This window comes from Bufo gargarizans, chromosome 11 (genome assembly GCF_014858855.1).
Source record: "Bufo gargarizans isolate SCDJY-AF-19 chromosome 11, ASM1485885v1, whole genome shotgun sequence".
NCBI classification, from domain to species: Eukaryota; Metazoa; Chordata; class Amphibia; order Anura; family Bufonidae; genus Bufo; species Bufo gargarizans.
In genome coordinates this window covers 17,135,210-17,242,740 of record NC_058090.1, presented here as the reverse complement: position 1 = coordinate 17,242,740, position 107,531 = coordinate 17,135,210, and the positions used below count along the sequence as shown (strand labels likewise).

At 47.6% G+C, this 107,531-nt stretch overlaps 3 protein-coding genes and 2 non-coding genes across 5 annotated transcripts; 2 read left to right on the top strand and 3 right to left on the bottom strand.

Moving 5' to 3' along the window:
- Positions 1 to 7,896: 7,896 nt before the first annotated feature.
- Positions 7,897 to 21,270, bottom strand: ZNF839 (zinc finger protein 839). The gene is made up of 8 exons (XM_044271741.1): positions 19,805 to 21,270; positions 18,079 to 18,792; positions 17,020 to 17,232; positions 15,560 to 15,652; positions 14,400 to 14,543; positions 13,800 to 13,907; positions 13,599 to 13,722; positions 7,897 to 8,651 (listed from the first exon to the last, which is right to left on the bottom strand). The coding sequence occupies exons 1-8, from the start codon at positions 21,122 to 21,124 to the stop codon at positions 8,017 to 8,019; spliced, it is 3,351 nt and encodes a 1,116-aa protein (XP_044127676.1). The 5' UTR covers positions 21,125 to 21,270; the 3' UTR covers positions 7,897 to 8,016.
- Positions 21,271 to 21,498: 228 nt separating this feature from the next.
- Positions 21,499 to 21,572, bottom strand: TRNAI-AAU. Its single transcript has one exon. It is a non-coding gene; the product is annotated as a tRNA-Ile (tRNA).
- Positions 21,573 to 25,050: 3,478 nt separating this feature from the next.
- Positions 25,051 to 25,123, top strand: TRNAK-CUU. Its single transcript has one exon. It is a non-coding gene; the product is annotated as a tRNA-Lys (tRNA).
- Positions 25,124 to 37,464: 12,341 nt separating this feature from the next.
- Positions 37,465 to 64,397, top strand: MOK (MOK protein kinase). Its single transcript, XM_044272145.1, has 12 exons — positions 37,465 to 37,685; positions 40,774 to 40,888; positions 44,947 to 45,036; positions 46,089 to 46,159; positions 56,848 to 56,926; positions 58,023 to 58,071; positions 58,697 to 58,875; positions 60,906 to 61,007; positions 62,569 to 62,742; positions 62,818 to 62,926; positions 63,716 to 63,913; positions 64,001 to 64,397. Exons 1-12 carry the CDS (start codon positions 37,679 to 37,681, stop codon positions 64,076 to 64,078), a joined length of 1,251 nt encoding a protein of 416 aa, XP_044128080.1. The 5' UTR covers positions 37,465 to 37,678; the 3' UTR covers positions 64,079 to 64,397.
- A 3,714-nt stretch (positions 64,398 to 68,111) lies between these two features.
- On the bottom strand, positions 68,112 to 97,982 carry WDR20 (WD repeat domain 20). Its single transcript, XM_044271436.1, has 4 exons — positions 97,703 to 97,982; positions 81,178 to 81,360; positions 77,542 to 78,819; positions 68,112 to 68,574 (listed from the first exon to the last, which is right to left on the bottom strand). The coding sequence occupies exons 1-4, from the start codon at positions 97,949 to 97,951 to the stop codon at positions 68,521 to 68,523; spliced, it is 1,764 nt and encodes a 587-aa protein (XP_044127371.1). The 5' UTR covers positions 97,952 to 97,982; the 3' UTR covers positions 68,112 to 68,520.
- Positions 97,983 to 107,531: the final 9,549 nt, after the last annotated feature.

Genomic DNA, 107,531 nt, shown 5'->3' with positions numbered 1-107,531 from the left:
CAGCTGGAGGGCCGCATGTTGAGAATTCCTTAACTTTTAAAACATCTTCCTCATCGCTGCCAATTGCAGAATGCAAGGGCAGCGTTATCCTCAGAATGGTCCCTCTTACATGTCATCATGCCTGTAGGGAAGTGAAGGTTCACATTGTGTCATACTAAGGAAGTCAGAAAGATTGAATTCAATTGGACCTATACCATAAGCAAATGATGGCATGTTGACCCCTGAAATGGAAGATTCCTACTTATCTGCATCTCCATGCCGCCGTTGCTCTCTCCATCTTCTGGTCCTAGCACTCTTCATGCCAGAGGGGCATGGGCCACACAGCTAAAGCCAGTCATTGGTTGTGCAGGGACCAAAAGATGGAGGCAGCGGAGGTTATTAAAAAAATATATAATATATATATATTTCTGGAAATAACCCTTTTAAAGGGGTTCTCTCACTTCAAGAAACAAAATTTATTATGTAGAAAAAGTTAATACAAGCCACTTACTAATGTATTGCGACTGTACATATTGCTTCCATTGCTGACTTGATACATTTTTCCATCACATTATACACTGATCGTTTCCATGGTTACAGACCACCCTGCAATCTAGCTGTGGTGGTCGTGATTGCACAATATAGGAAAAAAAGCACCAGCCTATGTGCGCTCCCATGATCCTAGCCACCAGGGAGGCTAGCGCCTTTTTCTATCATGTGCAAGCACAACCAGCACTTGCTGAATTGCAGGGTGGTCGTAACCATGAAAACTGAGCGGTGTATAATGTGATGGAAAATGAATCCAGCCAGCAAAGGTGGCAACATGGAGAAACACAATACATTAGGAAGTGCCTTGTATGAAAGAGGACATTTCATGGGTCCAGACATTATGAAATAAGTAGCAGGGATCTAAGAGCGCTTACTATTTTTTCTGGGCGCCGCTCCGTTCGCCCCCGTTTAAATTCTCCCGCCTGGTATGCTAATGAATAGCGTCGGTACGGGGAGGAAGAAAAAAAATTTAAAAAAAAACACACGTTCTCCCTGGGTATGACGCTCTCCTTTGTCATTGGACCGCGCTACAGCCAGGAAGGAGACACCTGCTTGCCGACAGTGAATGTGGCCATTCTCGATTCCCTTCAGAAGCTGAAAACCTCGATTTCCCACACGCCTTTCACAGCAGAGAGTTTGCTAGAAGGACGTACACCCTAGACAATCCCTTTGTGACCGCAGCAGACTGATGTTTTACCATCATCATTAGAAAATTCTCAGCTGTGAAAAAAAAAATAATTAGCTCTGCATGAGTCTCGATGAAAAAGCCTTCAGTGACCGCAATCAGAGATCTTGAAAATGGTAAGGCATTGACTCACAAAGCATATTAAAAAGTTTCAGAACTATTCATTGTGCTATAAAAGGTTTTCAAGGATCAGGATACCGATGGCCCATCCTCAGGGTCGGCAATCCAGCTGTTGAGAAACTACAACTCCCAGCATGCTCCATTTACTTCTACAACAGTTCTGAGAACAGCCATTCAAGTGTGCATGCTGGGAGTTGTAGTCTCCCCACAGCCGGGGTGCCAGAGGTTGCTGATCCCTGGGATAGGACATCAGTATCAATTCAGCAGGATGTCTTGCTCTAAACTCCTGCACTGATCACCTTTTTAAAGGTGCCACAGCACTCGGCCTCCCCATTTACTTAGTAGCAGGGGGTGCAGCTTAGTCCTGTCCCTACCAGGTAGACCGACTGAAGCAAGCAAAGAAAAGGCCACAACCAGCAATCTAGCTCCTTTTGAAAGCTGATCAGTAGGGGTGCAGAGAAAGATGGACCCCCATATCAATGGCCTACCCTGATGCTAGAAGACCCCTTTTAGTCTATAAGTAAAGCTCTGTGCTGACCATGAGGAAGCCTGCACGACTGATGCCGTCATGAGACAAATAGTGCAAATACGAAATCTTCCCGTTAAACTATAAAAAAAAACGAGATTTTTGTATAACTTACCAGTAAAATCTCTTTCTCGCTCTTTCCTTGGGGGACACAGAAGACCTTGGGTATAGCTCATCTCCATAGGAGGCGTGACACTAAGTGAAGACTGTTAAGCCCCTCCTCCACAGCTATACCCTCAGCCTGGAGAGAGAGGCTGCCAGTTGCGTGTCCAAGCAGTGAGAACAAGGCAAAGTCCAACAAGGAACCAACAAGCCAACTACCCAATGGGTAACAAAAACTCGGAAAACGCACAGAGAAAAAACAATTAATGGGTGGGTGCTGTGTCCCCCAAGGAAAGAGCGAGAAAGAGATTTTACTGGTAAGTTATACAAAAATCTCGTTTTCTCGCCCAGTTTCCTTGGGGGACACAGAAGACCTTGGGACGTTCAAAAGCAGTCCAAAAGAGGGAGGGACCACAGCACCAAGGTGAAGCACCCGAAAGGCATCAATGAACCGCCGCCTGTAAACCCAGGCGGGGTAAGGCAGCATCTGCTAAAGTCAGAGTATGCACCCTGCAGAACTCAGTAAGGCGTGCAAGGCAGACCTGTGGCCGCCGTGCCCAAATGCACGGCCGAAGCCCAATGCCTCCGGCCCAGGAGGCACCGACCGCTCTGGTGAAAGGAACGGTGACACCAAAGACAGAATCCTGCCCTAGGTGCGGTAACCTCAGCAATAGCCAATCTGATCAAGCGGAGGAAAACCACCCTGGAGTCTGTCAACCCTATGCACAGACCTCCTGGAACCCCAAGAGGCCGAACGACTGCAAGAGTCGGAGATCTCCAAGTAAAAAAACGGCCAGGCCCAAACAACGTCCAAATAGGTGAGGTGTTGAAGCGAAAGGCAACACCACCTTCAGAAGGAAGGAAGGAAGAAACGAGATGCAGAACAGCCCTGTCCTGGAAAAGACAGAAAGCTTGTAACAAAAAAGGGGCCATGCCGGCACCCGTCAGAGACACGACTGATACGGAACACAACCGTACAGGACAGAAGGATAGAGAGAACTCCTGTAACGGCTCCAAGGGCAAGATTGGAGCGCCGAGAGCTCAGGATATAGTCCCCAGGGCGGTACCGAAGGACAGTACAGAGGAACCAAAGAGCCACTCAGAGGAAGAAGGTCTTGGCAGGCCCAGAGGGCCGAGAACGCTGGAAGAGGAAGAACAGCGCCGACACTTGACACCTCAACTAAAAGACAGAACCATGGGGAAAGAACTTCAGAGTGGGGAATGCACAGCTTCCCACAGAACCCCAGACAAAAAACCCTAAGTCTTACGACAGATCCTGGACGAGACACAGCCAGGAGTGGACAGCAGTGAACCCCGCTGGAGTCGCCTGGCAAGCAGGCGAAAACCCAATGAGAACAGGCGCAGACCAGTAACACGGGCAGAAGGGTCGACAAAACTAGCCCCGTCGGCCCTCGAACAACGTTGACCCGCATCCACCCGAATGGGGGAGCAGAAGGACAGATGGAAAGAACCCAAAGGATCCGCCAGATGCCAGGAGAAGGCAGGCTAAAGTCCATGCTGATGTAACCACGTTGTACAGCCCCTGTGTGGGATCAAGGGACAATCTGAACCGAAAAGGTAGTCCCCCCAAGTTATCGAGAAGGTAAGTCTACATCAGGACCATCGTCTGAGAACGGGCCACGCAATCTGCACCCAGCGGGAGGACAGAACGCGGTAGACTCGGTAAACAAGCACACAGCTAATACAGCCAGCGTGAACAAGGGAGACAGTACGAGGCCAAAAGGAACACCGGAACCATCCACAGGAACAACCATGCTCACCCCAGAGGGGAGGACAGTGAAAACACAGCCTCCGAAGTCTGGCGGGAAGCCACATCGGAGTGATCTGTATAGAGCGGGAGCCAAACAAAACCGGCGAAAAGAGGCAGTCGAGACAGAGGCCGACATAACACCCTCCAACCGAAAGGAGGAGGAGTGCTCAACAGGGAAGCCATAGGACAGCTCAAAGGCAGAACCCGCTACACTGTGAGACGCCCGGTCCACCGCCTCGCAGAAGGCGAATACCTTGAAGAACCCAAGGCGGAGGTCCTCCGGACCTGGGTAATCCAGCACCCAAGAGAAGTTGGGTGACCGTCCCGAGAAGAGCAGCCCGAACCCGGTAGCAGATCAGACAGAAGCGTAGAGGCGCCAAGAGGAAGGACTCATACCACACTGCATCCGAAGAGGAGGAAATTGCGGCAGGCAAGGGAACCGCAGTCCTGCCAGCGCCAATGAAGAATTCGAGAGGCGCCGCAGACAACAGCACTCTCGACCATGTGACCACTTGCGCAGGGAAGCAATGCTGCAGAAGGACGCAAAGGGCATGCATCTAGGACCCACGAACACTCCCTGGAATGAAAGGCCAACTAAATGAATGAGCACCACCCAGCTCGGTGCAGCAGAGAGAAATAGAGCCTGTCCGGTTAGGAGGACAGAATGAACTCCCTAGGGACGAGTGCAAGGCTGGCGGCAAGCATCGTCTCCAAGAAACAAAGGTATGCCGCAGGAAGCAGGTGAGGCATACGAACGAGCAGCCCCGCAAGCAGCGAGAAGGCCAACCCACCTAGAAAAAAAGGGGGGCTCGTCCCAGAGCGCCACAGCATGTACGGAATCGCAAAGTGCAACCTGAAAGGGAGTTATGCACAAAACCAGTATAGCATGCGATGGAACGCAATCAGTCCACCCCGAAAGGGGGGAAATTGTACCTGGCCAACAGCAGTTGGCAAGAGTGCAAAGACCAGTCCCAAAAGGGAGTGAAGCCTAAGGCCGAACCTGCTTCAGAGAAACAGGACATACCCTATAAACCAGCAGGAACGCAGGAGGTCCACCTAGTGAAAGGGGAACATGCACAGGGGCATCCTAGCATTAAAGGAGTGTGCAATAATACACCCAACACTGAACTCAGCGAGAGAGTAACTACTCTGCTAATGAATGGGGACAGGTACAAGTCCAGCCCAGCCATATAAGGACAGCCGTGAATCCCATGAGCGTGCCAAATTCTGCCCTGAAGTGAGAGGTGGTCACGCACAAGGCCAGCACCGTATCCAATGGAAGTGCAAGCGTTCCACCCATGTTAGAGGGCCATTCTCATGGCCAGCAATGTATCCGGTGAGAGTGTAGCACACCGCCCAGAAAAAAAGGGGGTAAAGCACATGGCCAGCATCTCCTCCAGGGAGAGTGCGAGCACACCGCCATGCATGGGAGTCATACACATGGCCAGCAAAGTACTGGCGAGAGACAAACACAGTCACTAAGAACGCGTGCATGTCGCCTGAGGAAGGAAGGCATGCCCCTGGCTGGCAGCGAATCCAGCAAGAGTGCGTACACCGCCTACGGAAGAGGGGTCATGCCTATGGCCGACAGCGGATCCAGCGAGAGAGCAAGCACCCTGCCATGTATGGGGTACATGCACGTGGCCAGCAACGTACCTGCGAGGAAACACCCAAGACAGAGGGATGTATGTATGCTGCCTGAGGGAAGGAGGCATACCCAAGGCCGGCAGGGAATCCAATGAGAGTGCAGCATACCGCCTAAGAAAATGGCCGGCAGCGCAACCAGTGAGAGTGCAGCACAATAATATAGTACATAAGTACATCATAGCACATCAGCGAGAGTGCAGCATAATAACATAGTACATAAGTACATCATAGCACATCAGCGAGAGTGCAGCATTCCGCCTATGGAAGGGGGTCGTGCACATAGCCAGTACCGTATCCGGTGAAAGTGCAGTATCCCGCCTAAAAAGGGGGGCATGCACATGATCGGCAACAGATCCCGTGAGAGTGCTGCGTTCCGCCCAGGAAGGGGGTCACGCACATGGCCGGCAGCGAATCCAGTGAGTGCAGCGTTCCGCCCACGGAAGGGGGTCACGCACATGGCCGGCAGCAAATCCAGAGAGTGCAGCGTTCCGCTTATGGAAGGGGGTCGTGCACAAGGCCAGCACCGTATCCGGTGAAGGTGCAGCATTCCGCCTAAGAAGGGGGTCATGCACATGGCCAGCCAGGGAGAGTGCAGTAGCCCGCCTAGGAGGGGGGGGGATGCACATGGCAGGCACCATAACTGGAGAGATGATGAATGCTGCCTACAGAGGGCCGAATGCACTTGGCCAGCGCCGTATCCTGGAAGAGGCAAGAAAACCGCCTAAAAGGGGAAAATGCCCTAGCAGCGACGCAGGCTGGGAGCGCAACACCATGCCGCCTGTGGAAAGAGGTCATGCAGACATGCAGCATTACTGATGAGGCTGCAGCGTCAAGCGCAGCCCAATAGAAAACATGATCTATTATTTTTATTTTATTTCATTTTTTTTTTTATTTTTTTTTTATTATTATTATTTAAACTCAGCCTCTGAGGCTAAAGGGGAGCCACCATATAGGGGCCCTGAGAGACAGAGAAAAAAGGGGGGCCAACTATACAGACCCATTTTTGGGAGCCGGCCTGCACCCAAAGGGTTAACAGGGATCCGGCCTGGAGGGCGGCGTGCGATCCCCTGGGGGCGGAGGAACCTCCAGGCGGGAAAATTCGCGCCTGGAGAAGTTCCCGCCCCCTCCACCAGAGGCCGGAATATTGCGGCCTAGTAGGCCGCGAAGCCGGGGGCTAAATTGCGGCGCCCGGCCCGTCATACCGCCGGGACCTGCGGCAGAACGGCGCTTCAAACCGGCCGCGGGAGCCCACCCCGCGGGCCGGTCGGGATTGCGGCCCAGCAGGCCGAAGCCTGGGACCAAAGTAGCGGAGCCCCGCCGACCGCCACCTGCTGGGGCATAGCCCAATGCCGGCCGCGGGAGCCCACCCCGCCGACCAGAAGAGACAGGGGCTCGGAATGGCGGTTTGCCGGCGCGGGAGCCCGCCCGGCCGGAAGAGACAGGGACCGGAATGGTGGCTCGCTGGCCGCGGGAGCCCACCCCGCCGGCCGGAAGTAAGGGGGCCTGGAATGGCGGACCGCCGCGGGAGCCGCGGAGCCTAAAATCTTTTGCGGCGCCCGGCCGCACCGGATATATTAGTGCTGACCGGACCGGTGCCCGTGATGGGTCAGGGGCAGCAAGGCGCGGGCCCTCTGGCCCTGAAGCAGTGGCCGGTAAGAGGGAGGGGGACCCTGAGACCGGGTCTGTGAGGGTGGGAAGCCTGCCTAACCCCTACGTCAGGGGCAGCTAGGTGCGAACCTCTGCAGCTCCCCAGGCATTCTTCTTGCAGGAAGAAGGGTGCCAATGTCCTATGGGAGCAGAATGTCGCCCTGTGGCAGCCAGGGCCAGCCTAGGGCTAGCAGGGACAAAAGGGTCCAGAGGCCCTGTCAGTATGGGGGTCAGGCACGCAGGAGACCGGGGTGGGGTGAGGGTGGGGACGTAGGGCTGGAGAAGCCAATCTCTCACCATAGCCGTCTTCACCCTCGGTCCATTCCAGCAGGGTCGCCCCTTCAGCTACTGGCACCGTAGTGGCAGGACGCTGGAAGAGGGACTTGGCGTGCGGGCGACCCTTGTGCTGGCGGGATGTAGGGGAGCTGGGCTGCCCTGATCCACCTTGCCTTCTGTGGGGGAGGCAGCAGTGCGGATGACCGGCACTGGCGCAGCTCGACCCCGGGAGAAACAGAGAGGTCTAGTGCGTCTCTGTTGTCCCTGATGTTCTGGAACAAAAAGAAAAGAAAAAAGTAAAAATCAAAAATTAAAACAAGGAGAATCAGCCCTGCAGAGCAGGGAGTGTCTTGCCTCCTTGGACACTAAGCAAAAACTGGCAGCCTCTCTCTCCAGGCTGAGGGTATAGCTGTGGAGGAGGGGCTTAACAGTCTTCACTTAGTGTCACGCCTCCTATGGAGATGAGCTATACCCAAGGTCTTCTGTGTCCCCCAAGGAAACTGGGCGAGAAATATAAATATACACATACATACATACATACATACATACATATACACACACACACTCTCAAACACTTTACAAATAAATTAGACATTTTGGTTTAGAAGAATATATATATATATAGGAATTATCCTACATTTATTTAAAAAACAAAAAACATCCACGCATAGAAATCAGAACAGTAACAATCATCTCAGTGTGAGATGAATAGATTTACTTCATTTCTACAAGTGCCACCTCTGTGCCCAGCTGCGGGTTGGCAGGAGACCCTGCGCCATCGTATATTACAGCCACTTCGCCAGTCACGGTTTCCTCTGTGCCGTGAACAAACACCAGCTCATGTCCATGGTGGAATCCAAAAGCCTGAGTGCACTGGTCACTGGCGATGAAGGTGTCCAAACTTTGGAGGCTTTCACTGCATGTCTCTTCTGCAATGGCGGTGGAAGAAGAAGCATCAGGAAAAAGGACGGGATCAGCTGCAGAAGACGGTGGACATGGAAGCTGAAATGAATGGTCTCCTGGTAGAACCTCCTCAGCTCCTGTGCCCTCCTGGATTACTTCTGACTGAATTGCGTCACCTAAAGATTTCTCTGAACATTGACTGGAAATCTGCATAAAGTCACTTGACTCTGGAGAACTTGAGCCGACCAAAGGTAAAGAGGTTTCCTCAACGTTCTGCTCCATGTCACATGGAATAGATCCTGGATCGGTAATAGTGTGTAGGTTTTCTGCCTCCTCCTCCATTACATTCGGGTGCGAGACTTCAATTACTTTTTCGGTACCATTATTTGTAACACCAGAACAGGTGTCATTTCCACAAGCCAACTGATCCACTATGGACACCAGATCTGTGCATCATAAATAACAGGTCCAAAGGTTGAATAGTACATTCCTCATACAGAAATTATACCAAAGAAATTGCATTTGAGAATACAACTACTATAATACTGCCTCCTGTGTACGAGAATACAACTACTATAATACTGCCTCCTGTGTACGAGAATACAACTACTATAATACTGCCTCCTGTGTACGAGAATACAACTACTATAATACTGCCTCCTGTGTACGAGAATACAACTACTATAATACTGCCTCCTGTGTACGAGAATACAACTACTATAATACTGCCTCCTGTGTACGAGAATACAACTACTATAATACTGCCTCCTGTGTACGAGAATACAACTACTATAATACTGCCTCCTGTGTACGAGAATACAACTACTATAATACTGCCTCCTGTGTACGAGAATACAACTACTATAATACTGCCTCCTGTGTACGAGAATACAACTACTATAATACTGCCTCCTGTGTACGAGAATACAACTACTATAATACTGCCTCCTGTGTACGAGAATACAACTACTATAATACTGCCTCCTGTGTACGAGAATACAACTACTATAATACTGCCTCCTGTGTACGAGAATACAACTACTATAATACTGCCTCCTGTGTACGAGAATACAACTACTATAATACTGCCTCCTGTGTACGAGAATACAACTACTATAATACTGCCTCCTGTGTACGAGAATACAACTACTATAATACTGCCTCCTGTGTACGAGAATACAACTACTATAATACTGCCTCCTGTGTACGAGAATACAACTACTATAATACTGCCTCCTGTGTACGAGAATACAACTACTATAATACTGCCTCCTGTGTACGAGAATACAACTACTATAATACTGCCTCCTGTGTACGAGAATACAACTACTATAATACTGCCTCCTGTGTACGAGAATACAACTACTATAATACTGCCTCCTGTGTACGAGAATACAACTACTATAATACTGCCTCCTGTGTACGAGAATACAACTACTATAATACTGCCTCCTGTGTACGAGAATACAACTACTATAATACTGCCTCCTGTGTACGAGAATACAACTACTATAATACTGCCTCCTGTGTACGAGAATACAACTACTATAATACTGCCTCCTGTGTACGAGAATACAACTACTATAATACTGCCTCCTGTGTACGAGAATACAACTACTATAATACTGCCTCCTGTGTACGAGAATACAACTACTATAATACTGCCTCCTGTGTACGAGAATACAACTACTATAATACTGCCTCCTGTGTACGAGAATACAACTACTATAATACTGCCTCCTGTGTACGAGAATACAACTACTATAATACTGCCTCCTGTGTACGAGAATACAACTACTATAATACTGCCTCCTGTGTACGAGAATACAACTACTATAATACTGCCTCCTGTGTACGAGAATACAACTACTATATAATACTGCCTCCTGTGTACAAGAATACAACTACTATAATACTGCCTCCTGTGTACAAGAATACAACTACTATAATACTGCCTCCTGTGTACAAGAATACAACTACTATAATACTGCCTCCTGTGTACAAGAATACAACTACTATATACTGCCTCCTGGTACAAGAATACAACTACTATAATACTGCTCCTGTGTACAAGAATACAACTACTATATACTGCCTCCTGTGTACAAGAATACAACTACTATAATACTGCCTCCTGTGTACAAGAATACAACTACTATAATACTGCCTCCTGTGTACAAGAATACAACTACTATAATACTGCCTCCTGTGTACAAGAATACAACTACTATAATACTGCCTCCTGTGTACAAGAATACAACTACTATAATACTGCCTCCTGTGTACAAGAATACAACTACTATAATACTGCCTCCTGTGTACAGATACAACTACTATAATACTGGCCTCCGTGTACAAGAATACAACTACTATAATACTGCCCATCCTGTGTACAAGAATACAACTACTATAATACTGCCTCCTGTGTACAAGAATACAACTACTATAATACTGCCTCCTGTGTACAAGAATACAACTACTATAATACTGCCTCCTGTGTACAAGAATACAACTACTATAATACTGCCTCCTGTGTACAAGAATACAACTACTATAATACTGCCTCCTGTGTACAAGAATACAACTACTATAATACTGCCTCCTGTGTACAAGAATACAACTACTATAATACTGCCTCCTGTGTACAAGAATACAACTACTATAATACTGCCTGTAAAATACGGCTCCTGTGTACAAGAATACAACTACTATAATACTGCCTCCTGTGTACAAGAATACAACTACTATAATACTGCCTCCTGTGTACAAGAATACAACTACTATAATACTGCCTCCTGTGTACAAGAATACAACTACTATAATACTGCCTCCTGTGTACAAGAATACAACTACTATAATACTGCCTCCTGTGTACAAGAATACAACTACTATCATACTGCCTCCTGTGTACAAGAATACAACTACTATAATACTGCCTCCTGTGTACAAGAATACAACTACTATAATACTGCCTCCTGTGTACAAGAATACAACTACTATAATACTGCCTCCTGTGTACAAGAATACAACTACTATAATACTGCCTCCTGTGTACAAGAATACAACTACTATAATACTGCCTCCTGTGTACAAGAATACAACTACTATAATACTGCCTCCTGTGTACAAGAATACAACTACTATAATACTGCCTCCTGTGTACAAGAATACAACTACTATAATACTGCCTCCTGTGTACAAGAATACAACTACTATAATACTGCCTCCTGTGTACAAGAATACAACTACTATAATACTGCCTCCTGTGTACAAGAATACAACTACTATAATACTGCCTCCTGTGTACAAGAATACAACTACTATAATACTGCCTCCTGTGTACAAGAATACAACTACTATAATACTGCCTCCTGTGTACAAGAATACAACTACTATAATACTGCCTCCTGTGTACAAGAATACAACTACTATAATACTGCCTCCTGTGTACAAGAATACAACTACTATAATACTGCCTCCTGTGTACAAGAATACAACTACTATAATACTGCCTCCTGTGTACAAGAATACAACTACTATAATACTGCCTCCTGTGTACAAGAATACAACTACTATAATACTGCCTCCTGTGTACAAGAATACAACTACTATAATACTGCCTCCTGTGTACAAGAATACACTACTATAATACTGCCTCCTGTGTACAAGAATACAACTACTATAATACTGCCTCCTGTGTACAAGAATACAACTACTATAATACTGCCTCCTGTGTACAAGAATACAACTACTATAATACTGCCTCCTGTGTACAAGAATACAACTACTATAATACTGCCCTCCTGTGTACAAGAATACAACTACTATAATACTGCCTCCTGTGTACAAGAATACAACTACTATAATACTGCCTCCTGTGTACAAGAATACAACTACTATAATACTGCCTCCTGTGTACAAGAATACAACTACTATAATACTGCCTCCTGTGTACAAGAATACAACTACTATAATACTGCCTCCTGTGTACAAGAATACAACTACTATAATACTGCCTCCTGTGTACAAGAATACAACTACTATAATACTGCCTCCTGTGTACAAGAATACAACTACTATAATACTGCCTCCTGTGTACAAGAATACAACTACTATAATACTGCCTCCTGTGTACAAGAATACAACTACTATAATACTGCCTCCTGTGTACAAGAATACAACTACTATAATACTGCCTCCTGTGTACAAGAATACAACTACTATAATACTGCCTCCTGTGTACAAGAATACAACTACTATAATACTGCCTCCTGTGTACAAGAATACAACTACTATAATACTGCCTCCTGTGTACAAGAATACAACTACTATAATACTGCCTCCTGTGTACAAGAATACAACTACTATAATACTGCCTCCTGTGTACAAGAATACAACTACTATAATACTGCCTCCTGTGTACAAGAATACAACTACTATAATACTGCCTCCTGTGTACAAGAATACAACTACTATAATACTGCCTCCTGTGTACAAGAATACAACTACTATAATACTGCCTCCTGTGTACAAGAATACAACTACTATAATACTGCCTCCTGTGTACAAGAATACAACTACTATAATACTGCCTCCTGTGTACAAGAATACAACTACTATAATACTGCCTCCTGTGTACAAGAATACAACTACTATAATACTGCCCTCCTATGTACAAGAATACAACTACTATAATACTGCCTCCTGTGTACAAGAATACAACTACTATAATACTGCCTCCTATGTACAAGAATACAACTACTATAATACTGCCTCCTGTGTACAAGAATACAACTACTATAATACTGCCTCCTATGTACAAGAATACAACTACTATAATACTGCCTCCTATGTACAAGAATATAACTACTATAATACTGCCTCCTGTGTACAAGAATACAACTACTATAATACTGCCTACTATGTACAAGTATATAACTACTATAATACTGCCTACTATGTACAAGAATACAACTACTATAATATTCTCATACATAGGAGGCAGTATTATAGTAGTTATATACTTGTACATAGTAGGCAGTATTATAGTAGTTATATTCTTGTACATAGGAGGCAGTATTATAGTAGTTATACTGCCTCCTATGTATGAGAATATAACTACTATAATACTGCTCCTATGTACAAGAATATAACTACTATAATACTGCCTCCTATGTACAAGAATATAACTTCAGTAGCAGAAGCATAGCCTCTGCACATGCATCCCGACTTGGAGCAGCAGCGGAGACAGGAGATTGGCAATCCAGTGGTGGGGGGGGGGGGACCATCCTCAGGGACGCCCCATCACCGGTGCCAACGCCTGCTTAATGAGACAAGTTCATTTTACCTTTTATGTGCCAGCAGATGAAACAATCCATTTGGGTCCCACTTACCTGCCTCCTGTTCTTCATTGATATCTGTGGCGTTTCCTGTGGTGACATCTTGGGTGGAGCTCACACTTTCTGGTTCATCTAGTTTTGGTCGTTTTGATGGCGGCATTGTCTCTTCCGCTACACACTATCACATTAAATACAACAATCGGTCAGTTCCCGTCCATCATACCCAGAACAGTCACTGACGCCGAGACTTCTTACCTCAATCCCTTCTTTTACCTGTCGTCTCTGCTCTTCTGTTGCAGCAGACGTACCAGGAGCAGAGACTTTTACCACCTTTTCTGAAGAAATGCCCAGCGATGCTGCCACCTAGGGGGGCATAAAGCACATTGCACGGCTGTAAGGTGATGGTGTCACTTCGGGTTTGATTCAGGAGTTCCCCTTTAATTTGTTCCAAACCCGCCAAAAGTAGGCAAAACAAAGCTAGAGAGATACGTAAAAGGACCAGTGACGCTACTCTACATTCCCAGCCTCTGTGGTCAATGGAAATTGGAGAGTTATTGGTTACCATGCAATATTAAAGGGGTCGTCCAAATTCACACACCCATCGGGGGGAGGGGGTTGCCTCTATTCAAGATCCTCATCTCTTAGCCAGAGTGGAGGGTGGCTGTGTCTGGAGGACTGAATTACACAGATGACCCATTGATGTGAATGAACTCTGTGTAATGCTTCATTCCACCTGTGGCGGCGCTGTGGGGGAAGCACTTACTGCCAGGTTACAGCTGATCGCTGAAGGTTGCAGGAGGAGGACACTTTGTAACAAGCAGAGATTGTATACCGCGGAGGACCCCTTTCACTTACCGTACTGTCGGCTACTTCAAGTCCCTTTCCCGCAGCGCCATTGTTAAAATACTCTTCAGCCAAGATTCGGACCATGGAGTGCAGTTTCTCCAGTTCTTTATACAGGTGCGGAAACAAAGGCTTGTCCGGGTGTTCTTGTTTGACCTGAAAAACATATAATGTTAAAGAGGTTGTCCAGGTGTTTTTTTTTTTTTTTTAAAGGGGCTGTCATCTTAGCCATTAGTGGCATATTGCTAGGATATGCCACTAATGTCAGATAGCTGCAGGTCTCAGAGGCGGGGGGAGCAGACATGTAAGTGCAGCCACCCTCAATGTCTAAGGGACTGACGAAAATAAAGTGCATAGCTATTTTCTGAAAACCCATAGCAGTGAATGGAGAGCCCCCGCACGTAAGAGGTGTGCTCTCCTTCAGTTTCAGGGGCTGTTCTTGACATAGGCGCATGTCTCTGAGGTGGGACCCGCACCTATTTGACACTGGTGGCATCAAAGTCTGAAATGACACAATCCCTTTAACTGGTGGCCTAGGCAGTCATTGGCTGATTGGCAGGGGTCCGACAATCTGCACCCCCCGCTGACAGAAGTCGCACTGGATATACACAGCACCGTTGACAGTAGCAGCCGCAGATAATTACTAGAGTGCTGCTCCCGTTGTAGCAGTGAGCTCCTGCCGCTATAATGTGGACAGTGCCGTGTAGGTCCAGCACAGACTTCCGGACCCCCACCGATCAGCCAATGTCAGCCTATCCTATAGACACCCCTGGACCACCTCTTTAGTACTGTCCCAAGTAGAGGCACCATAAATTGACCCAGACACTGCGCCAGCGGAAGCACCGCGGCGTACCCTGCCTGACTGACTTGGAGCATCTTGCTCTCTTAATGTATGCCACCCCTTGACTGACTTCACTTAGCGCCAATACTGTGCGGCACAATGATAAGACTGGCGCATTTTAGGACTGCTTAGAGACACGCACTTTTTATGCAATATGAGACCATACGGGCTAATTTTACTTAGTAGGCCTCGTCCATAATGCATATTAACAGGGGTTAAGCGCCCAACGGTTTGGTCACCTTTTTTTTTCTCCATTCACATCACGAGGCCAATACTAATATTCTCCCCCAAAAAAGAAAACAAAAAGCCTCTAATATTACAGTACACTGACCTTCACAAGCAAAAAGTCATAGACTGAAAGCCGCTCCGAAAAACAAGGGCCAACGTGTTCCTTTAAATCCTTGTCTTCACATTGCTGAATAAACTGCAACGCAGGGAATATAATATACAGTCAGTATTATACTATGTCATCAAACCAAAACTGTACAAACAACCAGACACTATACAGTAGAGACTGTACCCTCAGAGTGCAACATACCACAATGTGCAGACACTGGACATGCAGAGTATACTTGGAGAGTTCAGTTCTGAAGTCTGCAGAATAGTGAGTGCAGCTCTGGAGTATAATACAGGATAAGTAATGTATGTACACAGTGACTCCACCAGCAGAATAGTGAGTGCAGCTCTGGAGTATAATACAGCATGTAACTCAGGATCAGTACAGGATAAGTAATGTATGTACACAGTGACTCCACCAGCAGAATAGTGAGTGCAGCTCTGGAGTATAGTACAGGATGTAACTCAGAATCAGTACAGGATAAGTAATGTATGTACACAGTGACTGCACCAGCCGAATAGTGAGCGCAGCTCTGACGTATTATACAGGATGTAACTCAAGATCAGTACAGGATAAGTAATGTATGTACACAGTGACTGCACCAGCAGAATAGTGAGCGCAGCTCTGGAGTATAATACAGGATGTAACTCAGGATCAGTACAGGATAAGTAATGTATGTACACAGTGACTTCACCAGCAGAATAGTGAGTGCAGCTCTGGAGTATAATACAGGATGTAACTCAGGATCAGTACAGGATAAGTAATGTAATGTATGTACACAGTGACTGCACAGCAGAATAGTGAGTGCAGCTCTGGAGTATAATACAGGATATAACTCAGGATCAGTACAGGATAAGTAATGTATGTACACAGTGACTGCACCAGCAGAATAGTGAGTGCAGCTCTGGAGTATAATACAGGATGTAACTCAGGATCAGTACAGGATAAGTAATGTATGTACACAGTGACTGCACCAGCAGAATAGTGAGTGCAGCTCTGGAGTATAATACAGGATGTAACTCAGGATCAGTACAGGATAAGGGTCCATTCACACGTCCGTGGATCCGTTCCGTAATTATGCGGAACGGGTGCGGACCCATTCATTTTCAATGGGGCCGGAACGGATGCGGACAGCACACTATGTACTGTCCGCATTTCCAGACACGCACTTCGGTTCCCGAAAAAAATAGAACAAGTCCTATTCTTGTCCACAAAAAGGCATTTTCTATTATAGTTCCGGCGATGTGCGGTCCCAAAATTGCGGAACCCACATTGTCTGTATCCGTCTTTTGCGGATCTGCAATTTGCGGACCGCAAAACACCTACGGACGTGTGAATAACCCTAAGTAATGTATGTACACAGTGACTGCACCAGCAGAATAGAGAGTGCAGCTCTAGAGTATAATGCAGGCAGCCTGTAGGGAGCTCGGTGATAAATACGACTACATACATACTTCTTTCGCTGTCAGCGCGTTCTGTTCAGAGGATGCAATAGCCAGTATTTTCCGGTGTCGTCCGAATCTTCTGCCCGTCATCTGCCGTCGTCCCCGACACGTTTGTGTTACTGGTACAAACTGAAGACCGTCTCTGTCCAAGGTTGGCAGGCTGGCCTCAATAGGGTTCAGAGGGTCTTCTAACAGCCTCTTCCTGGATCTAGGGTTGGGTTTCTGAAACACAAAAAGCAATCAGTGTCAAGAAGTACTATAGCAGGGCTGTGGAAATCGTATCGCCCCCACGCCCGGGACACGCAGTTCCGGGCGTCGGGCAGGTAGTTTGTTCAGTAGCCTAGCCCTGCTGCGGGCAAGAAGCAGGGCTGAGATGGCTTTGTTTACCGGAGCAGTGGATCGGCGACGAGCTGGGCGTGGAGAGGCGTTCCCATGGTGATGGGGATGCTTGAAGTTAAAATATACCATCGGATTGGAGCAAACTCCGATCCAGTGGTATATTCTAAACCTGAGGTGTTCCCATGGTGATGGGGACGCACCTCTGACAGGGCACTGCCATCTGCAGTACCTGAGGGGTTAATTGCGTGGACAGCAGCTCCCTGTCAGAGGTCGGGAATGTTTCTACAATGTTTGCATTGCCTCCCTCCATCATTGGTGGCAGCGGCAGTTCCGATCGGAGTCCCAGCAGTGTAATGCTGGGGCTCCGATCGGTTACCATGGCAGCCAGGACGCTACTGAAGTCCTGTCTGCCATGGCCAGTTACTCAGCAGCATTATACTTACATGTGCTGTGCCGCCCGGCGCTCCTTGTAACTCACAGGTCTGTGCGGCAATGCTATAAGTATAAGCAATGCGCCGCACAGACCTGCGAGTTACAAGAAGGAGCGCCGGGCGACACAGAGCAGAGCCCCCCTTTATGCTCCAGAACAGGCAGCGTGCTATAGGAGCAGTTCCCTTTCTGATGGCCCTAAAGCATCCACACGTTACATGGGCAACCATTCATCCCCCCCCTGGCGATCATAGGGGGGGGTCGGACCCCACTGTTCTATACTGGCAGTGCCATCCTTACCTTTGGTTCACTGGGTACCGAATGCCCTCCGACACCAGACTGCAAAGGCTCCATCTGTCCGTGACTGGGGTACAGCCGGTAGTGGCGGGAGAGCCCCCCTTTACCCATGTAGGACTTCTCACACGTCTGACACTGGAAGAGCGCATTTTTCACGGTGTACGTGTCGCAGGCGGCGTTCACCTTGGCGCCTTTTTCGTCCTCGTCCGTGCTCAGCTCCGAGTAGTCTTCTGAATCGGACGTGCTGTCTTGAATCAAGTCGCCCACTTTCAGGAACTTGTAGTCTTTTGCTTTGTGTTTGGGAGGGCGAGAGATGCGCCCGGAGCGGGTCTTGATCTTTATGGACTTTTTCCGTTTATGGCCCTTTTTCTGTGTCTGCTCGGTGGCGTACGAGGCGCGAGCGCCGTTCTGGGGGTGAGCGACGCAGGATCGGTGCTCCTTCGACTCCCTGCCGTTCTTATTGGGGTCCGGGTTCCTGGGCTTCGCTGCCGACGGCTGAGTCTGCCGGACGAGGATTTGGACGGGAGACTCCAGGGAGGAAGCGTTCACCACCAGCGACCGCCCAGATTCGCTCAGAGACTTGATCTGTACGACCTGCGCGCCGAGCAGACCGGGACTGGCAGTTTTCGTATGGACCGCGCTCAGATTAAGTACCACCGGATCGGCGCTCTTCGTGGCCTGGACGCCAGGCACTTGAACGTGGATGGATTTCAGGTGCTGCAAAACAGGAGACAGATCACACAAATGTAACCTGTTCTCTGCTATGTGACAACCAATACTTCTCACAGCTGAGGGTCTGTTACAATGTCTCTGGGCAATCCCAGGCGAATTATATCTCTCTCCTGTCCTGATCGTTTGCTGCAATGTATCAGCGCATGCAAGAGATGTCAGAGGATTTTCGAGACTGGAGTCAACGGAAACAAACCCTCCGCTGGGAGGAGTATTAAATCTGTGCAGTGCTTGAGGCCTCTAGGTGCAAATGAGAGTGCTGCTATTCACTGACAGCAAGCAGAGACTTAGACGACAGTGAGGAAATGAAAAAGATCGCAGTGGAAAGCTGCAGCAACTTCTAGACTGGTGGTGGTTTGACAGCTGGGATGCCCCCCGACAGGCAGATTGGGGGTCCCGTGTACCCATTTTGAATGGAGGGGTTGGCGAGCCTGCACCCTCCAACTCTATGGGACTGGCGCTCTACTTAAAGGGGGTGTCAAGGATTAGATAAACATGGCCGCTTTCTTCCAATAATGGCGCCACCCCTGCCCACAGGTTGTGTGCGGTATTGCAGCTCTGCCCCAATGACTCCAAGCTGCAATACCAGACACGACCCATGGACAAAGGTGTTGCCGTTTTTTGGAAGAAAGCAGCCATGTTTTTTTATTTTAAAGGGAAGGCCATTCTGGCAATGAGTGGGTGTCCCAGCGGTTCGGCCGCTTGTCCCCAATCCTCAGGGTAGGTTTATTCCCAGAACACCCCCTCTGTGGGAGGCCATACAGGCGACAACTTATCAGTTAGGACCCCACAGATCAGTGGCCCCCAATCTGTGACCCTCCAGCTGTTGCTATAGGGGGGAAAGGAGGGAGATGGATTGCCGGTTGTCAGAGCATGCTGGGGGTTGTAGTTTTGCAACAGCTGGTGACCCACAGGTTGGGAAAAGCCAACATCATGTGCCCCCCCCCCCCCCCCCCGAGAATAGAAAACCTAAGATAAAATGTCGATCTGACTCAGTCACCTTCTGGTTGAGGATCCTGGTGACGGAGTCCCCCTCTCTTAGGGCCACGTGGTGGGCCACCGTCTTCAGCTGCTGGGCCGCATCCTTCAGCATGGAGACAGGAGCAGGAAACGTGGGGAGTCCTGACCGGACGGCGCTCACCACTGCCGGCAATGACTGGCTTTGCGCAGTGCCCTGTGCCGCCATCTCTGGAGCCCCGGCGGACACAAGGCTGACCTCAAGTCTCTCCTGGACCCGGCCTCCGTCCTTGGTGAGGTTCAATGCCATTAGCATATCAGGGTGGGCGTCCTCCAGACCTCCTCCGGTCTCTACTGCCATGTCAGGACTGAAGACCTCCTCCATCACCTGGCCTCCATTCACCAGGCTCATGGGCTCCTCCATCTCAGACTGTTCAGCCTCCACCACCTGGCCTCCAGTGACCAGGTTCACCCCGCTCTCTTCTATTTGGCCGCCAGGTATCAGAATCATCTCCGGGTGGGCGGCCTCCACCTCCTGGCCTCTGGTTACCAAGTTGACCGCTGACTGGATGGTCTCCATTACATGGGCTCCACTTTCAATATCCTGGGTGACCAAACTGACAGGGTGGTGGGCGGCTTCTGCCAACTGTCCTCCAAAGTCCAGCCTCATCTCAGACTGCATGGCCTCCACAACATGGCCCCCAGTTATAGCCGCTTCTATCTGGCCTCCAGTCTCCAGCCTCATCTCAGGGTAAGCAGCCTCCACAACATGTCCCCCAGTTATAGCCTCTTCTATCTGGCCTCCAGTCTCCAGCCTCATCTCAGGGTAAGCGGCCTCCACAACATGTCCCCCAGTTATAGCCTCTTCCATGTGGCCTCCATTCTCCAGCCTCCCCTCAGGGTAAGAGGCCTCCACAACATGGCCCCCAGTCATAGCCTCTTCTATCTGGCCTCCATTCTCCAGCCTCACCTCAGGGTAAGCGGCCTCCACAACATGGCCCCCAGCTACAGCCTCTTCCATTTGGCCTCTAGTGACCAGCTTGACCTCAGGGTGGGCAGCCTCCAGTTCATGGCCTCCCCCGGTCACCAGCCTCACCCCAGCCTGCACGTCCTCCAGGCTCCCCCCGGGCACCAGGCTCCCGTCAGACTGGACGTAGAAGACGGCGTCGCTCTGGGAGAGGCTCCTGAGAAGTTCCGGGCTCAGCTCCTGCACCGGCCTGAGGAGGCCGCCGTCCGCCCTCTGCACCATCACCACCTGGCTGGGGTCCCCGTCCGCCCCGACCACCACCTGCACATACTCCTCCATCTGTTCCAACGCGTTCACGACCGCCGCCATGTTGCTGGGGCAGCCCAGCGCCGCCATCTTGTCGGAGATTCCGTCGACCTAGCGGTCACCGTGGAGGCGAATTCCTCCGCTCGCTGGCGTCGCCGCGTCCCGGCCGCAGCTCTAGTTCAGGAGGCAGCCACGTTTTTTTTTTTTTTTTTTTTTTCTTAGTGACAGGACCTCCCCCCGACCGCGAAGGTCAAGAAATGGGGAGGAGAGTATGAGGAGTTTCAGCTACGGGAGCTGAGGAGGGGCAAACCGCGGGCGCTGCGCGTTTACTAGGAAATGAGCACTGTGAAACTAAAAACACTGACAATAAATGTAATAAAGTGTTTTTCAAAATATATAAGATTAAGAAGAGTAAAAAAAGATATTAAAGAAAAACAAAACTTTAAGAGAAAAAAAAAGCTACTTGGCCCGTACGGGGATCGAACCCGCGACCTTGGCGTTATTAGCACCACGCTCTAACCAACTGAGCTAACCGGCCACATGTTAAATTGAGGGAAGCTAGGTGTTTAAAAGGTTGACTGACCGAGCTGCTGACAGCCCTACACACCCCAGTGACTGACCGAGCTGCTGACAGCCCTACACACCCCAGTGACTGACTGAGCTGCTGATAGCCCTACACACTTTAGTGACTGACTGAGCTGCTGACAGCCCTACACACTTTAGTGACTGACTGAGCTGCTGACAGCTCTACACACCCCAGTGACTGACTGAGCTGCTGACAGCCCTACACACCCCAGTGACTGTCTGAGCTGCTGATAGCCCTACACACTTTAGTGACTGACTGAGCTGCTGACAGCTCTACACACCCCAGTGACTGACTGAGCTGCTGACAGCCCTACACACCCCAGTGACTGTCTGAGCTGCTGATAGCCCTACACACTTTAGTGACTGACTGAGCTGCTGACAGCTCTACACACCCCAGTGACTGACTGAGCTGCTGACAGCCCTACACACCCCAGTGACTGTCTGAGCTGCTGATAGCCCTACACACCCCAGTGACTGTCTGAGCTGCTGATAGCCCTACACACTTTAGTGACTGACTGAGCTGCTGACAGCCCTACACACCCCAGTGACTGTCTGAGCTGCTGATAGCCCTACACACTTTAGTGACTGACTGAGCTGCTGACAGCTCTACACACCCCAGTGACTGACTGAGCTGCTGACAGCCCTACACATCCCAGTGGACAATTGCAAAAAAAATAAAACCAAAATTTCCACTTATCCACATTCCTGCAGTTCTCACACCAAACCAGTGCGGGAGAACGGGACCTCTGACAACCAGTGCGGGAGAAGGGGACCTCTGACAACCAGTGCGGGAGAAGGGGACCTCTGACAACCAGTGCGGGAGAAGGGGACCTCTGACAACCAGTGCGGGAGAATGGGACCTCTGACAACCAGTGCGGGAGAAGGGGACCTCTGACAACCAATGCGGGAGAAGGGGACCTCTGACAACCTGTGCGGGAGAAGGGGACCTCTGACAACCAGTGCGGGAGAATGGGACCTCTGACAACCAGTGCGGGAGAAGGGGACCTCTGACAACCTGTGCGGGAGAAGGGGACCTCTGACAACCAGTGCAGGAGAAGGTGACCTCTGACAACTAGTGCGGGAGAAGGGGACCTCTGACAACCAGTGCGGGAGAAGGTGACCTCTGACAACTAGTGCGGGAGAAGGGGACCTCTGACAACCAGTGCGGGAGAACGGGACCTCTGACAACCAGTGCGGGAGAACGGGACCTCTGACAACCAGTGCGGAAGAAGGGGACCTCTGACAACCTGTGCGGGAGAACGGGACCTCTAACAACCAGTGCGGGAGAAGGGGACCTCTGACAACCTGTGCGGGAGAAGGGGACCTCTGACAACCTGTGCGGGAGAAGAGGACCTCTGACAACTAGTGCGGGAGAAGGGGACCTCTGACAACCAGTGCGGGAGAAGAGGACCTCTGACAACCTGTGCGGGAGAAGGGGACCTCTGACAACCTGTGCGGGAGAAGGGGACCTCTGACAACCAGTGCGGGAGAAGGGGACCTCTGACAGATGATTTTTACATATATTGTTTTAATTGGCCACAAGTTACCAGAATTGGGGTTGTCAGCTCTAAGGCCAAAAAGGACACCCCTTTTCTTCGGACATGTCTGTTTTAGTAACTATTCGTATTCCACGTGTAAGAACAATTCTCCATCATCTTTTCTCATGACTTTCCGCTGTATTGTCCCTCTGTTATTCCTACAAGAAGTTTCTGAATGGATTACTGACTGTATTGGGGGGGGCGTGTCCCTGCTCACTGATTGGATAATGTATCAGAGGCACGCCCCTAAAGTGTCAAAGGAGAGACTATATAGGGGGACCCCACCTTGTCAGAGGGACCCCAGGACTGTCTATGTCTCCGCTCCTTATGGTACGCTTAGCTAGAACCTCCTGGGAATTGTGCGCAGGCTAAAGTTATACCATAAATGGAAATACTCACGATTTTTTGGGACAATCCCCCAAAAATGTCAGGGTTTGTAAATAATGGCATGCAAAGTGGGCATTTTATGGGGGGGGGGGGGGGTTTCCGTTGTGCTATGTTTGTAAGTTACCCCTTATTCACAGGATAGGGGATAACTAACCGATCACTGGAAGTCCGACCGCTGGGACCCCCGCTGATCCCGAGAAGTGGGCTCCCGTTCCCCTAATCTGATGGTCGAGCATGCCCCATGGGAGCACAGCACATAGCCAAGCGCTGTACTCACGTCTACTGTAATAACTACTTGTATCCTTTATGTAATATCAATTCCGGAGCAATAATCCTCTATTATTCCCACTAGATGTTATGAATGATTTGCCAGCAGCCTGCAATGAAGGTCCAGCTGGGTGTTACCAGTTGAGGGTGTGTCCTTGCACAGTCTGACAGTATCCAGTTAGCGCTGATGGTGTCAGACTGTGAAGGGACACGCCCCCAACTGGAAGCACCCAGCAGGAAATATCTATTTATATTAAAAGTTACGTTTTAGGGTCCATTCACACGTCCGTAGAAAGGGTCCGGATCCGTTCCGCCAACGTTGCGGAATGAATCCGGACCCATTCATTCTCTATGGGGCAGGAATGGATGCGGACAGCACACAGTGTGCTCTCCACACCCGCATTTCCGGAGCACGGGCCCGAACTTCCGGTCCGCGGCTCCGGAAAAAAATAGAACATGTCCTATTCTTGTCCGCTATTGCGGACAAGAATAAGCAGTTCTATGGGGGTGCCGGCCGGGTGTATTGCGGATCCGCCATACACTAGGGACGTGTGAATGGACCCTAAGAGTCATAAGGATGCATGCTACAGAATTATTACTAGGGATGAGCGAATTTCACATTTTGAAATTAGTTTTCGCTTCGTTTTGGGGTATTTACCGAATTGCGTTATGGATTCCGTTAACACGGACCATAACAAAATTCCATGACGGAATGCCTTTAGAGGCATTCCGTTATTCATTCCATCATATAGAAGTCTATGGCCATGAAGAACGGATTCCGTCATGGAATTGCGTTATGGTCCGTGGTAACGGAATCCATAACGCAATTCGGTAAAATACCACAACACGAATCGAAAACTAATTTCAAAATGTGAAATTCGCTCATCCCTAGTTATTACATGAGAAATGAATGTAGTCCTCTTTTTAAAAAATTAAAAAAATGTGTTATATATATAGAGAGAGAGAGCGTCATTTATAAAGAAAAAAAATTGCTCCCCCCCCATTTTTGCCTAAATATAAATAAATGTACCAAAAATTGCACCAAGCTAAAGTACAACTCTTCTTGCAAAAAAAAAGGGCAACACAAAACAAAAATAAACAATTATAATAATTATAATAGAAAAAAACAGAGCATAGACTGCAATGCAAAGAGGAAAATTGAAAATACTGTTTTGGTTCTCAGAGGGTTAACACCCATCTCATTATACTAAAGCTAGTTGAGCTGCTGCTTTCACCAGCGCCCGGCTAGCTCAGTCGGTAGAGCATGAGACTCTTAATCTCAGGGTCGTGGGTTCGAGCCCCACGTTGGGCGTTAGATTTTTTTTTTGTTTCCTTCTTTATTTTAATACATGTATTTTTTATTCTATACAATTCGGAAACTGCCTGATGAAATCAGCTTTCTATTCCTTTTTCCTCCCTATCAGAACTAAACAACGGGATGCTCGAAAAGGCAGAAGAAACACGGGTGGGCGGGGCTTCGACGCAATGACGTAGACGGCCACGACGCGATGACGTAGACGCAACGACGCATGTTAACCTAGAGCTCGTAGTGACAAGCGGCGGAAGAGGCCGTGGTGTCCGGGTCGAGACTAGAATGGAGTTGTTAGGAGGAGGTCCTCATGTTCTTGATGTTACTTATTAAATTCTTTGCGTTCCTAATTCAGGAAACTGCTTCACTAGAATTATGAATTTCTTATATCATTATTTTTTCATATGTATTTTTATCAATGCAATAGAAAAAATTCCATTCTGCTTGTTTTCACACATACATAAAAATAAAACTAAGGGGGTCATTTATGACCAAATATATACCACTTTTTGGTGTATATGTGGCGCAGATTTTTTCGCAAAGGTGATTTGCGGCAAAATCTGAGACTTCTCCCCCTTCCAAGTCACTTACACCAGTACTAAAAAAAAGGAGCAATGGCGTGGGTGGGGAAGGGGCGGCCCGTCTCATTGATCATTTACTACACCAGTTTGGGTATGATGCATGAAATGGAGAAGAAATCCAGTTAATTTCTCTCCATTTCATGTTAATACAGACAAACAGTGAATAATAAAATAAGGTGGTGGGGGGACGACGACAATGGGCATATAACAGTGCTTCCCAACCAGTGTGCCTCCAGCTGTTGCAAAACTACACCTCCCAGCATACCCTGACAGCCAAAAGTTGTAGTTTTGCAACAGCTGGAGGCTCATTGGTTGGGAAGCACTGTTATATGCCCATTTATTAATTTATTAACCCTTGTACAAAGGAAAAGTAAAGCAGTTGTCCATAGCAACCAAATTCCAGCTTTAATTTTTTTCATTGCTATCAGCAACTGCGCCGCTATTTCTTTGTACAAAGTTTGATAAATCTCTTCTAAGACTAAATTAAATTTGAAGTAAAAACATTACCACACCATAATTGGTATCGGTGAGTACTTAAATAAAAGTATCGATACTCGTACTCGGTCTTAAAAAAATGGTATCGGGACATCCTTAGTTATTAGAATGTAGTCCTCCTTCTGGATTCTACTTTCTAGTCTGTTTAGTGTAGAGCAGGCTGCAATGGAGTGGGCGAAAGGCGTTATGAGTTCAGTGGCTAGAATGAGGTCCTCTTTCTGGAGGCCATAATATACCCTGTGCAGTTGGTAGAATGAGGTCCTCTTTCTGGAGTCCTTAATATACCCTGTGCAGTCAGTAGAATGAGGTCCTCTTTCTGGAGTCCTTAATATACCCTGTGCAGTCAGTAGAATGAGGTCCTTCTGGAGTCCGTAATATACCCTGTGCAGTTGGTAGAATGAGGTCCTCTTTCTGGAGTCTGTAATATACCCTGTGCAGTCGGTAGAATGAGGTCCTCCTTCTGGAGGCCATAATATACCCTGTGCAGTTGGTAGAATGAGGTCCTCTTTCTGGAGTCCATAAAATACCCTGTGCAGTCGGTAGAATGAGGTCCTTCTGGAGTCCGTAATATACCCTGTGCAGTCGGTAGAATGAGGTCGTCTTTCTGGAGGCTTTAATATACCCTGTGCAGTTGGTAGAATGAGGTCCTTCTGGAGTCTGTAATATACCCTGTGCAGTTGGTAGAATGAGGTCCTCTTTCTGGAGTCCGTAATATACTCTGTGCAGTTGGTAGAATGAGGTCCTTCTGGAGTCTGTAATATACCCTGTGCAGTCGGTAGAATGAGGTCCTTCTGGAGTCTGTAATATACCCTGTGCAGTCGGTAGAATGAGGTCCTTCTGGAGTCCGTAATATACCCTGTGCAGTTGGTAGAATGAGGTCCTCTTTCTGGAGTACATAAAATACCCTGTGCCGTCGGTAGAATGAGGTCCTTCTGGAGTCTGTAATATACCCTGTGCAGTCGGTAGAATGAGGTCCTTCTGGAGTCCGTAATATACCCTGTGCAGTCGGTAGAATGAGGTCCTCTTTCTGGAGGCTTTAATATACCCTGTGCAGTCAGTAGAATGAGGTCCTCCTTCTGGAGTCTGTAATATAGCCTGTGCAGTTGGTAGAACGAGGTCCTCCTTCTGGAGGCCATAATATACCCTGTGCAGTTGGTAGAATGAGGTCCTTCTGGAGTCCGTAATATACCCTGTGCAGTTGGTAGAATGAGGTCCTCTTTCTGGAGTCCATAAAATACCCTGTGCAGTCGGTAGAATGAGGTCCTTCTGGAGTCTGTAATATACCCTGTGCAGTCGGTAGAATGAGGTCCTTCTGGAGTCTGTAATATACCCTGTGCAGTCGGTAGAATGAGGTCCTTCTGGAGTCCGTAATATACCCTGTGCAGTCGGTAGAATGAGGTCCTTCTGGAGTCCGTAATATACCCTGTGCAGTCGGTAGAATGAGGTCGTCTTTCTGGAGGCTTTAATATACCCTGTGCAGTTGGTAGAATGAGGTCCTTCTGGAGTCTGTAATATACCCTGTGCAGTTGGTAGAATGAGGTCCTCTTTCTGGAGTCCGTAATATACCCTGTGCAGTCGGTAGAATGAGGTCCTTCTGGAGTCTGTAATATACCCTGTGCAGTCGGTAGAATGAGGTCCTTCTGGAGTCCGTAATATACCCTGTGCAGTTGGTAGAATGAGGTCCTCTTTCTGGAGTACATAAAATACCCTGTGCAGTCGGTAGAATGAGGTCCTTCTGGAGTCTGTAATATACCCTGTGCAGTCGGTAGAATGAGGTCCTTCTGGAGTCCGTAATATACCCTGTGCAGTCGGTAGAATGAGGTCCTCTTTCTGGAGGCTTTAATATACCCTGTGCAGTTGGTAGAATGAGGTCCTCTTTCTGGAGTCCGTAATATACCCTGTGCAGTCGGTAGAATGAGGTCCTTCTGGAGTCCGTAATATACCCTGTGCAGTTGGTAGAATGAGGTCCTCTTTCTGGAGTACATAAAATACCCTGTGCCGTCGGTAGAATGAGGTCCTTCTGGAGTCTGTAATATACCCTGTGCAGTCGGTAGAATGAGGTCCTTCTGGAGTCCGTAATATACCCTGTGCAGTCGGTAGAATGAGGTCCTCTTTCTGGAGGCTTTAATATACCCTGTGCAGTCAGTAGAATGAGGTCCTCCTTCTGGAGTCTGTAATATAGCCTGTGCAGTTGGTAGAACGAGGTCCTCCTTCTGGAGGCCATAATATACCCTGTGCAGTTGGTAGAATGAGGTCCTTCTGGAGTCCGTAATATACCCTGTGCAGTTGGTAGAATGAGGTCCTCTTTCTGGAGTCCATAAAATACCCTGTGCAGTCGGTAGAATGAGGTCCTTCTGGAGTCTGTAATATACCCTGTGCAGTCGGTAGAATGAGGTCCTTCTGGAGTCTGTAATATACCCTGTGCAGTCGGTAGAATGAGGTCCTTCTGGAGTCCGTAATATACCCTGTGCAGTCGGTAGAATGAGGTCCTTCTGGAGTCCGTAATATACCCTGTGCAGTCGGTAGAATGAGGTCGTCTTTCTGGAGGCTTTAATATACCCTGTGCAGTTGGTAGAATGAGGTCCTTCTGGAGTCTGTAATATACCCTGTGCAGTTGGTAGAATGAGGTCCTCTTTCTGGAGTCCGTAATATACCCTGTGCAGTCGGTAGAATGAGGTCCTTCTGGAGTCTGTAATATACCCTGTGCAGTCGGTAGAATGAGGTCCTTCTGGAGTCCGTAATATACCCTGTGCAGTTGGTAGAATGAGGTCCTCTTTCTGGAGTACATAAAATACCCTGTGCAGTCGGTAGAATGAGGTCCTTCTGGAGTCTGTAATATACCCTGTGCAGTCGGTAGAATGAGGTCCTTCTGGAGTCCGTAATATACCCTGTGCAGTCGGTAGAATGAGGTCCTCTTTCTGGAGGCTTTAATATACCCTGTGCAGTTGGTAGAATGAGGTCCTCTTTCTGGAGTCCGTAATATACCCTGTGCAGTCGGTAGAATGAGGTCCTTCTGGAGTCCGTAATATACCCTGTGCAGTCGGTAGAATGAGGTCCTCTTTCTGGAGGCTTTAATATACCCTGTGCAGTCAGTAGAATGAGGTCCTCCTTCTGGAGTCTGTAATATAGCCTGTGCAGTTGGTAGAACGAGGTCCTCCTTCTGGAGGCCATAATATACCCTGTGCAGTTGGTAGAATGAGGTCCTTCTGGAGTCCGTAATATACCCTGTGCAGTTGGTAGAATGAGGTCCTCTTTCTGGAGTCCATAAAATACCCTGTGCAGTCGGTAGAATGAGGTCCTTCTGGAGTCTGTAATATACCCTGTGCAGTCGGTAGAATGAGGTCCTTCTGGAGTCTGTAATATACCCTGTGCAGTCGGTAGAATGAGGTCCTTCTGGAGTCCGTAATATACCCTGTGCAGTCGGTAGAATGAGGTCCTTCTGGAGTCCGTAATATACCCTGTGCAGTCGGTAGAATGAGGTCGTCTTTCTGGAGGCTTTAATATACCCTGTGCAGTTGGTAGAATGAGGTCCTTCTGGAGTCTGTAATATACCCTGTGCAGTTGGTAGAATGAGGTCCTCTTTCTGGAGTCCGTAATATACCCTGTGCAGTCGGTAGAATGAGGTCCTTCTGGAGTCTGTAATATACCCTGTGCAGTCGGTAGAATGAGGTCCTTCTGGAGTCCGTAATATACCCTGTGCAGTTGGTAGAATGAGGTCCTCTTTCTGGAGTACATAAAATACCCTGTGCAGTCGGTAGAATGAGGTCCTTCTGGAGTCTGTAATATACCCTGTGCAGTCGGTAGAATGAGGTCCTTCTGGAGTCCGTAATATACCCTGTGCAGTCGGTAGAATGAGGTCCTCTTTCTGGAGGCTTTAATATACCCTGTGCAGTTGGTAGAATGAGGTCCTCTTTCTGGAGTCCGTAATATACCCTGTGCAGTCGGTAGAATGAGGTCCTTCTGGAGTCCGTAATATACCCTGTGCAGTTGGTAGAATGAGGTCCTCTTTCTGGAGTACATAAAATACCCTGTGCCGTCGGTAGAATGAGGTCCTTCTGGAGTCTGTAATATACCCTGTGCAGTCGGTAGAATGAGGTCCTTCTGGAGTCCGTAATATACCCTGTGCAGTCGGTAGAATGAGGTCCTCTTTCTGGAGGCTTTAATATACCCTGTGCAGTCAGTAGAATGAGGTCCTCCTTCTGGAGTCTGTAATATAGCCTGTGCAGTTGGTAGAACGAGGTCCTCCTTCTGGAGGCCATAATATACCCTGTGCAGTTGGTAGAATGAGGTCCTTCTGGAGTCCGTAATATACCCTGTGCAGTTGGTAGAATGAGGTCCTCTTTCTGGAGTCCATAAAATACCCTGTGCAGTCGGTAGAATGAGGTCCTTCTGGAGTCTGTAATATACCCTGTGCAGTCGGTAGAATGAGGTCCTTCTGGAGTCTGTAATATACCCTGTGCAGTCGGTAGAATGAGGTCCTTCTGGAGTCCGTAATATACCCTGTGCAGTCGGTAGAATGAGGTCGTCTTTCTGGAGGCTTTAATATACCCTGTGCAGTTGGTAGAATGAGGTCCTTCTGGAGTCTGTAATATACCCTGTGCAGTTGGTAGAATGAGGTCCTCTTTCTGGAGTCCGTAATATACCCTGTGCAGTCGGTAGAATGAGGTCCTTCTGGAGTCCGTAATATACCCTGTGCAGTTGGTAGAATGAGGTCCTCTTTCTGGAGTACATAAAATACCCTGTGCAGTCGGTAGAATGAGGTCCTTCTGGAGTCTGTAATATACCCTGTGCAGTCGGTAGAATGAGGTCCTTCTGGAGTCTGTAATATACCCTGTGCAGTCGGTAGAATGAGGTCCTTCTGGAGTCCGTAATATACCCTGTGCAGTCGGTAGAATGAGGTCGTCTTTCTGGAGGCTTTAATATACCCTGTGCAGTTGGTAGAATGAGGTCCTTCTGGAGTCTGTAATATACCCTGTGCAGTTGGTAGAATGAGGTCCTCTTTCTGGAGTCCGTAATATACCCTGTGCAGTCGGTAGAATGAGGTCCTTCTGGAGTCTGTAATATACCCTGTGCAGTCGGTAGAATGAGGTCCTTCTGGAGTCCGTAATATACCCTGTGCAGTTGGTAGAATGAGGTCCTCTTTCTGGAGTACATAAAATACCCTGTGCAGTCGGTAGAATGAGGTCCTTCTGGAGTCTGTAATATACCCTGTGCAGTCGGTAGAATGAGGTCCTTCTGGAGTCCGTAATATACCCTGTGCAGTCGGTAGAATGAGGTCCTCTTTCTGGAGGCTTTAATATACCCTGTGCAGTTGGTAGAATGAGGTCCTCTTTCTGGAGTCCGTAATATACCCTGTGCAGTCGGTAGAATGAGGTCCTTCTGGAGTCCGTAATATACCCTGTGCAGTCGGTAGAATGAGGTCCTCTTTCTGGAGGCTTTAATATACCCTGTGCAGTCAGTAGAATGAGGTCCTCCTTCTGGAGTCTGTAATATAGCCTGTGCAGTTGGTAGAACGAGGTCCTCCTTCTGGAGGCCATAATATACCCTGTGCAGTTGGTAGAATGAGGTCCTTCTGGAGTCCGTAATATACCCTGTGCAGTTGGTAGAATGAGGTCCTTCTGGAGGCCATAATATACCCTGTGCAGTCGGTAGAATGAGGTCCTTCTGGAGTCCGTAATATACCCTGTGCAGTTGGTAGAATGAGGTCCTTCTGGAGTCCGTAATATACCCTGTGCAGTTGGTAGAACGAGGTCCTTCTGGAGGCCATAATATACCCTGTGCAGTCGGTAGAATGAGGTCCTTCTGGAGGCCATAATATACCCTGTGCAGTCGGTAGAATGAGGTCCTTCTGGAGTCTGTAATATACCCTGTGCAGTTGGTAGAACGAGGTCCTTCTGGAGTCTGTAATATACCCTGTGCAGTTGGTAGAACGAGGTCCTTCTGGAGGCCATAATATACCCTGTGCAGTTGGTAGAATGAGGTCCTTCTGGAGTCTGTAATATACCCTGTGCAGTCGGTAGAATGAGGTCCTTCTGGAGTCCGTAATATACCCTGTGCAGTTGGTAGAATGAGGTCCTCCTTCTGGAGTCCATAATATACAGTCATGTGAAAAAATTAGGACACCCTTTGAAAGCATGTGGTTTTTTGTAACATTTTTAATAAAAGGTTATTTCATCTCCGTTTCAACAATACAGAGAGATTAAAGTAATCCGACTAAACAAAGAAAACTGAAGAAAAGTCTTTTCAAGATCTTCTGTAAATGCCTATTCTAACTGAGGAAAAAGATAGGACACCCTTGCCCCTAATAGCGAGTGTTACCTCCTTTGGCTGAAATAACTGCAGTGAGACGGTTCTTGTAGCCATCTACCAGTCTTCGACATCGGTCTGAGGAAATTTTACCCCACTCCTCAATGCAGAACTTTTTCAGCTGTGAGATGTTTGAGGGGTTTCTTGCACGTACAGCCCTTTTCAAGTCACCCCACAGCATCTCAATGGGATTCAAATCTGGACTTTGACTTGGCCATTCCAGGACTCTCCATTTCTTCTTTTTCAGCCAATCTTTGGTTGATTTACTAGTATGTTTTGGGTCATTGTCATGTTGCATGGTCCAGTTCCGCTTCAGCTTTAATTTTCTAACTGATGGTCTCACATGTTCTTCAAGCACCTTCTGATACACAGTAGAATTCATCGTGGATTCTATGATGGTGAGCTGACCAGGTCCTGCTGCAGCAAAGCAGCCCCAAACCATGACACTTCCACCTCCATGCTTCACAGTTGGTATGAGGTTCTTTTCTTGGAATGCTGTGTTTGGTTTACGCCAAACATGTCCTCTGCTGTTGTGTCCAAATAATTCAATTTTGGACTCATCTGTCCAAAGAACATTATTCCAGAAGTCCTGGTCTTTGTCAACTTTATCTTTGGCAAATGTCAGTCTGGCCTCGATGTTTCTCTTGGAAAGCAAAGGTTTCCTCCTTGCACACCTCCCATGCAAGTTAAACTTGTACAGTCTCTTTCTGATTGTAGAGGCATGTACTTCTACATCAACAGTAGCCAGAGCCTGCTGTAGTTCTCGAGATGACACTTTAGGGTTTTTGGAGACCTCTTTTAGCATCTTGCGGTCTGCTCTTGGGGTGAACTTGCTGGGGCGACCAGTCCTGGGCATGTTGGCAGTTGTTTTGAAAGCCCTCCACTTGTAGACTATCTTCCGGACAGTGGAATGGCTGATTTCAAAATCTTTTGAGATCTTTTTAAATCCCTTCCCAGACTCATAGGCTGCTACAATCTTTTTTCTGAAGTCCTCTGACAGCTCTTTTGCTCTCACCATGGTGCTCACTCTCACTTCAACAGTCAGGAGCACACCAAACTAAATGTCTGAGGTTTAAATAGGGCAAGCCTCATTCAACATGCAGAGTAACGATCTACTAATTATGTGCACCTGGTGTGATATACCTGTGTGAGATCTGAGCCAATTTAAGAGGGAATACATGTGAGGGTGTCCTATCTTTTTCCTCAGTTAGAATAGGCATTTTTGTAGAATGACATTTACAGAAGATCTGGAAAAGACTTTTCTTCAGTTTTCTTTGTTTAGTTGGATTACTTTAATCTCTCTGTATTGTTGAAACGGAGATGAAATAACCTTTTATTAAAAATTTTACAAAAAACCACATGCAAGGGTGTCCTAATTTTTTCACATGACTGTACCCTGAGCTGGCTAGAATAGAATGTGACCTATTTTTGAGGTGAAATCTTACACTCATGATATTCTTAGGTAAACTATTAGGCCTCATGCACGCGGCAGTTGTTTTGGCGGCTCGGATGCGGACTCATTCACTTCAATGGGGCCGCAAAAGATGCGGACAGCACTCCGTGTGCTGTCCGCATCCGTTGCGTGGCCCCACTAAAAAAATATAACATGTCCTATTCTTGTCCGCGCTTTGCAGACAAGAATAGACATTTATATTGAAGGCTGTCTGTGCCGTTCCGCAAATCGCAGACCGCAAAACACACCACGGTCGTGTGCATGGGGCCTTACATGTATTTTTAATTAAAATTAAAATTGAATGGCAGTATTGAAGGCTTAAACCTGGTACATGGCAGAGGGACAGGTACACAATGACCTGACCCTTCCAGCATTTAAGGGGTTGACTCATCATAGACAATGGGGGCATATCGCTAGGATATGCCCCCATTGTCTTATAGGTGCGGGTGTGACCCGACGTCACACAGCGTGCAATGGCGTTCTCGCACTGTGCGCCGGTCAGGGAGTGGTGAGTAGAGAGCTCACCTAGGGAGCGCTGTATTCACCGCTCTCCGGTCCTCCTGTACTAATGAGCGCTTCATTAGTATTCGCCCCACAAGACACACTGACAGTCCAGGGCCAGTAACATCCTAGTCCACCCCTGTATAGACTGTATATACCTAGATTTTATTACATGGCAGCCTTACGGTGACAAATGCCCAGATTTCCCAAAATGCAATCTGTTACAGTCCTTATACTTACAAATCTCCCCCCTCTGTACAATCTTTTCTGCGTGGAGTTATCCAAACTGGTGTAAAGTAGAACTGGCTTAGTCGCCCATAGCAACCAGATTCCACCTTTCATTTTTCACAGCTCCTTTGGAAAATAAAGGTGGAATCTGATTGGCTGCTATGGGCAACTAAGCCAGTTCTACTTTACACCAGTTTGATAAATCTCTCCTACTATTGCTATAGTGTATTGTGTTTTAATGTCAGTGCTATACAGAGAGGCACAGCCTTCTATGGAACACTCAAGATTGGCTTGGGGGCTATACTAGGTCCTGGCCTGCATATACCGTACACACATCAGCACTCATTTGCAGGGTCCAATGGGGAAACAGAGGGAGTCCACTCCCCCTGTAACCGCTGACATGTGGAAAGCACTATTGCTTGTGGCATGTAAGAGGTTAAACAGCCTGGATTGGCGCTCCTGCTGGTCCAGGCTGTTAGTGCAGGAACACAGCTCGCAAGTGCGTGCAGCGCTTAGACTGGGCCACTGTGAAAAGGCTATGGCCCCTTATTGACCACCAGAGAAATGTGTATTGGTGGTCACTAAGGGGTTCAAGTCAAATAAAAATATGCAAAAGAAAGGCATGTCGCCCCCCACTCTCCACCTTCCATACAAATGAAAACAATACACCAATGTTTTGGGCTCAGTGGGATTGGCCGCAGCTTTATTAAATTTAACCGTCCTTAAGTCCAGGCCCTTTAATCTAAACACCGAATACCAACAACGTTCTCCGTCCCATTCAGCAAGCAGGAGGACCTCCCTTCCTTCCTTCAGGCCCAGACCACCACCAGCTGGGACCATGACCTATAGAAAAGGGAGACTCCATCCACCAGGCGACAATAGAAAGAAATCAATAGACTTAAAAATATATTAAATATTACTTAAATGCCGCTTTCAGCGACGCGATGTGATGCAGGCCTGTGTCTCGCTCTGTACGGCTCAGGCGGCGCGATGACATCATTGCACCGCCTGCGCAGGACTCTATCAGAGGAACGGGGAAGGGAGACACCTCTCCCCTGCCCCGCAGCACAGCCATCCATACAGATGAGTAGCGAGATGAACGCTTCCACAATGGGAGCGCTCATCTCTCTGTGCCCTGCCGCCCCCCACTTGTCACCAGGGCCGCGCCACCTGACAACAGACCAACCTATAACACATCCTAGCACCTTCCCCACCCCATGGTGACTGCCCCCTCGGACTACACCCCTTAAGCACCCACTACATGACGCAGCCTGACAACTGCTCTGGGTGCCCACACCCTTCACAAACTGCACCCCATAGCCACTCAAAGACTGCTCCCTAAATCCCATTTTCTCACAAAGGGTCCCATTACACCTGGAGATTCTGCAGGCGATTATCAGGAGGGAAGCGTTCCTTCTAGGCAATTGCCTGCTGGTTAATGGAGGAGACACATTTACATGCAGTGATCTCCTCCACTGTGTGGGGAGCAGTGATCGCTAATGGCATCGCTTGTCCTCATACAGAAGCTTTCTGTCCCAGCAATTACCTGGAGACTGCTGCCATTACATGCAGCGATGGGAGTAGGTGTGATCGCTAATGCCATCGCCAGTCCCCATACTTACCCTAAGTTCACACTTGCGCATTTTACAGCGCGTTCGAACTCGCTGTAAAACGCATAACCGATGCAAACCAATGCTTTCCTATGGGACTGGTTCACATTTTCACGTTTTACAGCGCGTTCGAACGCGCTGAAAAACGCCCGACGCATAAACAAGTTCTTGAGCTTCTTTGGGGCGTTTTGTCGCGTGTTCCCGTACATAGACTTTCGGGAACGCGCGACAATGGGTGTTCGCTTGTCTCTGTATGCGCGATTGCAAACGCCCGTACAATCACGCATACAGAGCGCTCCTTTCAGAACGCTCAGGTGTGAACCCAGGGTTAGACCCACTTTCTCATCCTGAAACCCCAGTCCCAGAAAGTGATGCTGAACAGCTCTCTATAGAGTGTCCTTGCCTCCCACAGAATACACCTCCATGACCACGCACACACCGCCTCCCTACTGCTCTCCATTCCGCTCACCCCTCACAAACTGCCCCCTCCACCGATGTTTGCACTCAAACAATCATCCAAAGGCACTGGAATGACCTATCCGGCTCAGAGACTCAACACACAGCCCTATACATCCGGTTATCACACACTGTACAGGATCAGGCCCTGGAGCTCTCCTCCACCCTGGAATACACCACATGCCCCCCCCCCCCCCCTCACAGAACACACCACATGCCCCCCCCCCCCCCTCACAGAACACACCACATGCCCCCCCCCACAGAACTGCCCCCCATGTCTCCAGAATACACCACATGCCCCCCCTCACAGAATACACCACATGCCCCCCCCCTCACAGACTGACCCCCATTAGATCTGCCCCCATGTCTCCAGAATACACCACATGCCCCCCCTCACAGACTGACCCCCATAGATCTGCCCCCCATGTCTCCAGAATACACCACATGCCCCCCCTCACAGACTGACCCCCATAGATCTGCCCCCCATGTCTCCAGAATACACCACATGCCCCCCCATAGCTCTGCCCCCTCATGTCTCCAGCATACACCCAGCAGTATGGATGTGTGCCCCCTGCCTCCTCATGTACGCGCTCCCGCACTGGCTTCTATCTACAGCACACACAGCTCCTCCCCCTCCACAAGCTCTTGCAGTCAGGGCTTCTAAGCACTTCCCACACTGGAGCATGTGACCATGAAGGAGCATGTGACCAGTGATGTCACAGACCTCCTTCTAACAACTCCACTCTAGCAACGACCGTGGTGTCAGGGTGCGGAGCAGGTGCGGTTGCCTAGGAGACGGCAGTACAACATGGCGCCCTGACGGAGAGTCAGTGCCCTGCTCCTGGAGTGCGTGAGAGCGGAGCGGGGAGCGATGCCGGTGCGGGCGGCCAGTGCTGTGTGAGAGGCTCCTCCGGGCGACGGCAGCACCATGAACAGTAAGTGACACCGTGGGGCGCCGCCGCCATTACTGCCGCCAGGTGAATGCCTGCTGCATTATATTATTAGTAATATCCATAGCGAACGATTCATGTCCTATGACAGGGTCACATGACCATGGACGTGACGTCACTATGGACATAAGTCCCAGCAGCAGGGTTATAGAGTTAACCCCTTCTACCCAAGGCAATTTTTCCTTTTTTGCATTTCCATTTTTTTATTTTTATTTTTACTCCCCGCCTTCCAAACAAAAACTTTGAAAATAAAAAATCAAAAATTTTCTCCACCATATTCCCACCTCTGTGACATTTTTTTATAGTTACATCTACGGAGCTGTCTGAGGGCTCAATTTTTGTGGGGCGATTTGTAGGTTTTATTGATACCATTTTGGAGTGTGTTTTTGATATATATATATATATATATATATATATATTTTTATTTTTATTTTTATTTGATTTTGGGGGGGGAGTGAGGCGACAAAAAAAATGGTGAATTGGCCATTTAGATTTTTTTTCCATTACGGCGATCACCATATGGGATAATTGTGTTTATATTTTAATAGTTCAAACGTTTTGGGTTTGTGCGGTGCCTATGATTATTTTTTTTATATTTTATTTATTTATTTTTTATACATCTATATCTTTAAAAACATATTTTATTTTTTTTTCCTTTTTTTATTTTTTTATTTTTTTATTTTTTTTTATCCACACTCCCCCCTACCCCCAGGGGATCTGAACGTGTGATCCGCTGATCGCTTCTGCATTGCAATGTAGTGCTGATTGGTTATGTGCTCATGGAGCTCTGCCACCTGCAGGCCTCAATAAGAACTACAACCACAGTAGCAGGGGTTTCCTCATAGAGACTCAGGCTATTGCAGACAACAAATGGCTTCCTTGATCACCACGCGAGGAAGCGCAGCTTCTTACCGGCATCCTTTGTGGCCAATGAGGATGCCGGTAATTGGTTTCCATACGCAGGGTTAGGCCTCATGCACACGGCCGCCGTGGAATTCGTGGTCCCCAATGCACAGGCAACGTCCGTGCGTCGGCTGGGACGGATCTGTGGTGCGGAGACATGGACAGAAACACCACGGAAGCACTCCGTAGTGCTTCCGTGGGGTTCCGATCCTCCATTCAAGTGAATGGGTCCGCATCCGTGATGCGGGGAGCACACTGCCAGTGCCCGCATATTGCGGAACCCGTTGTTTGCAGGCCGCAATACCGCCACGGCCGTGTGCATGAGACCTTAGGCCAACATAAAAAATGATCAGTTTTGGTCAAATCATGGGTCTAAAAGACCCACGAGGGTTCAGAATAAAAAAATAAAAATAAATGAATTTTGTAGGCTCAAATACGAGCTTCGAAATCGAAAAAAAAAAAACTGTTAAAATATAAAAAAAAATTAAAGTATATAACAGTTTAAATCGCCCACCTTTCCGTACAATAAAAAAATTAATGCATAAATAACAAAAAATATAAACATTATGGGCATCACCACATCCGAAAACGCCCGTACTATTAAAATATAAAAATATTTTTCCAATACGGCGAATGGCGTAACAGGAAAAAGAGTCAAATGGCCAATTTTAATTTTTTTTAAATCTTCACTTCTCAAAAAAATGTGATCAAAAAGTCACCCACACTCCAAAATGGTATCAATACAAACTACAGATTGTTCCCGCAAAAATTTTTTTTTTTTAATATTTACATTTATTTTTACACTATTTAGACATAAAATAAACTATACATATGTGGTATCATAGTAATCATACTGACCCAGAGAATGAAGGGCATGGATCAGTTTTGCCGCAAAGGGAACGCCGTGGTAACAAAACCGTAAAACAGTTGAGGAATTGCGGTTTTTATTTTCCAATTCCACCCCTATTTGGATTTTATTTTATTTTTTTCCCGCTTCCCACTACATATTAAATGGTGACATTAGAAAGTACAACTTGTCCTGCAAAAAATAAGCCCTCATACAGCTATGTGACTGGAAAAAAAAAAAAGTTATGGCTGCGGGAAGATAGGGAAGAAAAATGAAAACGCAAAAACAAAAAAACCTCCGGTATCCTAAGGGTTAAGGTGCTACAACACTATACCACGCGGACAGATGTTACACATTATAAAGCGTCCTGTACTTGTAGTGGTGTTTTAAAGGGCTTCTGTCACCGCTGCAAAAAAACCGCCCCCTCCTCCTGTTGATTGACAGGGCCAGTGAACGCTCTCCTCCTCCGTCTGGCCCTGTCTGCAATTCAAATCCCGCGCCTGTCTTCATTCGGCCGCAGGCGCTCTGAGAGAAGGAGGCTCGCCTCCTCAGCACTCCCTCAGTGCGCCTGCGCCGATGACGTCTTCTCTTTCGGTGACGTCCAGCAAGTAGACGCCCTACTTACTGGTAGTGAGGCGATTTGCATATTTTAAAAGATCGTTTTTTAATAAAAAGAAGCCACAGACAAAGGTAAGATCCCTATATAGGGAATAGTCGTTAAATGACGATTTTAACAAGCCCAAAAAAAAAAAAAAAAAAAAAAAGGGTTTTGGGGGTGACAGAAGCCCTTTAAGACTGTCTTGATGTTTTTTTTTTTATTTATTGCAAAAATAAGTTTTCCCACAGACTTCTCTTTAGAAAAAAATCTAGAAAAAATGTAACTAAAAATGTGAAAGAAAAGCTTGTAAAAAAAAATAATATAATAATCATGAATTTCATAACCTAAAAACAATGCATAGTGTGGCCAGGAGCGCAGTGTTTACAAGGCATCTTTTAATTAAATAATTTGCTTAAAAGAAGTAAAAAACGTAGCATTAAAACCGCCCTTAAGATGTGACGAGTGGCAAAATCGGACATGAGCCGCTGTGATATATTTGGCGCATATTTAGACGTCTGAAGTTTACGCAGTGTTGTAATTTTATGATTTTTTTTTTCTTTGAATTAATTTTATTTTTATTTATTTAGTTAATTATATATATTATTTAGTTAATTATTTATATATATTTTTTTATTTTATTTAGTTATATATATTTTTATTTTATTTATGTTTGTATTTATTTAGTTCTCTAAGTCATTATTTATATTTGTTTGTTTTTATCCCAGAATATAAGACAATCCAGAAAATAGGGGAAGGGACGTTTTCAGAAGTGGTGAAGGCGCAGAGTTTAAAAGATGGACACCACTACGCGTGTAAGAAGATGAAGCAGCTGTATAAAAGGTGCGCGTCAGGGCACGGTCATGCCTTACTAGATATTACATCCTATACATGAGAGGGGCCAGATTATCAAATGTTCTGAACTATCAGACAGTCATAGAGAAGGACATTGAGAAATGGATAGGTGACACATTTTAGTTTGGTGGGGATCCGGGGGATAGGACCCCTGTCATGATCACCCTGGACCCAAATTGATATCAATATTTGCAACAACCCCCATGATCGAACAGGGGACCCTATTCCACCGGTCTCATGACCACAGCAAGGAGGAGTCTGACTGGAGCAGTGGTCAGTCATGTGCAATGCCAATCCATATATTTGGGAGCGACAGAAACTGTGAGCTTGGGGAGGGTCTAACATTTAACACCCATCCAGTGGAATATTTTTTACCGGAATACCCTATAGTGTATGCATGGGCGGACTGGCCATAGATCCTACAGGGAAACTCTCTGGTGGGGTGATGTCCAGAGGGCCGCCCAAACCCTCCTTTTGGCCGCCAGCCCAATACATAAAGATCTGATGCTCTCAGCATTAATTAATATAGAAGCATCAGATGCTTATATCCCCCTGGCCCACAGTCGCAGGTGCCCTCCTGAGTTCAACTGTATAGCTGTTCTCAGGTTGATGATGATACCATTTCATACTGGTGCGCAGGCGGGAGTATTTATTCCTTCACTGTGATATTTTGTTCTGCGGGGGCAGTATATTGTGCTGCACTGTGGTGTTTGGTTCTGCTGGGCTGGTATATTGTGCTGCACTATGGTATCTGGTTCTGCTGGGGCAGTATATTGTGCTGCACTGTGGTATCTGGTTCTGCTGGGGCAGTATATTGTGCTGCACTGTGGTATCTGGTTCTGCTGGGGCGGTATATTGTGCTGCACTGTGGTATCTGTTTCTGCGGGGCAGTATATTGTGCTGCACTGTGGTATTTGGTTCTGCGGGGCAGTATATTGTGCTGCACTATGGTATCTGGTTCTGCTAGGGCAGTATATTGTGCTGCACTGTGGTATTTGGTTCTGCAGGGGCAGTATATTGTGCTGCACTGTGGTATCTGGTTCTGCTGGGGCAGTATATTGTGCTGCACTGTGGTATCCGGTTCTGCTAGGGCAGTATATTGTACTGCACTGTGGTATCTGGTTCTGCTGGGGCGGTATATTGTGCTGCACTATGGTATCTGGTTCTGCAGGGGCAGTATATTGTGCTGCACTGTGGTATCTGGTTCTGCTGGGGCAGTATATTGTGCTGCACTGTGGTATCTGGTTCTGCTGGGGCAGTATATTGTGCTGCACTGTGGTATTTGCTTCTGTTGATGCAGTATATTGTGCTGCACTGTGGTATCTGGTTCTGCTGGGGCGGTATATTGTGCTGCACTGTGGTATCTGGTTCTGCTGGGGCGGTATATTGTGCTGCACTGTGGTATTTGGTTCTGATGGGGCAGTATATTGTGCTGCACTGTGGTATTTGGTTCTGCGGGGGCGGTATATTGTGCTGCACTGTGGTATTTGGTTTTGCGGGGGCGGTATATTGTGCTGCACTGTGGTATCTGGTTCTGCTGGGGCGGTATATTGTGCTGCACTGTGGTATTTGGTTCTGCTGGGGCGGTATATTGTGCTGCACTGTGGTATCTGGTTCTGCGGGGGCGGTATATTGTGCTGCACTGTGGTATTTGGTTCTGCTGGGGCGGTATATTGTGCTGCACTGTGATATTTGGTTCTGCTGGGGCGGTATATTGTGCTGCACTGTGATATTTGGTTCTGCTGGGGCGGTATATTGTGCTGCACTGTGATATTTGGTTCTGCAGGGGCGGTATATTGTGCTGCACTGTGATATTTGGTTCTGCTGGGGCAGTATATTGTGCTGCACTGTGGTATCTGGTTCTGCTGGGGCGGTATATTGTGCTGCACTGTGGTATTTAGTTCTGCGGGGGCGGTATATTGTGCTGCACTGTGGTATCTGGTTCTGCGGGGGCGGTATATTGTGCTGCACTGTGGTATTTGGTTCTGCGGGGCAGTATATTGTGCTGCACTGTGGTATCTGGTTCTGCGGGGGCGGTATATTGTGCTGCACTGTGGTATTTGGTTCTGCGGGGCAGTATATTGTGCTGCACTGTGGTATTTGGTTCTGCGGGGCAGTATATTGTGCTGCACTGTGGTATTTGGTTCTGCTGGGGCAGTATATTGTGCTGCACTGTGGTATCTGGTTCTGCGGGGGCGGTATATTGTGCTGCACTATGGTATCTGGTTCTGCGGGGGCGGTATATTGTGCTGCACTATGGTATCTGGTTCTGCGGGGGCGGTATTTTATTCTGCACTCATGGTATTGCTGTCCCCCGCTGGACCCGCCTACAACATTAGTTTTTTTTCAGGGCCACTTTAAGTTCTCAGTCCGCCCTGAGTGTATAGTTTAGATGGCTGCCTTCAGGAGCACCCAGGGACCCTCCACCATCACGTGCCGCTCTTAGTCCTCTTACGTGGCAGAGGGGCCACGGCATCCCCTAGAGCTGGGACATATTTGTATAATTCTCTGTGGTTTCTGCGTAGTCTTCCCGCCAGGCCCTGTCAATCAAGGAAAGGGAGGAGCTTTCAGAGGAAGCGGGAGAAGGGTGCACAGATTGTCTTGGGCCCGCCCTCGGTGCACTTACCTGTTCATTTGCTTATGGATTAAAAGTTCTTTTTGTCCAGAATGAAGCAACAGTTCACGAAGTGAAAGATATCATTACACTTCACCAAGAAGCTAATGAAAACGTATTTTCTGCAATATTCCGGGACATTATAGAGTTGTCGGTCCGTCAGAGCAAAACGACAATGTCGTCGCATTCCAAGGAAATGCCATTGACCATAATTCTTGTAGATTCTAATCCTCTCTGATCCTCGGTGTGTGCTGGCGGATTACCAGACAAAGCCACACAATACAAGCATGACAGATCCCCTGTAAACACTCGTGCTCTCCACTGTCATGTGCCATACCTTACTCTGGCCAGCAGGTGGCAGCATTTACAGTTCAGGATCATAGACCAGTGACTAGTCAACGGGTGTGATTCCACGTACACCTGCCGCGTCCTCTGCACCTGTGACCATGACAGATAGCGAGCAGGTGACAACCTCATAACCTGCGTACATGCATATTAATCATTTGTATCGAAGATGTGCATCTCCTTCGGTTTAGATCACTTGCATGACACAAACCCAGCTTTAGGACTTGTGCACAAGGCCATGTTACAGATCAGTATTGTGCGGGTGTGATGAGGCTACTTTCACACTAGCGTTTCTATTTTCCGGTATTGAGATCCGTCATAGGGTCTCAATACCAGAAAAAAAAACGCTTCTGTTTTGTCCCTATTCATTATCAATGGGGACAAAACTGAACTGAACAGAACGGAGCGCTCCAAAATGCATTCCGTTCTGTTTAGTTACGTTCTCACACCGGAGAGCAAACCGCAGCATGCCGTGATTATTATTTTTTTTCCGTCATGGGATGCGGAGCAAGACGGATCCATCATGACCCACAATGCAAGTCTCTGACACAATAGAAAACTGATCCGTCCACCATTGCCTTTCAATGGAGTTCATGACGGATCCATCTTGGCCATGTTAAAGATAATACAACCAGATCCGCTCATAACGGATGCAGACTGTTTTATTATTATCAGTAACGGAAGCGCTTTTTGCTGAACCCTGCCGAATCCAGCAAAAACGCAAGTGTGAAAGTAGCCTAACACGGCACTATAGACCACTGTGGCTCCAACAGACAACTTTGCCAATCCTTCTGTTATTTTATGAGTTAAATGTTCTCTTCTCTATTCACATCCAAAGCAAAATTCTGAATTCTGTGGATGTCAGAGAGCAGTGCATTGTTGGGGGTCATTACAAAACGAGAGCTTATATGTCTGACAGTGGGGATAAGCGTGTTTTCTGTTTCCAGGGGGCAACCAACTGGAGGGGTGCAGTAGATCCAATTGTATGATCTATACCAGAAGTCCTAGACCACATCTTGCCCCCTGTGCTAGTTGGTGAGCCGTACGATGTGCTTGTTGTGCTCTAATCCGGGATCTTCATCTTTAGCATTGACCAGGTAAACAACGTGAGAGAGATTCAGGCGCTGCGAAGACTCAGCCCGCACCCCAATATCCTCGCACTGCATGAAGTGCTCTAGTAAGTATCCTCCTCCTGCTCTAACCAGTACTTATACGTGTGTGTATATAGAGATATATACTATTAGTGTTGAGCGAGGCAAGCTTCGGCGATCCGTCTCCATACAACATTCAAATGTATGGGATTATCACAGATCCGAAGTCGCCTCGGGATCCCAGCCGTCGCCTAGTCGTGTTGTTATTAGTCTGACCTCCGGTGGTTGTTTTGCAGTGCGAAAAACAAGGCGCAAAAGTCTCCTAAACAGGCGCAATTTCAGTAATAAATGCAACAAAAAAAATAAAACTGCGTTTTTAGACTAAAAAACTGGCGCAAACCCTTAACAGGGGGTTCAGGCCTGAGCGTTCTGAAACGAGCGCTCTGTATGCGCGATTGTACGGGCGTTTACAATCGCGCATACAGAGACAGGCGTGCACACATTGTCGCGCGTTCCCGAATATCTATGTGCGGGAACGCGCGACAAACGCCCAAAAAAAAGCTCAAGAACTTGTTTGAGCGTCGGGCGTTTTACAGCGCGATCGTACGCGCTGTAAAACGCCCAGGTGAGAACCATTCCCATAGGGAATTATTGGTTTCTCCGTGTTGAGCGTTTTACAGCGCGTAGGGACGCGCTGTAAAACGCTCAGGTCTGAACCCAGGGTTAGTAAATGTACCCCAAAGCGGCTTTGAGCCTAGACTCTTCGTCCATGTTCACACTGCCGTTCAGGATTTCATTCACCGCCTCTGTCAGCGACATGAATAGCTCATCAGTATGCTGCACTATCCCTGCTGTCAGATGTGAACAGAGCCTAAAACAGGAGTGGTGTCTGTGTGTGTATGTGTGTGTATATATATATATATATATATCTATATACACTGCTGTATCGGACCCACAAAAGCATAGGCTGATACATTGTCACAAACTGCCAGTTGCTTGGGTAGGACTTTGAATGAAAACAAAGTGCCTCATTCTCTGACGGCAAGCAGTGATCTTGAAAATGGTAAGGAATTGAAACAAAAAGTATATTAAAAAAACAAAGTCCTCTCACCGTTGATGATGTTTTCAAATCTTGCAGCGACCGAAAATCAGGATGCCTCGCCCTAATCTGTGAGCTGATGGATATGAACATCTATGAGCTAATTAGACGTAAGTGTGTGACCTGGTACTTGGAGCCTCCTATAATTTGCGCCATCTTCCCAGATCTGTCGAGAAAAACGGCATATGGACTCCGTAGAAGAGGCCCAGAGCGGCTTCCACTCTCATGAACTCAATGTGATAGTTTGAATGGGCGCCCTGTAATAATACACTTTCCCTGCAGTGGGCGCTGCAGGTAAAATGAGCCGCTCTACTGAGCGTCCCTCCGGTGACCTCAGCTTTATTACGAGAAGCGGGCGTCCAGGCGTCTGTATTCTTCATTCATTCTCAGCACCTGTCGTCCACATTGCTGACAGCATTACGGGTGATGTGATAGAAAGGTGTCAGGACACACAGGGCATGGGGCTGCATAGTCACAGACCTGTCCATTGCCAGAGGCGCCCACAATGGGCATGTGTGCATAAGAACTGGAGTATGGGGCAATGGAAAAGGCGGCCTGTCTGATACTTGAGGACTATAAGGGGTTGTTCAAGTAACAGGACAACACAGGGGATCGCCTGCAATAAAGCAGTGATCGTTACTTACCTGGCAGATCCCACGCTGTCGCTCCGGTTCTCCCAACCAGGATCTCTTTACCCAGCCCCCGCGGTGATGTCATGCTGACAACACATGACTGCTGCAGCCACAGCGGTGCACTGGAGAGGTCAGTGATTGGCTGCAGCGGTCACAGCTCTCAACATGACATCACCGCGGGGGCTGGGTAAACAGATCCCGGCCAAGAGAACAGTGCGGGGTCTGCCAGGTAAGTAATGATCACTACTTTATTGCAAGTGGATCCCTGTGTTGTTGGAAACCACTTTAAAGGATCTGTTGCTAACGTCTTGTTGCCAGATACCACAGGAGTCCTTCAGAGGTCTGGTGGAGTCCAGGCCTCCATGGATGGGTCAGACCTGTTTTGGCAGCACAGCAGGACCTACACATTACCAGACAGGTAGTAATGGCTGAGGTTGGTTTAATCCATGACCCATTCCTTCAATTAAAGTGACACCCCTGACCCCATATGTCTGGGTGCAGTCTCTTTCTCTTTCTTTTTAACTCTCTTTTTTCCGCTCTCTTTTTTTCTCTCTTCTTTTTTTTTTTTTTTTTCTCTTGATTTCTCCTATCCCTTAGTTTATCAAATAGGAAGAACCTGTCTGACACCTATCATATGAGCTCTCGGGGGAGCTGTAAAGGAACTGTCTCAAGATTTAAACTTACACCCTGTCAACAGATTAGGGGATAAGTAACATAGTAACATAGTATAGGAGGCTGAAAAAAGACATTTGTCCATCCAGTTCGGCCTGTTATCCTGCAAGTTGATCCAGAGGAAGGCAAAAAAAAAAGATGGCGGTGATGAGAACATAGTCCTGCCACTTTACAAATCACTAGTCAGACCACACATGGATGTGCGGCCCTGATCCGGACCCGCACTTCTGGGTCTGCATTTCCATTCCTGAAAAAAAAATAGAACATGCCCTATTCTTGTCCGCAATTGCGGCCAAGAATAGGCATATTCTATTAGTACCGGCGATGTGCGGTCCGCAAAATACACACGGATGTGTGAATGGACCCTTAAGGGGGAAAAAATTCCTTCCCGACTCCAATCAGGCATCAGAATAACTCCCTGGATCCCCGACCCCTCTCTAGTAGCTATAGCCTGTAATATTATTACACTCCAGGAATACGTCCAGGCCCCTCTTATAGTGAACTCCCCATCACCACCTCCTCAGGCAGAGAGCTCCATAGTCTCACTGCTCTTACCGTAAAGAATCCTCTTCTATGTCTGTGTACAAACCTTCTTTCCTCCAGACGCAGAGGATGTCCCCTCGTCACAGTCACAGTCCTGGGGATAAATAGATGATGGGAGAGATCTCTGTACTGACCCCTGATATATTTATACATAGTAATTAGATCTCCCCTCAGTCGTCTTTTTTCTAAAGTGAATAACCCTAATGTTGATAATTTTTCAGGGTCCTGTAGCTGCCCCATTCCAGTTATTACTTTAGTTGCCCTCCTCTGTACCCTCTCCAGCTCTTTTGATGCAACCCATTATCTTATTGGCCTTGGCAGCAGCTGCCTGACACTGGTTTCTACAGCTTAGTTTGCTGTTTATTAAAATTCCAAGGTCCTTTTCCATGTCAGTGTTTTACCATTTAGTATGTACTGGTGACTTGCATTGTTCCTTCCCATGTGCATAACCTTACATTTGTCAGTGTTAAACCTCATCTGCCACTTCTCTGCCCAAGCCTCCAATCTATCCAGATCCCTCTGTAGTAGTATACTGTCCTCTGTAGTATATATACAGTATACTGTCCTCTGTAGTATATACACAGTATACTGTCCTCTCCCGTGTCAATTACTTTACACAGTTTAGTGTCATCTGCGAAAATGTATACTTTACTATGCAAGCCTTCTACAAGATCATTATTAAATATATTGAAGAGAATAGGGCCCAATACTGACCCCTGAGGTACCCCACTAGTGACAGTGACCCCTCCAGTACTGACCCCTGAGGTACTCCACTAGTGACAGTGACCCCTCCAGTACTGACCCCTGAGGTACCCCACTAGTGACAGTGACCCCTCCAGTACTGACCCCTGAGGTACCCCACTAGTGACAGTGACCCCTCCAGTACTGACCCCTGAGGTGCCCCACTAGTGACAGTGACCCAATCTGAGTGTGTACCGTTAATAACCACCCTCTGTTTTCTATCCCTCAGCCAGTTACTTACCCACTTACAGACGTTCTCTCCCAGTCCGAGCATTCTCATTTTATCTACTAACCTTTTATGTGGTACAGTGTCAAATGCTTTGGAGAAGTCCAGATACACGACATCCATTGATTTGTCGCTGTCAGGTCTAGAACTTACCTCCTCATAGAAACTGATTAAATTAGTTTGACATGACCGATCCTTCACGAAGCCATGCTGATATGGCGTTATTTGCTTGTTTTCATTGAGATGCTCTAAGATAGATTCTCTTAGAAAACCTTCAAACAGTTTACCGACAACCGATGTTAAACTTACCGGCCTATAATTTCCGGGTTCTGTTTTTGCACCCTTTTTGAATATTGGCAACACATTTGCTATGCACCAATCCTGTGGGACATTCCCTGTCAGTATAGAGTCCTTCAATATCAGAAATAAGGGTCTGGCTATGACATTACTTAATTCTCTTAGGATACGGGGGTGTATGCCATCTGGTCCTGGCGATTGGTCTATTTTAAACTTTTTAAGATGCCGCTGTACTTCTTCCTGGGTCAGACAGGACACTTTTAATGGGGAATTTATTTCAACATTCGGCATGTCATCTGACAGTTTATTTTCCTCAGTGAATACATTGGAGAGAAAAATATTTAATAGCTTTGCTTTCTCCTCGTCGCTCTCTGCGACTCCCCCATCATCACTCTGTAAAGGGCCGACACCTTCAGATTTATACTTTTTACCATTTATATAATTGAGGAACCTTTTAGGGTTAGTTTTGCTCTCTTTGGCAATTAATCTCTCGGTCTCTAGTTTGGCGCTTTTATTAGTTTTTTTTACATATTCTATTTTTTTTCCTTCTAGTTTTTCAGTGCTTCCGTGCTACCCTCCTGTTTTAGTGATTTAAATACTTTCTTTTTGTCATGTATTGCTTTCTTTACATTTCTATTTATCCACATTGGTTTCTTCTTGTTCCTTAACCTTTTATTCCCATAAGGTATGTACCTCTCACAATGAGATTTTAGGATGCTTTTAAAAAATATCCCATTTTGTGGCTGTATTTTTATTTTTGAGGACTTTGTCCCAGTTAGTTAGTCCTATGGCCTCTCTTAGTTGGCTAAATTTAGCTTTTTTGAAGTTTGGTATTTTTGTTCCTCCCTGTAGAAACGCTCTTTTGAATGATAATTGGAAGGTTATTACTTTCTGGTCACTATTTCCCAGGTGTCCCCCGACCTGCACGTCTGTTGTTCTGTCAGGCCTATTGGTTAATACTAAGTCCAGTATGGCCGTCCCTCTAGTCGGGTCCTGAACCGGTTGGGAGAGGTAATTGTCTTTGGTTATTGCCAAGAACCTGTTTCCTTTATGAGATATACAGGTTTCAGTTTCCCAGTCTATATCTGCGGAGTTCCCCCATAATAACCACCTCATTATGATTTGCCGCCTCGTCTATCTCGTTTAGTAGTAGATTTTCTGTGGACTCTGGTATATTAGGTGGTTTATAGTAAACTCCTATTAGTATGTTATTCCCACTGTCATAGCTATCATCCAGCCGTGTCTCAGTTATTCCCACTGTCATAGCTATCATCCAGCCGTGTCTCAGTTATTCCCACTGTCATAGCTATCATCCAGCCGTGTCTCAGTTATTCCCACTGTCATAGCTATCATCCAGCCGTGTCTCAGTTATTCCCACTGTCATAGCTATCATCCAGCCGTGTCTCAGTTATTCCCACTGTCATAGCTATCATCCAGCCGTGTCTCAGTTATTCCCACTGTCATAGCTATCATCCAGCCGTGTCTCAGTTATTCCCACTGTCATAGCTATCATCCAGCCGTGTCTCAGTTATTCCCACTGTCATAGCTATCATCCAGCCGTGTCTCAGTTATTCCCACTGTCATAGCTATCATCCAGCCGTGTCTCAGTTATTCCCACTGTCATAGCTATCATCCAGCCGTGTCTCAGTTATTCCCACTGTCATAGCTATCATCCAGCCGTGTCTCAGTTATTCCCACTGTCATAGCTATCATCCAGCCGTGTCTCAGTTATTCCCACTGTCATAGCTATCATCCAGCCGTGTCTCAGTTATTCCCACTGTCATAGCCATCATCCAGCCGTGTCTCAGTTATTCCCACTGTCATAGCCATCATCCAGCCGTGTCTCAGTTATTCCCACTGTCATAGCCATCATCCAGCCGTGTCTCAGTTATTCCCACTGTCATAGCTATCATCCAGCGTGTCTCAGTTATTCCCACTGTCATAGCTATCATCCAGCGTGTCTCAGTTATTCCCACTGTCATAGCTATCATCCAGCCGTGTCTCAGTTATTCCCACTGTCATAGCTATCATCCAGCGTGTCTCAGTTATTCCCACTGTCATAGCCATCATCCAGCCGTGTCTCAGTTATTCCCACTGTCATAGCCATCATCCAGCCGTGTCTCAGTTATTCCCACTATGTCACAGTCCTCCTCACACATCACTAATTCCAGTTCCCGGTTTATTAGTCAGGCTTCTGGCATTAGTATACATACATTTGAGAGGTTTATGTATATTTTTTACCCTACACCTTTCCTTCTGAACGGTTCTAGTCCCTCCTTCCATTCCTCCCCCAGTCCCACTACCTCGCCCCCGGTCTCTATCTGCCCTATCTTCCCCTCCTATAATGTAATTGCTCCCCCCCCCCCCCAGTCCCTAGTTTAAAGGGGTTCTGCATTTTGTTTTAACCTCTGGATAGATCATCAGCTTCTGATCGGCGGGGGTCCGACACCGAAACAGTGAAAAGGCCGCGGCGCTGCTGGAGCACCGCTGCCTTCTCAAACCGCTGATCGGCGGGGGTCCCGGGTGTCAGACCCCCGCCGATCAGAAGCTGATGATCTATCCAGAGGATAGATCATCAGTTAAAACAAAGTGCAGAACCCCTTTAAACACTCCTCCAACCTTCTAGCCCCCCGCGATCTTTCTCAAGATTTTAACTTGCACCCTGTCAGCAGATTAGGGGATAAGTGTCTGACCAATAGGACCCCCCTCCTCCTATCAAGAGAACAGGGGTCCTGTGTTCCCTTGTATGAATGGAGCTGTGCTTGCAGCTCCATTCATCTGTATGGAACTGACGGAGATGGCAGAGTACAGCGCTCCACTCTCTCTGACAGTCTATAGAGTTAAAGGGGTTTTTTAAGAGTTTTTTGTACTCTGGATAGGTCATCCGTATCTAAACGGTGGGGGTCCGACACCCGGGACCTCTGCCGATCAGCTATTTGAGGAGGTGCACGCAGTAGAGCCGCAGCCTTTTCCAGTTTTCCCTAGGCCATGTGACATCACAGCGCTAAACTATCTCCGGAATTTCTATAGAAATGAATGGAGCGACCACGCACATGCCTGACTGGCCTCTCCACTAATTTCAGGGGGTACGGGGCCACCATTTTTGGGATCGGTGGTGGTCCCAGCAGTAAAACACCCACCGATCTAATAGTTATGCCTGACCTGTGGATGGGTAATACCGGAATACCCCTTTAAAGGACTGGCCTATTTTGGTCCATAGGGACCCATCAGTTTTGTTCCTTTTTTTTCATCATCACACCCGGCCGCCACACTGGCAAGGACGGTGTAAAAAATTATGTCGCATGGGCGTTGAAAAGTCGGAAAAAGGGGGCTTGTGACTTTTTCCATTATTAAATGACCCCCTAAGTGTTTTACGTCTCCCTGCAGCGCCCCCCCACAGGAGATATGAAGTATTGCACAATGAGTGGGTGGTCTGTGCAGTGCGTGGACGTGTCCTCTCGTCTTCGTGGCTGCATTGCTAATAGTCGATGGTCCTGAATGCCTGACTGATAGGAATGTTCTAGCACAAGCAGGGGTTTGTGTGTTGTGGGTACGAACGGCAGGAGGAACATGCGATGAAGCAGCCCTGTGCACAGATTTACTGTGTGAATCTCAGCCGCTTTGCTGCTGAGGTCTCGTAAAACCCCGATCTGAATTGTAGATGGCTCCTGCAGGTCGCTGCAAGGAACGGGAGTTCTCGTCGGCTTGAATGTAGGTTTACCAGGTGCATAGCTGGGGGGCTGCTGAGGAGTGTGCCCTCAGTGCCAGGGGGGTCCCAGCAAGCCGCTTTGCCTTGGCCGGGGTGCAGAGCTAGGGTGTTGTACTGAACCTGTGCCCCGGATAAGGGAAAGCTATGGAAAGCCCGGGGTTCACACTTTAGTAATCGCACAAATCAACGTTTTCTTCCTCTTTTTCTTTTCCCTCCTTCTACAGTGAAATTCCTGTAATCTGACATCCGATAATCCAGGAAGTGCGGTAGTCAGGGGGATTAGGAAAGAAAAGAGAAAGTTTTATACATTTCTCCCTCAAGGTTCTCTAAACTGAGAAGCAAGTACTATGTACTTTACAATGGACATCTGATGGTCCGCCATTGATGCTGGACTACAGGAGTCTGGCTACACAGAGGGATGCGGATGGACCCTCATGAGGGAGAACACGATGCTAAGGAGTCACGTGACCAACACCCTGGTTAGCCCTATATAGTTAGTCAGTCGATATATTACATTTCTCTATACTTTATGCTGAAGGGGAGCGATCTTTTTGTGTACTGTCAAAGCTGTGCTGTCTGATCCGATGACTGATGCACCTGCATCCCCCTCCCCTCTGCTGTGCACTGATGCACCTGCATCCCCCTCCTCTCTGCTGTGCACTGATGCACCTGCATCCCCCTCCTCTCTGCTGTGCACTGATGCACCTGCATCCCCCTCCTCTCTGCTGTGTGCACTGATGCACCTGCATCCCCCTCCTCTCTGCTGTGCACTGATGCACCTGCATCCCCCTCCTCTCTGCTGTGCACTGATGCACCTGCATCCCCCTCCCTCTGCTGTGCACTGATGCACCTGCATCCCCCTCCTCTCTGCTGTGCACTGATGCACCTGCATCCCCCTCCCCTCTGCTGTGCACTGATGCACCTGCATCCCCCTCCCCTCTGCTGTGCACTGATGCACCTGCATCCCCCTCCTCTCTGCTGTGCACTGATGCACCTGCATCCCCCTCCTCTCTGCTGTGCACTGATGCACCTGCATCCCCCTCCTCTCTGCTGTGCACTGATGCACCTGCATCCCCCTCCTCTCTGCTGTGCACTGATGCACCTGCATCCCCCTCCCCTCTGCTGTGCACTGATGCACCTGCATCCCCCTCCTCTCTGCTGTGCACTGATGCACCTGCATCCCCCTCCTCTCTGCTGTGTGCACCTGCATCCCCCTCCTCTCTGCTGTGCACTGATGCACCTGCATCCCCCTCCTCTCTGCTGTGTGCACTGATGCACCTGCATCCCCCTCCTCTCTGCTGTGTGCTCTGATGCACCTGCATCCCCCTCCTCTCTGCTGTGTGCACTGATGCACCTGCATCCCCCTCCTCTCTGCTGTGTGCACTGATGCACCTGCATCCCCTCCTCTCTGCTGTGCACTGATCACTGATGCACCTGCATCCCCCTCCTCTCTGCTGTGCACTGATGCACCTGCATCCCCCTCCTCTCTGCTGTGCACTGATGCACCTGCATCCCCCTCCCTCTGCTGTGCACTGATGCACCTGCATCCCCCTCCTCTCTGCTGTGCACTGATGCACCTGCATCCCCCTCCTCTCTGCTGTGCACTGATGCACCTGCATCCCCCTCCTCTCTGCTGTGCACTGATGCACCTGCATCCCCCTCCTCTCTGCTGTGCACTGATGCACCTGCATCCCCCTCCTCTCTGCTGTGCACTGATGCACCTGCATCCCCCTCCCTCTGCTGTGCACTGATGCACCTGCATCCCCCTCCCTCTGCTGTGCACTGATGCACCTGCATCCCCCTCCTCTCTGCTGTGCACTGATGCACCTGCATCCCCCTCCTCTCTGCTGTGCACTGATGCACCTGCATCCCCCTCCTCTCTGCTGTGCACTGATGCACCTGCATCCCCCTCCTCTCTGCTGCACTGATGCACCTGCATCCCCCTCCTCTCTGCTGTGCACTGATGCACCTGCATCCCCCTCCTCTCTGCTGCACTGATGCACCTGCATCCCCCTCCTCTCTGCTGTGCACTGATGCACCTGCATCCCCCTCCTCTCTGCTGTGTGCACTGATGCACCTGCATCCCCCTCCTCTCTGCTGTGCACTGATGCACCTGCATCCCCCTCCTCTCTGCTGTGTGCACTGATGCACCTGCATCCCCCTCCTCTGCTGTGTGCACTGATGCACCTGCATCCCCCTCCTCTCTGCTGTGTGCACTGATGCACCTGCATCCCCCTCCTCTCTGCTGTGTGCACTGATGCACCTGCATCCCCCTCCCCTCTGCTGTGCACTGATGCACCTGCATCCCCCTCCTCTCTGCTGTGCACTGATGCACCTGCATCCCCCTCCTCTCTGCTGTGCACTGATGCACCTGCATCCCCCTCCTCTCTGCTGTGCACTGATGCACCTGCATCCCCCTCCTCTCTGCTGTGCACTGATGCACCTGCATCCCCCTCCTCTCTGCTGTGCACTGATGCACCTGCATCCCCCTCCTCTCTGCTGTGCACTGATGCACCTGCATCCCCCTCCTCTCTGCTGTGCACTGATGCACCTGCATCCCCCTCCTCTCTGCTGTGCACTGATGCACCTGCATCCCCCTCCTCTCTGCTGTGCACTGATGCACCTGCATCCCCCTCCTCTCTGCTGTGCACTGATGCACCTGCATCCCCCTCCTCTCTGCTGTGCACTGATGCACCTGCATCCCCCTCCTCTCTGCTGTGCACTGATGCACCTGCATCCCCCTCCTCTCTGCTGTGTGCACTGATGCACCTGCATCCCCCTCCTCTCTGCTGTGTGCACTGATGCACCTGCATCCCCCTCCTCTCTGCTGTGTGCACTGATGCACCTGCATCCCCCTCCTCTCTGCTGTGCACTGATGCACCTGCATCCCCCTCCTCTCTGCTGTGCACTGATGCACCTGCATCCCCCTCCTCTCTGCTGTGCACTGATGCACCTGCATCCCCCTCCTCTCTGCTGTGTGCACTGATGCACCTGCATCCCCCTCCTCTCTGCTGTGTGCACTGATCACTGATGCAGCTTCATCCCCCTCCCCTCTGCTGTGCACTGATGCACCTGCATCCCCCTCCTCTCTGCTGTGTGCTCTGATCACTGATGCACCTGCATCCCCTCCTCCCCCCTCCTGTGTACTATGTACTATTTTACACTAGATGGATTTTTCAGTGACTGCGGAGGGTTTTGAACATTTGCAGAGGACCTGTAGGCAGGGACAGGGATCTGCAGGAAGGTGAGGAAGATGCCACTTACCTCTAATAACCTCTGGACAGTCTCAAGGAAATGTAGCTTTGGTTTCTTTAAGATGTTGAGCTGAGCCTCAGAGTTTTGGCCTCTTTCTCTGGTGACATTTACTTTCTTAAATCTCTGCCAATTTCCTGGTGAATTATGTGGCAGTTTAATATGTGCAGCGCTTTCTTCCCGTTGTTACGACGGCGCTCATCCCAGAGTACAATGTTGAAGACCATCTATTTTATTAAGTGCAAAGCATTCGTATAATCTCCAGGTTTTAGTATAATGAGCTGCGGGCCATTACTCTTCACCGCCCGTCGTATCATAAATGTAATTAGCCTGTCAGCGCAGAACCCGATGTGATCGGCGCTGCGGCAAATCACTACTCCGGGCACCATTATTATTATACATTCCTCTCGCATCTCTGTTCACATTTGCACTGCAGTACTCCCATGTCTGGTGGGAGACCCATTGCACTTTCCATCCTGAGCCTCCTGGTGCATGAATTTCTCCTGGATACTATTTGCAGCACCCTCGGATAACCGCTTACTGTATTTTGCTGGGAAAGCCGCAGCAGCTGCAGAGGAAATGTAATGTGGTCGTCTTTGTAATCCATGGACGGCTCATGTTCACCACTAAGCCAAAGGGGGGGGGAGGGGGGGGATGCACACTATGTCCTAATAGGGCAAAAAAAATCCTTTTAATTGCTTGTGTTTTTTCCATCCTTCCTCACAGAGAGACGACAGCCCCTACCGGAAAATAAAATCAGGAATTACATGTACCAGCTGTGTAAATCTCTGGAGCACATTCACAGGTAGGTCATTGGCCTCCGTGCTCTCAGATAATCACGTTCCTCATTACATAACCTGAGTAACCTGTTCGCCCTGCAGTCCACACACCTGCCTCTGCTCGCAGGATATGCCTGCAGTCCACACACCTGCCTCCGCTCGCAGGATATGCCTGCAGTCCACACACCTGCCTCTGCTCGCAGGATATGCCTGCAGTCCACACACCTGCCTCTGCTCGCAGGATATGCCTGCAGTCCCTTTTCAGCACTTTGCATTGCTTTGCATTCTCTATAGCAGCGCTCTTCAATGCAAAAACGGACTCCAATCTATTGCGCTACTCTGCCCTGGACCTTCCGCCATTAGCGAGAACTGGCATGTGCTGCAAAGAGTAGCTCGTACTTGGGCTATGTATTAAAATGTTTCCCGCTCCATCTGAATTGTAACTGCGTGAAACACTGCGTTTTTTTGTTAAAGTATCCCTGTAGGGGGTGGCCACAGTTTCCCTTGGAGTTTTATACACCAGACCTGGAGCTAAAGAGGGATGGGGCTTCTAAAGTGATAGATTCTTTCCACCTGCAGCCACCAGTAGGGGGAGCTCAGTGCCTTATCCAACCCCTATAATGCCCGGGCCCCTCACACAGATTATACTTGCCTCACTCCCCGGCACCCGTGTCGCTTCTGATGCCCGCACGGCTGCTGCTGCATCTTCCCGAGCCTCCCTAGCATCGCGGGGGCCGGATAGTGTTGAGGAAACTTCTGTTTTCAAGTTCAGCGTACAAGGTTCGGGTTCTCTAAGAATTCAGTTATGGATTCCGCTGCCATAATGGAATTCTTAAGATAAGCTGAACCTTGTACGCTGAACTTGAAAACAGAAGTTTCCTCATCCCTAGTGCCGGGGAGTGAGGTCTATATGAGGGGCCCAGGCATTTGGGGGGGGCATTATAGAGGTTGGATAACCCCTTTAATTGGTGCAGTTCCCATTGAACTCAATAATACATCTTTCTTCCATAAACTTTTGTGATCAGCAGGGCACTTGTTATAGCAGAGCTGCAGTCATCGTGTTCTGCTTTTCTTTGATATTTTCTCCGTTTATTTATTTTTTTCCCTCTTGATTTGGAATAGAAATGGCATTTTTCACCGTGACGTAAAGCCAGAGAACATTCTGATAAAGGTAAGCTTTTGTAATCCACATCCCGAATGTATTTACGGTCACAGATGGTCTCCTCTATCCATGTTCTGCTGACCTCAGGTTAAATCATCAATGATATTGTTTTCCTACTCAAATAGGGGCCCAAAGTCCTGGATTTTATCACGTTTTAAAATCCTCATTCTTGTGCGTACGGATATCACAGTAGGCCGCGGCGAACACTGCACCAGCCGGAGCACAGATCGCTGCTCCTGCCTGTGCTCCCCTCAAGCTTGGCTTAATTCTAGCACAGCACATCGGTGCCCTGTCCAGTTGTACTATGCCAGGATTTAGCAGAGCCGAGTGGGTTCCTGCCTGAGCCCCACTCATCTCAGCTCAAGGCTCTCCTATATATACTCCTGTACCTATGTGCCTCGAGCTGAGCAGGCTCAGGCAGGCGCCCGCTCCGCTACATCCTGGCATAGTACAAGTGTACAGGGCACCGATGTGCTGTGCCAGAATTAAGCCAAGCTTGAGGGGAGCGCAGGCAGGGGCAGCGATCTGTGCTCCGGCTTGTGCAGTGTTCGCCGCGGCCCCCTGTAAAAGAAAGTTGTGAAAAAGTCTAGTTACTCTTTAATTACTGACCGCCTCATCCCTGCTACTGTTCTAGCAAGACGTTCTCAAGCTCGCAGACTTCGGCTCGTGTCGTAGCGTCTTCTCCAAGCAGCCCTACACGGAGTATATCTCTACCCGCTGGTACCGAGCCCCAGAATGCCTGCTGACTGACGGATACTACACCTACAAGATGGACGTGTGGAGCGCCGGCTGCGTGTTCTATGAAATCTGCAGGTGAGGCTCCGTCACGTCCTGGGTATCAGTCAGTTAATGAGTGTGAAACGCCAATATTTCATCTTCATTAGGGGTCACCTGCCACGTTTCCATTCCCTGTAGTACCATACATGACACATTCTAGGCCCTCACATCAGGCTGTGTCTGGCCTATCCACCCCGACGTGACTGGTGACGTCATCACAGATTCCCTTGTGGGTTAGAACCTATTATAGGGCATGTTTTTAGCAAGTTGCCAGCTTTTAGGATTGCACATTGTACAGAAAGAAAGGTTGGTATGGTAGAGAACCTTAAACAGGCTGCAGGTCCCCCTCGCTTCAATATAGATGGGGGCATCCACCGCTCAGGACCGCTGTCCATGAGCCAGAGCAGAGTGACGGTATCCGCAGCTGCCGGCGTGGCAGATCTGGTACAGCCATGTATGACATTGATAATGGTTTATTCTCAGTGCCGCTGAGTCTAGGGCAGGGGTCAGCAAGCTCCCGCGCTCCAGCTGCACACTGCTCAGCGGTGAATGGAGCATTCTGGGAGTTGTAGTTTCCTATGCTGCGGCTGTTGCAGGGAAAGTGTATGGCTGCTCACATATTACCCCAGCAATAAATGCTTATCACCAGGGGATTCAGTAGCCAGACTGATCGCCAGGCCAGCTGCATTTAGAAAAATGGGTTTTCCCAGTGTTTAATACTGTATGACCGGGGCGTAGCTATAGGGGGTGCAGAGGTAGCAGCCACTACCGGGCCCAGAGACCCTTGTTCCACATAAGACACTGGTATTATAGAAAGTGCATGCTGCTCCAGTTACACCTTTGGCTGGAGGGAAGGGGTTAGGTCAAGAATTTGGCATGGGGGGGGGGGGGGGCAGTTTTAATTTTTGCCTCAGGCAGCACGAAGGCTATGTGCTTCCCTGTCCCTGGCCACAACGCACTGAGGGAAGGGGGTCCAAGCCAAACTCTTCCACCAGGGTCCATGAGGCTTTAGCTACGCCCCTGTGTATGAGCTATCCTCAGGATGACAGGTGAGGGTCCGACTCTCAGGACCCCTACAGGTTACTTGTTTGAAGAGGCCACAGAGCACCGGTAATATCATGTTCATCGGTCACATGGCCAAGGCAGAGCTTAGTCTTGGGCCGAATGCACGCGGCGGTGGAACACGAGTGTATTACTGTAGTGCAGCGGCGGCATGAAGCACATGGCGTCATAGCAGCCAATGACGCCGTGCGCTCCTGCCATCAGCAGGAATCCAGGCCGGGATACTACGGAGCGCTCACGGCCGCGTTCCACCTCATTCGGCCTTATTCAAATGAATGAGGCTGAGCTGCAATACCAAGCGCAGCCACTCTCTAATGGACGGCGCTGTGCTTGGGGAGCTGTCGGGAGTGTTGCAGCCTCTTTAAACAGCTGATCAGCAGGGATCTCATTGTTGGACCCCGACCAATCAGATACTGATGACTTAACCTGAGCATAGGTCATCAGTATTAAACAGTCGGAAAACCCCTTTAATGAGCTGAGACAACCCCTTTAAGATAGGATCTAAACTTTGACAACTCAAATCTTCATGATAGGTAAGGTTAGTCAAGTGGGGGCGACGTTCACCTCCTTACCCGCATGCCAGTCGCATACGTTAGAGCATTGCTCTCCAGCTGTTGTGAAATTACAACTCCCAACGTGCCATTGCCAGGGCATGCTTGGAGCTGTAGCCCCACAACGGCTGGAGACCACCAGGTTAAAGGAGGTGTAGCAGCTAAGCCGGTGTTTGAAAGTGAGCTGGCCTCAGTTCCTCACCCCGTCAGAGTGTTACTCAAAGAAGTGCTTACTCTCGGGGGCCCTTTAACCAGCGCTGGCCTTTGTACAGACAGCTTATGCCAGCGCAGCGTATCGAGCCCGGCATCAGCATTCCCATTTGTCTGTGTCAACAGAAACGCTCTCCCTGCAGAGAACTGCGAACACAAGCGTGACTACATTCCCCAGTAAAAATAACACCATACATGGCTGCCACTCGCTCTTTCTGATTTTATATATATTTTTTTTTTCAGCCTCCATCCTCTCTTTCCTGGCCTGAATGAACTAGACCAGATATCCAAGATCCATGACATCGTGGGCACCCCGGCCTCGGCCGTACTGCGGAAGTTTAAACAGTAAGAGACCTCTATTCACATTGTTCCTATTCGTACACTGAAGGGACTTAAAGGGAACCTGTCACCGGGATTTTGGGTATAGAGCTGAGGACATGGGTTGCTAGATGGCCACTAGCACATCCGCAATACCCAGTCCCCATAGCTCTGTGTGCTTTTATTGTGTCAAAAAACCGATTTGATACATATGCAAATTAACCTGAGATGAGTCCTGTATGTGAGATGAGTCAGGGACAGGACTCATCTCAGGTTAATTTGCATATGTATCAAATCGTTTTTTTTACACAATAAAAGCACACAGAGCTATGGGGACTGGGTATTGCGGATGTGCTAGTGGCCATCTAGCAACCCATGTCCTCAGCTCTATACCCAAAATCCCGGTGACAGGTTCCCTTTAATGCCATTAAAGGGCATCTGTCAGCAGTTTTGTCCCTATGACACTGGCTGACCTGTTCCATGTGCACTTGGCAGCTGAAGGCATCTGTGTTGGTCCCATGTTCATATGTGCCCGCATTACTGAGAAAAATGATGCTTTAATATATGCAAATTAGCCTCTAGGAGCAACGGGGGCGTTGCCGTTACACCTAGAGGCTCAGCTCTCTTTGTAACTGCTGCGCCCTCTGCACTTTGATTGACAGGGCCAGGTAGACGTGATCACTTTTTTACACCGCCTGGTCCTGTCAATCAAAGTGCAGGGGACTTGGCAATCACAGACAGAGCAGAGCCTCTCACCGGGATTTTGTGTATAGAGCTGAGGACATGGGTTGCTAGATGGCCGCTAGCATATCCGCAATACCCAGTCCCCATAGCTCTGTGTGCTTTTATTGTGTAACAAAACTGATTTGATACATATGCAAATTAACCTGAGATGAGTCCTGTCCCTGACTCATCTCGTGTACAGGACTCCTCTCAGGTTAATTTGCATATGTATCAAATCGGGGTTTGTTTACACAATAAAAGCACACAGAGCTATGGGGACTGGGTATTGCAGATGTGCTAGCGGCCATCTAGCAGCCCAGGTCCTCAGCTCTATATACAAAATCCAGGTGACAGGTTCCCTTTAAAAGGAAAGACAATATACTCAAACCCTCTCCGCTGCTGCAGCCTTGATTCAGTGGCCTTGGCATGCCTGTATACCACAGGTGACCACTGCAACCAATGACTCTAGCTTCAGCAATATACCGCACTGAGACCAGTGATTGGCTGCAGTGGTCACTGCTGCAGTCACATATGGACTGCAGCGGCCAGAAGCACCAGAGTGCTGGCACTGGAGCATATTACTACTTGTATTGTTTTTAACACCATCCCTGCCTTTTTATCTACCGGTATATATTTTTTAAAACAAGGACAACCCCTTTAATTACCTCCCATGCCATGGAATATGAAGAGTATAGCCCGAGACTGGTTGCTATGGACGTGTTTCCTTAGAGACTCATATAAAAGGTGTCTGGTGGTCAGGACTCAAAGTCGGCACCGTGCTGCCAGCAGGGAAGAAGGAAGCGCGTTTATACAGAGAACATGTGCACATATTAATCTACAGGTCGTTATTTGTTCCCTTGTACAGGTCAAGAGCAATGAATTTTGACTTCCCACCCAAGAAGGGGAGCGGGATCAGACAGCTGTTACCCGGCATCTCGCCTGACAGCATCTCTCTGATGTCCGCTATGCTGGAATACGATCCTGATGACAGACTCAGCGCCAGCAAGGCCCTCCAGCATCCATATTTTGAGGAGCCCAGGTAGAGTATCTCCGGGGAGTAGTGTTTTGTCTTATTGGTACCCGCCGTTGTGTCTGACACTCTAACGCATTTCAGGACATTAGAGAAGCATTCCCTCCATTGTAAGATAGGACTGACAGAGAAATCAAACACTGCGGCCTCAATGAATTACTTGATGCGGATCGCAGGACAGGGGCGAAGGCAGGTAAATTTTTACCTCTATTTTATTTTGGTACCGGTTACAATGCGGTTTTCTGTAAATGAAGCTTAAAGGAGGTTGTCCAGGTTCTAGATCGGGAATCAGCAACCTCCGGATGTTCTGAAACTACAACTCCCAGAATCCTCCTTTTCAATTCTATGGGAGCAGCCAAGAACGTGTGCATGCTTGGAGTCGTAGTTTCACAGCAGCTGGAGTGCCGAAGGTTGCCGACTCCCTGCTTTTAGATATTGATGGCCTGTCCTTGATAAGTCATCAATATCAGATGGAGAAGAGGGGAAGGGGTCTGACATGAGTTACTACAGCTCCGAAATTTTGCACCGATTGATTTCATAGGTAATCTTTGTAGTGGTTGGAAATATTTGATTTTTTCTGATAGAGAGCTCCAATTATATTGTACAATTCTGCTACCACTAGGGGGAGCTCACTGTAGACCAGGCATGCTCAACCTGCGGCCCTCCAGCTGTTGCAAAACTACAACTCCCATCATTCCCGGACAACCTACAGAAGGGCATGGTGGGAGTTGTAGTTTTACAACAGCTGGAGGGCCGCAGGTTGAGCATGCCTGCTGTAGACTGTTGTATTGAGTTCAAAGTATACAGAGTGGATGTGTTCTGGATTACTTTTCATGACAGCAATCAAAGATCTTGAAAAATAGTGATACATTATATTAGAAATGTCATCTAAGTACCTGCGCAGCTGGCCGTCCACTGGAATCTGTGTGGGTCCCATTCCAGAGTATTAATACATTTGGGAATCTTACTTTTATTTTTGCAGCAGGCCATGAAGCCACTACCAGAACTTGCTTTCCAGCACCACGGACCTACCTTCCCAATGGAGCTGCCAAAACTTAATGTACCCGGGGTATCAAAGACTGTACCCTTCTCCACGCTCAAGTTTCAATCCGTTTTTCCTACTCCTGGAAACAGCGGAAAACTTCCCGTCATCCCAAGCGTGAAGTACATAGACACCAAGGTAAAGTGAAATCTCTTCGGTTTTTTGCTTTCAGTGTCTTCTCCAGGATAAGCGGAGGCTGTAATCTTCTGTGTCCTGTGTTAACAGTTTGACATCCACCAGCACGGGAAGTCCATGATGAAGCCGTATCACTTACCTTCCCTAGAGAGAAAAGGAGGATTCTGAACTCTCACACAGACGGTTAACTTAATGCAAACTGTGCCTTTAACCGAGACCGGCAAGAAACCCAAAAGCCGTCGCTGCACCCGCCAAAAATAATCAGTCCCTCTGTTATCAGAGCCCAACCCCCTCCGGCTCTGTTCCTGGGATTTAATTTACTCCACCTCAAATATTTAACAAAAGTTTCTCAAACTCAATTTGCACTTTACAAACGGATCTGAAAAAAAAAAATTGTATTAATTCTCCACCAATCTTTGCCGTCTTTGATTGTACCGTTATTCTTTTTTTTTTTAATGTTTTATATTAAATCTGAACATTGTGACCACTGCTGTAGTTTTTAATAGTAGAATTTATTTATTTTTTAAAACTAACGGAGTCATTTACGAAGACCGGCGTTTTAGAGGCCGGTCTTAATAACATTGCGCTGGAGGCGCCAGCCTCTACATAACTTAAGAACCTGCCATTCAACTTTCTTTAAATCTACGTCAAAAACAGGTGTAGAAAATGATAAATGAGAGGGGCTGGCCGGCCTGCCCCCTTTTTTTCGCCACCTCGTAAAAGTAGCGTTAGCGGGGAAGTCGCAGATTCGCCCACAAATCCCCTTTTTCGACCAAAAAGTGGTGTACTTCAGATGATAAATGACCCCCTAAATTTATAATTACTACTCTACTTATCTTTACCCTAGGCCCCTTTCACACGGGCGAGTATTCAGCACGGGTGCAATGCGTTCAACTCACGCATTGCACCCGCACTGAATCCGGACCCATTCATTTCTATGGGGCTGTGATTTTCACGCAACGCAGGCCCCATAGAAGTGAATGGGGCCGCGTGAAAATCGCAGGCATCTGCAAGCAAGTATGGATGCAGTGCGATTTTTAATGCTTGGTTGCTAGGTGACAATCGGGCTGGGGACCGAGTGGATTAAGGAGAGTTAAAAAAAAATGTTAACCCCTCCAGCCCCATTGTACTATGCATTCTGTATTCAGAATGCTATTATTTCCCCTTATAACCATGTTATAAGGGAAAAATAATACAATCTACAGAACACCGATCCCAAGCCCGAACTTCTGTGAAGCAGTTCGGGTACCAAACATGCCGATTTTTCTCACGCGCGTGCAAATCACGCATTACAATGTTTTGCACTCGCGCTGAAAAATCACGCATTTTCCCGCAACACACAGGCATCTTATCCGGGCAAAAAACATGACGCCCGTGTGAAAGAGGGCTTAGGCCTCATGCACAAGATTGTATTCATTCATCTCTATGGGGCTACAAAAAAAAAAATATAAAAAAAATGCAGACAGCACATGGATGTCATCCGCGTGCTGTCTGCAAATTATCGAACATGTTGCTATTCTTGTCCTTTTTTGCAGACAAGAATAGACATTTCCACAAAAGAAGTTGCGGCGTGCACACGACCAGTATCTGTATTTTGTGGATGAGGCCTTATCAGGTTCAACACTGTAAGGGCTCATACACACAACAGGGCCACACCGCTCCTACAGGCTCAGTCACGTGCCACTGACCAGAATATGACCATGTGAATGAGGCCCAAGTTTAAAAGGACAATCCTCCTGCCAAGAAATGAGGAAAAGGTACAGTCGTGTACCGCGCCGTATAAAACAGTCATGATATCACCATGTGCATGAGCCCAAACTGACGATTACATCAGGACTGATCGACCATCTAATCTGCACAGGGAGATAACGTAGTAGAAAAGAGGGATTGGGTTGTTAGATTTCAACATGCCAAATCCTTTTGTTCTCGAGAGCTAATCTACCGCCAGAGGCGTCGGGTAGCAGCTTTCTCCTTTCCCCCCTTTGAAACTTGTGTACGTATTAGGGGTTGGGAGACGCAAAGGAATCAAACCCGGGGCGATCTAATATGTATTGCTGGCTGGGGCTACATGGCATCCCAGGCCACGTCACACGACCAGAAAATGTTGCGTCGCAGAGCACGCATTGCCACAACCAAGAACTGTACAGCAGCGCTCTCATCACTTGGAGAAATGCTGCAGTTTCCTGCAGAGCGGACAGCGCTGCTCTACATGGCAAACCGGTGGAAGGGACAACGCTATATTACTGCTGCAGCCCTTTCCATACACAGGATTAGTAGGGGTTCCAGAGGTCAGACCCCCCCCCCCATAAAGTGATTATTAGGAATTAGCGAAGATGAAACATCCAAAGTCGATTTGCATAAAACTTCATTCTAATACTGTATGGAGTAGGAGCGCTGTATAGTATTACAATGTATTGGCTCCGATGAGCCAAAGTTATTACTTCGAAGTCTCATGTGACCGTGTAATAACTTCATAAAAAAAATTTTACTGTAAAAAAAAAAAAAATTCCCCGAACTCTGGTTCGGTTCCTTAGTGATGATACATCTGAAAGGTGTTGGCCACCTTTTTGCACTCCCGCCCACACCTGTCCTGGCGAGACCTGCTAAAGGGAAGAACACTTACCTGCTCCCAACTCCCTGTCCTCGGCGGCCTCACTTGGGACCTCTGCTGTCAACATCCGCTTTGACATTGCTGCAGCCAATCGCTGGTGGCAGCGGTGACCTGCCCTCTGTTGCGCTACATGACCAATTGACCCGATGCAAGGGGAGCAGCTCAACAGTGATTGGCTGCGGCAGTGTCAAAGCAGATGTTGACAGCGAGAAGCAAAGGAGCTGTTAAGGCTACTTTAACACTTGCGGCAGAGAGATCCGGCAAGCAGTTCCATCGCCGGAACAGGCAAAATGTATGCGAACTGATGGTATTAGTAAGACTGATCAGGATCCTGATCAGTCGAAAAAAATGCATTGAAATGCCGGATCCGTCTTAACAGATCAGTCATTGATTTTTTTCACCTTTTTTTTTTTTCAGTCTGCGCATGTGCAGACCGGAAGGACGGATCCGGCGTTCAGGCAAGTCTTCAGTGTTTTTTTTCGCCGGAGATAAAACCGTAGCATGCTGCGGTTTTCTCTTTTGCCTGATCAGTCAAAACAACTGAACTGAAGACATCCTGATGCAAACTGAACGGATTACTCTCCATTCAGAATGCAGGGGGATAAAACTGATCAGTTATTTTCCGGTATAGAGCCCCTGTGACGGAACTCTATGCCGGAAAAGAAAAACGCAAGTGTAAAAGTACCTCAAGTATGCTTACCCTTTGCAGGTTTGGCTAGGAAACCAAAAAAAAAGTGGCGAATCCCTTTAAGGATATGCCATCACTTTTTGAATTGCCAATTTTCCTTTCAGTTGACAATTTTTAATTTGTATATTTAATTTCTTGGGTTGTAAATATGAAACTCTTACAGACAGAGACCCCAATTTATTTTATTTATTTTTTTACCCCCTCATCTGATAGAAATACGACAACGTAAGGACGCTCTTCTAGAGACTGAGTTGCGTCTTACCGCAAACACGTTTTTTAGAGCTCGGAGCACAGCAAGATATCAGGTGACCAATAAAACAGAAGGCATATGCAAAAACGTAATATTAATATGTCTCTTTTAATTAGAAATCACTATTTTCATATAATGAAAATGACTAGTGTAATGATCAAAACCCCCACGGCCCAGCACTCCATTACATTATTTTTACATATAATACAGAGGCATTAGAAACCACAATATTAAAATAAAGGTTTAATAGATACAAAGGAGATTCAGCTTCACAACAGTTTTCCTTTTTCTCCTGGATATTTTTTTTTTCCTTTTTTTTTTTAAATTACACACAAAGTAAAATTTTTCTCAACTTGCATTTAATTAATTTTTTTAAGTGCAAACATTTTGTTTTAATAAAGAAAAAAAAATATATATATATATATATATATATGATAAACTAAAAATTGCAGCTTCCATCTTCCTAGGGGGAATTTAAAAAAAATTACATTTCAAGTCACTGGAGAGAATGACTGCTTTCATATCAAGTGCATTCCAGACGCTCATCTAAACCATTGTAGGTTTAAAAAAATAAAATAAATCAGTGCAATACACAATGGTGGATTAAATCTTAATAACCATCTAATAAAAAAATAAAATTAAAATGACTGGGGATTTTCAATAGGCAGACTTTATTTTACATTATATTTATGAAGATTAAATTACATTGAAAAATAGAAAGCAAAGAGGAATGAATGGACTAGTATGGAGATCCACTGTAACGGCTAAGGAAGTCGTGTTTATTGGAGGTTTTTTTATTTATATATATATATATACACACATATTTCTTGGGTGAGTGGTCGTGAGGACTAAAGACCAAGCGGAGAGAAATTCTCTGCCAAGTATATCCTGTCGTTTGTGTGATTTTTATATATATTTTTTCCTGTATATTAACAGGGATCCGTATAGACATTCTGCCCGTGTTCTACTCTGACGCTCTGTGGCTGTAGAGCGGCTCCTGGTTCCTCTGTCTGTACGTCTGCTCCTGTAGTGTGTGTCTCGCTATAGCGGTAGTGTCATGGCTATACTACTGTTCCACTTGGAGAATTCGCTTGATTTTGGGATGATAATAAACCCTGTGGACAAAGCATTTTTTAAATTAATCATGAACCCAAAAAATTTTTTTTTTTTAACCCAAATCATTCAGCCTTGCAAGATATAATAATAATAAAAAACAAAACAAAACATAAGACCAATTACACACCACAAAGTGCAGTATATTAATGGGGATCAGCGTTTATAGAGACACTCGTTCCCAATAATTGCCCTGTGGAAAAAAGTGACGGCGATCACCTGAGAAACGCTTGGATCCTGCCGTTCTGACACCAAAAATCATTGCTTATGTGCAGGAGATTGTGACGTTTAGGGCTCATGCACACAAACGTATTTTCTTTCTTTGTCCATTCCATATTTTTTTTTTGGCGGAACCATTCATTTCAATGGGTCCACAAAAAAAAAAAAAAAAAAAAAAAAAGAGAAGTCACTCCGTGTGCATTCCGTTTCCGTATGTCTGTGTTTACGTTCCGCAAAAAAAAAATATTAAAAAAAATAGAACATGACCCATTATTGGCCGCATTACGGACAAGGATAGGACTGTTCTATTAGAGGCCGGCTGTTCTGTTCCGCAAAATACAGAATGCACACAGATGTCATCCGTATTTTTGAGGACCGCAAAATACATACGGTCGTGTGCATGAGCCCTTAAACAGCAATCTGCTGCCCAGGAACAGTGATTTCCTATGGGGACAAGCGATCGCTTGTCCCCATACAGCAGAGGTAAACGCAGCCCTCATCTCTGCTGATGATCAGGCAATTATTGGAAACATCTGTCTGGTTCCCAATAATTGCTATCCATTTCTCAGTCCATGTGGGGCCATCTAAGACATTAGTGGCAAATATCCTAGCGACATGCCACTAATGTCAGATAGGAACGGGAGCGGGACCCACACTTATTTCCAGGACAAGGCCCCCTCCTCAAAAGGGAAGGAGAGCACACTGCATTTATTGCTATGGGAGGTCCGAAAATAGGAAAAATAAAAAAAACGCTGGCTCGGCAGTTTCTGGCAGTCCCGTAACTCCATTCATAAGTGAATGCAGAGGTGGTCGCAGATGTACGGTGTGCTCTCCTCCACTTTTGGGGGTCCCAGTTCTGGAGATTGGAGCGCGAAAATATAGCTAGGATATGCCACCAACGTGTGTGAGGTATAGCCTATGGCAGTGATGGCCAACCTTGGCACTGCAGCTGTGGTGAAACTACGACTCCCAGCATGCTCCATTGATTTCTACAGAGTTCTGAGAGCAGCCAAGCAAGGGGGGCATCTTGGGAGTTGTAGTTTTACCACAGCTGGAGTGCCAAGGTTGGCCATCACTGGCCTATGGGATCCAGATCTACGTGCTGCAGTTTAGCTCATGCAGCCGAAGCACGGCCAAAATCATATGGATTTCATTAACGAGGACAAGTTACCTCTGACGTAGCTGTTGGATTCCATATGAAAGGACCAATTTGCAGCGTCTATTCTTATAATTATATTGCGCCATCCCTCTATTTAGTTTAGGACTAAAAGTCCAGCTGGGTGTTACTGCACAGCCTCACACTATCCAAGAATGGGCACAGGCACAGGCACACTCCCAACTTGTAACTCCCATATGGGGGGGGGGGAGATTTAGTCAAACTTCTAGTAAGAATAATAGAGGAATTACAAAACAGTTCTAAGACTCGATGCTGCAGAATATTTAGTTCCTAGAACAGACCCGTTAGGGGAGGGGGCAGCTCCATAGAGTTTACATTGGCAAGTGTGTTGTGGCTTTATGTGCAGATTTGGTGCCGATTACACCCGAGACAAATCCAGAACGTGTGAATTTACCCTTGTGGTGCAGCCGATTGCCAGGCTGCACCTGTACTTGCAGATCAAAGCCACAACTACAGGTGACCACAGTGCAGCACCCAGACCCACCTATTGTCTTATATAATTTTTTTTATTCCTAAAAATTTTAACTTTATATACACACACACACACACACACACACACAAAAATAAATGCAGCTACAGAACTAATATAAGCGCCTTACTAGAAACTTTCTACAGTTCAGTCATCGCATTTACACTACAAGCATATTCACACCTGGCAGACAACCACTCCTACATTAGCAGCACTTCTCCCCCTCTTATTCCCACTGAGCAGACATTTCGTTAAGTCCCGATCCTACTGCAAAAAGGTCATATGCTTTTTATCCATCTAGATCATCTACATGGGACGGGCATGCCTTTGGCATCTGGGGTCGGTCTGTCTGTTGCGCCATATTTATCACAGAGGCTGGGTGATAGGTCTGGTCGCACTTTGGCATCCAAGCTGTGAAAGAAAGCGGTCTGTTGTCCACATCAACCAATCACGGCACAGCCGTAATATTTACCACGGCGGTTTAAAGGGATTGTCCAGGATCAGAAAAGCGTTGTAGCTCAGTCTTCATCCACTTCCATGGAGCCGAGCTGCAATATCGGAAACAACCTGCGGTCAGGTGTGGCGCTGTTTCTGGAAGAGGGCAACCAAGTTTATCTAATCCTGGACAACCCCTTTTAATGGTTTGTATTGAGATGGAAACTATGGGACTGCCGCAGACAGCCGAGTGCAGGACACGGCCATTTCCAGCAGTCTCAAAGAAAAATGAACATAGTGGAGACGTGTGCGCCCGACCATGCCTCGCAGGCATGGTCCGGACAGGCCTCGTGCACAGGTCTGCAAAACACGGATACTGTCCATGCTCCATGTTTTTTGCAGACCTGTGGTCTGCATTTTGGGGACAACTACAGGACACATTCTGTCTCTTTGCGGAATGGACATTTGAATCTGAAAGCACGCGGATCATCCATATGTCAACTCCACAGAAAGATAAAATATGTCCACAAAATGCAGACCACGGAGCCATTGAAGTCAATGGGTCAGCAAAAAAATGTGGATGCAGCACGGACCACAAAACATATGGTCGTGTACATAAGGCTGTCCGTGCTGCATGTGGGGGTGGCCCGAGGCGGCTGACTGGTTCCCATTAAGGGATCGCAATAAGGGTAGATACACACATTGTGGAAATATCCACCGCAAATCTCCATGTGTAATATAAATGGGGGTTGAAAATCCACAGCGTCAGGCTCCAGGTTTAAAGGGAACCTGTCACCATGAAGTTGCAGTGCAGTCTGCCAGCAGCATGGAGGAGCGGAGCAGAGAGATATATATATAATTTTTTTTGGGGGGAAAAAGATTCAATATAAGTTATATTTTATACATTTAAATTCCTGCTCATTCTGGAGGAGACTGTGCCATCAGTGATTGACAGCCTGCCCTCTGACTGTGTACACAGAGATAGCTGTATGGAGGAGGCGGTCCTATCTGATTGACAGCCTGCCCTCTAGGACTGTGTATACAGAGCTGGCTGTCAATCACTGGTAGGACCGCCTCCTGGACTTTAAAGCCCAAAATGAGCAGGAAATTAAGTTATTACGCTCGGTTCCTCCTGCATGCTCCTTGCAGCACAGGCACCATGTTCAATGTGACAAGTTCCCTTTAAAAGTCTTTGCCGCAGGATAATGTCTGATGTGCGGTGGCTAAAACGAATACAGCTCTGCACTTAAGGGCATCTGTCAGCAGATTTGTCCCTATGACACCGGCTGACCTGTTACATGTGCACTTGGCAGCTGAAGGCATCTGTGTTAGTCCCATCTTCATATGTGCCCGCACTGCTGAGAAAAATGATGTTTTAATATATGCAAATGAGCCTCTAGGTGTAATGGTAACTCCCCCGTTGCTCCTAGAGGCTCTGCTCTCTCTGCACTTTGACAGGACCAGGCAGTGAAAATGTGATCATACCTACCTGGTCCTGTCAAAGTGCAGAGGACGCGGCAGTTACAGAGAGCGCAGCCTCTAGGTGTAACAGCAACGCCCCCGTTGCTCCTAGAGGCTCATTTGCATATATTAAAACATTATTCTCAGCAATGCGGGCACATATGACCATGGGACCGACACAGATCCCTCCAGCTGCCAAGCGCACATGTAACAGGTCAGCCGGTGTCATAGGGACAAAACTGCTGACAGATGGGCTTTAAAAGGGAAAAGGGAAGCAGATGTATGGTGCTGCACCTGTCCCCACCTGGAACTGAGGGGAAAAATGTACAGCAGCAAATAAAACATCACAAGGGTGGAGCATGAACATTAGAGGATCCCTGTGTCATGCTCCGCCTCTCAGCCCTGCCCAAAGGATAACGCCATCATCCAGACCCTCGGCCTCATTACAAGATTTCATTCTCGTAGTATAAACCCACATATTGTGCATTTAGGTCTCGAAGCTGGCACTTACCTGGACCGGGCCTCCGACCTCTAATCTAGATTTCCGACGTTTTTGGTACTGCATACTCATCTCCCAGAAACATTTGAAATTTTTTGGTTGTTTCTTTCAGCAAATTCGCAAAACGTCACCGCAGAGCATCATTAACTTAGGATATGAACACCAAGCATATAGGTGTGGGGGTAGGGGTACCCTAAATGTAGGCGCAAAGGTAAAGATGCAAGACTGGTGCCACGGAGATCATATAGTCCAGAGCAGGGCTGGCTCCAGGGGTATGTGGCCCTTGTAAGGACTCCACTTGACAAGTTCTCCTAGCCCTGACCTACGCTCCCCACTGAGGTCTATGGTGACTGCCGTCAGGAGGACAAGGCCTTTCATGACGGCAGGTGTGCAAAGATTTAGGGCACGTTCACACGGCTTATATTCCACTCGGATTTTGGTGTATAGTCCTCACCAAAACCCACATGGAACCTGCAGTTAGTCCACCTCCCATTGTTTTCAATGGGAATCTATGGTTGTGGATTTCTCTGCATAGAAAGAGAAGAGACGTGACCTTTCTTGGCACGGAAACCACAGCGGGGGGGGGGGGTCCACAAACGGATTGGCACCATTCATTGTGGCCAAATCGTTAGGCAGATCCACAACATGCAAACCTCTGCTGCAGAAATCCAAGGGTCAGCCTCGAATTTCGAATACATGTCAGATTTTAGCCATATTTTGTTTTCCTCTCAGAAGAATCTCAATCTTTGGCCCGAGCATGCTCAGTTGGGGAAACACGTTCCCTGTGACGGCCGCATTTCCCAAAATCGAATGCTGTTGTTCTGACCTGAACTTGCAGCATCCCAAAGGACAGACGATGCTGCGAGTTCCTGCCATGACGACAGTCTGCCGAGTACAGTACAGCGGACCGCGGTCAGACAGGAACCTGCAGCATCCCAAGTTATTATGACGCTGTGAGTTCGGGTCGGAGGAGCAGTATTTGGTCTGGAAACGTGGCACGTTATTACCTGGACTGGGTGCACTCGTGTGAAAAGTGGCCTTAGTAGGGGAAACCAAAAAATTCAAATTAGATTTAGATATATATAAAAAAAAAAATTTTAGAGATCAAAATTTTCCATTGGTCGCTATGGCAGAATTTAGCACCATATGTAACCACACAAGCCAATCCTGGACTGTCCGCACCCACTACCTATGACACCGGCTGACCTGTTACATGTGCACTTGGCAGCTGAAGACATCCGTGTCGGTCCCATGTACATATGTGCCCGCATTGCTGGGAAAAAAAAGGATGTTTTAATATATGCAAATGAGACTCTAGGAGCAACGGGGGCATTGCCATTACACCTAGAGACTGCGCTCTCTCCACTTTGACAGAACCAGGCAGTGTAAAATTCATCTCACCTGGCCCTGTCAAAGTGCAGAGGGCGCAGCAGTTTCAGAGAGAGCAGAGCCTCTAGGAGTAATGTTAACGCCCCCGTTGCTCTTAGAGGCTCATTTGCATATAATAAATCTTCATTTTTCTCAGCAGTGCGGGCACATATTAAAGGGAGTCTTTCACCTAAAATGACCATTATACACCACAAACATGATGATATCCATTACATTCCCCATATTATAATCTTACCTTTCATATTGCTGTCCGTCGCCTATTCTCTCTTAAAAACGCTTTTAATCCATATGCCAATTAGGTTCTGAAGGTGCCCAGGGGCGGCTTTTATGCGGCCGGTGCCCAGGCTCCACGGCGCTGTTCAAATCAAACCCCTCCCCTTTCACCCCTCTGGCCCGCCCTCGGTTCTTCAGATACCATCCTCCAGTCAATGACAAATCCGGCGCCTGCGCCGGAGCACTCCATTACCCACTAGGGCAGAGGCAGCAGAGCGTTTAATCCGCATGCGCCGGCCCGTACATTCCGATCTAGCCGGCGGAAGTAAACTGCCAAAATATCGGGATGTACGGGCCGGCGCATGCGCATTAAACGCTCTGCTGCCTCTGCCCTAGTGGGTAATGGAGTGCGCAGGCGCCGGATCTGTCATTGACTGGAGGATGACATCTGAAGAACCGAGGGCGGGCCAGAGGGGTGAAAGGGGAGGGGTTTGATTTGAACAGCGCCGTGGAGCCTGGGCACCGGCCGCATATGGATTAAAAGCGTTTTTAAGAGCGAATAGGCGACGGACAGCAATATGAAAGGTAAGATTATAATATGGGGAATGTAATGGATATCATCATGTTTGTGGTGTAGAATGGTCATTTTAGGTGAAAGACTCTTTAACATGGGACGCCATAGATTCTTTCAGCTGCCAAGTGCACATGTAACAGGTCAGCCGGTGTCATAGGGACAGATCTTATATGGGTACTAATTGGGGCAAGTGGTCACTTCTGTATAACCGGTCAAGAGGCAATTAGCTCATTAGCAATTAGTCGTTTCCAGATTTATTTATTTTAAACAAATTTTGAATATTAATAAAATAACCCTTGTCGATTCTGTGTTGTGGCCCCTTAAAGGAGTTGGCCCACAAACAGCAATGGATAGGTGACAAAATGTATGATCGTAGGAGTCTAACTGCTGGAACGCCTGCGAGACTGGGGGGCCACCCCCCAGGGCCCTGCTCCATTCACTTCTATGGGGTTGACGGAGGCACACCACTGCTCCATTCACACAGGGGGACTGAGGGACTCCCAATTCTGGTGATCGATGAGGGTCCCAGCAGTTGGGCCCCCAGTGATCATACATTTATCACCTATTACTATGAATTGCTCACAGGCCTAACTCTTTAGGGGTCAAATGTAACCTTGTTTTACATTATCAGAAATGTTGGTTTCTGCCATTTAAAAAAAATACTACGGGGCAGAGGCGGAGGGGAACAAAACACCATTTTGGGCCCCAGAGGTTTTAAAACCAACCCTGAAGTGCCAGGACGGTTACCTCTACCTTCCATAGAGTTTAATATGAGACTGCTTGAAACATAGGGATAGAATTAGCAAAACTGGATTTAAAGGAAAACTGGTTTAGTTGCCCATAGCAACCAATCAGATTCTACCTTTTTTTGTGCTCCTTTGGAAAATGAAAGGTGAATAGGTTGCTAGGAGCAACTAAGACAGATTTCCAAAATCTACCCCATAATGTTCATTATCTTCGCGTCTCCCTGGTTTATCTTGGACTGATCCCGTTACATCACGTCCTATGCTACCGTCACACCCAAAAGCTGCGTGCAGAATTCTGACCCCCCCCCCAAGCTCTGTGAGACCCCTCGCAACCAAGCCGACAGCCTGCAAAGATTATACATACATCACTACGTTCACTGTAAACCCCGCAATACACCGAAAACTCATCCAAACATGCTCTATACAGACACTGAACCAGCAGGTGGCGGCAGCGAGCTCAGAACCCGAAAGTAGTCAGCAGAATTCAGGATGCAGCTTTGGAGGTGACCGGAGTACAAGACATCATGCGAGTCACAATCAGTATGGGATAAGAAAAGGGTTCGCAAAATGATCCAACATCGCACGTAAATTAAATCAGATCCGTCCTCGAGCCCCTACAAGTTCAGCACCAGCCCAGTGAGGCAAGTATCTGAGCTGCTGCGCCACATGAGACCCCTACCTAGCTATTTTTAAAATATATTTTTTTTTAAAAAATATGCAAAAAACAAACCTCACTATTAGGGCTCATTCAGACGGCCATAAAAAGGAGTCTGTATCCGTTCCGCAATTTAGCGGAATGGGTGCGGACCCATTCTTTTCATTTGGGCCGCAAAAGATGCGGACAGCACACCGTGTGTTGTCCGCATATGTGGTTCCGCAGAAAAGATGGAGCATGCCCTATTGTTGTCCGCAAATTGCAGAACGCACACGGCCAGTATCCGTGTTTTGCAGATCTGCAAAGCACTACGGCCGTGTGAATGGGCCCTAAAAATGCAGAAAATAAAAAAATATATATCTAGGCAAAAATCAAAATCACTTTTTTGGGGGTCGGTGACTGGCAGATCTATCGGTCAAGTGTTATAAGAAAGAGTTACACATTAAGAACTAAAGAAATCAAGGTAACTGTTTTATTTACAGAAATACAGATCTTATCGGATAAACTTGCGTCCACGTTTACTTCGCTTTTTTTTTTTTCTTCTTCACCAGTACATTGACAAGTGCCTCCACGTAAGCCGGGCCACGTCCCCCCGTGATCTGCATGCCTCTCTACCCCCACCTTGTCGAATTCTGGTTAGTGTTATGTTTCGTTTGTTTTTTAGGTTTTTGTATTTTTCTATTTTCTTTGGTTGGCACAATAGGCTTTGATGTTACATGTAATTCTAAACCCCCCCGCCCACTTCCAACACGGTTTTTGCTGTGGCAAAATTTCAAATGATTCGAAACGGTATGACATGCAGTAACCAAATTATGTCTCGGCAAGAAAGGAAAAAAAAAAAATTATAATAATTAACAGCTCTCTACACTGAATTGGAGAAAGAAATGTCGGCGTTATCCCGACAGGTTGAAGCGGACCCGTCACATGCCCGACGCGGAGGCTGCCTCTTTTTTTTTGTCGGCTCGGCCAAAATCGGTTTGCCGGGAAGCTAGCGAGATAGTCAGGGAAGGAGGTTCCGGCTTCTGCAGGAACCGATCGGCTCCTATCGGGTCTCCTCGCCGAGCAGGTGACGGGGTCTACGGCGACTCACTGACATTCTAATCTGGATGCAGCATTAAGGGTTAAAACTTACCACTTTACCAGGCCTTGCCCATGTGCAAATAAATCCTTCCTGACAAGCAGTGACTATACAGTCTTCAAGAAAAATAAGCACAGTTAGTCTTTCATGTGCTATCTTTTTACAGATAAGAGGCTCTAACAAGGGGACGTCTTCCATCCTGGGACAGAGCGCGGTCCCCAACGTTTTAGCCGGGTCCGTTTTGTTTTTTGTCACTAGGTTCAGTTTGTCGCTGCTCTTGCTTGATATATGTCCCATACTGTGGTTCCTCTTGTGGTCTTTGTCGTGGTGCCTGTCCTTGCGGTCGTGGATGGACAGGGTGGCGAACTTGCTGACGCCGGAAGCGTTGGCGCTGTCCACGCTGCTTTTGCTGCCGGTGTTGGAGACGGCAGAGTGGGGGAGGCTGTTGGACCTCGGAAGAGGGGGAGGTATGGCGTTGCCTGGCGTCGTGATGCTGTTGCCGTTCGTTCCTGGGTTGGCAGGGGCGCTCCCGGCGGGCGGGCTCGTGGCGTTCATGACGTTGGTGTGCGTCCTCGTTCTTGACAGAGGTTGGTGAGGGAAAAGGATGTCTTCCGTGAGGTCCCATAAGCACAGCTGCGTATCTTGGCCTACCGAACCAAACCTGTAAGTCACGCTGACTGGGCGACTGTCGGTAGAGTTCCTTTTTGACAGTCTCGATTGTGTACTGTTCGCCCTGTCTCTGCCAAAGTTGATCAGTTCTTGGAAATCTTCGTCGCTTCCGCTGAACTCCATGGGGTCTGTCTCTTCCACGCTAGTGGTGTTGGGGTCGAACGCCACCACGCTGACCCAAGATTTGTGCCCCTGACCTCTGGCTATTACGCGGCAGTCGACAAACGACCAAACCGTCACCAGGTCGTCCTCTCCACCCGTTACTATATACTTCCCGTCCGGGCTCCAACACACGCATAGGAGTCCTCCAAAGTAGCTTTTCATAGTACCATGCAACTCCACAGAATCGAAGTTAAACACGCGTAGGAAGCCATCTTGGCTCACACAGGCTAAGAACTTCCCGTCTGGGGAAAACGCAAATTCGTTAAGGGCTCCCTCTCCCACAGTCCATTTCAGCAGAGGGTTTCGGGTGGACTTGCTCTTGCAGGTATGAACGGCAAAGCTTTCCCCTTGCTTCAGGGGCTGGTAATGGGGCGCTGTGGTACCGCACGTGTGTTCCACATTATACAAGTACATGTTCCCACTGGAATGAGCTACAAGGAAGAGGCTTTCGGAGCCCGGAACCCATTTTACACAGGTGACTCTTGACTTATCTATTAGCCTCTGTGGAAGACAAGAGAAGAAAAAAAATATAATAATAAAAAATAATTTAGACGAGGAATAGGGGGCTGATCCTACGGAGATGGGCAAACCAAAACCTTTTCCACACACACACACACACTTCAGAATGGGGCTTCTGAAGCTGGGCGGCAAGGTTTCCCTTCACCGACAGCACCCAGAGATCTTGAAACCCCATTCTGATCATGCCGTAGCTCATTAGAAGATGCAGATGTGAGCTGCACATTCCCAGCACTGCGCAGCCTCCGAATGTAAGATCAGGGTGAAGTTGTCAGCAGCATCTAGAAATGGAGGGTGCAGTAGTCACAAATCCCAAATTTTGGATCCTCAAGCTAAAAAAAATTTAAAAAAATAAGTTTGCAAAAAAAAAGAGGAACTATTGATTCACACATTTTTCATGGAGGGGGGGGGGAACACGGGAATCAATAGGTCTCCCTCTTTTGCAAACTTGGACGGGGTCACGCATTTCTCCTTTCTGAATATAAGAAATAGAGGACTCTAGGATGTTGAGTTCTCTTCACTATACCTGGGTGGTACACTGGTCTGTAATATGTGAATCTGACCTAAGACTTACATATTATTTTTTTTTTTATTAAGGGCATCATGCAATCCCTTTAACTAGGCAGTAATTTCATATGTGGCACAGCCACTGAGCTATTCAATAAAAATGTATCTGTGCAGTGCCCCCTGCTGTTTGTCCTATTCCTTATTTCTTGTTGATCTCACTCTGGTGGTCGCACACGCTCAGTTTACATCTTCCAACTGTCACCAGCTGAGGCAGTTACAGCAAGGAGGACATGAGAAAGGACACACTCCTGAGCTGCCAGCTTGAAATTAATGTAGCAGAACACTTGAAGCAATCGATGGGGAGATCTCTGGATCCATGTGAGGTACAGGGCTGGTTCTAGCTTTGTTAAAAAAGAGACTATGCATATACGAAGTCTGATTTTCATTTTCTACATCAGTCATGGCATAACGGGGTGCCAATGTATAGCAAAAGTGAAGGGTACGTAGCGCTAAACCAACACTTTATAAGATGGGAATACCCCTTTAATTAAAGCAAGGGTTTGGTCAAAGGTGAAATGTAGGCCAGCGGCAACAGGGATGGGTAATCTACCTGAAAAGGCAGCAAGGACACTGCTCTGCCGTTCCGTGCATTGGGGGACCGCAATTTGTGGTTCCCAATGCACTGGCAACATCCGTGAGGTTGCCACGACGGATCCAGACCCATTTAACTTGAATGGGTCCGTGATCTGTCCGCACCGTAAAAAAATAGAACATATTTCGATAATTTTTAATTTTTTTTGCGGTGCGGAGGCACAGAGAGAAACCCCACTGAAGCACTCTGTAGTGAATGGGTTCGCATCTGTGATGCGGTGAGCACACGGCCGGTGCCCGCATATTGTGGTCACACTGTTTGCGGGCCACAATATGGGCGACGGCCGTGTGCATGAGGCCTTATCAATAGCACATCCTATCCCTAAGTATGGAACCATACAGATCTCATCTGCAGCTATACTGGCTACATGTACAGGACTCTGCCGTCATCCGCATTAGACTGGTAAATAGGTCATCTGTATCTGATTGGTGGGGTCCAACACCCGGGACCCCCACCAATCAGCAGTTTGAGAAGGCACTGGTGCTCGAGGTAGCTCGGTTTGCAGAAAGAAGGCTGCGGCACTACTGCAAACGCCGGTGTCTTCTCAAACAGCTGATTGGCGGGGGGTCCCGGGTGTCGGACTCCCACCGATCAGATACTGATGACCTATCCAGAAACCCCTTTAAAAAGGGGTTATCCAAGACAAAAAAATGTCCCGCTCCCTATGCCGCTCCTGGTCCCTGCACCGCCGCTTCTTCCCGTGCACAGATGAAAACATTCAGTGTCGGAGGGAGAGCAGCCAATGGCAGGCTGTGACTGAGACGAGCCTCATTAGCATCGCGGGTGACGCTAGGGAGGCTCGTCCCCGTCTGCAGCTGTGGCGGTGCGGGAACCAAGTAAGAAGATTCAGTGTGAGGGTCCCGGGCATACGGGGGACATTTTTTAGTCTAGGACAACCCCTTTAAGAATCTTCATTAAAACTTCGGGGTGCATCCTTTCAGAAGACCTCACGCCTCGCTCTTGTGGCTTTCGGGAGAGCTCTGTGGCCAGGGAAGACGTGCCGATTATGCAGTCGCAACGCCCATAGACTTATCAAGCTCAGAGCTCATACGGCCGTGTGCTTGAGGTCTATGAATTATTCCGCCCTATAATACATATAAGTTGATAACTGATGGGGTGACCCCGCCCCAATGAAATTGGCACTTGATTATATTCAGCGATTGCTCCCATCCTCCCCCACTCACCTCCTCATTAAATAGCTTGCTGGTCTCCTTCTTAATGGGGTCTATGAGTTGGACCTGGCCTGCAGAGAAGCCGACGAGCAGGGAAACGCTCTCTGCCGTGGCCGTGAGATGATTGAAGTCATGACACGTGGGCTGCGTCCCTTTGTAGATCCGCTTGTCTATTGGTTTGCTCAGATCGGCAGCCTGATGGGAAACAAAAGAAAAACAGGACACCATTTACTACGCACCAGTGACCTCGATCAGAGGTCACTGGTTATGGAGCGTTTCCAGCAGCGAGGAGGCGGCGGCGGCCTCCAGAGGTGCGGAAGTTACATTAGTTTGCAGTTTTAGAAGCTTGGAGAACGCAGCCAAGGTCAGAGCTGCAACACGTGAACATTGCTATGGAGATCAGCCAGGAGGAAGGGGGAAGTCTACACATACACCGCAGGTGAAGCACGCCTTAAAGGGCACACCGAGCAGGCGGACAGATTATTTATATTTTTTATTTTTTGCTTAACTGTTAAAGGAGGGGGGGGGGGGGGGGGTCTCTCACTTCAGCAAAAATACAAGTCACTTCCTAATGTATTGCGATTCTCCATATTGCCTCCTTTGCTGGCTGGATTCATTTGTTCATCACATTATACACTGATCGTTTCCATGGTTACAGACCACCCTGCCATCCATCAGTGATGGTCGTGCTTGCACACTATGGGGAAAGAGCACCAGCCTACGTGCGCTCCCATGGGTCCGGCCGCCAGAGGGGCCAGTGCCTTCTCCTATATTGTGCAAGCACGACCACCACTGCTGGACTGCAGGGTGGTCTGTAACCATGGAAACGAGTAGTGTAGAATGTGATGAACAAATTAATCCAGCCAGCAAAGGAGGCAATATGGACAAATCAATCACAATACATTAGTAAGTGTCTTGTATTAACTTTCTCTACATGATAAATGCAATTTGCTGAAGTGAGAGAACCCCTTAACTATTAGCTATGCATAATGGGGGGGACCTCACAGCCTCAAAGGGTATCATTCTGCACAGCGCCCCATTCCTTCTAGCAGTAGGAGACCCTCTACTTAAACGGCATCTGTCAGCAGTTTGGCACCTATGACACCGGCTGACCTGTTACATGTGCACTTGGCAGCTGAAGACATCTGTGTTGGTCCCATGTTAATAGGTGTTAGGTTCTCTAGGTGTAACGGCAACGCCCTCGTTGCTCCTAGACTAGAGGCTCATTTGCATATATTAAAACATTTTTCTCAGCAATGCGGGCACATATGAACACGGGACCGACACAGATGTCTTCAGCTGCCAAGTGCACATGTATAAAACTGCCGACAGATTTTCTGCTGACAGTTTTCCCGCCACTGGGAACCCAACTGACCATACATCAGAACCCATGCCCCTAGTGTGAATGGAGTGGCGATGTGCGCTGCCGCACCATGCGATCCCATGGGACTGGCGGAGATAACCGTGCTCTGCACTGCCATAGACAGTGAATAGAGTGTCAGCACACATGTCCAATCCATTCAAAACAGTGTGGGGGGGGGGGGGTTTCACAAAACCTCAAAATGGAAGAGGCGATCAAGAAAAAAATAAAATAAAAAATTTTACAAAAAAAAGCTGATAAAGAAAAATACGTTCTTAATTCCAAATTCATTTCATGTAAATGACTCCTCACAGTAATCTGCCGCTAATGCTCCCAGGTCCATAAACCTCCACGTTGTTAATGCTTCTGCAAATCTACAGAGCAGGAAAGAGATGGAAATCCGCCGGCTGCAGGATGCTAATCGGCTTTCCCATCACTGGGGGAGTCGTGGGGGGCCAACTGTCAGCATTTCTCTGTAAGAACTGCCAGCAGAATTACCAAGATGGAGGAGAGGGCCCCCGCCATGGGGACAGCAGCCTGGGTCACACATTTATAGTTCTGGAAGGGGGGAAGAGTACATGAGGCTACTAATGCTTACACATCTACATATGAGCCATATAGGTCAATTACACTTAAAGGACAACTCCAGATCTGCCCCACAATTCTGCCAGTCAATAGTTACAGATTGATATGAGAGACAGGGAGGCAGCACTACCTGAGCCTACATCAATCATTTACATGGAGAGACAGGGAGGCAGCACTACCTGAGCCTACATCATTTACATGGCGAGACAGGGAGGCAGCACTACCTGAGCCTACATCATTTACATGGCGAGACAGGGAGGCAGCACTACCTGAGCCTACATCATTTACATGGCGAGGCAGCACTACCTGAGCCTACATCATTTACATGGCGAGACAGGGAGGCAGCACTACCTGAGCCTACATCATTTACATGGCGAGACAGGGAGGCAGCACTACCTGAGCCTACATCATTTACATGGCGAGAAGTCAGGGAGGCAGCACTACCTGAGCCTACATCATTTACATGGCGAGACAGGGAGACAGCACTACCTGAGCCTACATCATTTACATGGCGAGACAGGGAGGCAGCACTACCTGAGCCTACATCATTTACATGGCGAGACAGGGAGGCAGCACTACCTGAGCCTACATCATTTACATGGCGAGACAGCGAGGCAGCACTACCTGAGCCTACATCATTTACATGGCGAGACAGCGAGGCAGCACTACCTGAGCCTACATCATTTACATGGCGAGGCAGCACTACCTGAGCCTACATCATTTACATGGCGAGACAGGGAGGCAGCACTACCTGAGCCTACATCATTTACATGGCGAGACAGGGAGGCAGCACTACCTGAGCCTACATCATTTACATGGCGAGACAGGGAGGCAGCACTACCTGAGCCTACATCATTTACATGGCGAGACAGGGAGGCAGCACTACCTGAGCCTACATCATTTACATGGCGAGACAGGGAGGCAGCACTACCTGAGCCTACATCATTTACATGGCGAGACAGGGAGGCAGCACTACCTGAGCCTACATCATTTACATGGCGAGACAGGGAGACAGCACTACCTGAGCCTACATCATTTACATGGCGAGACAGGGAGGCAGCACTACCTGAGCCTACATCATTTACATGGCGAGACAGGGAGGCAGCACTACCTGAGCCTACATCATTTACATGGCGAGACAGCGAGGCAGCACTACCTGAGCCTACATCATTTACATGGCGAGACAGCGAGGCAGCACTACCTGAGCCTACATCATTTACATGGCGAGGCAGCACTACCTGAGCCTACATCATTTACATGGCGAGACAGGGAGGCAGCACTACCTGAGCCTACATCATTTACATGGCGAGACAGGGAGGCAGCACTACCTGAGCCTACATCATTTACATGGCGAGACAGGGAGGCAGCACTACCTGAGCCTACATCATTTACATGGCGAGGCAGGGAGGCAGCACTACCTGAGCCTACATCATTTACATGGCGAGACAGGGAGGCAGCACTACCTGAGCCTACATCATTTACATGGCGAGGCAGGGAGGCAGCACTACCTGAGCCTACATCATTTACATGGCGAGACAGGGAGGCAGCACTACCTGAGCCTACATCATTTACATGGCGAGACAGGGAGGCAGCACTACCTGAGCCTACATCATTTACATGGCGAGACAGGGAGGCAGCACTACCTGAGCCTACATCATTTACATGGCGAGACAGGGAGGCAGCACTACCCGAGCCTACATCATTTATAGGAAGGCAGTGCCATTTGTACCTACATCATATACAATGAGAGACAGTACTATCTGTGCGTACTACAATTACATAGAAAGACAGGGAGGCAGTACTATCTGTACCGATATCATTTACATGGAGAGACAGGGAGGCAGTACTACCTGAGCCTACATCATTTACATGGAGAAAGTAGTATCTGTACCTACATTATTTAGGAAGCAACAAGATGTCCTGCTAACCCTAGCAATGTGACCCAGACAAAACACTAAAACCCAAAAGAAAGATGGCGGTCACTTTGCATTGACATGTGTCCCTGCTACCCATTGCACTTGAATATAGATGGTAGGCCGGGGCCCTTCATGTACTGAATGCCCACAGTGTAACACTAGATTTCCCCAGTAGTGGCCGCTGCAGAGGAAAGGCTAGTGACAAGCTTTTCAGAATCCGAACCTGCTGCGATCAGCTGATCAATGAGCCAGCGCCAACTGAAGGGGGTGGAGTCTTGTTTCAGCGGCTAGTCACCCTGCTGTCCAGAAAGCCCAAATCACACGACACAGCACTGCATGGATTTTATCACATTAATGTTTTTGTTTTGTTTTTTGGGAGGGGGGGGGGGGGGGGGGAGAAATACTAAGCAAGGTTAATAGCTTACGACCAGAACCTACCACCAGACCCTCGGGTGACCCAGCTCCTTGGCGCAGATGCTGAATTTGTCCAAAACAGGAAACTGATCCCAGAAATCCGACCTATTGTTAGGAGCGGCCGCGCTGCCAAGGGCAGTTTTCTCTGTGAATAGCTGTATGCCAGTGTGCCAGGGCAGTCAAGTGCCAAAAATCTATACCCCCAGGAGACCGACCGGAGGCCAAAGACCAATCGAGAGCAGATACAAGTCTCTTGTACGAGTCCGCGCCGGTGGGTGCCTGAGGGGTAGTCGCTGATACGACGGACGCCTCTTCCTCCAGCAAAGTTTACTTCCAGTATGAAGAGACTGCACGAGAGAGGAGGGCTCCAGATTTGCAGGGTCATAAAAAGTTTTGCCCTAAATATGACGCAGGGGGAGGGGGAACCTTTTACCGCGGGTGTCTGGGAGCAATGAAACGTAAAACCGTGCTCATGTTTTATTCGTAGATGAATAAACGCTGACAAAGTGAACCATTGAGAGGCGACCAAACACACGGACGGCATCGGCTTTCAGCACACAAAAGGAGACTAACCCTATAATGCAGCGACAGAGTCTACTGCCGGGCGGGCTAGTGTTCTCCGGTATCACCTTTGCATAAGTACTCCACGCACACAGCCGTGGTTTTTTGGGGAGTCGGATGCGGACCCAGTCACTCCAATGGGGCTGCAGAAGATGCGGACAGAACACAGTGTGCTGGCCACATCCATATGTCCGCTGCGTGGCACCTGCACAAAGAGAGAAGATGTCCTATTCTTGTCAGTTTTAGGTGGAACGCACACGGCCAGTATCCGTTTTTTTGCAGACCAGCAATTTTTGGACCACAAAAACTGCAGCGGCCGCATGCATGAGCCCCAACACTGAAAAACACTTGGAAATACATCCCTGACCTGAAGTCTTATAGGGGTTTTCCCTCAGGATAGACCATCAATATGAAATTCCCAGCTCCCCCACTATCAGCTGTTGGAAGGGTCCACTGCCCGTGGAATCACATCCATGGTTTTACTGTGGTTCAGTCCGGTCCCATTGAAGTGAATAGGACTGAACAAACACCCATTGACATGATACTGAGGACCTACCCTGAGGATAGGCTGTTGGTATTTAAGTCCAGGACAACCCCTTTAAACGGATTATTTACTTTGTAACTGGCAGAAAGCGTTCATTTTACCTGCAGCACCTCCGCAGGGTAACAGAGGCATTACATGCTGTCCACTGGCGTCAGTGGTTGCCATTACAGTGCCCACAGGGGTAGCCTTCCAAACTGCAGTTAGGCCTCATGCACATAACCAGATTTTATATTCGTGTCCGATCCGTATTACCATTCATTTCTATGGGTCTGCATCCGTGCGCTGTCTCAGTGTGTCCATCCCACAAATTATAGAACATGTCCTATTCTTGTCCGTATTTGCAGACAATACTACATTTCCAGTAATGGGGGTGAGAAAGATGCGGCGTGCACATGGAAGGTGTCCATATTTTGCGGACTGCAATACGGACACGGTCGGGTGCATGTGGCCTTGATCGGATGTTGCCCAATACAATAGACACACAGTCATTGCATGTGATACCTACAGATAGGACCGGCAGTGGAAAATGTCAAATCTTGGACATCTCCTCTGCATTCAGGAAAAATCCCAGCACGTTTTATATTGTGCTCCGTAGAAGCGAATGGGGCTCGCGTGAAAAACGGAAGCAACGTATTGTTCCCTGATGGTTGTTCAGAGATGAGTGATATTCCTTTGTTTTTCTTCATTTTTTTCACCATGCCACCCGGATAAAAATCCAGACGTAAAACCGCAGACAAAAGCGAACTTGCCTGCAAAACCATCTGTTTTTTTTTCCCCTGAACAGATCAGGACACAATCCGTACCGGTCGTGTGAAAGAGGCCTAAATGGCAAATTGCTTTCGCCTTACATCAGAGTTGCAAAACTACAACACCCAGCAGGATCGTGAACGCAGCAGTGTGCATTTCAGCTGCAGGAACCTCGCTCCCACTCCTCCGCCCGAGAGCAATGCATGATGGGAGGAGGCGCCGGAGGGAATATAGGGTTAATGATTTATCAGGTCTGTAAACCATGAAGTCATGGGACAGGAGGGAGTCCTGGCCTTTCCAGCACACGACACAGCCGGTATTCTAATGCTGGGCAGCAATCGGTTCCACTTCTTGGTTTTCAGAGGCCTCTTTGAAGTTTAAAAGGAGGGGGGGGGGGGTGTAATGATTAGATTTGTTGCTATGGGTAACGCCGACATTCTATTTGCATCTGTAGATCACAGTTCTAAGCCATCATGTTTGTGCCGCTGCATCGATTCTCTGGCAAAGCATTGCTCTCATTCACCGACAGCAAGCCAAGGAACTGAAACACAAAGTATATTCGGATGTTGCAGAACTTTTCGTTACTGGGCTCCATGGACACGAGACTGGACGATGCCTTTAAAGGGCATCAGAAGTTTTGTACCTATGACACTGGCGCGTGGCAGCTGAAGACATCTGTGTTGGTCCCATGTTCATATGTGCCCACATTTCTGAGAAAAATTATGTTTTATTATATGCAAATTAGCCTCTAGGAGCAATGGGGGCGTTACCATTACACCTAGAGGCTCTGCTCTCTCTGCAACTGCCACGCCCCCTGCACTTTTGATTGACAGGACCAGGTGTGATGATGTTTACATTACCGGACCCTGCCAGGCGCACATGTAACAGGTCAGCCAGTGTCATAGGAATAAATCTGCCGACGGATGCCCTTTAAGGTCATGTCTGTGACAAAGCAAGGCGTGGCTGAAGATATGACTCCATGTCCGCAAAAGTCTTTTCATTTTGGAGCCCCCCCTATTGGACATAGTGCAGGACTATGTGAGGGGCGTCCAGAAGTCACGTGCCGCCATATCCCGGGAGGCTACAACATCTCAAACTGCAGTCTCACAATTACACCCCAGTGTGTCTCGCCTGCACTGCATGAGCTGACCATGGGGAGGCGCCCTCCGTTTGTAACCCACTTTAACCAGCAGCATGCACCACATGACAGATTCCTCCCCCAGACCAGGCGTGGCACTACTGCTGATGCCCAGCCAGATTTCAGTGAATGGAGGAAAGCTGCAATACCCTGCACAGCAACTAAGGGGCCACACCCTTCAAACTTAAAGAAGGACTCCCATAAAATCTTTATTCTCTGACCTGTTAGACAGTACATGATATAAATTGTAGTGAAGGTAATCTTCTTACCAGTGACTGTATTTGTGAGTTATAACCTCCCTTCTGATTCTCAGCTTTGTCATGTGACCAGCACTCTGATCTCCAACTGACACGGACAGGAAGTCAGTTACATCTCTATTTATTCCTATGAGACTGACATTGAGGCTCCTGTACATAGGGATACATAGAAAAAACTGACTTCCCAAATCACACAGCATCTTATGTGCGGACAGGAAGTCACAGTGCTGGTCACATGACACCGCTGAGGATCAGAAGGGAGGTTATAACTCACAAATACAGTCACTGGTAAGAATATTACCTTCACTATAGTTTACATCATGTACCTTTCGAACAGGTCAGAGAATAAACATTTTTGTGGGAGTGCTTCTTTCATGGGGGTGCCATGTGTTGTACCCAAACTGATCCAATATTGAGTACTCATCCTAGCCAGACCGGACAGAACCACTCCGGGTACAGGAGGACCAGCTCCACTATTTCAGACCGTGCCCGCCTTTACATCAGATTGTCACATTCAATAGGGAGAATAAAAATAAAATGCTGCTCGTCAATGCGGTCCGATGGGCGATGTCGTAGTGCGAAGGATGGGGTGCAGGGTCGTGACGTCCTACTCACGGGCACGACCGACCATTTGAACAGGTAACACAGAATGCACAGTGAGGAGCCATTACCAGCTGACTGGCATCGGCCACCCGTATGACCCCGTGAACACGTCTACTGTGCTGGGCCGTCTTGCAGCGCAGGCGTGTACATGAACAGGGAGAGGTATTTAATGAGGCGGTTAAGACCCCTCACCGGAACCCTTTATACATAGTATACCCCCCCCCCCCCTCCCTCCCCATACAGGGCTGGATCTCAGCAACACTTCTAGACTACTCAAGGCCTCTCACACAATACTTTATACTGCAGCACAATCTCACCAGGAGTGGAACTAGTTGCACTTTTACCCCAAAGTTTAAAATATTAATTCACCCCACAATGACCCCCCCCCCCCCCCATTTTTTTTGTACCCTAGATATAAAAGGCATTGGGTTTACAGCAGAGACTTTGTCACAATGCACCAGGCCATACTGGGAGCTGTAGCCATGCCACGGCTGGAGGACCACAGCTCAGAACATGAAGGGAATAGATTGTGACCTGGCGTGGGCAGAAAGGTCGAATCTCAACGGAGCTGATGGCAGTACGAGGACCCTCAGCCTCTTGCTCACTTAAAAGGGATCCCATACTTCCCTATAGGGAGTTGTAAACGCCAATTGTGGCCCCGACACCCCCTCCCGCCGACTGCTCTCTACGGCCAGGACTGCCGGCGGCTCAGTTTCCTGTCACAAGCATCAGTTGCTTTAAAGCCTCAGCCATTAATTCATCACCGCAGCCATCAAGGAGCTCGGAGGAAATTATTATTACATCAGTGCGACTAGAATCAGGGGATAATAGCAGAGCCGCACCATTAGCACGGCTGCCACCCAACTTATCGAGCCTCCTGAATGTCAATCCTGCCAACACTTCCTGAAATTTACTCCCACTCCCGTGCGACTGCGAAATGTGACGAGTTTGTCCTTGACACCTCTAAAAACGGAGAGCGTCTGAGTTGCAACTCTGCTTTCTAGCCCTAAAATCTACCTATTTCTTTGCTTCCTAACCCAGAGCTACAGAAATTCTGTCTGCAGTCACCACTAGGGGGAGCTGTAGAATTCTGTATGCAGTGAGCTCCCCCTAGTGGTGACTGCAGAGAAATAAGTGTAGAACATAAAACCTTGTGTCAAGACCCGTGATCACACAACTTATTATAGCCACTTCCAGTATCATTCAGGATATAGATAGAGGGGTCGGCACCTGATTCGACATAACAAGCGTGCAAAGGCTCTTTATAACCAGCGTAGATCTCAACGAGGACATAAACATCCTTCAGGACGCTGGTGACAGGAGACAATACCCGCTTTGTCCTCCTAAGGAGAAGAGGAACATTTCAGAACCAAGAGAAGAAGCTTTGTTCAAGGTCTCTGGTGGTACACGGGTAAGAGGGTGAACCCTAAATATACACACAATGCATGGTCCTGCTTGTACGGAAACTGCACCGCGCCAAACTTCAATGTTCATCATGCGCTGAAGCTTTGCAGCCAACACACCATAATCGGGCTAACCATTACCACAGCCTCTCTGCCCTCTACAGAGGTCCCACAACAGCAACCTCCTGCACCGCAGTAGAGTTGAAACTACAACTCCCAGCATGCACACTCGCTTGGCTGCTCTTGGAACTCCCAAAGAAGTGAACAGAGCAAGCAGGGAGTTGTCGTTTCAGAACAGGTGGAGAGCCGCAGTTTACCGACCACCATCCTAGAAGGTGAAACACCGGCCCATAACACCCCACGCATTCATGTAGTCTAGGGATGTGCGATTCTCCATATTGCTTCCTTTCTTGGCTGGATTCATTTTTCCATCACATTATACAACGCTCATTTCCGTGGTTACGACCACCCTGCAATCCAGCAGTGGTGGTCGTACTCGCATACTATTGGAAAAAGCGCCGGCCTCTCTTGTGGTGGGACCAATATTGTGCAAGCACGACCACCATTGCTAGATTGCCAAGTGGTCATAACCACGGAAACGAGCAGTGTATAATGTGATGGAAAAATGAATCCAGCCAGCAAAGGAGGCAATATGGACAATCACAATACATTAGTAAGTGCCTTGTAGTAACTTTCTCTACATGATAAATGCCATTTTCTGAAGTGAGACAACCCCTTTAAGGCTTCATTCAGACAACTATATTTTCGGTCTGCGTCTTATCTACATTTTTTTTGCGGATCGCATGTGGACCCATTCATTTCTATGGAGCCAGAAAAAAAATAAAAGTGGAGAGGACACGAATATCATTCTGTGTGCTGTCCACATCCATACAAGAAAATATAGAACATGTCCTATCCTTGTTCATTTTGTGGACAATATGCATCTCGACAATGAGGCCTGCGGGAAAAAAAAAATAATAATAAGTGCGGGATGCACCAGGCTGGTAACTGCATTATCTGGAGCCATGGTTTGCGCACCGCATAACGGATATGTCCGTGTGAATGTAGCCTAAATGGCTGCCCTGCAATACTACGTTTAACCTGTAGTGGCCACTGCAGGAAAATGTGCAGCTTTTCAGATTACCACAACGGGTTGTTCTGTGCAGACACGGATCTAGCAGGGGATGCAGATAGATGTGAAGTCAGAATAAAAAGATGATATAATGCTGCTTAGAAAGGTGATGCAGTCAGGCGAGATGTACGACAGAAAGGGTACAACTACACTGCGTAACGTGATATTTTCTGTAATGATAGTCAAGGTGCTGCGCTGCGACAGTCGCACTAAGATCCAACTTGGCTGGAGTTTTGTGCAACTGTCGCAGTGCGACACCATCAGCGCGGTACTGTAGTACGTGTAGCGCTAGCCTTGTAAACCCCCAGGCCTGACCGTACGCACGCCACGCTTTGATTGCCGCACTTGTATGTTCAGTAGGAGCGAGCTCACAAGATAAACACCCATCATTTCCTGGGAAGGAGGAAGAAGTGTCAAAGGCTTCAAATTACAAGAAAGAAGGACAGATTACGAAGTGCAGGACGGCCTCCTTCAGGCGAGACACAGAACCCCCCCCCCCCCCCCACCTGTAAGGTACACGCGGGAGTCGTGCTGCTACCCCCATTCATTTCTATGCTAGCGCCGCCACCCTGCGATCTTTGGGTGCGGCTGCTGTCACCGTGCAGCAGAACCCTTACCCTGGGTTCACACCTGAGCGTTTTACAGCGCGTTCCTACGCGCTGTAAAACGCTCAACAAGGAGAAACCAATGATTCCCTATGGGAATGGTTCTCACCTGGGCGTTTTACAGCGCGTACGATCGCGCTGTAAAACGCCCGACGCTCAAAAAAGTTCTTGAGCTTCTTTGGGGCGTTTTGTCGCGCGTTCCCGCACATAGACTTTCGGGAACGCGCGACAATGGGCGTTGGCTTGTCTCTGTATGCGCGATTGTAAACGCCCGTACAATCGCGCATACAGAGCGCTCCATCGCGAACGCTTAGGTGTGAACCCAGGGTCAAGGTTTGTCTTGCGCTGGTCTCCAAGCTGTTGTGAAAACTACAACTCTCAGCATGCCATCGGAAATACCTTGCAGACGACAGCTCACACCTGGTTCAAGGGAAACCTGCAGCAGTCCAATAAGATGTTCCCCCTCTCATAAGCCAGAGACCAACAGCCTCGGGTCCCATCCACAGATCCTTCCGGCGACCACACAAAGCGATCTGGAGGTTTAAAGGAGAACTCCACCTTTAGCCAACAGCCGCAATGTGGATCAGATGCGGGACTAGAATACGGCTGTGTGAATGAGGGCGTACAGCGCCACACCTGAGCATGGTGCCGCAGCTCAACTACACGGTAATAAAGGCCGATCCGCAATACCATGCACAACCTATGGACAGGTGCTGTGCCGTTTATAGACGAAAGCATTTTCCTTAGGCCTCATGCACATGACCATTCCGTTTTTTGCGGTCCGCAAAAAAAGGAAGCCGTCTGTGTGCCTTCCGCAATTTGCGGAACGGAACGGGCGGCCCATTGTACAAATGCCTATTCTTGTCTGCAAAACAGACAAGAATAGGAGATGCTATTTTTTGGGGGGCGGGACCACGGAACGGAGCAATGGATGCGGACAGCACACAGAGTGCTATCCGCATTTTATGCGGCCCCATTGAAGTAAATGGGTCCACATCCGAGCCACAAAAACTGCGGCTCGGATGTGGACCCAAGCAACGGCCGTGTGCATGAGGCCTTATTCAGCATCCCCTATTAAGTCACATGACTGCCACTGGGTGGAGCTAAAGTGCGGTCAGTTTTCAAGGACAACCGCAAGAGCAGAACTTTGGTTGTGAATAGAGAAAATAACTAAAATAAACTGCCGCTAGTGAAAGTAATTACAGAGTTAATATTTTCCTGCAGATAAGGGTCCATTCACACGTCCGTATGCGTTTTGCGGATCCGCAAAACACGGACACCGGCAATGTGCGTTCCGCATTTTACAGACCGCACATCGCCAGCACTCTCATAGAAAATGCCTATTCTTGTCCGCAATTACGGACAAGAATAGGACATGTTCTTTTTTTGGTGAAACGGAAGTGCGGATGCGGACTGCACATTCTGGGCCCATTGAAAATAAACGAGTCCACACCTGTTCCGCAAAATTGCAGAACGGATGCGGACCCAATTTGCGGACGTGTGAATGGACCCTTAGTCATGGAAAATGGTAAAAAGGCGAGACACGCCCTTCAGGGGTCGTCAGTCAACATCATTACAGGGGTCACCTGTTCAAAAAGTCCTTAAAAGAATTCTCCATGCAAAATTGTCCCAGGCCCTAAGGGGGGGGCGGAGCATGACACACAGGGATACTCTATAGCAGGTGTAGACAACCTCCAGCACTGCAGCTGTTGCAAAACTACAACTCCCAGCATGCATACTTGCTCTGCTCTTCTCAGAACTCCCATAGAAGTGAATGGAGCATGCTGGGAACTGTAGTTTCACAGCAGCTGGAGTTCCGGTTGCTGACCCCTGCTCAATAGTCCACCACCTCGCTGACAACCTGAAATATAGCTCCTGACTTGGGCTTCTGCTCCGTCTCTCCTCCATGCTTTACACTGCTTCTTAGACATGATGAAGATGCACAAAAGGTTACTACGGGTCTATTCTTACAAAGGAAACTGATAACATACTGAACCCCTCACAGTGTCCCCAGCATGCCGCTGCTGCCAGGTCATGCTGGGAGTTGTAGTTTCGTACTAGCTATAGAGCGGCACGTCGAAATGCACTGCACATTAACACCAGTCAGTTACCTGGGAAAGTTGGGCGACCACCTTGCGGAAGACGTGACAGCAGCTCAGGGATACAGGGCATGCGAGGGGTCTGCGCATGCACTGGAAAAGCAGAGTACCAATCCTCCGTGGCAGCCATACTGGTTGTCATCCAGCTTTCCCAGTCTGTGGCGGCAGAGCTCCCAATATTCCGGTGACAAAAGTCAGCAGACGGCACAGGATGCTGCGGCTTCAGGAATTGCTACAACATGCAAATACCGGCTACACCTGCACCAGGGACAGGTCATGTGACTGTGCCCCCCCCATGGCAGGTGCCCAGAAACCACACATGACGAGACATTCGTAATGATCACCATATGTGAATAAGCCCCAGGGACCTGCTTATAATATACAGTTATATCACACAGGCTCATATCAGCATCAGAGGGGCCGGAAACCTCCCCCGCCCACAGCGCAATCCGGGGATCATAACCAGTTCTTCAGGTAGTGAGGGAATACTGACCAGTACCCGACTAGTAGCCCAGAATCCCATACTGCGCAGGTAGTGAGGGAATACTAACCAGTACCCGACTAGTATCCCAGAATCCCATACTGCGCAGGTACCCCGGAATACTAACCAGTACCCGACTAGTAGCCCAGAATCCCATACCGCGCAGGTAGTGAGGGAATACTGACCAGTACCCGACTAGTAGCCCAGAATCCCATACTGTGCAGGTAGTGAGGGAATACTGACCAGTACCCGACTAGTAGCCCAGAATCCCATACTGTGCAGGTAGTGAGGGAATACTGACCAGTACCCGACTAGTAGCCCAGAATCCCATACTGTGCAGGTAGTGAGGGAATACTGACCAGTACCCGACTAGTAGCCCAGAATCCCATACTGTGCAGGTAGTGAGGGAATACTGACCAGTACCCGACTAGTAGCCCAGAATCCCATACTGTGCAGGTAGTGAGGGAATACTGACCAGTACCCGACTAGTAGTCCAGAATCCCATACTGTGCAGGTAGTGAGGGAATACTGACCAGTACCCGACTAGTAGCCCAGAATCCCATACTGTGCAGGTAGTGAGGGAATACTGACCAGTACCCGACTAGTAGCCCAGAATCCCATACTGTGCAGGTAGTGAGGGAATACTGACCAGTACCCGACTAGTAGCCCAGAATCCCATACTGTGCAGGTAGTGAGGGAATACTGACCAGTACCCGACTAGTAGCCCAGAATCCCATACTGTGCAGGTAGTGAGGGAATACTGACCAGTACCCGACTAGTAGCCCAGAATCCCATACTGTGCAGGTAGTGAGGGAATACTGACCAGTACCCGACTAGTAGCCCAGAATCCCATACTGTGCAGGTAGTGAGGGAATACTGACCAGTACCCGACTAGTAGCCCAGAATCCCATACTGTGCAGGTAGTGAGGGAATACTGACCAGTACCCGACTAGTAGTCCAGAATCCCATACTGCACAGGTAGTGAGGGAATACTGACCAGTACCCGACTAGTAGCCCAGAATCCCATACTGTGCAGGTAGTGAGGGAATACTGACCAGTACCCGACTAGTAGCCCAGAATCCCATACTGTGCAGGTAGTGAGGGAATACTGACCAGTACCCGACTAGTAGTCCAGAATCCCATACTGTGCAGGTAGTGAGGGAATACTGACCAGTACCCGACTAGTAGCCCAGAATCCCATACTGTGCAGGTAGTGAGGGAATACTGACCAGTACCCGACTAGTAGTCCAGAATCCCATACTGCACAGGTAGTGAGGGAATACTGACCAGTACCCGACTAGTAGCCCAGAATCCCATACTGTGCAGGTAGTGAGGGAATACTGACCAGTACCCGACTAGTAGCCCAGAATCCCATACTGTGCAGGTAGTGAGGGAATACTGACCAGTACCCGACTAGTAGCCCAAAATCCCATACTGCGCAGGTAGTAAGGGAATACTAACTAGTACCTCACTAGTGTCCCATACTGCGCAGGTAGTAAGGAAATACTAACTAGTACCTCACTAGTGTCCCATACTGCGCAGGTACCTGGGAATATTAACCAGTGCTGTGTCGGCCCACACTGTTCGCTCCGTCTTGTGCAGATGGGATTATTAACGGGCAGGTGACCAAGAAACCAATATTTCTCCCAAGACTATTTTTACTATTTCAGGGCCAGCGCCGAGAACCATCTTCCATACTGCGCAGGTGCCTGGGGATATTAACCATTGCAGCACCAGCACAGAGAACATCTTTGATCTTTCCATACTGCGCAGGTGCCCAGGAATATTAACCATTGCTGTGCCAGCACCAAGAACATCCTTCCATACTGCGCAGGTGCCTGGGAATATTAACCATTTCAGGGCCAGCGCCAAGAACAACCTTTTATACTGCGCAGCTGCCTGGCATTATTAACCATTGCAGCACCAGCACAGAGAACATCTTTCCATACTGCGCAGGTGCCCAGGAATATTAACCATTGCAGCACCAGCACAGAGAACATCTTTCCATACTGCGCAGGTGCCCAGGAATATTAACCATTGCTGTGCCAGCGCCAAGAACATCCTTCCATATTGCACAGGTGCCCAGGAATATTAACCATTGCTGTGCCAGCGCCAAGAACATCCTTCCATATTGCACAGGTGCCCAGGAATATTAACCATTGCTGTGCCAGCGCCAAGAACATCCTTCCATACTGCGCAGGTGCCCAGGAATATTAACCATTGTTGTGCCAGCACCAAGAACAACCTTCTATACTGCGCAGGTGCCTGGGAATATTAACCATTGCTGCGCCACTGTGACAGATGCTCAGTCTATTCTTGGAATGTCAACCGAGGCCACAAAAGCGAGTCGCCCTATACCGCCATGGTGGCCCCATGATCCCAGCGCCACAACTGGGGCCAAATGTTATCCAGAATCGACACATCCCCCCCAAATATAGAGGCAGGGGGGCGAGGGTGCCGAGGAACACCCACCAGGACACATTCTGCAGAACCAGAGGGCGTTCTTTCCGCCCATAAAGGGGTGACACCCAGCTGAGGGCCCTGGAGGGGCAGCAGGCCCCTGGCTCCTGTGATGACAGAGCCTCCATTGAGCAGCAGTGTTTTGTAACCTGACTCTGCAGTCACACCGCCGCCATTCCGGCACAATGTGACAGCCCTGCGCCCGGCCCCGCCCCCTCCCGGGTGTTCTTACCTTCCTGACGCCCTTATAGATGTAGAAGTAGAGCTCTCGGCCCACATTGAAGCAGATCCTGTCCCCGTTACCAGACTGGTCGTTGACGTTGACGAATGAAACCTTGACAGGGTTGGAACCCTGCGAATTAAAGGGCACCCGGTTGGGGCGGCTGTACTCGGAGTGAGAGAGGAGCTTGTAGAGGCCTTCCCGGGTGGTGAACTGGGTCTTAATTTCGTTCATTTCCTTCCCTCCTCCCTCCGCCGCCATCTTGGAAAGCAGCTCTCATCCTGCCAAATACCCGGATCTGACTGAGCGCGCATGCGCGGGACAAGCCCTCAGGGGGTTCGCTCACTACGGCGGACGGCCTCTCCTCCTGGGTGGGCGGGGCTCTGCTGATGGTATCAGCCTTACTGCGCATGCGGGCCCGGCGATGGGTGGAAAGGTTCTGTAGGTGTTTTGTCGGCTCCCTCTGCTGGACATTAGCGGAACTACATTGTATGATTGCTGTGCCTCTCCAGTGGTGCACTGCTGGGGGTCTCTAGGGTTGTTTGTCCCATCGGGATGTTGCAGATCTCTTGTCCATTGATGTCATTTACATGCAAAATCAAATCAAACATGTCCTTGTGATAGAAGTCAGTAGAAATGTTGGATCAGAGCTTCAGGATTGTCTTCAGGGCGGTCATGGTGGATGGCGCTCTGTGTGCAGCTGGTTGTTGGTGGGTCAGTTCTAGGAGAGCATTGGTGCCAGCATCAGTTCATACCAAAAGTCATATAGACAGGGCAGGGCCTCATTAAAGGGGTTTTCCACAAGGGACCCCCATTAAGGGAGAGCCACTAATGAAGAGGGGCTCAGTCCGACCATGAATGACGTGGTCACCCGTCATTTGAATGGCCGACATATAACGTTACATCGCCCCTGCAGATGCCACCTCTTTGGTATTAGCTCTATGCCAGGAGTTATATCACTTTGGTAAAACCCACTTGTGATGTCATCAAAGCCGAAATCTGATACATGATCAAAACCCACCTGTGATGTCATAGCTGCTCACCTGATGATGGAAACCCAGGTGTGATGTCATAGCTCCTCACCTGATGGAAACCCTTGTGTGATGTCATAGCTGATCACCTGATGGAAACCCGGGTGTTATGTCATAGCTGATCACCTGATGGAGACTCATGTATGATGTCATAGTTGCTCCCCTGTGGAGACCTATGTGTGATGTCATAGTTGCCTACCTGATGGCGATCCATGTGTGATGTCATAGCTGCTCACCCGATGAAGACCCATGTATGATGTCATAGTTGCTCACCTGATGAAGACCCTTGTATGATGTCATAGTTGCCTACCTGATGAAGACCCATGTGTGATGTCATAGTTGCTCACCCGATGAAGACCCATGTGTGATGTCATAGTTGCTCACCTGAAGAAGACCTGTGTATGATGTCATAGTTGATCACCCGATGAAGACCCATGTGTGATGTCATAGTTGCTCACCTGATGAAAACCTGTGTATGATGTCATAGTTGCCCACCTGATGGAGACCCATGTCTGATGTCATAGTTGCTCACCTGATGAAGACCTGTGTATAATTTCAAAGTTGATCACCTGATGGAGACCCAATTGTGATGTCATAGTTGATCACCTGATGGAGACCCATGTGTGATGTCATAGTTGCTCACCTGATGAAGACCCATGTGTGATGTCATAGTTGCTCACCTGATGATGACCCATGTGTGATGTCATAGTTGCTCACCTGATGAAGACCTGTGTATGATGTCATAGTTGCTCACCTGATGAAGACCTGTGTATGATGTCATAGTTGCTCATCTGATGAAGACCTGTGTATAATGTCATAGTTGCTCACCTGATGAAGACCTGTGTGTGATGTCATAGTTGATCACCTGATGGAGACCCATGTGTGATGTCATAGTTGCTCACCTGATGAAGACCCATGTGTGATGTCATAGTTGCTCACCTGATGAAGACCCATGTGTGATGTCATAGTTGCTCACCTGATGAAGACCTGTGTATGATGTCATAGTTGCTCACCTGATGAAGACCTGTGTATGATGTCATAGTTGCTCACCTAATGAAGACCTGTGTATGATGTCATAGTTGCTCACCTGATGAAGACCTGTGTATGATGTCATAGTTGCTCACCTGATGAAGACCTGTGTATGATGTCATAGTTGCTCATCTGATGAAGACCTGTGTATAATGTCATAGTTGCTCAACTGATGAAGACCTGTGTGTGATGTCATAGTTGATCACCTGATGGAGACCCATGTGTGATGTCATAGTTGATCACCTGATGGTGACCCATGTGTGATGTCATAGTTGCTCACCTGATGAAGACCTGTGTATGATGTCATAGTTGCTCACCTGATGAAGACCTGTGTATGATGTCATAGTTGCTCATCTGATGAAGACCTGTGTATAATGTCATAGTTGCTCACCTGATGAAGACCTGTGTGTGATGTCATAGTTGATCACCTGATGGAGACCCATGTGTGATGTCATAGTTGATCACCTGATGGTGACCCATGTGTGATGTCATAGTTGCTCACCTGATGAAGACCTGTGTATGATGTCATAGTTGCTCATCTGATGAAGACCCATGTGTGATGTCATAGTTGCCTACCTGACGAAGACCTGTGTATGATGTCATAGTTGCTCATCTGATGAAGACCCATATGTGATGTCATAGTTGCTCGCCTGATGGAAACTAATAATAACGCTTGCTCACATCACTAGTCACATGCCCAATGGCAATCAAAAATCTGCCCGACGCATTTCTTCCCAAACCGGGTTCATCAGGGGGCAAAGGAAGCAAGAACCGCCATGGGATCATAAACACATACTTTAAAGCCGTACTATACTGTCCCTCATAGACGTTTAATAGGTACAGTAAGATCTATAGGCTTGGAAAGTATAGTCTGTAATTGGATTGAGAACTGGCTGAAGGACCGTGTCCAGAGAGAGGTGGTCATTGATTCCTATTCAGAATGATCCCAGGTTATGGTGACCCCAAGGTTCAGTGCTGGGCCCTCTATTATTTAATGTATCTATTAATGATATCGAGGACGGGATTAACAGCACCATTTCTATTAATGCCCATTAATTATATTTTATTAGCTTCGCACATTTATGGTTTAGTTTGGATGTTTCCACCGGGGCCCCTGATTTCTTCTGCTATTTTATGCTTAGGTTTTATGGCTCTTTGGGTGATAGGACTCACCAATCGCTGACCCTCTTGCCTCTGGTCGCCCAGTCCTTCTTGTGTCTTGCGTCGCTTTCATTCGTTGTCACGAGTACTTTCTACTGATGTCCGCCTCCCCAGATGTTCCCTCCATTTCTCCCGTTTCTTCATTCATTGAGTTGCGCTCATGTAAATCTTAGCAGGTCACCTGTTGAAACTATCGTCGTCATCGCTGTTTTTACCACTTCAGTATGGAGTTACCTCTTTACATACTCACGCGGGGCTTTCCTTATTTCTCTGTTCCCTCCTGGGGTTGTCCCATATCTTTCTATGTATTAGGAAATGTCATTTCTTATGAGCCAGCGCTGATTACCTCCAGAACTGATTGTTTGTACTTCCTTTGTCACATGTGCAAATTGAACTGCATTGAACTTCACGTCTGTGATTTCCCTCTGTGTCTCAGGGAGAAGCTTTACAAAAGTGTTTTATCCTTATGCCTTTATCAATAAAATACTGCTTTTTATACTTTTGTAGAACAGCACCCCCAGGAATCCTGTATTTTATTCCTCTTTGGCAATTCTACCGGATGGAAAACTATGTGTGATGTCACAGCTGCTTACCTGATGGCGACTTGTGTGTGTGATGTCATAACCTTCTACCTGATGGAAACCTTTATGTGATGTCATAGCTGCTTACCTGGTGGAAACCCATGTATGATGTAATATCTACCTATCCGATAGAAATCCATGTGTGATGTCATAACTACCTATCTGATGGAAACCCATCTGTGATGTCATAGCTGCTTACCTTATGGAGACTTGTGAGTATGATGTCATAGCTGTCTACCTGATGGAAACCTATATGTGATGTCATAGCTGTCTACCTGATGGAAACCTATATGTGATGTCATAGCTGCTTACCTGAAGGAGACTTGTGTGTGATGTCATAGCTGTCTACCTGATGGAAACCTATACGTGATGTCATACCTGTCTTTGCAAATGTTATTATATTGTGATGTCATAGCTGCTTATGGAAATGGAAATCCATGTATGATGTAATATCTACCTATCTGATAGAAAACCATGTGTAATGTCATAACTACCTATCTGATAGAGACGCATGTGATGTCACAGATGCTTACCCGATGAAGACTTGTGTGTGATGTCATAGCTGTGTTTGTGATGGAAACCTATATGTGATGTCATAGCTGATTACCCGATTGAAACCCATGTATGATGTAATATCTACCTAGCTGATAGAAAACCATGTGTCATAGCAAATAGCTACTTATCTGATGGAAACTCACGTGATGTCATAACTACTTATGGAAAACTATGTGTGATGTCACAGCTTATCACCTGATGGAGACCCATGCAGCGCGCTGTTTTTTTCTGCTCTTAGGGTCCATTTACACGTCCGTGTGTGTTTTGCAGATCCGTGGATCCGCAAAACACGGACATCGGCGATGTGCGTTCCGCATTTTGCCAGCACTTAATAGAAAATGCCTATTCTTGTCCGCAATTCCGGACAAGAATAGGACATGTTCTATTTTTTTCAGGATAGGAATTGCAGACCCGGAAGTGCGGGTCCACAATTCCGGATCGGGGCCGCACGTCGTGTGGCCCCATAGAAATGAATGGGTCCGCGATTCCGTTCCGCAAAATGCGGAATGGAATTCGGGATATGTGAATGGAGCCTTTCTGTGAGCACCATTTTCCATGACTACCTAACTGATAGAAACCCATATGTGATGTCATAGCTGCTTATCTATCTATTATCTATCTATTATCTATCTCATATCTATCTATCTATCTATCTATCTATTATCTATCTATCTATCTCTATTTATTTATCTATCTCATATCTATCTATCTATCTATCTATCTATTATCTATCTATCTATCTATCTCATATCTATCTATCTATCTATTATCTATTTATCTATCATCTATCTATCTATCTTTATTTATTTATCTATCTCGTATCTATCTGTCTATCTATCTATCTCATATCTATCTATCTATCTCATATCTATCTATCTATCTCATATCTATCTATCATCTACAGTCATGTGAAAAAATTAGGACACCCTTTGAAAGCATGTGGTTTTTTGTAACATTTTTAATAAAAGGTTATTTCATCTCCGTTTCAACAATACAGAGAGATTAAAGTAATCCAACTAAACAAAGAAAACTGAAGAAAAGTCTTTTCAAGATCTTCTGTAAATGTCATTCTACAAAAATGCCTATTCTAACTGAGGAAAAAGATAGGACACCCTTGCCCCTAATAGCGAGTGTTACCTCCTTTGGCTGAAATAACTGCAGTGAGACGGTTCTTGTAGCCATCTACCAGTCTTCGACATCGGTCTGAGGAAATTTTACCCCACTCCTCAATGCAGAACTTTTTCAGCTGTGAGATGTTTGAGGGGTTTCTTGCACGTACAGCCCTTTTCAAGTCACCCCACAGCATCTCAATGGGATTCAAATCTGGACTTTGACTTGGCCATTCCAGGACTCTCCATTTCTTCTTTTTCAGCCAATCTTTGGTTGATTTACTAGTATGTTTTGGGTCATTCTCATGTTGCATGGTCCAGTTCCGCTTCAGCTTTAATTTTCTAACTGATGGTCTCACATGTTCTTCAAGCACCTTCTGATACACAGTAGAATTCATCGTGGATTCTATGATGGTGAGCTGACCAGGTCCTGCTGCAGCAAAGCAGCCCCAAACCATGACACTTCCACCTCCATGCTTCACAGTTGGTATGAGGTTCTTTTCTTGGAATGCTGTGTTTGGTTTACGCCAAACATGTCCTCTGCTGTTGTGTCCAAATAATTCAATTTTGGACTCATCTGTCCAAAGAACATTATTCCAGAAGTCCTGGTCTTTGTCAACTTTATCTGTGGCAAATGTCAGTCTGGCCTCGATGTTTCTCTTGGAAAGCAAAGGTTTCCTCCTTGCACACCTCCCATGCAAGTTAAACTTGTACAGTCTCTTTCTGATTGTAGAGGCATGTACTTCTACATCAACAGTAGCCAGAGCCTGCTGTAGTTCTCGAGATGACACTTTAGGGTTTTTGGAGACCTCTTTTAGCATCTTGCGGTCTGCTCTTGGGGTGAACTTGCTGGGGCGACCAGTCCTGGGCATGTTGGCAGTTGTTTTGAAAGCCCTCCACTTGTAGACTATCTTCCGGACAGTGGAATGGCTGATTTCAAAATCTTTTGAGATCTTTTTAAATCCCTTCCCAGACTCATAGGCTGCTACAATCTTTTTTCTGAAGTCCTCTGACAGCTCTTTTGCTCTCACCATGGTGCTCACTCTCACTTCAACAGTCAGGAGCACACCAAACTAAATGTCTGAGGTTTAAATAGGGCAAGCCTCATTCAACATGCAGAGTAACGATCTACTAATTATGTGCACCTGGTGTGATATACCTGTGTGAGATCTGAGCCAATTTAAGAGGGAATACATGTGAGGGTGTCCTATCTTTTTCCTCAGTTAGAATAGGCATTTTTGTAGAATGACATTTACAGAAGATCTTGAAAAGACTTTTCTTCAGTTTTCTTTGTTTAGTTGGATTACTTTAATCTCTCTGTATTGTTGAAACGGAGATGAAATAACCTTTTATTAAAAATGTTACAAAAAACCACATGCTTTCAAAGGGTGTCCTAATTTTTTCACATGACTGTATCTATCATCTATCTATCTTTATTTATCTATCTATCTCATATCTATCTCATATCTATCTATCATCTATCTATCATCTATCTATCTCTATTTATTTATCTATCTCATATCTATCTATCTATCTATCTATCTATTATCTATCTATCTATCTATCTTTATTTATCTATCTCATATCTATCTGTCTATCTATCTATCTATCTATCTATCTATCTGTCTGTCCGTCAATCTCTCTATCCAATTACTAGGGACATTTGCATGCAGACCCATAGCACGTTATCCCCTACATAGCACACATAGCATTCACAGAGAAACGCGTCAGTGTTTTATCTATTTATAGGGCTGAACAGAATTACTACAGACATATATATATAGTGCAGACACTTCTAGCACACAGCGCTAAATAGATATCTAGAAGCTTCTAAAAAAGATCTCCGGGGATAGTTTTTCAGTCAAACTCCCAGGTTATAAGTGTCACATGAATCCCATTATACAGTTCCTAAAATTACAATCTACAGTTTGTAGTAAGGAGCATTTTTTTAAAAATTTTGTATTTTTTTATGTTTTGTGTCAGATTGATCTGTAAGTATTAAACCAATACAAGTCACTACCATTTCCTCACTAGCCCATGCCTGGCATGTCGTCACACTTTAACGGGAGCCACTGCCAGTGACCTCAAGCGCTACCACATGTGACATCACTCTGCGGATTTACCGCGGATTTCTTTTTTTGCCAAATCTCTTTTTATTAAAAGAAATAATCAAACATATCACAAACATATGTTCATACACTGGCAACAACAATACTGCGAATGGTTATTACAATTGGAGACAAGGTACATACCATCCGTGAGCTCTTTCCCAAGTGCTCTTCTAGTCCTCCGGGTAAGCTCGAGGTTCGGAGGGGGGGTATCACAAAGATCCTCAGAACAGCTCATCTTAGTCGAGCAAGTGTGTACCTTTAGGGCTGATAGGTAAGTGGTGTGTAGAAGGGTTGCAAAGGCAGCTGTTAAATAGTTGTGTGATCCAGCAGTAAGTCCTTGAATTAGTGGATCTTGTCTGATTTTACAGAGCAGGGCTTCCATTACTATTACGAATAGAGTCGGTGACAGTGGGCACCCTTGCCTCATCCCATTAAGTATATGGAGGGGGGGGATAGGGTACCATTGATCTCAACTCTGGCAAAGGGGGTTGAGTATAGTGTAAGAATTGCCCGTATGAACTGATCTGGTATGCCAAATTTTGACAATGCTGCTGACATAAAATGCCATCTGACTGTAACAGATGCAAATAAACATGTTCGAAAAAATATACACTCACCTAAAGAATTATTAGGAACACCTGCTCTATTTCTCATTAATGCGATTATCTAGTCAACCAATCACATGGCAGTGGCTTCGATGCATGTAGGGTTGTGGTCCTGGTCAAGACAATCTCCTGAACTCCAAACTGAATGTCAGAATGGGAAAGAAAGGTGATTTAAGCAATATTGAGCGTGGCATGGTTGTTGGTGCCAGACGGGCCGGTCTGAGTATTTCACAATCTGCTCAGTTACTGGGATTTTCACGCACAACCATTTCTAGGGTTTACAAAGAATGGTGTGAAAAGGGAAAAACATCCAGTATGCGGCCGTCCTGTGGGCGAAAATGCCTTGTTGATGCTAGAGGTCAGAGGAGAATGGGCCGACTGATTCAAGCTGATAGAAGAGCAACGTTGGCTGAAATAACCACTCGTTACAACCGAGGTCTGCAGCAAAGCATTTGTGAAGCCACAACACGCACAACCTTGAGGCGGATGGGCTACAACAGCAGAAGACCCCACCGGGTACCACTCATCTCCACTGCAAATAGGAAAAAGAGGCTACAATTTGCACGAGCTCACCAAAATTGGACTGTTGAAGACTGGAAAAATGTTGCCTGGTCTGATGAGTCTCGATTTCTGTTGAGACATTCAAATGGTAGAGTCCGAATTTGGCGTAAACAGAATGAGAACATGTATCCATCATGCCTTGTTACCACTGTGCAGGCTGCTGGTGGTGGTGTAATGGTGTGTGGGATGTTTTCTGGGCACACTTTAGGCCCCTTAGTTCCAATTGGCCATCGTTTAAATGCCACGGGCTACCTGAGCATTGTTTCTGACCATGTCCATCTCTTCATGACCACCATGTACCCATCCTCTGATGGCTACTTCCAGCAGGATAATGCACCATGTCACAAAGCTCGAATCATTTCAAAATGGTTTCTTGAACATGACAATGAGTTCACTGTACTAAAATGGCCCCACAGTCACCAGATCTCAACCCAATAGAGCATCTTTGGGATGTGGTGGAACGGGAGCTTCGTGCCCTGGATGTGCATCCCTCAAATCTCCATCAACTGCAAGATGCTATCCTATCAATATGGGCCAACATTTCTAAAGAATGCTATCAGCACCTTGTTGAATCAATGCCACGTAGAATTAAGGCAGTTCTGAAGGCAAAAGGGGGTCCAACACCGTATTAGTATGGTGTTCCTAATAATTCTTTAGGTGAGTGTATAAATGTACATAAATGAGAATGAATCACAAGTTACATGAGGAGTGAGTACACACCGCCTATACAATATTGGATTGACAACTGCTAAAAGTTGCTACTTGACCAAAATCTCTCTGGGAACGACTGATTCAAACATACCACATACTTATAACTTGCGTGTGTTTCACCAAATCTTGGCCACCCTTACTAAACACGCTAGTATAAAGCCAGAACACAGACAGACATGGACTCACAAGGGAAGCAGAAACATGAGGATACCAAGGGGGGGGACAATAACCTATTACTATTATGCGAGGCACTCATGTACCCAACAATCGGCGCCAATAAACTCCCTCGCCAAAAGAGGTATGGATTTAGCAAGTAACAGGGAGATTTAGTAAGGGACCGGTTCCAGAAACCAGAGATTTAATTCTCAAGGCCAACCTCTCCACACT

Bases quoted from the DNA above. Each gene is read 5' to 3' on its own strand.
- ZNF839 (XM_044271741.1), bottom strand. From the start codon at position 21,124: ATGGCGGCGCTGGGCTGCCCCAGCAACATGGCGGCGGTCGTGAACGCG. The intron at 14,544-15,559 runs GTCAGTGTACTG...TATGTTTTTCAG, and splicing joins ATGACTTTTTGCTTGTGAAG to GTCAAACAAGAACACCCGGA. The intron at 13,723-13,799 runs GTAAGAAGTCTC...TTAATGTGATAG, and splicing joins AGGTAAAAGAAGGGATTGAG to TGTGTAGCGGAAGAGACAAT.
- MOK (XM_044272145.1), top strand. The intron at 45,037-46,088 runs GTAAGTATCCTC...CAAATCTTGCAG, and splicing joins GCACTGCATGAAGTGCTCTA to CGACCGAAAATCAGGATGCC. The intron at 46,160-56,847 runs GTAAGTGTGTGA...CCTTCCTCACAG, and splicing joins CATCTATGAGCTAATTAGAC to AGAGACGACAGCCCCTACCG.
- WDR20 (XM_044271436.1), bottom strand. From the start codon at position 97,951: ATGGCGGCGGAGGGAGGAGGGAAGGAAATGAACGAAATTAAGACCCAG. The intron at 81,361-97,702 runs GTAAGAACACCC...GTTTCCCATCAG, and splicing joins TCTATAAGGGCGTCAGGAAG to GCTGCCGATCTGAGCAAACC. The intron at 78,820-81,177 runs GTGAGTGGGGGA...TGTCTTCCACAG, and splicing joins GCAAGCTATTTAATGAGGAG to AGGCTAATAGATAAGTCAAG.